The sequence below is a fragment of the Homalodisca vitripennis genome, chromosome 2, assembly GCF_021130785.1.
Source record: "Homalodisca vitripennis isolate AUS2020 chromosome 2, UT_GWSS_2.1, whole genome shotgun sequence".
NCBI classification, from domain to species: Eukaryota; Metazoa; Arthropoda; class Insecta; order Hemiptera; family Cicadellidae; genus Homalodisca; species Homalodisca vitripennis.
In genome coordinates, this window is record NC_060208.1 from 139,548,944 (window position 1) to 139,664,298 (window position 115,355).

General features: G+C 34.8%; 1 protein-coding gene across 2 annotated transcripts; it reads left to right on the forward strand.

Annotated features, from left to right (window-relative positions):
• Window positions 1–2,436: 2,436 nt before the first annotated feature.
• Window positions 2,437–101,036, forward strand: LOC124354821 (structural maintenance of chromosomes protein 5). 2 transcript variants are annotated; one of them, XM_046805562.1, is made up of 20 exons: window positions 2,437–2,645; window positions 10,969–11,110; window positions 18,030–18,179; window positions 34,497–34,626; window positions 35,158–35,281; window positions 46,410–46,527; window positions 49,152–49,280; window positions 54,940–55,132; window positions 68,503–68,634; window positions 70,139–70,293; window positions 75,591–75,808; window positions 79,118–79,281; window positions 79,924–80,053; window positions 81,408–81,657; window positions 83,055–83,231; window positions 87,775–88,002; window positions 93,630–93,857; window positions 96,352–96,531; window positions 98,203–98,298; window positions 100,472–101,036. In XM_046805562.1, exons 1-20 carry the CDS (start codon window positions 2,593–2,595, stop codon window positions 100,652–100,654), a joined length of 3,180 nt encoding a protein of 1,059 aa, XP_046661518.1. In that variant the 5' UTR covers window positions 2,437–2,592; the 3' UTR covers window positions 100,655–101,036. The 2 variants fall into 2 exon arrangements, with proteins under 2 accessions (XP_046661518.1, XP_046661520.1); XM_046805564.1 differs by lacking the exon at window positions 2,437–2,645 and adding an exon at window positions 10,360–10,467.
• Window positions 101,037–115,355: the final 14,319 nt, after the last annotated feature.

Sequence of the window (115,355 nt, forward strand, 5' to 3'; positions counted from 1 at the left end):
TATATATATATATATATATATATATATCCTATATATATATATATATATCCTATATATATATATATATATATAACTTGAAATACGATGAGCATGTAACACCGTACTATAAACAAATGAAATGGCTAAACGTACAGGAAAGAAGGGAACTTAGTGTACTAAATTTAGCTTTTAAGATTTTAAAATATAAAAAACCAGAATATTTATTTGAATGTTATAATGTAATGCACAATGTCCATTTAAGAGCAACCAGATTTGGCGATGAGATGTTTCAGTTTCCAATTCACAGGACTGTCACGTACACAAAATCGTTTTTAGTGACATCAATAAGATCGTTGAATAGCCTGGATAGTAGTATAAAGAGAATTGAAAAATAACACATATTTGCTGTTAAAGTAAAAGATTTATTGTTACTAAGATATGAGAACTAACAAAAAGAAAAATAATTTAAAAAAATGTAATTCCTGAGTTATATAAGATATGTATGTTTAGAAATAGTGATCGATTGTTATCAGTGATATAACTGTCAGCTCAATGTAATTGCAGCAACATAATAACTTTTGTAAAATAATATTGATATAGTGAATAGATAATCGTGTAATAGTTAACGCCAAATAATTTGTCCTCTATGATGTGTCTGTGTTGTAAGTGTATAATTAGTGATAAAATAAGGACAATTGTATTGATTTTAGGATTTTCAGAGTTGTACAAAAAAGCGATCTAACTTGTAATATGAAATGTATTTAGGGTGTAGTAATATGTGCTATATAATATATTTGTATTTAGCAATAGTAAGACAAAACCCGCAACTGTAATGTTTTGTAATATTCTGTATATTTTTCTGCCTGTTCTGGTGTAAGAGTGGACCGTTGGTCTAAACCAGGGCAGGTTAAATAAATCATTTCTCTCTCTCTCTCTCTCTCTCTCTCTCTCTCTCTCTCTCTCTCTCTCTCTCTCTCTCTCTCTCTCTCTCTCTCTCTCTCTCTCCCTCTCTCTCTCTCTCTCTCTCCCCCCTCCCCCCTCTCTCTCCCCCCTCCCCTCCCCCCCCCACCCCTCCCCCTCTCTCCCCACCCTCACTCTCTCTCTCTCTCTCTCTCTCTCTCTCTCTCTCTCTCTCTCTCTGTGTGTGTGTGTGTGTGTGTGTGTGTGTGTTAGATAGAAAGATTAATTTATGTAGTCAACATGCTACAATTCGAGTGAAAGTACAGCCCAACTAGAGCGGAGCTACAATGCATCTAATCCAAGTAGAATCTACTATCTAACTGAATAATTTAAATGTTTTATATTTAGCTTTACAGGTGTATGTTACATCGAGACTACATTTAAGCTAAAACCATTGACATTTGAAGTCATCATTCGTCAATTACAACCCATTTTCAGCACTGGTATTTAGTCTTCTCTTTGGGTGGCTACTCCATCGAGTGCCAGAAACTCGTCAACACCATAAAAAACGTTGCGCGCCAAGAAGCGTTTGAGGCTTTTTCACCTTAGGCATTAAGGCACTTTTACACAATGTGTTGTACGTTATACAAATTATCCTGTACGCAATCACACGCATCAGTAAAAATTATGTATATTTTAAATGAAGTAAAACAGTTAATTGCCTGTCTCCCTGTTTGAGAAGGTGTTGAATAAAAAACTATTCAAAATTTTTACTACTAGGGAAATACTATCTATCTAATTAAAAGGAAGCACATTTAATATTTTATGCATAGTATTGGTGATTGCCCCACACAAAAAGGACGTATGGTTTATTTCCTTGTTTATCTTGTTACCACAGTGAAATGTCAGTGCTAAAGTGCATATTAATAATGATTTCTAGATTAATGATAAACAAGAAATCTCCTTTAATGCGTTATTAAAAAAATCATGTTGTCAACAATTTATTATTTTATTTTTACAATCTATAAGCATTTCTGGTTCGAGTGAATTATATTTCCGACGCTAATGTTGAGTTTGACTTTTAGAATCCAATGAGCGTTAAATACTGCTATTACATTATGCAGTAAGTTAACCAATTTTACGTTGGATTTATAAATAAATACATAAAAACTACGAAATTTGTAGTTATATATTTATTCAAACCAATCCATAGCCCACCAAAAGAAGTAGTCACTTCAATAGTTTTGTTCTTGTATATAAATATTTAGTAACTATGGTATCATACATAATTGTCTGATATTTAAATTTACCTATAGTCTTACTTTATTGATGTAGGTTTTTTTAAAGTAATAGAGATTTTTTGAGTTTTAAAATGGGCTAATCAGTAGAACACTTTATTGAACAATAGATCATATAGATCATATAATGTCAAGCGCGAACACGCAATCTAATCTGCAGTCGATGTAAATACTAATGTACTAGTAACTTACCATCCGGCACCATTGTATGGCACCATTCATCGACCATCGTTGGTCTTTGTGAGCATCGCATCTAGACAGCACGCCCAATCTGTGACAGGAGAAAAACACTGCTCAGTGTTCACAGCTCTGATTTGTTGTGTTGTAGTGTTTGGCGGCAAAAGGGCAAACTACTACATGAGTGTTTTCTAAGAATAATAGTGCTTAATATTGTGCTTGGAATAGAAGTACGAAGATGGAGGACTTCAAGGAAGGAATGATCGTTCGCATTTTTTGTGAAGATTTCCTGTAAGTATGGTTTTCCTATTTGTTGCAAATGTCAATTAAACCGTAGCAGTTCTAAGATAGGGTTCCTTCTTTAGAATGTTAGGGAATTTCCTTATTTATCTTGTTACCACAGCGAAATGTCAGTGTTAAAGTGCATATTAATAATGATTTCTACATTAATTATAAACAAGAAATCTCACTTAAAAATATAATCTAGCCTATACTAAAAAAAAAAAAGAAAGCTAATGGATAGGTTGGTATTATCCAGAGGCCTCTGTTTTTGTAAGTTTTTCTTATCAGTGACCTAAAATCCTGCATTATTAGAAAGAACAGATTTTATTTGACTTACTGTGAAAATTCAATGTTATGAAGATCGGTTCTTGTTTTCTGCTTCCCAAAGGAAGCAATATTAGTGAGGAGGCCACTCTGTCCATAGCCTATCTACTACTGGTAATTGTGAAAGTAACGACTGGAGCAGCAAAATACGAGTTTCGCATTATTAACTTATTGGAATCGTCCTACTGAACATAACAATATAAGGTTTGACGGGGTGGAAATAAGAAATAACAAAGTTGCAGAACATACAAAAATGGAACAAATTTTCACGCGCAGAGCAATATTTCCACGTTGTACATTCGCGTCGGACGTCATATGACCTTTTATTACCGTAATTCAACCTCGTGATGACGTCATTGGATCTGGCGCCATGTTTGGAAACGTAAATGAAAAATAATACTAAAATGAGCAGAATCTTTACCCAAATGAACAATGTTTTTCGTAATTTCGAGCTACAAATTAATTAGATGTTATTGAGTTGAGACGAGTGCCTCCGATAACAAAGAAAAAATATGTTGATAGATAAACATCCCTTGAGATAGTTCCTATCAGTAAAATATCCAATTCTAGAGGGCCTGATCAGAAATATAAATTGAAATTTAATGCAAAGAAATTTATGTAAAGCGTATTAAACGTAATAAATCATGAAAAACCCTAATATTAATATATAAATGGACTTTAATAGAAAACTTTTACCGGTACTTTGGGATTATACCGACCACACCCAGACATGAATCGTTATTTCACATTTCGTTTCTACTGATTACTAGATTAGCGTAGAACAATATTTCGTCAATATAAAACAGGAATTGTCTTATCGCAAACACCTCCCCATCCTCAGACAGAGGTCAAAGTCGAGCGTCTAGTAGATAACGTGATTGCAGAGTCTCGCCGCCCGTTCAGCTGGTGCATCGCTTTGTTGTACTTCCGTGTTTTACCTCTACATTTCTCCAAACACAAAAATTCAACAAAAACAAACATTTACCAAACTAAACTTTTTATTAAAAAAAACACTCAAAACTTGTTTTTATTCTTGATCACATTCCGCCACCCAAAATGCGAGTGCCTCCGGCCATCAGCGCGGGCTTCGACAGCACCTTCGGTGCTGCCCCGCGCTGATGTCGACGAAAGAAAAACATCCCTCGAGATAGTACCTATCAGTAAAATATCAAATTCTAGAGGGGCTAATCAGAAATATAAATTGAATTGTAATGGAAAGGCAATGATGTACCGTGCAAATCACGTGATGCCGCGCGGCCTGCCGTAATCAGGATTCTCGAGAAAGATAAGATAACAGCGACAACAATACCGATCACAATACCTGGAAATGCTTGTAATTTTGTAATTGAAGAGTTGTTTTTTCGTTCTATCATGTTTGTTTCTATAAATTTCTATTTTTGTGTTCTTCATACTGGTGTGGTCGGTATAATCCCAAAGTACCCTTTTACCATTAGTGTGCTGACGGATAAAGCTAAGCAGCAGCAAACAAAAGTGGTGGAGCCTGGTATGTGGGTGGGGGTATTGGCTTTGAAAAGGAATTCTGCCAGGTACTCGACAAAATGGTCATCCCGGACACCATAACGAGAGATGTTCACCCTGACTTCGCCAGTGTTTTTCAATGGTGTTTGTATGTGCACCGGTATCAGGGTCAACAAAATTAATAGAATGATTGACGGAGAAATGCCTGAATCCCTCGTCACCGAAACAGTTGTACGCCTTCCAACAGTCGCTAACAATTGTTGTACCTCGCAGAACCCATTCTTTAATTACATCAAGCAGCGTGTCCCTGTCAAGTTGTTCAATAGGAATAAGGAAGGAATCTCTGCTCTGCCTTTCGATTCCCCCAAAAACCCACTGTCCCTGGATTCTTCTGCCGCGATTGTATTTTCTCCTTCCAAATTTGGCCTCATCAATTTCACCGACTGTCAGAGGACCAATTTTCTTCGACGTTGTTGAAATGTGATGGAAATAAACTTTGCGGCAGAAAGAATACCAGTCCAGTACAGAATTTGCAGAAACACCGAACTCCAACGAAATATAGCGTTGCCTTGGTGGTTTCAATGCAAAAAAGTGGTCACTAAACCAAAATATGTTTCTATGTCTAATCGTGTTCTTTCAAAATAGGAACCTGCTCAGGCCTTTTTTAAATTACAACATTTAAACTTTTTTTAAATACGAATTTTTCTGTTGCAACGAAACATCAAAGTCTTCCGAAACATCAAACAATATGTGACCGCACAATGAACAAATACACTGATAAAAAATTCCATTAAAAAGGAAATACAGTAGAGCGTCGATTATCCGAAAGTCGTTCATCTGAAACGTTGGTTAACCAAAAGCCAAATCCCGCTTAAATTTTACAGTAGGTTATTCCTATCCGACTTGGGTTGTATATTATGATTGTGAAGGCTCTTACTGTCGCCTAGATGGCGCTGTGTGCCTTTGTGCATGCCTACCACTTGTAACTCCTTCATGTACGATGTGTAACTCCTTCGCATCATTGGCATCGGTTGTATTGTTGAAAATCAAAGAATAGTTCATACAGTAAAGGAACCAGGCGGCAGGAGCGCATGCAGCATAACGCTGTGCGCGATCAACACAATCCACTATTCCACTGTTACGTACATTACTGTTCCACGTCCACCTAACCTCACTTTGTGCCACTGAAATCAGCGTTGTTTTAACCTGTGTGCTGTTATATCACATATATCTAATTTTGGGCTGATTTTGTACTGTTCCTATTTTATCTTATTTTAAGTACATTTTTGGTACTTTGGGATTATACCGACCACACTAGTATGAAGAACACAAAAATAGAAATTTATAGAAACAAACATGATAGAACGAAAAAAACAACTCTTCAATTACAAAATTACAAACTTACAAGCATTTCCAGGTATTGTGATCGGTATTGTTGTCGCTGTTATCTTATCTTTCTCGAGAATCCTGATTACGGCAGGCCGCGCGGCATCACGTGATTTGCACGGTACATAATTGCCTTTCCATTACAATTCAATTTATATTTCTGATTAGCCCCTCTAGAATTTGATATTTTACTGATAGGTACTATCTCGAGGGATGTTTTTCTTTCATCGACATCAGCGCGGGGGCAGCACCGAAGGTGCTGCCAAGGCCCGCGCTGATGGCCGGAGGCACTCGCATTTTGGGTGGCGGAATGTGATCAAGAATAAAAACAAGTTTTTAGTGTTTTTTTAATAAAGAGTTTAGTTTGGTAAATGATTGTTTTTGTTGAATTTTTGTGTTTGGAGAAATGTAGAGGTAAAACACGGAAGTACAACAAAGCGATGCACCAGCTGAACGGGCGGCGAGACTGCAATCACGTTATCTACTAGACGCTCGACTTTGACCTCTGTCTGAGGATGGGGAGGGGTTTGCGATAAGACAATTCCTGTTTTATATTGACGAAATATTGTTCTACGCTAATCTAGTAATCAGTAGAAACGAAATGTGAAATAACGATTCATGTCTGGGTGTGGTCGGTATAATCCCAAAGTACCACATTTTTTACTGTTTCTACGATATCTAAAGTCACTGAGTCAAAGTATTTACAGTATATTGCTGTTGTGTATTCTAGTTAAAAAAATGTGTTTCTTTTTTCTGTCCCACCTATTTCCCGGTACTTTGGGATTATACCGACCACACCAGTATGAAGAACACAAAAATATAAATTTGTAGAAACAAACATGATAGAACGAAAAAAAAACAACTCTTTAATTACAAACTTACAAGCATTTCCAGGTATTGTGATTGGTATTGTTGTCGCTGTTATCTTATCTTTCTCGAGTATCCCGAGTACGGCAGGATGCGCGGCATCACATGATTATTTAAGTTTTTTGCACGGTACATAATTGCCTTTCCATTACAATTCAATTTATATTTCTGATCAGCCCCTCTAGAATTTGATATTTTAGTGATAAGTACCAAAGGTGCTGCTGAAGCCCACGCTGATGGCCGGAGGCACTCGCATTTTGGGTGGCGGAGTGTGATCAAGAATAAAAACAAGTTTTGAATATTTTTTTCAATAAAGATTTTAGTTTTTGTTTGGTTATGTTTGGTTTTGTTGAATTTTTGTGTTTGGAGAAATGTAGGGGTAAAACACGGAAGTACAACAAAGCGATGCCCCAGCTGAACGGGTGGCGAGACTCTGCAATCACGTTATCTACTAGACCGCTCGACTTTGACCTCTGTCTGAGGATGGGGAAGGGTTTGCGATAAGACAATTCCAGTTTTATATTGACGAAATATTGTTCTACGCTAATCTAGTAATCAGTAGAAGCAAAATGTCAAATAACGATTCATGTCTGGGTGTGGTCGGTATAATCCCAAAGTACCTATTTCCCTACTAGGTAAATAAAGAAAAACTAGAGGTTTTTACGGTGATGTTCGATTATCCGAAAAATCTATCATCTGAAATCCCCCTTGCAACAATTGTTTTGGATAATCAACGCTCTACTGTAATCTCGTTTCGGTCTAAACGTTAACTCCTAAAATGCTCAACAAAACACTCTGACACACACAATTCACTACGATTCGTTGAACCAGTGGATGGTTGATCCATGATTCACACGCACTTACTGAATATGAACTAAAGTACACTTGTGAAGCATTGACTACAGCCATGGAGCGCTCAGATAAGTGATACTCTATCAGTCCCGGCCACAGATAATATTGAAGTAAACAGATATCCAGATACAGCTCACAAACAGAACATTAAAGTATTAAAAACTTAACTATTTATACCCCTTAAAACCCTGTTATTTGTCATGTGCACTCCCAAAAACCATATATATTTTAGGACGACGAGGACGATCATGATCTGAGGTTGGGAAAGTACTGATTTAAAATCCCACTGGCCATCAATATGGGCTCCACCACCTTGCATTTTTGGTGAAAAAAGACCCTCATGAAAGTACCCAAATTTAAGCTCACATGAGCGCTCCTAAATGTCAACTTTAACTTTTTTAATATGCATGTATGTATTTATCTACTTTATACCCTAACAACAAATAGAAGATAGGGGTAGAATGGCCTCCTTCTCAATGTCAATGCTTCCTCTTGGTAGCTAGAAAACGAAAACCAACCTTCTTATGTAATTATCTCAGTGAGTCAAATAAAGTCTTCTTTCAGTATTTTGGTATTATCTGGGAACAAATTATTTGTAACAGATTTTTTTACCGTAATAAAACTACATTTTTAGAAAGAAAAGTCTTTAATTGACTTTTTACTTTAAATGGTTGTTAAGGCATGTAGTCTAATGTCGGGAAATGTTCAATCGGAAATGGCCATGGCCATCACTGTGGGCTTCGGTGGTGCCTTCAGCGCTCCCCCGCATTTCACGAGAAAGAAGAAAATCATCCTTCAAGATACCTAAATTCAAGCTAAGATTATGTGAGTGCTCGTAAAAGTCGAGTTTAACTTTTTATACTTATAATACATTATATATATAGCCTAATAACAAATAGTAGATAGGGACAGAGTGGCCTCTTTGCCGACATCGCTTCCTTTTGGGTGGAAGAAAATAAGAACCGATTGTTATAATGAAATTTAATTTTCATAGTTAATCAAATAAAGTCTGTACTTTCTTATAATGTAGTTTTTTTAGGTCAGTAAGATAAAGTCTTCCAAAAATAGTACCCTCTGGATAACACCAAAATACTGGCAAATCTGTAATTGAAATTTGTGCAAGCATTCATCTTTGTATATTGGGTATTGGGTTTCACTGATAACAATCTAAAATCATGTACAATATTTATGATGTTGGTTTTGTTCAACACAATAAAGTTTGTTAATCCTATGGGCATTGTGGGCTAAGCGATCAGTATTGTTGTCTGAATTTAGAATTGTTTGTAAAGAGTGAGGCATTTATGGCATAGTATGGTTGGTTTTTATCTGCATTCAAGGCCACCCATTAAGCCTAATAATTTGATATTTTTAAGCTTTCACCAGCTATGTAGTGTTGGAATTGAGTTGTTGGAGTTTTTTTAATAATGTAATCATACAGCTGAATATTTATAAATAAGAAGTCTGTTTTTAAAGTAAGGGTCATTTCATATTAAATCAACATAAGGTATAAACATGACAACCTCAGAATTTTGTGAAATTTGGTATGAAGGTAGTTTTCATATAGATTAGAACATTTCTAATTTCCTCCTAATATTTCATATGGTTTCAAACTTATGGCTATGTAAAGTTTCTCAAAAGCCACATTCACAGCAACTAACATATTTTGAAATCATCATAGCTTTTCTTTTAATTGAGGTAGAGAGATGAGAGTAGTGTCATTTTACTCAATTTTGAATGCTCTTTATTTTCATGTACAACACAATATACTATGTTATAAAAAGATTTTTGAAAAATCAAATTAAAAATTTTGATTTTATCAAAAAGTGTATTTTTGAAAATAAAAAAAAATTTCGAAATAGTTCATATTATTGTTATATTATTATTATAGTGATTCCGATATAAATATAGCAGAAAGAGTTTTCCTGAAATTCAATTTAATTTATCCTAAATTTTATTTAAAAACTTTCACTTTGTAATATTTTTCAATTAAAAAAATCAAGTTGACATATCACGTGTTACAAATAGTATATAGGTGCATACATAATTAGCTTAATTTTGGTTTATTATTTCGTCTTTCTGACACCTGCTTTCATCTCAAATGTAGGCTAATTTAAATATTCACTTTGTAATATTTTTCACTTTTAAAGAAATTATTGATACAGTAATTGTGGAGATTTCCTGTTGTTAAATCAGGTAGCAAACTTCTATGACAGGACCAGTATTTTTAATTCACCATTCAAGACTAAGGACGGGCATGGTCTGTTTATAGGTTGCATCGCTCATTCTAAAAACATGACCACCACATAGTTGAAATCTTTTTATAGATAGCAGGTGCGAGTGATTTATTGAATCTTTGAAAAAGATTCAGATTTGAGAATCAATTGATGACATTTGACAACTAAATTTGTATAATGTGCTGAGATCTGTCATTTGTTTTTGGACCAAATTAATGTTCCTGTTCCATCACTTCCAGTTTAGCAACAACAACAGATGAAATCGTCCTTGTGTAGTAAATAGTGAATCATTTTTACGAGGAAATTGTCTTGCACATTGTGTCATCTGTCTGTCGTGATTTGTTGATTGATTCTGGTAAACAGTCATAAACAGAAACTGAAATGGCCTTGTTGAAGCCAGTTCTATTAATTATATGAGTGTTATTGTTATGTGGCTAGTAGGGAATTTACACAATATGTATATTTCTTCTTCAGAAATTTCTTTCTCAATTAGAACTTTTATTTCTTATTCTCAAGCTGAATGATTTTCTTTGTGAAAATTGCCTGTTTCTGTAATGGAAATGAACAAATTCCTTTCCATTGGTTGAGTGACGACGTTGAATCTCAGTTCTCAGCAGGTCTTATAAACAATACTCATTTCTTACATGTGAACAAAGGGAGTTCCTGTAATTAATTTTTGTTTCTAACTGGTGAGTTTCACCTTTTTTTGATTCAGCAGATTTTCGGTGTTTTCATGTTTCTGATTTTATTTTAGTCATAAGTTGATCTTTGTCAATCCCTGTACTGTTTCTGAGGATAAGGTTTATTATGATCATCTAAAGAACCTTGTCTTTGTTTCTTGTGGTAATCATAATATACATGTTAAATTATTATTCATGAATGTCGAATATGAGTATAAAGCCATCTATTACTAGTGGAGTAAGTGTAATTAAAATATATTGTCCATATGTTTTTACCCTTACTGTAATATTGGTGGCAAAATCTGTGTGTAAAAGTCATATTCCCTTCCCTTTCATATATCCTTTATAGCCCAAGATAAATTTTAAATAAAGAAATAAAAATGTAGTAAAACTCAAGCGATTACATTGTCTGTAGGCTATTCCTCTTGTTTATATTTTTATGTAGGCTACGTTTTTAAATTTTATCTTAAATTTATAATATTAAACATATAAAATAACTATTTTTTACAGAACTTACAAGAGCATAGAATGTCATCCTTGTGCCAAATTGAACATGATTGTTGGTCCAAATGGTACAGGAAAGTCGTCACTGGTCAATGCCATCGTTTTGGGACTTGGAGGGAAAATAAATGTCATTGGTCGAGCAAAACAGGTAGGTTCAATAGTCGAATCAAATTCTATATTGCTTTAAAACACTGCTCATAAAATACATAACTATGCAAAATTCTTGTTCTGTTTTAGTTTATGGCAAGCTTGTATGGGAACTTACCTATCTGCAAATTGTGTGCTCAGAATACAAAAACATTGAAATTGTCATTCTTCGGCTATGGTGAAATAAATCAAGGCAGTCTTGTTAATGCTAATCATTAAATTATTTTTGTGATTTATGTGGTTATACAAAATTGTTGATTTCCATTACATCATGAAGGTCAAGAATATTTTATTGTCATCCCACTTAGAAATGTATTGACAAAGTCATAATTTAATAGAATGTACCTAAAAGCATACATTAGAATATAAATACAAATATAAACACATAAATTTAAACAATGGCCTACAAGAATACAGCGTACAAAATTATTTAGCACATAAGAAGCAACAGGGCACAGATTTACGTGAAAATACAATCACTTACAATACAGGAATATATTTCTTCTATAGAGTAAAAAGCTTTTTGTTTTTACCATTTAGACACAGTTGTTTTAACAGTTTCACAAGAAATGTCTCTTACTACTGATGGTAACTTACTAAAGAGTTTGATGCTGAAATGCAGGTATGTATTATGTTTTTTTTACAGCCTAGCAAACGTCTGATTTATCAAGTCTTGGTTTGTGATATAATGATTGTGGATTGAGCTTACCAAATTAAATAATTATAGATTTTTTGTATATACATAAAAATTAGTACAAAAATAGAGGGAAGCATAAGTATATCATGTTCTAAGTAATGTTGTTTACAAGTATCACTGTAACTAAGATTAAAAATTCTCTTTAGCCCCATTAGATGCATCCCAGAGAAGGGTACCATACATAAGGTTAGAGTGGAAAAGAGGAAAATAGGCCTTTAAAACTAAATTGGGACTGGTACAGTTTAATTTTTTAAATTAAAAAGATAACTCTTAGATAAGCGAGGACATAAGACATGATGGGTTCTCCAGGTGAGCTTAGAGTCACGATGGAGACCTAGTAACTTGATAGACTTATTCACAGAATTTGTACCTAGGCTACAAATGATATCTTCTGGCTTATCCTCATTAACTCTTAGGTTATTCGTATTTTACAATATTAATGACATTCCAGGCTGCTGTAGAAGGGTTTTGTGATTACATTACGTGGACTATTTATCATTAGCATTCATTTTTGCTAGTTATAAACATGTTCTTTATAAAACTTCTCAACTCTTAGGATTTTATAATAGTCTAGGATCATTTTTAATTTGAAATGAAATCAAAATGTTTATTCTCTCTTCACAATCAATTAATTGTAACAAAACAACAATAATATTATATTTCTATACCTAGTTTTTGATCAAATAAAATGTTAATTTATTAGGATGTATTTTTCTATTCTTGAAAACAAATGTTATAATAGGTATTACTAAACGAAACAGAAATATAAGCTGTTGCAGAACTGCTGAGAGAATAAATACACATGCAAGAGAAGATAAATTATTCTGTTTTTGCGTGAGAGTCACCAGTATTTTATATTTTCAATTTGGAATTTTACTGTTGTCACCTGTTAAGCTAGACAAACATGCACACACACATCCGCACATCCAATATGAAAACATATGCTATCACATGTAATATCATTGCCGTATCTATTCCATCGTGTCTCTCTTGAGGCAACTACTTTTGAGGCAAAAATAATTTATGTAAAAGTAAATTTGTTTATAACTTTTATTTTTTTGAATAGATTTTTTAGTTATTCTTTAGAGGAACATATTATGTTACTTGTTTGGTTATTATTATTATTGTTTAATAAAAATGTAGTTAGTAACTAGTTTAATACAGCAAACAATTGTTCAAATTGATTAGTATCATGATTTAACAGCCAATCCTTGACATGGATTTTTAAGGTTTTCATTGTGGGTGAATTTTTAATGTAAACAGGTAAACTATTGTAAAACTTGGGTCCGAGGTATATAAAAGACTTGTGCAGCAAAGAGCTATTCACTCTCAGTGACCTGATCATGCCGATCTGCCTGGTAATATATCCTCCATGTGTTGTTTGCAGATCAACATTGACTCCTGGATTACCACTAATTTGGAAAAATAACCATAGCACTTTAAAAACATATAGATGCCGCAGTGGAGGTATTTTTATCTTAAAAAACAATGGAAAAGCATGTTCACGTCAATTTTTCTGAAAAATAATTCTGATAAAATATTTTTGAATACTTGTAATTTTCTTTTTAAGTGTGATGGAAATGTACTGCCCCAGCATGACAGACCATAGTTTAATTTAGAATGAACAAATGCATAATACATTTTTATTAATACATCGTCATGACAAAGTTGTCTAATAAAATAAAATTTTCTAAGGAATACAAGTAAATATGTTCTAATTGTTTTTACATGTACTTTCCAAAGAAGGTTTTCATCAATGTGGAGTTCCATGTATTTCACAGTGTTGCCCTGAGTAAGGGTGACACAATCACATTGATTCTGTTGACAACTCAAATTATGGTACTTCAAAGGTTCATCATAATTGAAAGTTTGAGTTAATGAAAAATTTATATATAATGATTTCTGAGCATTTAATGCAAGTCCATTGTTACTAAACCATAATCGAAGATAGTATAGATCTTGTTGTATATAATTCCACATAAGTCGTTTAGTTGGAGCACTATAAGATAAAGCTGTATCATCAGCGAATCCAGTTAGTTTTCCATAAAAGGGGCTTCTATAAAGATCATTAATAAAAATTTAAAATAATATGGGACCCAAAACAGATCCTTGCGGCACACCACACATTGTGCTAGTCGAGCTTTCATAGCTACCAATACAAACAAATTGTTTTCGCTCACGGAGGTATGATCTGAACCACTCATGAGCTAACCACACACTCCCGCCCTAGCCAGCTTTTTTAGTAACAGCTCATGGCTGACCGTGTCTAAGGCCTTGCTGATATTCAGAAACAAACCTGATGCTTTGGAACTTTTTGGATTATTCAAATTTAATTGAATTTGTGATATAACATTTTGTAGAGCCATTTCTGTGTTCATTCCCTCTCTAAAACCAAATTGTGTTGAAGCTATAAAATTATAATGGTCTAAAATTGGCAAAAGTCTTGATTTAAAATTTTTTCTAATAATTTTAAGAAAACTGAAAGTTGATATTGGCCTATAGTTTTCGACAGACATACTTTGTCCTTAAACACAGGCACAATTTTGGCAATTTTTAGTTTTTCAAGAAACACCCTCTCACTCAAACTCTTATTAAAAATATGAGTTACAACTGGAACTATGTGTGGAGATATATTATTTACTATGAAACTAGAGATAGAATCAGCACCAGGTGCCTTATTTCCAAATATCGAGTTTATCAATTTTACTAATTCATTTTCTGCTACAGGAAGCCAAAAAAATGGAATGAGGAGGCAAGTAAGTCCTGAACAACCCCTCATGATAAAGTCTTTGGTCCTCATTTGGTTGCTCAAGTGAGGCAGCTAGATCAGTAGCTCCACTAATAAAAAATCTGTTAAATTCATCCACAATTAGTTGCTGATTACTTGTCAATTCACTGCCTATCTCTTGTGTTAATGTTTTGTCAACAGATTTCATCGCTGGGACTAGCCCACTCAATTTGTTAATTATATTCCACTGCTGATGTGGGTTATTTGAACATTTATCAAACAACCCCTTGTAATAACGCTTTTTAGAGTCTTTAGTCCACTTTTCAATTTTCCGTATAAAAATGTCAAATTTAACTTTTAATCGCTTATTGGTAGGCTCGCGTCTTAATAATTTAAGCAGTCTATCTCGATTAGCCATAGTTTTAAGAAGACCATTTGTCATCCATGGTTTCAATTTTTTAGATTTATTTACGTTGAATTTACTTTTTATTTCAATTTTGGAGAGGGCGATCACCTTGTTTATAATATCAATAAACTTATTAAACAAGCTGTAAACATCACTGCTCATAAATAAACTATCCTAAGATTCAAGCTCTAACAGATTGTTTAACATTTTTAAGTCAGTGGAATATCTACGCTTACTAAGCAAATTATTTTTTTCAGTCTTGTCTACACATACAGACAGGCAGATAGTGCAATAATCCATAAATTAACGAGTCTATGACAGCTGGAATAGGCATGGTAGGCTGCTGAGTTCTAAACAGGACGTGATCTATACAGCTAGTGGTAGTGTCAGTAACCCTAGTATCAACGTCAATTAACTGCTCAAACCCGAAACTACTCGTAATCTCTATATAGTTATCAATATGATTGTTATCAAGCTTAGTATCAATGTTCATATCTCCCAGACAAAAAACAGTACTTCCGCCTATTGCATCCAAACATATCTTAAAATGTTCTAAAAAATAAGATATTGACATTTCATGCCACCTATAGATTGCTAAGATAAAAAATGTATAATTATTACTGAGGGTATAACTCGCCAACAACGAATCAGCTCCTCAAAAACTGACTTCTTGTCGCTGACATCTTATGTTAGATTTATAATAAACTATTATTCTGCCACATCTTTTTGTACTGCCAACAGCTATCATATTATATCCGTCAAGTGAAAACACTGAGCCGTTATTCTCAGTGGATAGCCATGCTTCAGTCAATGTAATGATATCAGGCTGGACAGTAAACCCATTGGCGACCGCCATAAACAAATCAAAGTTCTTTCTTACACTTCTGATGTTCTGATGAAACATGAATAAATATTTTGGTTGATTAAAGTCAGCATTAAATGATTCAACACTAGAGTAAACGTTTTTTGAGACATGGCATTAAGGTAAGAGTCAACGTTATTCTTATTTAAAAGGTTAATTACTTGTCAGTGACAATACACTATCCCCTATCAACAGTCAATTAATCACCTGCTAGTTAATAAGTTTTCTCATCTCATGTTTGCTTATAAATTTAGAACTTAGGTAGGGCCTAATTATTAAGATAACACAAAAATCGTGACAAACAATAAATAAACATGGCCAATAAGAGATAATCGAGAAAAATAACTAATGTTAATAAAATTAAACTGAAACATTTGCACAGAGCACCTAGACAATCAGATACAAATCATACCAGCAAAAACAAGAATTCATGTACACGAGACAACCAAGATGGCCATATATAATTGATAATTAGTTTGTTTTTATATCCGATATGTTTACCTTCTTTCAACAATGTAAAAATTAAATCTAAACATTGCAGCTAATTTATATGTATTCATATTAAAGAAGTTGTATTTTAATATCTGCCAACTCACATAATTTAGTCGTTATAGAGATTTTATATTTCTCAGCATTTCTCTTACAAAAATGAACAGATCCAGCAATGTAACAAAACATGTATATTACAACAATCTAAATATATTGACGTACTTCAGTGGGTGATATAAAACTAACAAATAACAATTATGAATATAGATTTCAAAACATTACTGATGAAAACTAACATTTACTACTGCTAGGATACTAAAAAATGGAGTAACTGATCCTTCACACTGTCAAAATAATAATAACAAAATTATATATATATATATGTTTTTTTTAAATTTTCATCCATTTATCAATATATATATATATATATATATATATATATATATATATATATATAAAATGGCTATACATTTATTAAACACATACAAACAGACGCATATCTACATTAACTATTTGATATTAACTATTTTAATGTTTTGATAGCTTGTAGTAGGCTTTAACAAATAGCTTTGTTAGATATACATATTTAAATACTTTTTTAACAACTTGTATGAAATAAAGGATTGATCATTGGATTATATTCAAATTAACCCACCTCTAATATTTTACTCTTTTAATAATACCAAAAATATGTTAGGCTATTACGATATCCAAAAGTAATAAACAGTTCGACTGGCATTTAACTTTTGCCTGAGTATAAAATAAAACATACATTCTTCAAAAATGTTGATACAGACAAGGAAAATAAAATTTATAAAATAAACACCAAATTATTCCACCAAGAGTATTATAACTAATTAATTTATCATAACATACCCACGGATGTTTTATTCTTTTATGGTTCCCATTATTAAATAAACTCTCTCACTGATACTTTACGTTTAACTGATTATAAAAATAAATATTAATTTCTTTAAGCATAACTTACAGTTAGCGTCATACAAAGTTCCTCAAATCAGAAAAAAAAATTGCTTCAGTTCTCATTTTATGACTGCTGAAGTACATTTTGGGTCTGCTGCTGCTCCTCTTCCTTCGACAGCTGGCTGGGTGGAGACGGTGATCTATGTCCTCCTGATGTGTTACTGCCAAGTCTATGAAGGTCCTCTTACGTTTCAATGTTGTGTACCTGGGCTTTTTCATGCTTCCTGATGAAAATGCGTCTATTTCTTACCCATACAAACTGATATTGTGTTTCTCTTGCAAAACGTTTTGTCTCCCACAAAAGTCCCTTGAAGAAAGGTGAGAGATTTTCAGAGATAAAAATTTTTTATGCCATGTCACCTTAGAAGAAGGCGAAATTAGCTCTATTGCAGCCTCACCAATCAAAATGGGCAGTGGACAGCACTCTCTCATGTCCAGGCTAGCAACAGCCTTTATCATAAAGTAGTAATCCTTTAAGAGTTCATAATCTTTTTTAGAAAATGTCATACTTAATTTGTCAATGCTACTTAGGAGATTTATTATATATATTAATTTTGAATGCCAATATCAACTCAAAACTGCTCCTTGACCTTTTATTGAAAACAACAATTGAATGGAAATAAAAGATAACAATTAAGTTCTTCAACCTTACTATTTTTGTGCAACTGTGCATGTCTAGATTAATATTAGTAATTGTTATTTTGTACTGCCATAGTTTTGAGTTTTATTGGCAAGATTGTCATCAATATTTTTTCAGCTCTCTGCATATGTAAGAAGAGGATGTCAAACAGCAAAAATTCAAGTTGAACTCTATAGTGAGCCACGTAACTACATTATTTGCCGCATATTTACTGTAGATAACAGAAACAATTGGTGGATAAATGGAGAACATGTTTCGCTAAAGCAGGTAGGCTAAAATATTTTTCTGTAATTTATAATTTTCAAATATGGTAGTTTAGTGTTTTAAACAAAATCTTTAGTGCATTAAACTTATTAGTTCTCAAACACTCTAAAGCTTCTGACTTCATTGAGCTACCAACCTCTGTGAGCTCTCAGTTTTTTGGAACTTCCAGACTTCAAAAGCTCTGTCTCTAGGAGTTTCTGACTACCTGAAGCTACCATTCCCAGCCTCTGAGAGCTCTCAGACTTTACGATCCCTTAAGCTTCGGGAGATCTTGGCCTCTGAGAGCTTCCGGTTCTCTACCAAATCCTTGTCTTTGGGTGCCCCAAACTCAAGAACTCAGCCACTAGACGCTACTGACCTCTGGTAGAAGCCAACCTCTGTTACCATTCAAACTAATTAGAGCTCCCGGTCTGCTGTAGCTCCCAGTCTCTCAGTGTTCTCTGTCCCAAAGAGCTCCCAGTTTCTTTTAACATGTGACATTAGGAAGTTTTCAATTTCTAGGAGTTCCTTGCATCTGATAGCTCCAGACTCCGATACTTTCCAGTCCCAGGAAGCTCTCAACCATTCATGTCTCCTGGCTTCAGACAGCTCTCAATATCTGGCAGGCCTTATTCTTATGATGCTCCCGACATTTGGTAATTGCCAGATAATAACAACCTGAGATTCTAGCAGCTTTCGACCTCTAGGACCCTCCCGGGTATTCCCACTTCCTAGCCTTGTTGAGCTGGTGGCCTCGAACTGGTTCTAGGTTTCCTCCTTGCTTCTAGCAGCTCCTGGTCTCTTGACAGATTTGAACCTTTTTCTGATACCTCTCAGTCTCGGTGAGGGCTAAGCTTCTGTAACCTTCCAGCCTCTGGAAAGTCCCAGCTTTTGGCAGTCCCAAGCTTCTAACAGTTACTGGTCTCAGGCAGGTTGGAGCCTCTGGTACCGGCTTTTGACAACTCCTAGCCTCTGGGATCTTTTGGCCTTCAAGATCTCCCAGCTAATTCTCCCAAGTAATTCATGGTCTTTAGGAGCTCTTGGCCTCTGGCACCCCCCTTGGCCACAGGCAGCTCCTGGCTTCTGGGAGGTTCAAGCCTCTGCTCTGGTACCGGCTTCTGATAGCTTTTGACCATGGGAGCTAAGACCCCTCAGCGTCTGGCAAGTCCAGTCTTATTGAGCACCGACCTTTGTCAATTCCTAGTCTTTGGGACCACTTGTTCTCTTTTAATTGTAAATAGTTAGTTTATAATTTTGTAGAAAAATACATAAGGGGTGAGGGAGGAGGACTATCACATTGTACCAGTTTTGAGAAAATGAAAAATCTGAGCTATGTATTAGCTTGCAAAAGTTAGTAGTTGCAAATATAAATGTGACAAATTTCAAAAATGGAATTTTAGTTTGTTTTAGATAATTTTCATATTTACTTTATAACTAAAATGTCAGTAAAAAGATCATTCCTTCTACTAGTTATTTTGTGCTATTTCCAAAAACCAGATGGTAAAATCAGTGGATTATTAAATTTTTGTTAAATAAATGATCTTCTAAAACTAGTTAAAAAGACTATGATTGAAATATAATTAAGTATTGTAATAATTTTAAGAACTCCCTAAATACAAGCTATCAGTACGCCAAACCACTTATTGCGTATCAGGCTTCGCTGAGCCTTGCATGCAAATTTCAAGTCTATAGCTCATTTTATTCTCAAGGTGACCTGTGGATAGGTAGACATCATACAGAAAAGACATTTTAACATCCCTTGGCATACAAAAGAGAAATTGTGTCAGCCTACTGAGTGAGGCTTCAAAGGTGCCTAAAAATTCCATGGTTGGACATGTACCATCATAAAAATCATTCTTATCTATGTAGAAATAAAGTTTCATTCAAAATTTAAATACTACAAATGATTTTTCTCAAGTTATCGTGACATTTGATACATTCATAGTTTTGTTCATTGAGTTAAATTATGTTTCATAGCAGTGTTCAACTAATAAAAGTTTGGTGAAATGGGGAAGGTACTACAACGCAAGAGTGCGCTGAAATCAAATCTCGTCACTTAGTTTTGTCATTGACTTTCCACTACATTATTTTTTATTTTCACTGTATGAATATTGAATAAGTTACAAGTGTTAATATGTCACATGTTAAAATTTCATATAATTGTACTCAGCTTCTTTACACATTTATTTATTCTTCTATTTTCTCATTGCCATCATGGTTACTCATATGACCAGTGTAAAACTATTTGCCAACGCTCAGCCAAATTCCATGGAGTGACATGTACCATCATTGCACTCAGTGTCGCTTATTTTGAAATGAACCTTCATGCAAAATTTCGAGTCTAGTGGTCTGTTAGTTTTAGAGATATTGTGCGGACAGACAAGTTTTGTATCATATGATGAAATATTAAGCTAACTGCGTTAGTGGTGTGCTGAATTAGCTCCTGAGTGTTGTAGGCCAGGCAAACTTTTTGTTTTAATTAACCCTATAAAAAGGTTTAATTCGGGTGATCTATGTGGTCACTCTATTGCTCTCCAACATCCTTTCAATTAGTTTTGAAATGTTTTGTTCATTAGTATTTGTAGCCTATATCATAATGAGGCTGTGCTCCATCTTATTGAAATCAAACTGTGCTATAATTTCAGCCTAACAGAGTACGTAAAGCTGGTACATTAGTATTTCTCAACATTAATTCACAAGAATTTCTCTTTAAATTTCAAAAAATTCCATTGGTTACAAAATGTTCAATAATGTGTTTGCCAACTATCCTAGTCCACACATAGACTTTTGGGCATTCTTGAGTATGGCTCTCTCTTATCTAACAAGTATTTTCTTCACTAAAAGAAAAACTTAAGATGTCTCTCAAAATGACAAAATTAGTTGGCTAATTATTTGACTTAATGCCATATCATTGAGAGTCACTCACAACTTTTTTTTAGTGAAGAAAATATTCATTTGATAAGAGACCAAACATTAGGCATGATCAAAGTACAGTAATTCCCTCCAGCGTCAATGGACTTTTGAAGTAGAGTTTTCCATTCGTCAAAACCACTTAGCCCGTCAACTTTTGGAATGGAGTCAAAATATTTATAAATTTCATCATCAATTTTGGCTCCCGAAGAAAATTGATGACCACACAAATGTTTTTCAAATTGAATAGTAACCAAAAGTCACACATTAGCAAGGTTGGGTGAATAAGGGAGGTGCTTCATTGTTTTAATTCATTTTAAGCCAAGACATCCATAGTTTGCAGCAGCAGTGTGAAAAGATACATTGTTGTGGTGCAAAATTAAACCTTAACGTTCAACTGCGAAAGTGGAATGCAGCCTTCCTGAACATTCGTCTATAGATGAATTACAACTCTTCTAAATTTAGAATACCACCTAAAACTAGTAGCACTCAATGGTGTTTCATAATTAAAACAAATTTTGTTGAGACGTGTAACATACTCCTCTTGAAAAAAACCAACTTTAAAATCTTAGCCGGAAAATGCTCTTTTGATAACTATTAGGACATCATGAAATTGGTCCTTCTGTACAGATGACATAAGTACACTGATGAATCCAAGTTACTGTCAGGTACTGATCTCCACTTGAATAATCAGATGAAAATGATTATTGCTGTATCTGCTGATATCTCAAAACTTTCATAGTGACCTTTGTTACATACATGGTAAACATAGTCATAGAATAAAAGAAAGGAGAGGAGCAATATAGTAGTATATTTATTATTTATTTATTTCATCTTATTAATTGTGTCTTTTTGCTTTATTTATTTACTAACCCATTCTTTGCCCTTGCTTCACTAGCTATTGATATAAATAAATAAGCGTTTGATTTACAATTATTTTTGAGTTTATTTGTCACATGTATGATACAGGGTTTCGTGAATTATACTTCTGCCATGGGCACATAAAAAAAATTATATCCAACATAGAAAAGGCTGTGGTGCATGTTAGATTTGAATTTATACAAAATAGGTTCGAATTTTTGTAAGATTTGGAATCATAAATTGGGTAGATCTTACTTGAGTTTAAATCCAGTTTTACTGTGTGTGTTCCATTGACACTTATTCATCTTCCAATCATCCTTGTCAGTTTAGTGTGGATTTAATACTGGTAGTAGTAATCCTTGAAGATCTGAGAGTTCTGGTTACCATCCACTATTCAAGTGTTCATCATCTAGTATATGTCTATTCTGTTCTTTTACAAAAATCGAGATTCACCAATTAAACACAAAATGTATTACTGTATTTAATAACTCAAATGTTGATTAACTTTGATGAAAAAAAGGTTCTTCACAGTCTCATATTAAGCCATCATTCAAATGAATAAAATTCCATTATTGTAAAGTCACCAGCTGATCTAAATTCACTTTATAACTCCAGGTGTAGTAAACTTACTTTGCATAACAATCTCCTTGATATTAAGATTTAATATATTCTGTGGTATTTGGTCTAAAGAAATTACTTTATTTTATCTGATGATTCAATTTTACAATAGTTTATGTATTTCTATCTTATATGTATGATAATTTGTTTTATGTTATTTTTAACTCTAAAATAGGTTGCTAGTTTATCTTAATTTTAAAATCTATTGATTTATATATGTTTATTGTAAGTTATCAAAATTGTATGGGTGTATGTTCTTCTTCTTGTATGGATTCCTGTGCGTGTGTACATATGTGTTATAAACTCCTTTAGTTATTTATTAATCTTTTATAAACAAACATAAAATAATATGAACTATTAACTTTTCAAAACAAAACTGTAATAATCTGTTAATCTAAATTTTGAAATTTTATTAAGTATAAAGGGTAATTTTGTATTAACCTCAAGGACCAGCTTGCACACCATGAAAAGCGTAACATAATTTCTTGTACTGTATAACTTACAATTTATGCCAAGATAATGGAGCAGCTGCTCACCTTGTATTGCCTTTGTTTACTTTTCCCTAATCATGAGTTTATCCTTGTTTCTAAGTTTACAAACATTGCTATTCTTGTAGTGACAAAACAAAACATCCTTTATTATTTTACAAAATGTGACAGAAAACATTGCAAAAGTTGGTTATGAAATCTAGAAAGAAACCCTTTCTATTAGCTGGAAGGATATTATAAATGTATTAGTTTTGAAATGATTATGTATAGATACAATTTTACTATTTGGAAATATTTATGTACCTTTCTGAATAGTATGTAGTACTGTAGGAATGACAGTTGTATGTAAATAATAAATGCTAATGAATAACATGACAAGACCTATTGCAATTTATGTAACATACTGAAGGATTAATAATCTGTTTTATTTATTCTAGAATAGTACACACTTCATAATAACATTGAATTGTAATGTTGTTCTATATAATTAATTTGTTCAATTCAGATTTGGTCACTTTATTGTAGGAATTTAAATAAAGAAACTGAACTTGCCATTAGAAAAATATCGCCCATATCACAAAAAATTAACTGATCATGATGAAATTTTGTGAAAAGATTAACAACACAGCAGATTGTTTAAAATGACTTCCAGAGAAAGAACATATATAAGTCTGTATGCCCCTTTTCTGACAATGCTCTCAACTACAGTTGATATTCATCCAGCAATTAACAACAGACAAGAAACAAAACTTTGACATTATCTGAGTTCTCAAAAGCCTCTGATTATGTGCATTACGTTCTTCTGAAACTCAAAACAGTGGCCGTCCTGGGTATGACGTTAAACTGCCTCTTCCCACCTAACCATTCCCTAATTCCTACCAAATCCCCCTCCAGGGTCTTATAAGTACCCGTCCTCTGACCGTTCCAGTGCATGGCTCGCTGGGAGTGCTTAAGCCGGCACTAGATGTCCTATCTGGTGTCGGTGAGAGCTGATGTGAGCTTGTCTCTGCCGAGGCGTAAGTCATGTGCTGGTTCAGAAGCCAGCCACTTCGGTCCTTGGTCAGGAAGTGTTCAGGGGTGTCTTTGTAGGCAGGGGTGTCGGAGCCCCTGTTGCCACGTGCGAGTCCAAGTTGTGCGCGTATTCCCGACTTGGTAATCGATGGAAACCGGTAGGGTTGTCCCCCAAGCTACGGTTTGTGGGACACCCGAGGGCATGCCCGCTCCCGGTGAATCGCACTACTAAACACGATGCGCTGGTGACCTTATCTATGGATATTCAAACCACCCCACCCTTAGGGCAAGAATTCGGAGGAAGAGACAACGATCCAGAGAAAAAGCGACAGTTGTCAGATTCTGAAAATGAATCATATATAAAACAAAGGAAAGTGGAAGAAAAAGTAAGAGCTGAAAATATGAGCATTCCAACTCATACCTAATCGTGAGTCATAAGGATGAGGGCAAAACTCTAACGAAGGTTAGTCGTTTCCTTATTAACAAGGCTTTTGTTTCCTCTGGTCAGCCTAAATCTGTAAGCAAATTAAGGAATGGAACTGAGAATGAGAATGAGAATGAGAATATCTTTATTTACAATCTTTGAGATTTATAAACAGTGTCATTAAATACATTAACATCAGGAAAAGGTTTTTTGAAGATACTCTTCCAGCGTGTAGAATGGCCGGTCTAGAAGCCCATTGATGTAGTGCTATCTTGAGTTCCTTTCCTCTTTTGGACAGCAGGTGAGGGTGGTAGGAGATTGTGGAGCTTCATTCCCATATATGATGGTTTTCGCTCATAAAGCCTCAGACGATGTACAGGAAGGCTGTAAAGGTGTACATTTCTGGTGTTGTAGTGGTGTACATCATTGGTCCTTGGAAGATTCTCCCATCAGCGTACATTATTACTTCTTGAATGTAAAGCGAAATAACAGTGAGAATCCTCAGAGACTTGAATGCCTCTCTAGCTCTCCAGAGGTTGTAGTCCCGCCAGTGTTTCTAATACATTTCTTTTGTATGATAAGTATCCGTTGGAGATTTGAAGCAGTAGTTCCACCCCAGGCAGCAAGACCATAGCGCAAGTGAGACTCAAAAAGGGAAAAGTAAGTTATTTTTGCTGTTTCAAGGCTACTGAGAGAAAGAATTTGCTTGATGACAAAGTGACCAGTGTTGAGTTTTTTAACTAAGATTGTCGACGTGATTAATCCAATTTAGTTCGGTATCCACTGTTACTCCAAGGAATTTTAAATGATCTTCAATACTGACATCTGGAATGGTTGGGACTTCTGATGCTCTCCTTCCAAAAGCGATCTGGTTAGTCTTTGATGGATTTACTACAAGGTCATTTCCATAGCAATATTGGATGGCCATGTTGAGAGCTGTATAAGATGAGACCGCAAGGCCATCTGCTGAACGTTGGGTCAGAAATAAGGTAGTGTCGTCCGCATACATTAGAGGTGTGCAGTAGTTTCCTAGGTGTTGGGGTAGATCATTGGTAAAGAGAATGAAAAATCACTGGTCCTAATACGGAACCTTGTGGCACACCTCTCAGCACTGGAAGGACTTTTGATCTGACTGCCTTTGTGATACCATTTGATGAGTGGTAGAGCTCTACTAGTTGGGTACGACCCGTTTAAGTAGCTCTCAAACCAATTATTTGCTGTCCCTTTGATTCCAAGCAATTCCAATTTCTTCAGAATGATGTTGTGGCTGAGGCAATCAAAACGCCTTACTTAAATCAAGAAACAAAGCTGTGGTCAATTTTCCCTCTTCAATGCTGTCTGTCACTGATTCAATTAGTTTGATCAATGCCGTTGTAGTTGACTTCCCTTTTGTAAATCCATGTTGGTTTTCATTTAAGAGATTGTGCTGAGCGCAATGGTCCAGGAGTCTTTGAAGAACAATTCTTTCACATAATTTTGAAAATGTTGTGAAATCAGTGAAATTGGTCTGTAGTTGTTTGCATCATGTTTGCACCCACTTTTAAATTTAGGGAATACTTTCGAAATTTTTAATTTTGAGGGGAATTGACCCTCTTTAAAAGATTTGTTGAATATGGCAACCAATGGGGGGGCTAGTTCGTCAGCACAAAATTTTAATACTTTGGGAAGAAATTTCATCAATACGGCTGAATTTTTGAATTTGAGGTTTTTAATTGTATCTTTAACCTCTTCGATGCTCGTTTTGGTCATTGTTTCCATTAATGCTGTTTCATGTGGTTCCACAGATTCCAATTCCTTCTTATCATCCGCTGGGATTTTTTGTAGTGTTGTTTCTGCCATATTAACAAAAAATAAATTCAGATGATTGGCGACTTCTTGAGGGTTATGTGAAATGTTGTCCATTTATTTTCAGTTTTATGTCATCTGTAGAGCTCCTGTTTTGGTTACGGGCATTATTAACTATTTTCCACATGGCTTTGGGCTTGTCGTCAGCTCTTTCTATGAAGTTGGCAGAGGCTCTTTGTCTCAGTTGTTTTATAGCGTTGGTCATAGGATTTCTTTGCATTTGCTGCGTCTTGTTTGATGTCGAGTTCCCCTGTTGTTTCAAACTGATGTTGTAGTCTTAGAAAGTTTTCTTTAAGCCTGCTGGCTTCTTCATCTGCAAAGAATTTAGGGTTTTAATTTTCTTTCTAGGTTTCTTTAATTTTCTGGGGCAGGCAGCATCCAGGGCCATTGTCACTGTCCTTATGAAGCTGTTGTAGGCTTCTTCAACGGTGTCAAATTGTTCAATGTCATGCCAGTTTTCATGTTGAAGTAGACATTTTAGTTCAAGGAGGTTTTCTGTCTTGAAGGTTCGATATCTACTACTGAAATTCTCAATTACGTACTCTGTTTTAATAGTACAGACGTGAGCAGTGTGGTCTGATAGACCAGAATCGTACACGGTTGCAGTTAGTTCTTCACTTCTTAAGTTAGTACATATCCAGTCAATTGATGAAATGGTGTTGGAGGTTACTCTGGTAGGTGGTAGCTCCAGCCTCTGAATGCTGTGAGAAGCCAACATCTCCTGTAAATTTACCTGATCTTCTGTCAGGTTTTTTAAAATGTCTACATTTATATCTCCATGATTAGAAGGTTTTGAAACTTTCCAGTTTACTGATTTCAATAGTTTTTGAAAGAATATTAAGTGATTCGTCTAAGTTGGATGATGGTGATCTGTAGGTACCCATTATGTATAAGCAGGTGGTATTGAGCATAACCTTTACCAAAGCCATTTCACATACAAGTTCTTCACAGTACTGACTGATTGGTACATTAAAGGTACTCCTTTCTAAGGTATCTTCTACATATATTGCAAACCCCACCCATTATATGCTTTTCCCTACAGAAATGTGCTCTGGAGGATATATCCAGGTATTGGAGCAACATTTTCAATTTCCTGAGATTTGAGACTGTGTTCACTTAGTATTATTATATTAGGTGTTGGTTTCTGGTTTTCTATAAAGTTGTATCAGTCTATTTGATCTGTTAGATAAGTCCTGTATATTCTGATGGAGAACTGTTAAGTTAAATATTTTGTTTCTTGAAGATTTGTTTTGCTCTAAGGGGAGATGCATTACTTTTTATATTGGAGGTCTGACGTTCCCAAGAAATTTTTCCTCTTCTTCGGCCATTTCTTCAATCTTTGCCTCATTACTGGCTAATTTACATTGTAACATGATAACTTGTTTTCTACAATAGTCAGTTGTTCTTTTTAAAAACTTGTTTTCCTCCAGCAGTGCCGATCCTATTGTAGCAGCCATAGCAAGCTTATCATCTTCATTTTCTAAAAATACTGCTCTCTAGAGTTTTTATGGAGTTGTTTTAGAATGTCTTTTTGGTTATGAGTATTTGATGTTAAGTCAAAGGAGGAAGGGTTGTCTATGGTATTTATAACTAGATCTTTGTCATAATCTGAGCCTCCTGCCTTACATGTGTGAAAACATGTCCATGTTTTTATATCTTGAGAACTTAGTTTTTTTCAAAGTTTTTTCTTTTACATTTTTGGCAGCCTGCATGATACCACATGTTGCAAGGACCAGTGCACTTTAGACTGAGTATTTCACTCCTATTTCACATGAGCCACAGGGATACTTAGTTAGGCATTTTTTTACCTTAGTTGGTTTGTAATATATATACTTTAGAGTAACAATAGTTGTCAATATAAAAAAGTGTGATGCAGTTTTTGAGTTAAAGTTTGGAAATGTAGGCTTTGGCTGGTTGCTCTGTTAAAAATGGCAAAAAGTAAACAGTTTTTTAGGAGAGCTTTGGCTGGTTTGCTCCTGTTAAAAAATGGTAAAAATAACAGTTTTTTTTAGGTGAGCTTTGGCTGATTGCTCCTGTTAAATATGGTAAAAAAAATAAAGCAGTTTTTTAGGTGAGCTTTGGCTGATTGCTCCTGTTAAATATGGTAAAAAAATTAAACAGTTTTTTAGGTAAGCTTTGGCTGATTGCTCCTGTTATAGTTTCTTAAGTTCTAGAGGTCAAGTTTAATAGTCAACCAATGTTGAAATAAATGTGCTTGGTTAAATGGTAGCCAAGTGCCGTGTCAACTGAGATATGCAGTACAGCAGCAGCTGTATTGCTGTAGGTCAGCGCTGACAGTGCTGACTAGGTGTCCGGGGTCAGTGCTCCAGTATCAGGTGGCCAAGTGCCGTGTGCCAGCACTGAGTGATGTGGAGGTTGAATGTCTGTTTGAAACAGGTGACGTGTATTAAGCCAGTTGTGTTGGCAGTTCTTGTGACGTCACAGTAAAGTATTTTATTTTTCTTGAAAGAGAGTTAAGCTTGAATGAGTCTAACTTAAGTTATTAGTTTCATGCAAACGAATTTTCTTCTTAATGAGATTTTTCTTAAAGCTCGTAGTTAATTATTGTCTTTTAAAAAGTCTTGATGTTAAAATAGAGCTTGCTTAGTCATTTTCAGTTTTTGTCGAATAATTAAAAAAATGGTTTGATTAGATATTGTATTTTGTAAGTAAATGGACTTACTGTTAATCCAGGAAGGTTTGTACACAAGTATAGTAAAATTTGTTGGTTATTTACCACCTTTAATGCACTTTTTCCTGGAGCCACTTTACTATAGAACTATAGGCAGTCGGCCATGTTTGTGTTTTGTCCAACTATCTTGGTGGAGGCTGCGAACTACATCCAAGCCAAGAAATTCCTTTAGATGACGAGTTTTTTTTGATCAGGTGGAAGTCGTTGTTCAACCGCACTCCTCACTGAACACCTCCAAGGGGATCGTCTTCTGCCGTGACCTGATGGAGTGTAGTGAGGAGGAAATCAAGGACGAGCTGCAGTGTGAAATGGTGACCGATGTGGTCAGGATAATTCGGACAGAGAATGGGAGAAAGGTTCCTACTCCTGGTCTAATTTTGACCTTTGGATTTCCCCAACCCCCAAAAACTATTAAGGCTGGGTACTTATCCCTGACTGTACGGCCATACTTCAAAAATCCGCAGCGGTGTTTCCGTTGTCAGAGATTCGGGCACTCTACTAAGACGTGCTCGGGCCCTGAGACTTGTTCCCGTTGCAAGAGGAAGGTTGCAAGAACGACGTCAGATGCGTGAACTGTAAGGGCAAACACGCGGCCACCCCGAAGGAGTGTAGAGTTTACTTAGAGGAAAAGGAAGTATTGAAGATTGTCACTCTTAGCAAACTCTCCTTTAATGAAGCCCGCAAAGAGTACAGGAGAAGAATCGCTCCAACCCCTAAAAAGGGAGTCTCGTACTCCGAAGCTGCTTCAGCCCCAGTCCAATCCGCACAGTGCCCGTCATGTATCGCCTTGGATGGTATGGTACTCAATTTAACAGAGCAGGTTGCCACTTTGGTTAAGCTGCTTGCAGCCGGTACCGGACAACATCCGTTGGCATCCACCAGTAATCCTTCCCAAGCAGTCCACACGCCCCATACTAAGTGCAACACACAGATTCAAGCTCGCCCAACAGTTACTCCTACTTTCAGAGATAAGGTGCAACAAAATACGAAACCCGCCTTATCTTTGGAAGAGAGGAAAAAACTCGCCGACAAACTAAAAAAGAACATACAAGCAAAATCAGAAAATAGATCCAAATTCCTAGTGAAAAAGACTAATCCATCCTCGTCCAGATCCTCCCAATTATCACTTGATGATGATATGGTTGAGGACCCTTTGGAGATGCAGACAGAGTTCTAACCTGTTCATGGTAACTTCCGTCCTGTATCTAAAAAAAAAAAAAAAAATTACGATGAACTAGCACAAAATAATATATATAATATAATATAAAATGCTGTTACAATGGAATATTAATGGTTTGAGAAGCCACTTTGAAGACTCAAAATTACTTTGTGTGTAAAAGACTACTATGTTTTCTACATACAACGTCCCTGATTAATAAAATATAGTATTGTGTTAAGTTTACTTATTCCAGTTATCGATTGTTGTTAATATTTATTAATTTAATTATTTAATTTTTATTTATCATCATGACAGCTGCCAAATTAGCTCCATATATATTCCACCTTCCCCTTTTGATTTATCTCTTGATGATCTACGTGATCTCTACAGCCAACTCCCGTCTCCTTTCCTGATGGTTGGTGTGATTTCAATGCACACCATTGCTCTTGGGGTTCCAGCCATTCTGATCGGAGGGGTAACATGGTTGCGGGATTGTAGGATGAAGTGGTAGCGGTCGTTCTCAATGACGAGTTGGCCACTTACATGTGCCCTAGGACTGGCATATGGTCGGCAATTGACCTGTCAATTTGCAGTCCGGTCGTGGCAACTCGAGTGCATTGGTCCGTACTTCCTGACCTGTCAGGGAGTGACCATGCGCCCATTGGCGTGGCTTCAATCCTTTCCATCTTCGACAGGCAGGTGTCCCAGGTGGAAAATTAAGAGGGCTGACTGGAACGAGTACAAAAAGAACATAATTTCTCAAACTATTAATATCCAATCAAACAACATAAATACAGCCACTATATTATTTACATCCAATATTATAACATCCGCAGAGCGGAGCATTCCAAAATCCTCGGGTTCACCAAACAAACGCCAGGTTTCTTGGTAGTCTGAAGAATGTTCGGCGGCTCTAAATGAACGTCGAAAATGTTTTAGACAGTTCAACAGATCACCGACTGAAGAAAATTTAAGTAGGTACAGAAGAGCACGGGCAAAAGCAAGACAGGTATTTAGACAGAGACGGCGGCAGTCCTGGCAGCTGGACTACACAGATTGAATAAAACGAACTACTCCTGCATCTGATGTTTGGAGGAAGCTTCGATCTGTTTGCTGTAAGACCTCCCCACCTTCTCTTATTGCTCTGAAAAATGGTACCGATGTGGTAACTGATCCCTTGACAGTTTCCAATTTACTCGGCTCACATTTCACGGAAATTTCAAAAACGTCATCTTACAATAGGGAGTTTCAAAATTTCAAAACAAATACAGAAAGACATCCTCTAAATTTAAATATTAATAACAACTCTCCTTTAAACCTTCCATTTACCATTGATGAACTTGATTCATCACTAAAGGTGACATCAAATTCTGCTTCAGGTCCCGATAGCATACATTATGCCATGTTGCGGAACCTGACGGAGGATGGAAAACAAGATCTTCTAAAATTATATAATAGAATCTATTTAAAAAAACACATTTCCTAATTTTTGGCGTCATTCACACATTATCGCTCTCCAAAAAAACTGGGCCAAGATAGAACTTCTCCAGGAAGCTATAGACTAATTTCGCTTACTAGCAGTCTCTGCAAAGTACTCGAAAGGATGGTCAACAGACGTCTTGTTTGGTTTCTGGAGAAAAATAACCTTCTTTCACCTTCCCAGTGCGGATTCCGACAAGGCCAGTCTACAAGTGACCATCTACTTGCCTTGGAATCGGCAATCCTGAATTCCTTTATGAAAGAAAACAGTTGATTGTTGTATTCTTCGACATTTCTAAGGCTTATTACAAGGCTTGGAGAAGGGGGATATTAAATGCTTTAATATCTTGGGGTGTAGGGGGCCACATGGTTTCTTTCATACAGGGCTTCCTGTCGGAAAGAACCATACAGGTCAAAGTTGGGACAACCATTTCCGATTCATTCACGCTGGAAAATGGTATTCCAAAAGGTAGCGTACTAAGCTGCACTCTGTTTGCCATTGCAATCAATAACATATCATCTTGCGTTACCCCTCCTGTGCGCTGTTCTTTGTTTGTAGATGATTTCTCTATTTACATCTCTACAAAGAAGTTAGCGGTGGGGGAGAGAGCTTTACAGCTTACCATCAACAGGCTTGAGCAGTGGTGCGGAGTTACGGGTTTTTCATTTTCGCCACCTAAAACAAAAGGCATCGTTTTCTCCAGAATGCGTACTGTTGAGCAGCCAACGCTCTCTTTACTGGGTCAGAGAATCTCTGCTTGTGACAATATCAGATTCCTGGGTCTCACATTTGATACCCGGCTAACTTGGGTGCCTCACCTGAGAGACCTAAAATATCGATGCTTGAAGCGCTTGAACATACTGAGAGCTTTAAGCGGAACAAAATGGGGGGCTTACATGACATGCATGCTCAGATTCTACAAAGCCACCATCTGTTCCTGTCTAGATTATGGATGTTAAGTATATGGGTCCGCAAGACCCAGTGCTCTCAAAATGCTTGACCCAGTCCATAATTCTGCTTTAAGACTGGTCACTGGAGCTTTTCGATCTTCTCCTATTAACAGTCTTCTCACAGAAACGGGAGAACCCCCTCTTTTGCATAGACGGCAACAACTGTCCCTAAACTATGTTCACGCTCTTTCAGGGAAGCCAGAAAACCCTGCGTTTGAACCGGTCCTGCAAAATCCACTCTATAATTCTTTCCTAGCGAGATCAAATCATCCTTCACCCATAGGCGTTAGGGCCAAATCCTACGATTATGAAATAGGCCTAAACGATTACGAGTTTAAAGTCATTCATCAATGTGATATCCCACCCTGGAGCATCTCAATGCCAAAAATTATTTTAAATCTCTCTAAATTTAAAAAAGTCTCCACTCCAGAAACAGTCTACCAACAAGAATTCCGTCAAATACTAGGCAGCCTCGCACCTTGCGATGTTGTCTATACAGACGGGTCAAAGGAACGTTGTAGAACTGGATGTGCTTTCGTCACTGGGGTTAGACGATACGGATTTCGTCTCCCCAACGACTCTTCCATTGTCACGGCCGAATTAACTGCCATCAAAAGGGCCCTAAATATAACGTTTCCTATGACAAAAAAATTGGTTATCTGCAGCGACTCCCTTAGTGGTATACAAGCCATCAGCGACATGTTTTCAAAACACATTATCATCCACGAAATATGGCACTCTTTGTCTTCCCTTCAGTCCGATGGTGTTGCTGTCTTTCTTGTCTGGGTACCTGGACACATTGGAGTATCCGGAAACGAGCTGGCAGATAGAGGATTTAAAGAAGCATTAGAACTCCAGTCTTACACCGCATGGATGATTTCTTCCGACATTATCCCGGTAGTGAAGGGCAAACTGACAGCCAAATGGAATAGCGATTGGCGGGCAGTCGTCAACAACAAGTTACGGCTTATTAAAGACTGCGTTGGACTCTGGGAAACAGTGACCCGAGTCGTCGTGAGGAGGTTGTGTTGTGTTGTATGTGTCGCCTGCGGCTAGGCCACATGCTTCTCACACATGGCTTCCTCATGAGTAGAGATGATCCTCTGGTCTGCGACACATGTGACACTGTTATTACTGTCAAACATGTGCTTGTTGACTGCCCTCGTTACTCGGTACATAGGCACAACTCGAATCTGACGGCTTCGTTGAACGACATTCAATGTTATGACGAGACGGCAACTCAAAGACTACTATGTTTTCTAAATACAACGTCGCTGATTAATAAAATATAGTATTGTGTTAAGTTTACTTATTCCGATTATCGATTGTTGTTAATATTTATTTAATTATTTAATTTTTATTCATCATCATGACAGCTGCCAAATTAGCCCCTTTACAGCTACCTTGGTGGCAAGTTTTTACAGTTTATTTAATTAATGTTATGTACCTTTTCCTTATTTATGTTCTATTTATCTTTTTAGCCTTTGTATGGGTTATGACCTCCCTACAGTCTTTCCCTTGTTACATTTATTGTTATCTAGTTTTAAGTATAAATTATTTACTCACCTACTTGTGATTCCTATTTCTTTTGTTATATACAATGTAATCTTTATTTACCTAATTGACACCACCAAATACGAGCAGGTGTCAATTCTTTCTTGAGGGCGATGATAACCGCAGTGTTTTTTGCCCCTTATAAACAAAAAAAAAAAAAAAGAATCAAAACAGTGGTCATCCTTATTGTGTGAGGTCAAACCTTGTAATTCTTTCTTGTCATTAATGTTGTGTGAGAAATATGAAGAAGAACATGCCTGTTAGAAATATAATAACAGATTTTGCATCCAACATTACTAATAGTGTTTATTTTAGTACTCAGTGATTAATGATTTTTTTTATTTAACAGGTAGAAACACTCATTAAAAAATTAAACATTCAAGTTGATAACCTCTGTCAGTTCCTGCCTCAAGATAGGGTTCAGGACTTTGCCAAAATGGATTCTAAACAGCTGTTGGAAAACACGCTCAAAACTGTTGGTAAGAAAATAGATAATAAATATTCTCTGTGTTAATAGAGCATATTGAAAGGACAAAAGAATGGCGGACATTTGTAAAATTTAAAACATAATGATGGAAAATGTTCAAAATTCTATTATCCTTTCAAACCTTCCATTTACCCTTTAAACCTTTAGATTGCGTATTCTGATAAAAAATTGGGTAAAAAGTTTACAAATCCAACATTTTTAAAGTGTGAAATATTATAACAAAATCTATTGTTATTGAGGAAAAGATAGTTTACTCTCACAAATGCACAGTAAAGATATAAAAATTATCAAACGGAATATTATCAGTATATGTTATCACGAAAGCAATTACTATATTTAGCATTTTCCACTCATAGTTTGTTTTTTTTAAATGATTCTATAGAAATTGTTAATTGTATGTATATATATATATATATATATATACATACAACTTTATATATATATAAAGTTTATTGTAATATAACAAAACAAATTAATATCTCTTGTTTGTTTTTATATAAGACGAATAAAATTCTTATTCTAGGTAGTACAGAAGTTGTGGAGTTGCACACAGATCTGAAAGAATTACGTGAGGAGGAATTAAAATTGGGTGTAAAAACAAATGAAAAGAGGAAACAACTAGAATCAGAGAAAAAGAAGATTGCAAGGTAAATTTGAAAGTTTTTTATTAGGTTAAAAAAAGTAAAGAGAATTAGAAATCCATTTATTTTCTTTTATCTTGATAGGATAAATTAAATTGTACTTAAGAATTAAAATATGTGCCATATTGCATGATACTGAATGAAAATGTCTCCTTATTCAAGTTAGATGGAACCAAGGTGTAGTGCAAATAATACTATCACACACACACACACACACACAATTTGACAGCTTCATGAATCAAGAACTGATTAATCTCGATACATCGTAACTTACGCGATGTGGTTCTTGAAATTGTGATTGAAAATCGACATATGTTCGCGAGCTCCATCTGACGCCATTTGATCTAAGGTTACCTCCACAAAGTCTAGTGGACTTTATTTGGTTAGTTCTACTCCTGTGCTGTGGCAAGTCTCTCCCCCCCCCCCCCCCCCCAAGAAAAATAGAAATTAGAAATATATAGTAACAAAATAATGTGATTTATAAATAGTATTTAAATTGACGATCATATTTCTATGTCTGTATTTATTGTTTATGCCATCGTGTCTGCTGGTTCTATGTACGGACATTAGCTATTAAGCGGAAAATGAGTGATTGCTAATTTTGGTTTTATCTATACATCATACTTTGTGTTGTACATAAATAGATTCTCTATAAATATAAATACATCAATACATTTTTATGTAAATGTAATATATTCTGGAAGCTCATTCTATAACCTACTATTTCTATTACTTAAGGAGAAAGTAGAGGTTATGAAACAACTTGCATTTACAATTGTTTACTTTTCATTTTAAATATGATTTTACATACGGTAGCACTATGTTGGTATTTATTTGTTATCTTTGTATTTCCGTATTGGATACAAAGACCGTATTGTGTATTTTCAAAACATCACAGAAAGGAAAGTTATTAGGTACATACGATGTTATGTCGACACATCGAAAGACACATAGATAAAAACTAAGGAGGTATAAGTAGGTGATATGGATAAATCGTCAACGAATTTCTCGCATGTCGTTAGCGACGAAATGCTAGAGCACTGCAGCTTTGTGGCATTTCTTGCAAATAATACTAATGACAATAAACCATTTAGCATAAGGGTTAAATATAGTATTATAGTTGTCTATTTGGTTTGAAAATAGACTAAAGAATCGGAAATTTTTGACCAGGAAAAAACCGGGAATTTGAAAAGAGGTTTTGAGTGGCCACCCTGAAGAATCAACAAACATTAACAACCATGTTAAACATAGCATTTATTAGGTTTTGTTTTGTCTGACGAAAACCCATTAGGAAGTTCTGAGAATACCAATAGCGGTTTTGCTATATTGTCATCTCTTATTGTTTACTAGTTAGTATGTGAGACAAATTCAGACCACTTTGACATAGTAACTGGACTTCCTAATTCAAAAGGATTTTTAAATTCTTAAAATAACTAGTGAGGGAATGTTTAATCTGCCTTACAATAACTTTAAATGTAACTTTAACTGTGGGGGTAAAAAAAAAAATTGAACTTGGCCACCAAATTTGATAGTGTAACATTAGAAGCCTCTACTTCTTATTCTTTTTATAATACCTTTAAAGTTAGGTCACTTGCTAGGGGTTCCTATTTTAAAATTTTGAATTACCCCAAAATACTCCATTTAAGGGGGAGGGGTGAGTCAAAAATTTGTATGAGTCAAAAAACTCTTCAGTTGGTCATACAAACATCCCCCACTGTAAATCACTCCATCTCTATTGACAAGAAAGTAAATAGGGTGGATATGGCTTAAGACTCCCAGTATATATTAATCAGTATAAACCTAACCCTTATAACGTCACAGACGCCGTATGGCGCATAGACAAACTATCTCCAAACGGCAAAGACGCGGTACGGCGCATCGACACAAAACTGCGTCTATAGCAAATTTAAGTTCCTTTTAAATGCGATCAATGTCACTAACGGTATGCGTCAACCATGTGTGTGGGTTATTGACCTATGTCAAGCGTCAAAATATAGCTGTCGCGTTACATTGTTTGAAACAATAGATGCGGTGTCTAGACACTCTCCCCGCCACACGGCACAGACGCCGTACAGCGCGGGCGCTTTTGTTTGCAGTCTGGCTTCAGGTAGTGCGTGTCTAACCATCGCTGAGTCGGTTTCCTTCGTCGTGTTTTCTGTTTATATGGTTTTTATTTATTTGTTAAAAGTATTGATATCTTAGTTTTAGTATTCATTTAGTGTTTTTAGTGTCATTTTAGTATTCATTTAGTGTTTTTAGTGTCATTTTAGTGTTTAGTGTCACCTATTTAGTGTTCATTATTAGTGATAAATAACATGTCTCGTAACATTGACGATCCTGAGTACAGTGACTTTGTTAGTCATCTTATGAACGCAACCTTATCTAGTACTTATGGAGACATTGTTTCAAGTGATGAAGACAACATTGAAGATAAAACAAACAAAACCACAATAACTACTACGCCTTCCTTCCCAATTGGAACATTATAGACAATAGACAATAGACAATTTATTGGCCATTAATAATTTTCAATAAAATTACAATAGGCTTCGTCAAATATTAAGGCTTAAATTACTAGCCTAATCTAAAGTTAAAAATCCTTATGAACGATCTCACAGCTAAAATATTCATTAATATTATAGAAAGGTCTATTTTTTAGCCAAGAATACAATTTATTATTAAAAACTTGACATGGTAAAGTTTGAACAGCATAAGGTAACAAAATTGAACATTTTAATGCCTAAGGTTGTATGGTAATTCATGGTTTTACCTAATCTAGCTCTATCTACATTTAACTTATCTTTATTTCTTGTATTATAGTGATGAACATCATTTCTTTTCAAAACCATGTGTGACTTTTTTCTTACATCTACTAATACCTCATAAATATACAGATTTATAACAGTTTAAAACACCAATATTTACAAACAAAGGTTTACAATGATCTAACACAGGTGCATCCGCTAAAATTCTCACACAGCCTTCCTTTTGGATTACTAGCACCTGATCAATGGCCTGTACCATTACCCCAAATTATTAAACCATATCTAATAATACTTTCAAAAAATGCAAAGTAGGCCATTTTTATATACCTTTGTGATACTATTTTTTTTAAATTACACAATAAGTAAATAACCCTAGACAATCTCTTGCATATATAATCAATGTGTTGTTTCCAAGATAGCCTGTTGTCCACTATTATCCCCCAATAACTTAACAAAAACTTCAGATTCAAATATAGGCCTATTAATATTCTTAAGAGTTATTAACATTTGTTTTGTTTTTTTCTGCGTTTAAATAGAGACCATTTACATTAAACCAGTTAACAGTTTTCATTCATTGTAGTCTCTACCAAGTTGTTTAAGTAAAGCAAATTTGTGTGACTATTTAACAAAGTGGTATATCATCAGCATATATAATAGTAAAACTAGAGACATTAAAACTTAAATCATTAATAAATATAATAAACAAAACAGGACCCAACACAGATCCCTGTGGCACACCTATATTTATATCAGCCACTTGGGAATAAGCTCCATTAACCATAACAACCTTTTGCGATTTGCAAGATAGGACCTTAACATGTTCAAATTCTTTGCACGAAACCCATAGAATTCCAAATTTGTTCACCAATATATCAGGTCTAACACAATCAAAATGCTTTGCTCAGATCACAAAGTGTGATCTGAGCCCAACAATTATTTTCCAAAGCTAAGAGAACATTATTTACAAGAGTATTTACAGCTTTAAAAACCGTTGAACAATCAGTGCGGTAACCAAATTGACTAGAACTAAATAATTTGAGATTTTCAAAATGAATACATATTTGATGTTTAAGTAATTTCTCAATTACCTTAGACAAGATTGGTACACATGAGATAGGCCTATAATTATTCGGACAATCAAGTGAGCCATTTTTTATACACAGGTACAACTTTTGAAAATTTTAAACATGTTTGGAAAAATCCCTTCCAATACACAACAATTAATAGAATATGTCAAAGGCTCAATTATATAATCAATAACAGCCTTAATTAAAATACTACTCAATCCATACACATCTTTTAGAATGGGAATTTTTTAGAGATAAAACAATTTTACGAACATCATCTACAGTGACAGGACAAAAAAAACACACTCCTCAAATGGAGGCAATAACTTATTAAGACATTGATTTGGCACTAATTCACAGAACTTTTCACTTTGGCACTGATCTCTTCAATAGCTGTCACACAGTGTGGAGTTGAATTCATCAGGCAGAATATTACTGGACCGACTGCGTAGGGTTTCCTTCCCCGATGCTTTGTTAATGATTGGTCCATGCTGCTCTACATTTATTGACTGAATTTTCTATGTAATCTTCATTACTCTGTCTCTTTGCTTCTTTAATAGCCAGTCTATAGCGCCTTCTAAGAGTTCTCAGCAAGTTGAGTAAATTATCATTATTCGTTCTATTATAAATGTCATGACAACACAAAATTTGCTTTTTCATGTTCTCTTAGCTCTGGGGTATAACCAATTTAAATTTTGCTTTTTAGTTCTATTATTAGGTTTATTAATCTTTATCTCTTGCATTGGATGGCATTGATTAAAAATTTCTAAAAATGTATTATAAAACAAATCAAAAGTTTCTTCTGCTGGTTAAGTTACAATTCTGAGGAGCAATAAAATTCCAGTCTACCTTACTTAAACAGTATTTAAACCCCTCCAGGTTCACAGTTGTATACCTTCTTGCAAATTGAATCGAAGGCCTACTTGAATTTATTTTACCGGGGCCATCAGTCTTCTTATTGATAGGCCTATTCTATTCTCCGCCAACCAAACCATAACTTGAATAGCCTTATGATCTGACAACAAAGGTTCAAAAATATGCAGCTCGTAATTTTTAGGGCAGAGGTCAGTAATAACATTGTCCAAACAGGCTTCTCCACGAGTAGGCAAATTATTTACACAAAACAAATTATATTGCCGGAGACAGTTCAAAAAGTCATTTACACTAGGTTTTGAGGTGTTTCGGATATCAAAGTCAGCATTAATATCTCCACAAATTATTACTTTACATTTAGGCCTAAGTCTGATTAAAAAATCTCAGAAGTTGATCTAACTTGTCCAGAAAGACATTTACTTTACCTTCAGGGGAACGGTACAGAGAAATAATAATGACATTTAATTCAATCAGCCTGATAGCACACACCTCAAAATGTAATTCTTCACAAAATGTATTTACGTTCAATTTCTCAGTGACAAATTTTATTAGATAAAAGTATACTTACTCCTCCTCTTATATGTGTCACACGGCAGTATGCACTACCAACCAAAATAGTCATCGGGTACATTATAAGCCACTTCATTATCCCGTAACCAATGTTCACTGAGGCACACAATATTAAAAAATTATCAGATTTTAAAATCTCTTCAGCTGTTCAACTTTTTTATGCAAACCTTGAATATTAATATAAAACATTTTTAAGTTAGGCAAGTTCAAACATTCCAAATCAGTCATGTTGACCATGTCCGGGCTTAGGCCTATGTCCTTTCTAATGGTATCATTAGCTGCTCGTTTTAAAGATTCAGCCTGTGTCCGCCTCTTGGTTAGAAACTTAGTAACATACATATTTTTAGGCCAAAAACTTGAATGATAGATTTCATTATAGAGGCTACTTGGTACTCCAACTTTTAAATGAACTAATATTCTTGAGGAAACTTTGAAGTTAATTTTTCCACAATATAGTCAGCTTCCTTCTTATCTTTAATATATTTCTCTAAGTCTTTAGATTCAATATGTGGACGTAGCCTAGATAACAAATAGAAAAAGTTTCTTCTCTGCTACGGATAAATTATCATCGGCCGCTGTGCCAGTGATAAATTTTTTTTACCATTAGACCCATTTCTAGTTTTTATCTGATATAGTTTTGGCCTCTGCTGCCTGAATTAGGTTTAACCTGAAATAGATCCAGTAACATTTGTACTAGGCCTAGACCTCCTATTTGACCTACTGTTAACTTCTAGCCACTCACCATCTTCCTCCTTATAAGCTAACGCAGAGCTTAACTTAGGTGTACTAGTTAAATCAACTAGCCCATCAGTAAATTGTATTCTTTTATTATAATTACAATTCAAACTATGCCCTACATCTCCAACTGCATCAGTCCTAGGTTTAGTTATGGATACCAGGCTGACTATGTTTTCCAGAACTAGGCATAGTTCAGATAAGTCTTTACTTACCAAATTGCCACTAGTTAAATTATTCTTTAATTTATTTGCATAAGAGTCCTTATTGTCCAAATTTAATACAATATCCGTGATGGCTTCCGATTGGTTTTTAATAGCTGCTTTAAGCATCTCATTTTCATTAGTCAATCTACCAAGCTCAGAAGTTATAGCCTTCTGATTGTTTGTAATACTTAAAATTTCATCGGTTTTAATATTCGAATTTGACTTGAACAAGTCAAACTTTCGTCATTAGTACTATGGTGATTACCTTCTACTTCAACCGCTAATGTGCGTATTTGTACTGTAATCTCGAAAAAAAGAAAACGTAAACAAACTGTGTCAAACAAAAGACCAACAAAGACCGCACGAACTGTTCCCACCCCCAGCAAATGGAGAAATGTGACTGCCAGCGACCCCGGGCCAAGTAAGACGATTCCTATCTATAATATCAATCAAGGTACAAATTTACCATCATATTTTGACAAAACTACTCAGCCTATTGAATATTTTTTTCTCTTTTTCAATAACGAAATAAGAGATTACATTTGTAATGAAACAAACTTGAATGCTAACGAAAATAAAAATAAAAACCAATTTCCTAAATCACGGAGTAGACAATGGAAAGACATTAATGACACTGATCTCAAAGCCTTTTTAGGGACTGTAATCAATATGGGCTTGATAACAATGCCTACCGTTGAATCTTATTTCAGCACAAAATGGGAAACAAGTATACCTTTTTTTCACAAATATTTTCCCAAAGAGATTTCCTAAATATTTTTTGGAATCTACACTTTAACCATGACGAAACACCCCGTAGAATTTCTGAGAGACCAAAAGGGTTCCTTATAAGTCCCCTAATAGACCATATAAAAAAAATGTGCAAACTTTTGTACACCCCTGGTAGCAATTTGTCAATTGATGAAAGTACAGTGGCCTATAAGGGAAAGGTTGGATTCAAGGTATATAATCCCCTAAAGCCTAATAAGTTTGGCATGAAAGTTTTTGTTGCATCAGATTCGGAAAATGGATATATATGTGATTTCATTCCTTACTTTGGAAAAAAGGAGCTTATTCCAAATTCTCCGCTCTTGAAGACGACACAGGTCGTAAAAAAACTCACCGAGTCAGTTTTATTGAAAGATTTGTCAAATCCAACAACTGGAACACATATTTATACGGATCGTTACTATACCAGCCCTGAACTTGCCGTAGAACTTTTGAAGCTGAATTGCCATCTGACCGGAACAGTAATGACAAATCGTATCGACATGCCACCAAACTTGAAGACCAGGACTAAACAGCTGGAAAAAGGAGATATTTTGTCAGAGAGAGACAATAATATTCTTGTCCTTTCCTGGTGAGATAAGAGAGTGGTTACAATGCTATCAACTAAATGGAAAGGGGATATACAACACATGACTGATGTCCCAAGTAAATGGCCTCATCTTGCACCTACACCTCAAACGTTATATTGGATTACATCAAACGTATGGGTGGCGTCGATAGAAGTGATCATTTTATTTCTACATATCAGTTTTTAAGGAGAACAAAAAAATGGTACAGAAAGTTCTTTTTTTGGCTTTTAGAAGTAGCGATGATAAATTCTTATCTTCTTTATAAAATGATGCAGATAAAGTTTATGACAAAACCACTCACGCACCTACAGTTCCGGAGAAGTCTAGTTCGAGATCTTGTTGAGGACCGAGTTAGAAATACACCATCAAGAAAGAGGAAAGGTAGACCATCAGAAGGACCTCTCCTTGAAAGACTCAATGGAAAACATTTCCTAAAGAAGAGGGATAAAAAGAAATCACGCTGCGTTGTGTGCTCAAAGAGAGGCCTACGGCGCGAGACCTGCTACTCCTGCAAGACATGCACAGGAGAACCAGCCCTACATCCAGAGGATTGTTTCGAGGACTACCATTCAAAAGAACACTATTAGGTTAATTGTATATTTACAATCATGCATTTCTTTTTTATATTTATCACAAGTGTAATTTATATAATTGTCTGGTAATGTTTATAGTTTAGCTAATAAAATTTTGTGTGCCTTTTATTTTGACTTTATTTATATCTACAATTTAATGTCCCATAAATATATGTACGTACAAGATAATTTAAAGTTTTTACTTTTTTATACTTACCATAATTATAGAAAGTAAAAATAAAAATGAACGTTACACATTTAAAATTTTTTTTTTAATATTGTGCCGTTTGCTGGAAGTCGTGAAAAGATATACTGACGTTATAAGGGCTAAAAATATTTTTGTGTGGTGAAAACATTATGCTTTTTACCCACAAAGTGCATCTCTTTGAATGGAGTATTTTTAGGCAGTGAAGATGCCAATAATGTAATCAAATCAGTGCAATGCCATGCATCAAGTAATGCCTTAAAAATAATTTTAAGCATTGCTATTAAATCAAATTTGAGAAAAAACTATACATTTGTGCATATTAGGCACTTTAAATTGTCTTATATGATATTGGGGCATGGTAAAGAAGTGAGTGAAGGAGAGGAGTTGGAGTTGTCACACAAAAGGTGCTAATGGTATTATAGCAAGCATAGTAAATCTGTGTTCATTGCAAAAGTTATACAAAATACAGTACAATAAAGTATACCAGGTGATTTATAGTTAAATAGATAAGTTAAATAATGATTTATATATAATTACTTATTGTCACCTTCAATATACGCTCCTTCTCTATCCCTACAATGCTCCATGCGAATTTTCCATTATTGGGAACAGTGCTGGAAGTTATCTTCTGTCAGCTCCTTAAGGATACATGCCACTTTCACTCTTACAGCTTCTACAGATCAAATCTTGCCCGTTTTAATGCAGATTTCATCTTAGGGAACAAGTAGAAATCACATGGTGCAAGATCGGGTGAAAAGGTGAATAAGGTGAATCTTCTAACACCTGGATGCTGTATTGGCTAGGAACCTCATGACAGATAATGCGGAATGACCTGGTGCATTGGGGTGTTTTATGCTTACTCTTTGACATAGTTTAGAAAGTATGTCAAGGTAGTAATATTGATTAATTGTTTGACCTTCAGGATCCTAGTGCAGGTACACAATCCCATGTATATAAAAAAAAACTATCGCCATTGCTTTAAATTTTGACGTGCTCATTCGAGCTTTTTTGGTTCTCTGTGAAGTTTGGCTCTTCCTGTGCATGAATTGGTGCTTTGTTTCCAGATCATAAGTAAAAAATTATGTTTCATCACATGTTATTATCGTTGCCAAAAATTTGGATAATTTCCAATCATGAACAAAGTGTCAGTACACACATTTTTGTTCAAACATCAGAAGAAGTTTTGGCACCATTTTAGCACACAATTTTTGCATGTTAAAATTATCATGTAAAATTTCTCGTTCACATTCTTTATCAATACTATAGTTTCACCAATTGAGTGAATACTTAATAAATTATCTGAATCAAATTACTAACTTTTTTTTTACCTTTTTTATCGGTTTTTGATGCTGAAGGGTGGCCTGGCTGCGAATCATCTTCACTGCTATTTTTTAAACATTTAAAGCAGTCAAAATATATGCGTACGATAAATATTCACTACATACACTTCTTTCAGTAAATTATAAGTTTCATTAGCAGTTTATCCAAGTTTAAAGTGAAATTTCACCATAATTCATTGTTCTGCTATTACGCTAACCATTTTATCAAAACTAAAAAAACATCAATAACTCGCATGTAGTGTTGTTAATAACTAAACAGTGTTGTTTACAGAAGCGAAACTAGCTGCATACTAAAGGAAAAGGTTCACACTAAACAGCTGTTGATTAATAGTGTTGACACACGCCTCCTTGATCTGCAGCAGCGTCAGTCTCATTATTTAATAGCCACACCTTGTACAGTGTTTGATCAGTTATGAAAATAGTAATGACAAAATTATTATGTTACTTTTACTACAGATCACATCAATTACAAAGTCATTTAATACGTTAAGAATACTATTTAAACATTACCATTAAATTAGACTTGACTAAAAACTGTGCATGTTACATAATAAAATACTCAAAATAGACTTCCCTAAGGTTTAATAAAAAGTGTTACTAATTTTACCTATAGTTTTATTTTACTTACTGATTACTACAGTATGTGTTTGTATGTATTATTGTAGTCCATACTTTTAAGTTCTTCAGTATACTGTGTGTGTATGTAGGAAAAATTGAGATTGGGGGAAAACTATTTTTGACTCATTAGGAATATTTTAGCTCAGTAGATAAATACCATTAAAAATTGCTTGATTTCAAGCAACAGGTACACTAGTTTGAATAAAGTCACCACCATACCAATTTTTACTAATGTTAAACCTTTGAAGACCCGATAACACAAAGTAATCCAAGAATATCACTCTCTTTTAAAGATGATTTGCAGATGTTCAGTGAAATGGCTATATTTTAAGAACTCATATATCTTTTACTTTCATTTGATATATTATAAAACTGGCTTCCGAATATATGCCTTTCATTGGCAACAGTATAGGCATAAATTATGGTACTGATAAAACATATATTTTTAACTTTAAATTGCTACCAGTTTGTATTTTCTATGTTTATATGTTCATACATTACCAAATCGTGAATACATAATGTTGGCTTTTGTCTATTCATACATATTAAAATAAAAACAATCCATGTAAAATAAGTTATTAACATTTTCACTCTAATGTCTACAATTGGAGACCTTCGGCCATTGTTTTTTATACACTATATTTTTTTTAGCATTCAGTTTCAATGTATTTGTTAGAAGTGAATGTGATGAAGAAATTCTTACTTGGAAATAGGAAACAGAAATTTGGTTGTTTTGACTACGATAAAAGACATAGTGTTGACGTTTAAAATTACATTAAAACCATGAAAGCTATCAAATTGTAAGTTTTTGTTTATTTTTTGTAGATTGGAGACTGAAGTCCAGGCAATTAAAGAACGAGAGGAGACCTTAAAGGCAGTAAAAATGGTTGAAAAGAAGAAGGCTTGGGTGGAATTCAATGACATAGAAAAACGCAAAAAAGAGGTTATTTCTTTCATTGATGTTTGTGTCTGAAACTAGATTTAGCCAGTGTTTATATATCATAGTTAAAAAAGTACTATTATGCCTAGCTCTATAATGCTTAAATAGAGGTACAATCCTTTACGTTTTAAACCAAATATCTTTCTTTAAATTTTTTTTATATTGCATAATCAAAGTGCTGTATTTTAGTTACTTTTAGATTGATGATCGAACATGGCATATCCAGAAATTAAGTGTACTAAGGCTCTTACGGCCAGAAGGACTTTTTTTACATGTTGTTACACTTTGGTGTAGCCTGATTCCTCCTCTCTGCAACGAGACCGTTCAAGGTCAGTACATTGAGAAATTTTGATGTGATAGTATGTTTTATGAAAAAGTCAATCCAATCTCCCGCCAAGTGCGAAATATGCGGCGTCATCCATTATCTTGTTTAAAGGAAAAACGTACGGTTGAGGTTTTATGACCACAATTTTCAATTTATTTACATTTATAGTTTTGAAAGCATAAAGTAAGCTTAATAGTAACATCATTTCTTATATAAATCTTTTCTGCAACCGCTGTTTAGCATAGACTAAGAAAGTATCCCAATAAGTAACCATTTTAAGATTTGAAGGAGAAATTGTCCTATTGCCACATATCCCAATGATACTGTCAGATACCACAATATCATTCTAAAGGTATCAATTCCCTCTTCGATTCGTTATGACCATTATCAAATCTCAAGGTCAGACAATGTCTGTTGTAACTTAGATTTAGAAAATCCATGTTCCTCTCATGGACACATACGTGGTTATACAGAGTGGCGCATATGTCAGTTTCCCCATAATTTGGGATATTTTGTTTCGATAGGTTGGTAACAATGTTAATTTGGCAGCAACATGGAGTAAGTTCATTGTTGTCTGCTCCAGTGGCTAGTGTAAAGTGACGCTTTTTGCATCTGTTAGTTGTTTGTGTGTTTTCTTTTAAGTTTACAACCAAACAACGAGTTTACATCCTTCAGTACTGGTTGAAGCATATTAAAAATACTGCTATAATAACTGAAGTAACTGAAGAATTTAGTGTTAAATATCCAGGTGTCATGATACCCACTACTCAATAGTATATGTGGAAGTTAAATAAGAAATTTGAAAATAGGAAGTGTTTTAAATGCCCGATGTGTGGTCGTTCACGATCAATTTGCAACAACGAAAACCTGCAGACGCTCAAGCTTTTGTAGCTAATCCCGGTTAATTGACTCTTAAGGCATCTGCTGATCTAGAAATATCAAGAAGAAACGTGCAAAGAATGTTAAAGCAATTAAAACTTAAGCCATACCGTCCATCTTTACTCCAAGCGCTTCACGAGGATGATTCCGATAGGCGATTGGAAGTCTGTCAGACAATAATTATCTGCTGAGATGCTGATCCAAATTTCTTACAATCAGCTTTGTGGTGTGATGAGACATGTTTCAAACTAAATGGACTCATTAATCAGCATTACTGCGTGTACTGGTCGGATGTAAATCCTCATAACATAATCCAAGCAGAACTTAATGTGTCTGGTGTTGTGGTATGGGGAGGAATTTCGAGTACTGCACTGATTGGTCCTTATTTTCTTCAAGGAAATGTTAACTCAGAAAGTTACTTACAGTTGCTGCAAGAAATAGTAGTTCTCGAGCTCAGAAACAATCCTGTTTTAAATATTCATTCGCTCATCTGGCAACAAGATGGTTCCCCAGCACATTTCAGTATCCAAGTTCGAGATTTTCTTAAATAACACATTTAATGAATGGATTGGTCGCCATGATACAATTGATTGGCCTGCGCGCTCGCCAGATCTGACCCCATGTGATTTTTCATTGTGAGGTATTATAAAGGAGATTAAGTATTCTTAAAAACCGCAAAATCTTGAACTCAGAAACCTAATTTTATTAGAAATGGATTTGAACCTTTTAATAAAAATTAACCTTTATTGCTAAAAATTTGTGATTCTGTTCTCAGTCGTATGAAGTGAATACAAAATCAAGGTGGACATTTTTAACAACTGCTATAACATTGTATGGTAATATGTAAGTAATTTCATATAATGAATTTGTTTTCTTGCCTAAAAGTGTTTTATTCAATTAACCTATAATGCCTTTAAATTTCTCTTCTGTGGAAACTGACATATGCCCAGTTGCATGTTGCATGCTCATGTGTTAGTAAACCATGTAATTTATTTATGTTAGCAAAAGACAGATAAACTAAAAATATTGTGTACCCAATAGCGCATAATTGAATTTTAATTAATAGTTATAATTTTGAAAAACATAATTTTTTGGAGGAAGAATCAACCTTTTCATACCTGATTGATAAAATTTAATTCATATAATTATGTGTAAGCAATACAGAATTTTGATATTACTTACTTATTGTACTTGAATTTATACAATTCATAATTTTTACATAATATTAAAAAATATAAATGTGGCGAAGTGTGGCCAGGTCAGGTAATATATATATATATATATATATATATATATATATATATATATATACATATATATATATATATATATATTTACACTTTTAAGGTAAAAAAATGTATCTAATAAAATAAATACATGTATGTTGAAATTTGTATTATATTATTTTAAATTTCACTTCTAGGTTCTTCTAGACAGAAATAAGATACTGGAGTTGAAGAAAACAGCAGAAAAAGATCTGCTTCCTTATGAGAAAGAAATACAAGAGACCAAAGAAACAATGAAACTGGTTGAAAAATCTATTAACAAAGAGGTAAGGTCTATTCGTTGTTATTTAATTTAAAGTGTGAATAAAAGCAGTTCAGTAATGTATCGGAAGAAGGTTTGCATGATAAGAGAAAAATTACTAGAATAATAAATGTAACAAACTTTGTCAGTTTCTACATTAATCTATAATAGGATTATATGATGTTAAGGTTGCGGGTTTGCTAAAATGAAACACTCAAATATTAAATCCACTAAATATTTACTAATCTTACAAATAATACAGTATCTACTTAATGCTAGGCTGGCTTTAAATGAACTACTTGTGTACAAAACTAACTGTCACTAATTTATTCTGTCACAATCTCCTATTAACTAAATTATTCTATCTAGTTACACATGAGCCTATTTAACACTGACACAGTCAATAGTTATTAACAAAAATCCATCTGTCACGATCACGGGTATTATCACTAATTCTATCACTTAAAAGATTTTGTTGTATAATTCGATCTAGCTCTTCTCCAACAACAGGTGTCAATGATATTAAGGATATCAAATCAAATCATTTATTGTCAAGATGTAATGTACATACATATAACAACGTCATGTAACTAGTTGACTGAAATAGCCTATTCCACATTGTCTCTTAGTACAGAGAGGAAACAGAATTAACCTGTGAAACTGCTCTCTTTGAACTGAAGCTGAGCAGGCAAACACTTCAAGTGCTGGGAGTCTACAGGCCACCAAGCGGAAACCTAGAACAAGCTATAGACATCCTCTCAGATCAACTTGACAGAGCACTTGGTGCTGGTAAACAAATAGTAATAATGGGTGACATCAATGTGGACAATTTAGTTGACAGCACTGAGAAAACAAAAATAGAGGAATTCCTAATACCTTTCAACATCACAAGACTGAACCTGCCGCCCACACGAGTTACCAGAGACACAGCAAAATCAATAGACTGGATATGTACAAACAATGACCCTCAACAAATACAGACATCAGTTATAGTATCAGGGCTATCAGACCACACAGCACAACTAGCCACAGTAATCACCAAAAAACCTGCCAGAAGCAACATTAAAGAAAAAAAATGAATTTTCAACAAAAAAGCAATAGACCTACTCAAAATACAACTACAGGTACAAAGCTGGGAAAGTGTGATTCTAACTCATGATGCAGATGAAGCCTACAACAAATTCCATAACACAATTCAGTCCATACTAAACTATGCATGCCCACTGAAAACATCAAGAGCCAGACAACCAAAGAAAACTCAGTGCTGGGATCAAGAATGTACTAAACTTAAGAATGAGTACATAAAAGCCCTGGAAATGGAGCAGACTACAGGACTAGCAGAAGACAAAGTTAGAACAGCTGCAAAGAAAAAGGAATATGACCAACATCTAAAAATGCTAAGAAAGAAAATGCTTAAGCTGAAACGTGATGATTCGGCCAGAGAACATTTAAAAAAATTAAAAATTTTTACAGTTTTTGGTCAATATATATTTGAAACAATTCTTATTGCCAAAAAACAAGAACTAGAGGCAAAATCAATACCATTATCCCACTCTTATAATTTTAGGAGGAGAAATGAGATAGTTCAGCCTCACAGGTTAAAATTTTTCGAGAAAAAGCCCTCATATGCAGGAAACACATTTTAAAAATATGTTCCTGAAAATATTAAAAAAGAGAATGATCGGTCAAAATTTATGAAAATGCTCAAAGAATATATAATAAATTTAGCAGTTTATTCATTAGATGAGTTTTCCACCTCCCATAGTTAGCTGTAGTTACACAACATTTCTGTATGTAGTAGGTATTATTTCTTGTTTTAGGTTTATATTTTATTTTGACACTATTCACTGTACCACCAATGTACATGATTCATGAATAAAGACTATTGACTATTGACTACTGACCACATCAACAGAGCAGAAAATAAATCAAAAGCACTGTGGCGTACAATACACTGTGAAAGAAAAGTTAAATGCAGTCCAGACAAACCGCTTCAGAACAAATTAACAATAAAATAGTAGACGACCCAATAGAAGTTTTAAACTATCTGAATGACTTTTTCTCAACAATAGCTGAAAGGACAATTCAAAATAGTAATAACACAAGAATTAATATGTTACCAGACTCATCAACAACAAATCATATCTTCCAGTTCAGACCAGCCACCCAAGACGAAGTCCAAACAGCCATTGACTCCCTAAAACTGAAAAAACTCAGCCGGAATTGATGAAATATCAGCCAAAGTGATAAAAACTTGTAAATATGAAATGTTATTACCCTTGACAGACTTAATAAACAAGTCATTCACACAAGGAGTTTTCCCAGACAAACTGAAAATTGCAAAAGTTTACCCAAAATACAAAACTGGACCAACCATTTAAAGAAATAGCTACAAACCAATCTCCCTGATCTCAACATTCTCGAAAATCATTGAAAAGGTAGTACTTGACAAACTCCTACTCTACCTTGAACAACACAACCTCCTCAATAAACAGCATCATGGATTCCTGAAAGGCAGATCTACCACCACAGCCATAATTCAGTTAACAGAACATATTTTAGATCAACTAGAAGAAGGTTGCACTGCTACTAGCCTGTTTCTCGACTTTAGTAAGGCTTTCGACTGCCTGAACCATGATCTCCTAATCTTCAAGCTAAGGAACCTGGGTGTGAGAGGGAGAGCAGAACAATGGTTTGCCAGTTACCTTAGTAAAAGAAAACAATTTGTGAAAATAAATTACATAAAAAAACAACACAATATTTTGCGTTGTTTTTTATGTAATACAACCATCAAGACCCATTCCAGAACTGCTGATATACTCCATTTCCTTGATGATCTTCCTTGCCTCCTCCTGTTTAGCTAACGGTAACCCCTGGGGATTCTGGCAGATGGACTTGGTGTCTCCAGTGTCTATTACGTGGTGGATGATGTTGGTTCTCCCTTTACGACCTTCTCTTATCTCGAAGACATCCTGATATTTGGTTATTAGGTCTCACTTCGCCTCCTTGCTCCCTTGTAAGTTCTCTGCAGGATTCTGAAACTAAATTGTCCAGCTTCCCTGAAAGGCTGAAGGTGTTTCAGACTGAGTTGACTGAACCTGGCACCATCGATGATACCACTGAGCAGCATCCCAATGCACTTCCTTTCTTCAATGTGACGCCTTAGTTGTTCACGTTCATTCAGAGTACAGAGAACTCTTTACCTGTTAGGAGTAACATTCTAGCCACCAGGACCCCATGACCAGTTTTTCATCATCACTCTTCAGCTCTAATATTGTACTCACCCTTTGTCAATTGCCTCCTCTGCTTCAGCCTTTACAGCCTCCTGCGATGAGAAAGGTAGCAGTCTCTCCGTAGACCTGCGCAGACTCCCCTGTTATAGTCCTTAACGTCCATGTTGTTGGATCTATATTCTCCTTATCACTTACAATGCTAGGGTTAAGGATAGTCATGGTGGCTTTGGTATCTATTAGGGGTCTTCTCTGCTTTTCCTTCCAGTTTACTAAGGTTGTTTTCTAGTTTTGTAAATCCATCTTTTAATTTGTTAACCTTAGTATCTAAATTAATAACTAGACCATCTTCTAAAATTTTCTTATTTCCTTCTAATTTAGCCTCTAAAATGTTTTTGTTCTCTTCTAATTTACTAATAAGCTTACCAACATTGGAAGACTCAAATAGGAATTCATCTGGATCGGAAATTATCTGTAACCATCACCTGCCATAACTGGTTCTGTAGCATAGACTTCGTTTGTGCTGTTTCAAGATCTCATTCCTTCAGTTCATGTTTCAACTCTGTTACTTTTAGGTCCAAAAGTCTTATGACTGTGTTAGCCATTCTTAGTACATGAAAATAATTAAATTTAATAGAGAGTCACTTATTTTCAATTAGGTTCTCTAATCAGATAAACAAAAGTTGACTACAATTTTAAACTAAAACAATATTTACCGTAAGCAATAATGATTCCACTTCTGACACCAATTGTTAAGGGTTTGCTTGAATATTGGCAAATATTGAATCCACTTAATATTTGTTAATATTACAAACAAATCTAAATACAATATCTACTTAAAACTAGGCTGGCTTAAAATAAACTACTTGTGTACAAAACTCACTGACAGTCACTCATTTATTCTGTCACAATCTCCTATTAACTAAATTAGTCTATCTAGTTACACATGAGTCTATTTAACACTGACAAAGTCAATAATTATTAACACATCTCCATCTGTCAAGATCATGGGTATTACCACGAGTTCTGTCACTTTACATGTTCATTCCTGAAACTCCACTGGCTCGCTGCGTTGCTACAGTTCCTTATGAAGTTATTGGCGCTTCCAGAATATTCAAATTCCAGAACCTACTAGACAAGTGGAGAAAGGTCACACACCACTCACGTATGGAAGGGCAGGGACAGTCAGATCAAAGAAACTGACCCAACCCACTGAGCGCTCTCTTTCCAGTGGCGCTATTCACCCATTATCCCTATTGTTATTGTGAGTTGTCTCGGAAACTGACCCAACCCACTGAGCCCTCTCTTTGCAATGGCACTATTCACCCATTATCCCTTTTGTTATTGTGAGGTGTCTCGGAAACTGACCCAACCTACTGAGCACTCTCTTTCCAATTCCACCTATTATCCCTTTTGTTATTGTGAGGTGTCTCGATGGTTTGGTCACATTTTCCTGTACCGCAGTTAATCTGGAACATTCTTCCACATTCTTGTAACAATAATTTAAACTTAATAATATCTAATATTGTATTATTTTATTCTGGTTGTCTTAACTGTATTACCATATTCAATGTAGGTTAAAAACCAAAAAAGGATAATATGGGAAGTTTTGTGTTTTTTCCCTGTGATTTGTGAAATGCTGAATAATCATGACAGTGATACAGCTTTTTTCTGATAGCTGACATGGTGTGAAAATAACGTGGTTTATACTGGTTTAAACCACCTTAGGGTGTGCTGACTATTAAGAGTAGTCAAGACCACTCAGTATGGAGGACCAAAAAAGCTGTTAATCATTAATTATGTTTGTAAATTGTTTCAGTTATTACTCTATGTTGTGAAGATGGTATAAGAAATTAGGCTTATATGGGTGGTATACACTAAAAATTATCAGTATATCTCATTTGTGTCCACTGTATACTTTTGGGGACAGTCAACTCGTCTAGCTATTACTCTGTTTAGTCAAGATGTAGTAAGAAATTGGGCTTATTTGGAACACACTACTAAGTTATCAGTACAAATACAGTAAAAATGTTACATCTGTCTGTTGTACACACGAGATCTCGAAAAGGAACTGACCTATAGACTCGAAATTTTGCATGAAGCTTTATTTGTATATTAGCAATATTGAGTTTGATTAAGGTACATGTCACTCCATTGGATTTGGCTGAATGTTAGCAAAAATTCTTACGTCTTATGGGTAATCGTAATCATAATGAGAAAATCACAATAAATTTGTAATCAAATTGAGTACAATCACATATAGTTTCATTAAATGAGCAATAAACTTGAAATTTTGCTATGAACCTCAGCGAGCCTATCACGTGACACAAAGTGTGACATAGTGCTACCTTGTATTAATTTAAATTTAAAAGATGAGTTATATACTATAATAAGTAGTAGAATAAGTTGAATAGAATAAGTTGATATTTCTTGAAATATAGTATACCTTTGTAGATCAAAATTGGCGGAGAAAACTCATCAGCTATGAGAAGGAAGTTTGATGGTGTGTCAAACACTGATGACCAGATTCATAGCGTTAGAAATGAACTTCAGAGAAAGCTGGACACAGAGATGAAGAGGACCCAGAGGATAAGTTCTTTGGAGGAAGAAATTCACAGGCTGGAGTCTGTTATAGATCTCAGAAAAGGTCAGTGTGAACTTTGGATGAGCTGGCTTCATATATTGTTTACTTGAATGGTTGTTTCATTAAATAATTATACCAAGGTCCAAGTACTATTTGCCACTTTTGTTGTCATGACTGAATCCCTCTTACCTTACCCAATGGGTAATTCCTGTTTTAGGTAGATTTCATAGAAATCTGCCTATTAAAAACCCTCATTTTGGGATTTCGAGGAGATTTTTTCTCCGATCATAACTGCCAGAACTCAAATTCACCATAATCAAAAATATATAATATATATATATATATATATATATATATATAATACGGGCTTATGGAATATAATGCGATATTGTGAACACTATAACTGCCACAGTTTTTAATATATCCAAAATAAAGTTGGCACTGAGGCAGTATGTGTACATAGCTTGGATGAGTTTCTTAGGCAGCCTTAATTAATAAACATTTCAAGATGGTAGTCATTCACAATTGGACTAATTTTAAAATGTCTTAGTTGGGACCTTCCTTAGTTTTTTTAGTTTTAGTTTTCCTTATGTTGTGAACGTTTGAATGTATTAATTGTTTAACACGTTCAATCCCTCTGATGCAATGGTGGTGTCATGTACTATAGGAGTACTCTTATGTTACTGAATTTTTTACTATTTAATAATTAAGAAATCATAATTATCGCTATATTAAATATTTATTTAGATGTCTAAGAACACTAAATCAATGAACACAAAATTTCAGAAAAACAGTCTTCAAAGTATTGATTATTTTTTAATGTTTACAACTTGAGTTTCATCTGATTCCTGTCAGTCCCTCGCATGTTTCTATTACTATTATCTGAATCTGATTTCCTCTACTTTTTTACATGTTTCATATGGGCTTGGACGTGTTAAGATTTGCATCATAACATTTTTATTTCCCCTTTTTTAGTTGAGCTGGCATTCTCATCTCGTACAAGTCCTTTGTCCTTCCTCATTGTCCAACTCTGATTCAAAATCAAGGACATCATTCAGGTGTTTTCTCATGTTATGTAGGATTGCACAACTTATTACTAATTTCGATAGATTTCTCATAAAATCCTTAGATGATCTTTCCTTCGATCCACAACAAAATGGCGGACACCCATCATCTGGTGTGAAAGTGCTCCATATTATAGTGAAGTTTAAGTGGTAAACTCAACAAAATACTTACTTAACTTTACAAGAACTACAACATATCAACTGTAAGTCTATTATAATCATACATAATAACTTCTTACATACCTGGAAGACAAGAAAAGAAATCCAAGAATCGTGACAAAGAATTGCACATTAGAACTGATATAAATTTTTAAGATAATCATGCTAACTTTTGAGGAATAAATTCCTTAATAATAATCTTTTGAAACACGTCCAAGCAAAATTAACACTCAATGAGTTAAATTACATTAAAAACATAAAACCAATATTTAATACATCAATATAAGCTCCATCTACAGCACTCAATGAGTTATTTATTACTTCTAAATTGGACAGAACTCAATTATCAAGTGACGTCACTCATATCGCCAACACACAAGAAAGATAGATTTCACGTCACTACACCGGCCGCCAACTCATATCCATCCCGCAGCTGTGAAGCAGACCTGGCATGTGTCTCATATGAGGATTGATGACCTCAAACCTGCAGACTGTGCACCTCATCACAGACCTAGTCAAGTGCTGATCAGTCACTACACCATCTAGCACAGCACAGCTGGCTATACTGTACACTCAGTTGATAATCAACTGAATACTTTTATACATCTTTATAATTTGACAACCGTATCTAGCCTACCAGTATTTTAATAAAACTGCTTATTGTGTAAAAAAAAATGTCTAAAAACAAACACCTGTCCAAAAACCCCTGTGGAGTATCCAGCATTGGAGTCAAATATTCTGCCATATGCTGCACAGGACCTTGTAGAATGTGGCATCATGCTGCATGTGCCAATATCTCTGATAAAACCCTAAAAATATTGACTAAAGCAGAAGTTGACAACTGGTCCTGCAGTAACTGTATTAATACATTTAAAAGCCCCAATAAAACAGCCTGACTAATCAGTATGCTCTGAAAATTGACAGCCCATCTCAATTACAATCTCAACTTAATTCACCACTAAACAATAACAAGGACACAATTGAGGACAAAATTCAGAACATTGAGAACATTGACGATATGAACCTAGAAACATCCTTAAACCTTGCAGCTGAAGCTGGTAATGTATTGGTACAGGAAAATGCCAAACTAAAAGAAGAACTCAGTTTTTTACAAGAAAAGGTCCTAAGAATTGAAGGGTTGTTATCAAGTGGAGAGGAGGTTATAGAAGAACTGGAGGCAAAGGCAGAGAGGTTTAGGAACAGAATGGAAGAACTCCAACAACAAGTAGAAGACCTGCAAGCTCAACTGAACAGAGAAAAAATATGACATTAGAGTTCAAAAAACTGTATGAAGATAGTGACAGTGAACAAACTCACCTAATTAATGATCAACATGAAAAATTTGCTAAATTGGAAAATTTTATTTTAGTACTTGAATCTACATTAGAAACACAAAAGGAGTCAGTCTGTAAAGTTTCTACTTGTGATGCAATTACTCAGACTAAACAGCTTGCTGAAAAAACTAGTGCCAGTGAAACAGTACTTACCCCCCACACATGAGCTTATCGAGTTAAAAATGAGACAAGATCACATGGAATCCGAACTTGACATTTTGAAAAAAAAGCTAGAACAATGCTCAAAGGACTTCCAAGGAAGCTCTACAATATGTGCTAATAATCAAAGTCCCCAATCAAAGTCAACACAATTATTAAAGTCCCCTACTCAATCGAATGTTTTCAACCTGGACAGAAGCAAGATAAGAAGACAACACAAGGGAAAAAATCATTTCAGCGTGTCCTTACAAGTTGTAAAAAGCAAGCGAACTGTGCCACCCCATACTGGAAAACAGCAGTCACTCATCCAACCTTCTAAACAGAATAGCCACCTCCCAGAACCATCCCCAACTCCTGTGAACGACAATCTCACTCACTCACTTGTAATGAAAACTCAGGGCATGGGAAAAATGTCTCCTCCATGTACTGCACTTAGTGAGGGGGAAACATACGAGGAGTTCCTCACCAAACATCTTGACAAGTATAGTAAAAAGGGTAATATTTTAACCACTGGACATAGCTTGAGCATGACTAACTTTAACTGTACTGAGGGAGCCAGCCAAACCCTGTCTAAAAAACTGAACCAAAACACTACTGAGGGAGCCAGCCAAACCCTGTCTAAAAAACTGGACCAAAACACTACTGAGGGAGCCAGCCAAACCCTGCCTAAAAAACTGAACCAAAACACTGCTGGGGAAGTCCCCCCAACCTTGACTGGACAACTCAATGACAATCTGGAACTGGTCTCACAATCTGACCAACCCATGAAATCACCACTCCCTAGACAAATTTCTCCAGAAACTCAACATTTTTTAGAGATGACTCAGCGGAAGAGGAAAAGGTTCAGAATTTTTCTGAACTCAAACCTAATAAAAAAAGCAAGCCATCTCAGCAAAATATAATAAAAATTGCCCACCAAAACATAAATTGGCTCGCTGGTAAAACAAACAGACTCACATTTCCGCGCCAATCACAGACCTGACCTTTTAATACTAACAGAACACGGGCTCACACAAGACAACTTAGAAAATACACGGATTGATGGCTATACTCTGATAGGAGGCTTCTGCAGGAAGTTACATAAGAAAGGAGGGGTCGCAGGATATGTAAAGAACGAATTAGAAAAGACCATCAAACTAATAAGAACTAATAATGAAGAGTCAGAGCTAGTGTGTGAAACAGCTTTGTTCAAGATAAAAATCAACAAAGAAGTAATCCAAGTACTTGGCACTTATAGGCCCCCGACATCAAACATTGAGCAATCAATTGACATTCTAACGGACCAGCTGGAAAGCGCCATGCAAACAACCAAACCAATGGCCATTGTCGGGGATATAAATGTTGACAATCTGGGGAACCGAGCAAACGACAGTAACAACATGAAGCTTAACGAATTTTTAACATCATTTGACCTCAAAAGACTTAGCCTGCCCCCCACCAGGCTCACTAAAGACACAGAGACCTCTATTGACTGGATATGCACGAATATCGACCCCCAAGCCATTCAAGCTTCAGTCGTTCTCTCTGGCCTTTCGGACCATTCATCCCAACTGGCCACACTACATCTGAGAGCAGGAAAATATAGCAGAACTGTAACTGAGAGAAAACGCATTTTTAACAAGAAAACCATGACTCTCATAAAAGATACGCCCAAAACACACGAGTGGAATAGCATATACAATACGGAAGATGCAAATCAAGCATATACAAATTTTCACCTCATCATACAAACCGTCCTAAACAGCAGCTGCCCAGTCAAAAGTGTAGCAATCACTCGCCGAAAGAAAACAACTTGCTGGGACAATGAATGCACCACCTTAAAAAATTCATATATAGAAGCCTTAAACAAGGAACTTTGTACTGGAAAACCTGAAGACAAAGCTGAATCAGCACGGAGAAAAAAGGAATATGACATGAAGCTCAAGACGCTAAAAAAACAACAAACATCAGACCACATCTCTCAGGCCGACAATAAATCAAAAGCACTGTGGCAAATAATAAACAACGAAAGAAAAAACAACAGGCCAAATCTCAGTAAATGGCAAATTATCACGGACGGGGAAGTACTGCAAGATCCCAAAAAAGTAGCAAACACCTTCAACTCCTTCTTTGCCACAGTCGCAGAAAGGACGCTAAAACCAGACAACCTAAACGATGGGCTACTTAATATCTACAATCCACCCAACATGACAAATAGCAAGCTATATCTACGACCAGCAACAGAGACTGACGTTATAAAAGCCATAAACTCCCTAAAACCCAAAACATTCTCGGGTATAGACAAGATCTCGGCTAAACTCACCAAAACATGCAAACATGAACTCACTAAACCCTTGACTGCTCTAATAAATAAATCGCTTCAACAAGGAATATTCCCCACTATGCTAAAAATAGCCAAGGTCTACCCGAAACATAAAAGTGGATCAACGAATGACTTAATGAACTACAGACTGATCTCCCTGATATCAACCTTTTCAAAAATCTACGAGAAAATTGTCTTAGATAGACTATTATCCTACCTAGAACAAAACAATCTAATGACCAACCAGCAACATGGATTCCTAAAGGGACAACTACTGCTCTAATACAGTTAACGGAGTACATCATTGACCAACTCGACAACGGACATGCAGTCACTAGCCTGTTTCTTGACTTCAGTAAGGCATTCGACTGCCTTAACCATGACTAACTCCTTAACAAAATGAAGTCCCTAGGGATAAATGGGAAGACGGGAGAATGATTCCATAGTTACCTAAGTGACAGAAAGCAAATAGTTGAAATTGAGCATAAAGAACAAAACAAGCGAAAAAAATTCTATTCGGACATGACAAGCATTGCTAGAGGAGTACCACAAGGGTCAGTACTAGGGCCAGTACCGTTTCTCCTCCTAACAAACGATCTTCCAGACTACCTAAAGGAATACTGTGAATCAACAATGTATGCAGATGACACAGTCCTCACCATAGCAAATAAATCCATTCAAACCGTGAAAAGAAATACTGACACTGCGTTTAGTTACACAAAACAATATTGCCTAAGAAATGACCTTGCCCTTAATGAGAAAAAAACAATACAGCTAATTTTCACCACAAAAAATAAAGAATTACCTCTACCAATCCCTGGAACTGCAGCTCAGGATACAGTCAAATACCTGGGTATTACAATGGATTCAAAGCTCACATGGAAAGCACACATAGAATTACTTTGTAAAAAACTCTCTTCAAGCACTTATGTAATAAGAAGGGTAAAACACACAAGCAATCTGGAAACTGCAAAGATAGCCTATTACGCACTATTTGAATCTCATCTCAGGTACGGAATTGTGACCTGGGGCGGAACATCTGCTACCAACCTGCAAAGAATCCTAAAACTTCAAAAGAGGGCAATAAGATGTCTAGCAGGCCTAAACTACCTCGAAAGCTGTCGTGATGCCTTCGAGGAACTCAAGATCCTGACGGTCCCAGCACTCTACATGCAAGAGGCAATCATGCATGCTGTTCTCACCAATCAAACCCGACAAAGAGACATACACAACCAAAATACACGCCATGCTTCAGATTTTGCTCTGCCGCCTCACCATCAAACAAGCAACAAATACTGTAACAATACCAAAGATATAGATACACAAACTGACTCTGCACAATTTATATTACATAATCCAGGGACCTCAATAATAACAGAACTTGAACAAGTAAAAATTAGGCTGAATAATGTAGAAAATATTACTGGAAAACTGGCTGAATATACAAATCAATGTTTACAATGTTCCACAAAATATAAACTCAGAACAACTGAGTAAACCTAACAACCCACAATCGCAACAGAAAAAACCTAAGATATCTAATAAAAAACCACAGCAAACTGAGAAGAGAAATAAAAATAAAAATGCTAAAATTTACAGCGCCTCACTGCTAAATGTTAAATACAACGCTCTCTGTGAATCCAACTCTACTGCTAAACACAAGAATGAGACTCGGCAAATACGTGCTGCTGCGTGCCTGGACTCAGATGGGCTAAAACCGTAGCAGTCGCAGAACTGCACAACATCAACACTTTGGACCTCCTATGATGGCAAGAATAAGACTACCAGACGAAACAATAGAAAACTTCTACACAAAATACATTGACTACTATAAACCATTTTTTGTTAGGATTTAACAATGAGCTACAACTACCTGACAGACAATCGCACAATGAACCAATACCTGAAAATGACTCAGTTATTAAGGATATCACAGGGGAAATATCAGCCAGAAGTTCTTTTTTAGAATTGAGACAGAGGAAGGAAGGAAAAATGAAGTAAAACAAGAGAGTCGTAATAAAATCTAAATTGCAAAAAAACATGGCAAAATAAAAATAGCACATCAAAAATATAGACGGACTCAAAAATAAGATTGAAAGACTATCACATTTTCTTTTACAATACGAACCCGGATATCCTAATCTTAACAGAACATGGACTAAACAGTGAGAAATTGAACAAACACAAGAATACCAGAATATAAACTTATTGGGGGATTTACAAGATCCCAGCATAGAAAAGGTGGGGTTGCTATCTTTTCTAGCTACAGACTTAGCAGCCATGTTAGTGTTTACATCCATCTCGGGACCCTAGCTCTGAGCTGCTGTGTGAGTCTGTATTAATTAAAATTAATCTTAAAGAATGCAACCTACACATTATGGGTATTTACAGACCTCCAAACAGCACACTGGAAAATTCAGCTGAGATTATGATAGAAGAATTAAATAAAATTCACAATCCAAGTAACCCAATTGTAATTATGGGAGATGTAAATGTAGACAATTTGACAAACAGTAGTGACAGTATCTATTTAAAAAGAGGCTTTGGAGGGGTTACAATTTAAAAAGATTAAAACTACCCCCTACCACGGACTACATACCACAGTCAGACATCTATAGACTTTATTTGTACTAATCTATGTGAGGATGAAATATCACATAGAGTTATTAAAACAGGGCTATCAGACCATACAGCACAGGTGAGTATTGTCCAGATGGAAACACAGAATGATCAATCACAGAGTACAAGGAGGGTTTTCAGTCAGAGTACAATGAACAAAACTAAGAAATATACTTGCTGCTCAAGATTGGGTACAAGTTATGGGGACAGCAGACACAGAATCAGCTTTTAATGCATTCAGTGCTGTGATGAAATTTGCCATTGACACAGCATGCCCATTGAAAACAATAAAGAAACGAAGAAACACCATAAACGCATATGGAACTCTGACTGTGATACACTTAAAAGAATATACCTTGAAGCACTTAATAAAGAAATAATTACAGGCAATCCTGAAGACAAAAGAGAAACTGCGATCAGAAAAAGGGCATATGAACCTAAAGCTAAAGGAGCTAAGAAAGGAAAACAATTCGGAACTTGTAAATAAAGCTGACAATAAGCCTAAAGCTCTATGGAAAGTAATTAACTCTGAGAGAAAAGACAAAGTGACCACCTCCCTCCCAGATAGCATAAGTGTAGGAGAGATATACAGTACACCTGACAGTATTGCCAACTCTCTAAATAAGTTTTTTTCCACAATAGCAGAGAAAACACTTTATCATAATAAGAACCAACATGGAAACACTGTGGAATCTGACACGCAGCACCCATTTGACAAAAAAACTGCAGTTCTCTAACGCCACTGAAGAAGAAGTAAGAAACATTATTAATACAATGAAACCAAAAACTTCAGCTGGAGAAGATGAAGTAACTTCTATAGTCATTAAATTCTGTAAAAACCAAATTATAGCACCCCTCACAACACTAATCAACAAATCCCTAAATGAAGGCATCTTCCCAAGCTGTCTAAAAGTGGCCAAGGTCTACCCTAAGCATAAAAGCGGCAAAAACTACTGAAGCAGTCAACTACCGGCCCATATCACTGACATCAAATTTCTCAAAAATCTTAGAACGAGTGGTACTTGGCAGGACTTAAACAGCATCTCCAACAGCATGACCTTCTGACTACTAGACAACATGGATTCATAAAGAACAGGTCAACAACAACAGCGGTAGCACAACTTGTTGAAAGCATTATTAATAAACTGGAACATGGCCAAATAGCAACCAGCATACTGCTTGATTTCAGTAAAGCATTCGACTGCATTGATCATAAACTTATTTTAGAAAAACTTAATATCCTTGGTATAACAGGAAAAGAAGCAAAATGGTTTAAAAGCTACCTGAGTGACAGGAAACAACTAGTAGAGCTCACCTGTAAGGTAAACAACAAAATACAGAGAGTAAAATCTGAAGCTTTATCAATGTGCAGAGGTGTTCCTCAGGGATCTGTACTTGGACCAGTGCTTTACATACTTCTAACTAATGACTTCCCAAAATACCTAGAGGAATATTGTGAAGCAGTGATGTTTGCTGATGACACTGCCCTAATTATCGCCAACAAAAAAATGGAAGACCTTGAAGTAAGCAGTTATATTGCTTTCAATATGGCAAAACAGTACTGCTACAAAAATGACCTAGTGCTTAATGAGACAAAAAACTAATCAACTCAGATTCACAACAGTTTCAAATAATTATTGTGGACTACCAGAAACTAGAAAACTGTGTCATCAAATAAGTACTTAGGCATCATATTGGATAACACCCTTTCCTGGACCTTACATGTGGACCATCTATGTCAAAAACTAAACTGCGGGCTATATGCTATGTGCGAAAGACTAGTGCAGATTAAGTGACAAAAGAAACAGCGCTGACTGCCTATTACTCGTTGTTTGAAGCACCACCTAAGATATGGGCTCGTAGTATGGGGAGGCACAAGCGCAACAAATCTGCAAAGGGTGTTAGTAATACAAAAAAGAGCAATACGAACATTAAAAAGGACTAAAACCACAAGACTCCTGCAGGGAAGCTTTTTAAAGATTTTCAAGATTTTGACAATAACCTCACTATACATACGTGAAGTTATAATATATGCGTTAAGATCAGACCAAGCCAGATTGGTGGATCAACATAACTACAACACCCGAAACAGACACAACTTTCAACTACAGGCACATCGACTCAGCTTGTATGAAAAGAAGCCTTCTTATCGAGGTGCTGCCTTCTTTAACCGGCTACCAAAAGACCTACAGAAACTACAGGATGAACAGTTCAAGAAAGCACTCTCAGACTGGCTCTTAGAGCCGATCGATCGATATACACCATACAGGAGTTTCAGGACTGGAGGAGTCTATAGAACTGAAACTACTCTCATTATTATTGTTATGACGCAACACTGTACTCAATGTATATGTGAATAAAGATGGATTTGATTTGATTTGAAACACTCTTTACAAGCAAGCCTTCCTATAAGGGAGCCTTGCTCTACAATCAACTACCAGTCCACCTCAGAGAAAAAACAGCGCCACCACAAGAAACATCTCACAGTCTGGCTCCAGGAGCGACCTTTCTACTCTATTCAAGAATTTTTAAATCCTGTATCTCTCAACATTCTTTAACTATCTCATGTATTGACACATTGTACTGTTCTCTATGAATATGTGAAATAAAGAAAATTGTCTATTGTCTATTGTTGATTGTTTGAAATTATCTTTCTATTAAACCTATCTACTGTGAAGCATATTGAACCGTCTTTTTCTTGGGTCCTGGGAGCCTTGAAAGGTATAATTAACCAAAGTGATATCGTGTAGTCTGAATCCCCTTTTAAGCATGCTGTAATATAACTTCTCTCACATGATTTCTTCACATCATGGACATTCCCAGACCTCTCTGCACTAATACTTGTGAATTTTCAGAAGCATCACATGTGGCTTTCACATTGATACTGGCATAATTTTTTCTGCAGATGTCACTGTGCAATTCTGGCTTTAGCATTTTGATATTAGTTCAATCGAGAACACCGATTACTATTGGAAAACGAAAATTCCTTTGGTGTGAAATCTTATTCATTTATACAACCGTTGTTGGAAACTTAATCTAATTATGTGATTGGTCAACAATTCTATCCATAACATAGCTGTTGAATTTAGATTAATGTATACAGGCCACCTACAAACAATAGGAAGGCCTTGCTCACGGACAGGGTTGTTGTTTCAACCCTCATGGGAGCAAGTGTTAGTGCGAAGGCTACGAGGAGCTGTCCGCAGGGCGGCGTCCTCTCTCCTCTTCTGTGGAACCTGGTTGTGGACGACCTGCTGAATTTCTTTGAATAGCAGCGGTGTCTTTGCACAAGGGTACGCAGATGATATTGTGATTCTTGTGAGTGGCAAGTTCAACACAACAATCACGGAACTGACCAATGCTGCTCTGAACATGGTGGGAAACTGGTGTGATAAGGTTGGCCTCACCGTCAACCCCACCAAGGCTGCCGTGGTTGCCTTTACCAGGAGGCGACAGATGGAGGGCATTGGTCCCTTTCTATTTAAAGGCTTACCCGTTGAGCTGAAGCCTGAGGTCAAGTACCTGGGCGTGATCCTTAGATAGGGTTCTAAACTGGGGACCTCATCTAGAAAAGGGTCATTGCCAGGGGGTATAGTGGTCTCTAATGCAATGCAGACGTGTGATAGGTGGGCCCTGGGGACTGAAGCCGAGGCTCTTGTACTGGCTTTTATGTTTCCGTTGTCAGACCTGCACTAATGTACGGAGCTGTCGTATGGTGGCCAAAAAACGGAGACCAAGACTGTGGTAGCACGTCTGGCAGGTATCCAAAGGATGGCCAGCCTTGCTATCACGGGGGCCTTTCCTAGTGCGCCAGGCGCGGCTCTGGACTGTTGTCTTAATCTCGCCCCCCTGGACATTGTCATTCGAGCTATGGCCAGGAAGAGTGCCTACTGTCTTCAGCAGACGGGATTCTGGTCGGGCTGCAGAGGTGGGCACTGCAGAATTGGCACTCTGATACAGGAGGATGTTTTGCACATGATCTCTGATCAGATGCCACAAAAGTTTTCCTTTGACAAACCCTTTAGGATAATTTTGCCCTCAAGGGATGATTGGTCAGAGGAGAAGCAACCTCTTCCACCAGCGGAGCTCGAATGGTACACAGACGGTTCTAAAACAAAAAGCGGCACGGGCGCTGGAATTCTGGGAGTGAGTGAGACCATGTAGGGAGCTGGTGGTTCCTATGGGTCCGTATCCGACAGTCTTTCAAGCGGAGGTCGCAGCCATTATGGAATGTGCTCGTGAGGAATCTTCGTCTGCGATATAGGGGCAAGACGATTAACATTTTCACAGGACAGTCAGGCAGCAACTGAAGGCGCTGGATTCCTGTGCAATCAAATCCAAACTGGTTTGGGATTGCTATCAGGGGACCGTTTCCTCCCTTGCCAGAATCAACAATGTAACCGTCTGTTGGGTTCATGGTCATGAGGGGATTCTTGGGAACGAAAGAGCTGATGCCTGGCCAAACCAGGGCTCAGCAACAAATTATGACGGGCCCTCAACCATTCTGCGGTGTTCCAAGGTGTGAATCCTCTAGGGTTGTCTCGAAATGGATTCGCGCGGAGCATGGTAGAAGGTGGAGGTTGCATCCGGGTTTGAGAGTGAGTAGAATGGTATTACAGGTCACCTTCCTCCAAGGTGGCCTCAGACCTTCTCTCATTAAACAGATCAATGTCTTCTAAGGTCATTGGTCTCATTACGGGGCTTGGTCACCTGAAAGAAGCATCTACACAGAGTTGGCATCCTTCAGGAGGATCCGCTTGTGGAAGGTGTAATGAGCAGGAGGAGACTGCTGAGCACCTGCTCTTTGATTGCCAGCAATTAGCAAGAGAGCGGTATGCCATCTTTGGTAGCTTGAACAGGGGTGGCGAGTTTTCCCAGGAGGACTTGATAGGTTGTTTTCGGCGGTTTGTTGAACTGCTGAGGTTGTAGACTGGAAGTCCTCATGGTGTTTCCGGGGTGCGCAAAAAGGCCCTTGAGGCTTAAGTGCATGGCAGTAGGCCGCCCCAGAGGAAAAAAAAAACAAAAAAAAAAAAAGAAAAAAAAAAAAAAAAAAAAAAAACAATAGGGATATTTCCATTTGCTTTCTTCTTAATATTTAACCACCACAGAACCTCATTAAAAAAATCTGCACTGTTTCAGAAATTCTGTTGCAAAATTCTTTTCAGTCATTTATCATTTAGCCTCATTGAACATTTCAATCTTTCTCTGATGAATTGATATAAACTCTGTCATGGTCGCTATATGACTGGTGGGCATACGAAATACTAAAATTTTGTGTTAGACCAGATCAAGTATGTTCCTTACTAGACTTGAAATTGAAAAGTTCCTAACACGTGCTTGAGAAAAATCTAGTTTTTATTTACTTCGGTTTTCAAGCACTTGCTTGCTGTCTGGGTATTTTTTAAATAATTGTTACCTCTAGTAATGTGCTTAGTTCTCTTATTCAATTGAAACAAAGCACTTGCTCAAAAGAAAAAGTTTTTAGCAAATGATTATTTTTTTCACACTACCCATAAGGTTAGTAGAAACACAAACAAAATTAATAAACAAATATACATGTGACAATGAATTAGCCTAAGTCAAATTTGACAACATAACGAGGTATAAAAAAATATTTTTATAAAGTTGAACTTATTCCACACTTAATATCAATTAAAAACAGAGTTTTATCAATAAAAAAGTATTAACCTTTTCTTTTGTAATGTTATTGGTTGAATTTAAAGTTATATTTTACTGAATTATTTCATAATTATAACTAATTTTTCTTGATTTTAAAATTTGTCCATTTTTTTACAGAAGCAACCCTGGAAAAGCAAGTGAGCCAGCTGTACCCACAGATGTCGAATAAAAACAACAAAATTTCCAGGCTACAGAATATGTTACAAGAGTTGGAAGAAAACTTATCTGAAATGAATCGGAGCAAATTAAGTAAGAATGAATATTTTATAATCAAAACTTGCTCTTTGAGAATGTTTCAATTTATATTTCTTTTTTAAATAGTGTCTTAAATTAAATAAATTAATGGGTTTGAGTTTTATTGAAAAATTGAAGTGAGAATTGAGATTGTTATTAGTAAACATAATCTAAAATTGTATCAATGGAAGACTCAAGTGGACTGCTGTATTATATACAAATATCAATAGACAAGTATATGTAAAACACAAAACTACAGGATGATTAGTATAATTCTAACTACACTTCAAAACAACAGACTTAAATTTTCAACAAATTGATATAAACATTATAGGCATCTAGCTAACAATTGGCATAACCAACACAGGTCTTCTACATTAAGATCTAAACTGACCTACTGCTATACTCTACATCTACTTCTATTTCTAAACACAGAACTACGTTAGGAGGTAGTTATATGGATTTAATGATCTATATATATAAATGCGAATGTTTGTTTGTATGTTCCGTTATAACTCTGGAACCAATGCACAAAACATCGTGAAATTTTGTACAGTGATTCTACACGTTCCTGGAAGTAACATAGGCATACTTTTAGAGATTTTAATAGTTTATTTCATTAATTTTTTAATTATAAATTGTTGTTGATGTTGGTGTGTTTTATATTGGATCCGACAGACTGCGCTACGACACGTAATACAAAGCGAACTGATACTTAACAGCTGATAATACTTTCAGCTGAAGTTCATCAAAGAGGCAGAAACATTTGTTTACATTTAAAATTTAAAACATTTTTATTGTAAAGTGCTTGATCAGTAGTGTTTTTAAATTCAGATTGCATCAATGATCAATAAACTATTGGCATAGTGTATCTCTGCAACTAGCAGCTGTTGTTAGCTGCCTGCTGGCATAGTGTATCTCTGCAACTAGCAGTTGCTGTTAGCTGCCTGCTGGCATAGTGTGTCTCTGCAACTAGCAGCTGCTGTTAGCGGCCTGCTGGCATAGTGTATCTCTGCAACTAGCAGCTGCTGTTAGCTGCCTGCTGGCATAGTGTGTCTCTGCAACTAGCAGCTGCTGTTAGCTGCCTGCTGGCATAGTGTATCTCTGCAACTAGCAGCTGCTGTTAGCTGCCTGCTGGCATAGTGTGTCTCTGCAACTAGCATCTGTTAGCTGCCTGCTGGCATAGTGTATCTCTGCAACTAGCAGCTGCTGTTAGCTGCCTGCTGGAAGAGTATTTTCATTATAAATGCCTAAAAAACAAAATTAAATGAAACTAGTATTAATAAGTAGGTAGATTATCATTTAGGAGTCAAAGCTTTTTTAAAGGAGCCTTAGAATATTTACTCGTTTTACAAGTTTTATTGTGTAAGTGAATGAATGTAAATTGGACTGTATTTCCATCACTGTCACTTTTGAGGCAGTCTAATTCACCAAGAATCTGGTTATTTACATCTCCAGAATAAAGAATTATAAAATGATTAATTTTTAAATGTAATGATTAGTTTATTTTAACTTGCAGGGATGGAGGGCATGCTTCAAAAGGAATTGAATGCATCGAATAAGAAATTGCAGATACTATCTCAGCGATTTCATGATACTTACTCAGCTTACGAGTGGCTACAGAAAAACAGAGACCAGTTTCGGTGCAACATTTACAGTCCTATCTTGTTAGAGGTTAGTGTAGACTCTATAGCCACGTTTAAATAACGGTAGAGAAGAATCAGGATTAGTTCTGTCATATTATCTATCATGTTTGAGGTTAGTGGTATATTATATTGTAGTAGTATTCTTAGATTTGCTCTTAAAAATAAATGAAAATGAAAATTACAAAATGAGAACATAACACAGATTTAGTTGTATAATAAATTTAAAATGGTCAATCATTAACCCTCTGGAAGTTGGTAATATAGTATCAAATCAAATCAAAGCATTTATTGTCAGGATACAAAGAATGTATATAACAACGTCAATAATGATACATTAAACTAGCTTGTAAGATTTTGCACTACAAGAAAAAACTCATCGACACTGTAAATAGCAGATTTTAACAACCAATATTTTATGGTATTTTTGAAATTAGTCCTGCTCATGATCTTTACTTGCATGGGTAGAGCATTGAAAAGCTTGATACCCTGGTATTGAAAGCTGCATTGAGTACTAGTAAAGTTACATCTAGGAGTTATTAAGTTATCTCTATTGCGTGTAAAATGATTATGTACATCTCTTTGGTTGCTAAGTCTAAATAAATTATCTTTAACATACAACAATACATTTAAAAAAATATAGATGGACGGCAGGGTCAAAATATTAAAATTTACAAAAAGAGGTTTACAATGTTCTCTACTATGTACATTGCCAATTATCCTAATTGCCTTCTTCTGAAGTACAAACAGCTTATTTGCCAAATGAGAATGGCCCCACAAAGCAACTCCATAGGTCAATAAACTATTTATATATGCATAATATACACACAGCATGTGATCAATAGAAATTACTCCATTTAGAGCCCTAATCAAAAAGATGCCCCTTGCAGTCTGAGCAGCCACATAATCAATGTGAGTTGGCCACTTTAGGTTTGACTGCAAATAGACACCTAAAAACTTAAGACTCAAGTCATCATTGTCACTTGACCTACAAGACAAGGTGAATTGTAAATCCTGGATTCTATTTTCATTTAGACATAATTTGTTGGCTGCACACCAGTCGTTTACAATTGAAGTTTTAATAGTAAGCATCTCCCTACAATCATCAACTGATTCTGTACAGACTTTGAGGCCCAGGTCATCAGCAAACATGTAGGTGCTTACACTGTTGTCATTAAGATTAGAGGGCAGGTCATTTACATAAATAATAAATAAAGTAGGCCCCAAAATTGAACCTTGGGGAACATCTAACTGAACAAGACGTGTATCAGACAAAGAGCCATTGAAATAAACATATTGGAATCTATTTGTAAGGTAAGAAGCAAAGAAATTTACAACAGTATTACTAAAACCATCAAACTTAAGCTTATTTACTAAAATGGCATGATTTACTGTGTCAAAGGCCTTGGAAAGGTCATAAGACCTAAAATTAACTAAATTTTTTGATTCCAGGTCCTCATAACAATCATTAATAAGAGATTGGACTGCACCAACAGTGTTGCGCTTGGCCCGAAAACCAAACTGACAGCTGCTAAGCAAATTATAGGTTTCAAGATAATGAACTAACTGCCCATGAACTAGCTGTTCCAAGACCTTTGACACAATTGAAACAATCGATATAGGCCTATAATTACATACTTGATCCTTGGGACCCTTCTTATGCACAGGAATTACTTTGTTGGTCTTTAAAACATCAGGGAAAATACCTAACATAATACATTCATTAAACAAAAAGGTTAAAACCTCACAAACAAAACTAGCAGCTAATTTTAAAATACGGGCATTAACACCAAAACAGTCAAGACAAGGACTATTACTTAAACTAATGATAGCAGCATAGACTTCTTCCACTTTAAAAACTTTAAAACTAAGATTGTCAGCTGGGAGCCATGAAACAGAGTAGTTATTTAAATAGAAGGAGTAGTCATTATTGCTTGGTGGTATACTGTCACAAGTCTCAGAAACTGAGTTTACAAAATATTCATTAAAACTATTTGGATTTATTTTGATTGATGAACCTATAGGCCTAGACTGGCTATTTAACCTAGCTGATTGGTTTATTATCTTCCAAGCAGCCTTGCTTTTATTTTTTGCTTTGTCAATTAGGCCATTATTAAAATTAAGTTTAGCCTTCTTTATCTCATTCCTATAGACTATTTTTAGTTTTTTGTAATTACTTCTTATTTCTAAGTTTAGCTCAGATCTTGTGTTCTTTATTATGAAATACAGTCTGTCTAACTGTAACTTGATTTGAGTTAGGCCATCATGGTACCAGGAAACATCTTTACGCCTAGTTTTAATTGGTTTTCTTTTAAGAGGCATAGAACTATTTAGAGCTCGCAGAAAATTATCTAAAAATTACTTAAACTTTCAATTAACATCTGAATCCATACTGTAAATTTCATTCCAATTAACCAGAGCAAGATAAGATAGAAACTGTGATGTACCACGATCAGACAGATATAGGCCTAGAGATGGATATCTTAGTGACAGCTTCTGATGTTTCATGTTCCAATTTAGCCTCAAAAAAGAGAGCACAATGATCTGAGACAGCAGTATAAATAACAGAGGATTGTCCCCTATCTTGATGCACAGTCGTAAGCAGATTGTCGATGCAGCTACACGTGTTATCATTTATGCCAGGTCTTGTTACCTCATAAACAGTAGTGTTAAGTCCAAAACTATCAAACGAGTTTAGCAGCTCTTTGGTATCACCACTTTGCTTGAGAAAGTGCACATTGAAGTCACCAACAATAATTAGGTTAAATTTATTGCCACACAAGATAGAAAACATTTCACTCAATTTCTCATGGAATAGATTTAAATTTCCGGCTGGAGACCTGTAAAAAGCTACCACTATAGTCTTCCAGGCAGGTAGCAAAATTGCCGCTAACTCAAAAGTAATCTCTTCTGAGAGTCAAGCAATTTTATCTAGAAGAACAAATTCAGATCCCTCCTTGACGCAAATTAGTACACCCCCATGGGAATGTTTTTCTTTGGCAAAACAATCTGCCATAACATATCCTGGCACTCCTAAGTTCTTAATATCGGATTTGGACAACCAATGTTCAGCAATACACAATACATCACAATTGTATTGGCAATTTAGTAATTCAATATTTAAAAGTTTATTAGTTATGCTTTGCACGTTCCAAAACAGCTACTAAGATCAGACGACCCAGATTTATCAGAATGCCACTTGATGGGATTGGGCGAACTAGACCCAGCCCCACTACACTGAGACACATTTGTATTAAGACCTAAGTTTAGCTCCTTGGATCCGTTTGATCGCCTTGTTCCAAAAAAGAATGCGAGAGGTCACTTCCAGAAGAAAAGTTTTTACGGTTGTATTGAAATCGATTCACAAAGGCTCCCGAAGGCCAGAAGTCAGGAGAGTAGATCTTCTCCCACAGAGATATAGGCACACCTACCTTATAAGAGCTGCAGCCAGGCCGCTTACTTCTTAACTTTGTTATTTCGAAATTACCCTCCACTTGCTTGTTAATATATTGTTTCAATGAGTCACTGTCCACTTGTTCTGCTATTCTTGAAACAAACAGATATCTAAGCTTATCAACTACCTTCAGTTTATCGTCACTGTTTGCTCTCCCAATGATGAAACCAGATTGTCTAGATTGTTTTCTCTTTTTGTACCTAACCTTAACAAATCCAGCACTGTCCATTTCATTTTGCCGTGGTTTGCCATTAACATCAGTCGAACCAGTCTCTGAGCTGAACCGAGATTTTTTCCTTCCAAAACCAGCGCGGAGGAGGCAGGTTTCTGCTGAGGGATTGATTTCTTTTTTGTGGTAGATTTTTTGTTCACCGATCTCTTGGTAAATTCACTATCTGACATCAAATGTACTGTAGTTGTCTTGGGAATTTGACAGTCACCTTCACTTCCATTGTTACCATCAGAAGGAAGATTGGAAACTGCAGAAGTCAAAACTAGGCTGTTGTCAGGCCTAAGTCTACCGTTTGATAGGTTAGACCCAATTGAGTCATTAAGACTCATAGACTGGGAATGTATATTTTGTCTTACAGCGTTTTGTTTTCATTTGTCAGAGCATGAGATCATAACTAAGTTTATAATATTAGTAAATGACAATATAATATCCATCTACACTGTTAATTACAAGAGGTTTTGAATGTAGATAATTAATGTGAAATCAAGCAACAAAGAAAGACATAATCATGATGGTTACTAAAGCTTTCAGAGATAAAATGTAGGGGAAAATGTAATTTTTGCTTGTAGTAACTAAAGTTACAATCAATCAACTTATATGATTAAATAGAAGATGTGATGTTAAACAATATACCAATACAATGTAAAATCTCTAAGATTAACCCTCTCCCGCGTGAACGGACCGAATTGGACAGTAATGCGTAGTTGGTTTTGTTACTAGTGCCCTGCATTGTGCTGGTATCTAGCGGATTCTACTGGAACTATTTGAACTCTCCGTTACATGCACCCTATGTTGTATTATTTGCAGGTCACTATTAATGTTTTGATACGAATTTTATAGCTTGTATTTGAACAGTTGCATGAGAATGGCGAGTTCTAGTCACTGTGAGAGTAAAATTGATCATGGATTACCTATTGATGTAGATGATCTCAGTTCCAGTGACAATGATAGATAGAGGAGAGTGCTCTATCAGAGTTTCTCTGTGTGATTGAAAATAAGTCATTACCAGAAGACAGTGTCAGCGAAGATGACCTTGACCGACTTATGCCACCTTTCGTGCCTTTCGAGGAATTTAAGGTTGAATTATTACCTTATCCACCGTACTAATAAAATTTGGCTCCATATGACTTTTTTAATTTTCAGACGAATAAATGGCTCGGTTGACAACTATTCATGTTAAATGAGGTTGAGGTGTTCATCTTCCAAACATACCCCTGTTCTGAGAACATTTTAAAATAGACTTTTATTGCTTAAAAAGATTGTAGAAACATTTAAAAAAGTGAAACAAACGATTTTATTGAAAAATTACCTAAAATAATTAGTTTTTATACCTTCTCTTAAGAATTTATTGAATGATCCTCATAACTAAGTTATAATTAATTCTTTTTTAGAAAGTTCTTTAAAACATGGAAAGCGACTAGTTTTGTATAAGTACTAGTAACTTTACTCTTATTTTCTCATAAAATTTCCAAAATAGTATTATTCCAAAGTATTTTTTTTAATACCACATAAAAACATAGTGAGCAAAATAACTTGTATAAAAATCTGTGTAAAGAAATCAATCAATGCTAGTTAACCTTTATAGAAATCCTAAGCTTTTTTAAAAATGTACCAGTTGGAAAAACAATTGTAATTCTTTCAGATCAGCTGCAGAGAAGATGTGGCTAAGTATGTGGAGTTTATCATACCACATAGGGATTTGACAGCATTTGTCTGTGAGGATAAAGACGATATGAACAAATTCATGAGAATGGTCAGAGATGAAATGGGTTTACGAATTAACGTCGTTCAGGCGACACAAAATTTCAGCAGGCCTGTTCGAGAGAACTTTCAGCCTCGCCAAACAATCGAAAGCCTCGGGTAAGTAACTAAAGCCAGAAATATTATAAAACTCTGATATTCTTTTATAAACACCCTGCATTTCTTGGATCCCTATAATGTACTTTTTCAAGTTTGAGGTCTGATTTTAAAGCAAATGTAAGAATGATTACAGAGGGATGGCTCATAGGACACATGCCATTTTTGTATCCGATTAACCATAACCTCTCTCATCATGGTTACATCTACCACATCCCTTCACGTCCGCATCCTAAACATATGAGCATTACCCATGTTTGCAATCACTAAACTATTGGACATTGTATACTCCAGAAGCAACTTACCTCTGCTGTTTGTGTTGGTGCTACTCCACGCCTCACTATGCGAGTTAGCATCTCAGCCAATCACCAATTCTACACCGATCCTCCCAGAATGATCCACCAGAGCAGCCATCTCTAGGATCATTACCCATGTTTGCCATCATTTAACTGTGTCACATTATATACTCCAGAAGTAACTTACCTCTGCTGTTTGTGTTGGTGCTACTCCACGCCTCACTATGCGAGTTAGCATCTCAGCCAATCACCAATTCTACACCGATCCTCCCAGAATGATCCACCAGAGCAGCCATCTCTAGAATCATTACCCATGTTTGCAATCATTTAACTGTGTGACATTATATACTCCAGAAGTAACTTACCTCTGCTGTTTGTAGCGCTCATTGACATGAGTGCTAACAAGTTTAATCCCTGTCATGCAAAGCCGTATACCCTACCCTTAAAAATCCAGGGTTCCTGTATCAGGGCTATGTGAAATTCTTCTGCCAAATAGCGTCTTCAGAACATAGCTGAAGCCAGCTGCTTTACTGTGCTGCAGATTGACATGAAGGACCTTGATCAGCCACCACATCTTGCGTCCACAGCTGGACCTACTCTACACCAATGAACACTCTCCAGCTCCCCATATTAAGAGTCGCTGCAGACTGCCCAACTACTAACATTACCATTGTCCTGGAACTTCCTGTGTAGACATCTCCAACAAACATCCAGTCCGCCACGGAAATTCCAGAATTCTGATTAGCAATGGTCTTAAGGATGATCGCAGAGTCCTTCCCAGCCACAGGACTGTCAACACTGAGGAAGACCTTGATAGATCTTATGAGGCCTTTTTAGTCACCTATACTTCAGTGCCCCCGACCCTCAGCACCGGAGCCAACCCCGAAGCCAGTTCGTAGTCTCATCATTGCCACACAACATGGCAAGAACTCCTCTTTCCAGAAAGTACCTCTTGAACTGCAGACACACACTTTCTGTTGAGAAAACCTTGTCAAGCATGCGCCCCTGCTGCTCTGAGGCTTCTTCATCCAAGAAGCGCCTTTCAGGAATGTTCTCAGAAACCAAAGAAACTTGTTTCCCTTTGAAACTTCCCTAATGGTGTCCCCCACTCCCTCCTCTATTGAAGGAGCAGTTTAACAATCTGCCTGCTGTTGAGGTGTAGCCACGCATCTCTTTGGCAGAGGCTTTTCTGCCAAAGAGCTTTCCGAGTGTCCTCTCTTCCTACTTAGAGTAGAGTGAGCTCCTGAAATTTCACCCGTTGCTGACTCTCCACTTCGTTGGTTTTTTTCTTTTTGTTGGCTGGTGTCTTGCCCCTCTACCTTCTTCATTCATTATCCGGAAGTCAGGTGCCATCAGCCATCTTTTCTTTTTTCACCACTGCTCGTGTAATTTGAAATGGAGGTTGTAGTCTTAGTTCACACACCTCAGATTCTGTGTCTATGAATTCAACCTCTACATCAACACCACCAACTCCCATGTGTACCAAGGAAATAACTGATCTGCCTGGTCATAGGCCTGCATAACCTGGTAAGGCTATTTACGCTTGGTAAGGGCTCCATTCTTGGTGCACGACCTCTCCGCCATGCATCCCTTATGCTTTAGGCACTGGAATGTAATCCAATATCCAAGATTTTTATTATAAACGTAACAAGGCTATCTGTGACCATACACATTTCAAGAATTAACGTCATAAGTTTTCTAATCCTTTTACCACCAGACCGCAATCCACATGTAAGTGTGTGAACCGACTGAGTTTTTGGCGTGTGTGAATGCATAGGCCACCTGGCATTAGGCCGGCAATTTCCTGTAGTCGTACACATATTACTTTCACTCTACTAATTTTAAATAAAGAACAATGGTTTTAGTATCATTTTCTTAACTATTAAATTGGCTAAAAGTTCTCATTTATGTTTTAACATATTAAAACAATTTTATATTGAAAAAATGTTTGCTAAAATCTTTATCTATACGTACTATTCCACATATAATAAATACTGAAATTAGCAAGTTTGAAAAAATAATACCATTGTTCAACAGATTTATTAATTTATTTAGTTGAGTACTTACACACATTTTCATAGAACCAATACAGTCTGTATTTTATTTGTTTGAAATTATATGAAATTAAACATAGATGATAATTTAAATATCTTTATGTAATAATAAAACTATATTTTTATACTTAAAAGGTATATAGCGCTTAAAATAAAAATTGAGTATATTAAGTGTATATAAACTCTGACAAATCTGAATTTGATATACAACTAGAACATACAAATTAGCATGATTACTTGAATACTACAATATTAATTTGTATTGTGTATTGAAGTATGTGCACCACAAAAGAATAACAATCATGTGCACTGTGCATTAACAAAACTAAACATGATTCGGTGTGTCATCTGTAGTAATTCCACAGTAAGCCCTTATAAATGTATACATTATAAAACTTTATATGTATACATAACAAATCAATCGTTTTTTAAGGGGCCTCTTGTTTAGAATGTACTGTTGTTAATTAAATAAAAATCTGAAAAAATTAACTTTCTTTAAAAAAGGGTTTAGTGGTCTACCCTATCTCATGACCACTCTTCGCATGATGAGTGTTAGGATTTGTTTTTATTAAGTGCATGTTTTATAGTAGGTGAAGCTGATACACAATATAGTGGACATGATTGCTGATTTATGCCTGTCACAATGCTCTGGTATGTTTAGTTTATTTTAACCTTGTTTGTAGTTATGTGTTAGGATAGTTATTTACTTGAAGAAGACATCAGATTGCAGATCTCAAAACATAGTTTTACTGGTTTTTTTTTTTTGTTTCACTGAACAATGGAAAATTTTCAGAAAAATCCTGTTTCGTTCACAATCCTTCCATCGTCAAAAACAAACTTCAAACAAAGAAAGCTCTTGGTAGTTTGTCACCACCTATGACCGGGCCTAATATATTTTGCTTACTTTTTCAGTTCTGATTGCATTAGTATTAGTGTATTAAAATGTTGCTCTAATTTTTTAGGCAGTTTGGGTTTTGGAGCTTTATTATTGATCAGATAAAGGGCCCAGATCCTGTGCTAAATTACCTTTGCCAAACTTATGGCCTACATCAGATCCCAATCGGAGATAAGAAGACAAACACCTTGCAGGATCAGATTCCTGATAATATCAGGAGTTACTTTTCAGGTCAGTAGACTACAAGTTTAGAACATACATATTCTAATTCAAAAAAGAAATGCAATGCCAATAATATAAATAGAAAATGTATTAATGTTATCACAAGCCAAGTCATCCACAACACTTGTTGAATGTTCCTGTGTGTTAAAGAGTAAAAATGAGAATTTGTTATTAAAACTAAACTACAGAATACAGTTTACAATAGGTCTGCACTCACTGACTAACCAAATAGAACTGAAAATAGAATCTGTTCTATTTGGTTGGATGGTGAGTATAGACTTATTGTGACCAGTATTCTGTAGTTCAGTTTTAATAATAAGTGTTTAGTATTTATTAAGTGCATGTTTTAGAGTTAGTATGCATGGAATAGATACACAGTATGGCTATTGTAGTTCTTATACGTGTCACAACACACTGATATGTTTTGTTTTATTTAACCTAGATTGTAGTTATGTATTAGGTTAGTCATTCACCGGAGGAAGAGATCAATTTATAGTGTCACTATTTGTATTATAATTGGGTTCATTGTTAAAAGCAAAAACGTTAATGTTTAACTATAAATGAATATTAAAATGTGTCTGCATGCCTGAGTTAATTTCTATTTAAACTATAGTATAAAGCATTTGTTATATGTTGTCCGATATTACACAGATTCACACCACTACAGTGTGAGGATATCAAAATATTCTGGGGAAAAATCATCACGTATAGTCATTGTGAAACCAAGTGTCCTTCTGGCCGGTTCTACCAACCAAACTCTTATCTCTGAATACACGAAAAGGTGAGAAAATACATTGGTTTTCAAGATAATAGCAATATTATGTTCGAATTAGATTGTGACTTACCACAAATACAATATTAAATATCACTGAAAATTCTAATTGTCATGTTGTGTAATCATGACTAACTTTTTATTCAATCTTGTCTTGAGGTATTTTTAATTCAATCCATTTATAGCTGAGGTCCAAACATATTGATGCTCAGATTTCTGTAATTTATTTCCTTTGTATTTTAACAAAAGCTGCACAACCATATTTTGGTAATATGGAGACCTAAAATGACTACCCCTAATTGGTTTTGATTTTATATCCAAGCAACTAAATTCGATAATTGACGGATGTTGGTAATTTTGTTAAATCACTGATGTCAGTTTAGTTGTAGACTTTCGCATTCCTGTAACCCTTGCAATGTTTAATGTTCGGTTTCCCTGAATAAGGAACACACTAGGCCTTAAAACAATAAATTAAGAGGTAGATGGATTTTTTGTGAAGGCAAGGTTCAATATCATACACACCACTAAACCATGCTGGAAGCCCGGAGCAAAGAGAGGGAGTTGATCTCATCCTGAATAATCTAGAAATACGGAGCAAGTAATAACAGGTAGAATCTAAAGACGCATCCAGAAACGAGGTTAGATACCTGGCAGATATGACCAGCTGTAGCTAAAGTTAGGAAGAAGGCTGATTACAGCTACAGGTCTGATCACTATATATATAAATACATGTATGTATACATCTCTCTCCATTGCCCATATATTACAATATTTGTTGGTATTTGTGTACTTTTTTACTGTTGAGTTATACAATTTCTTTGGATTTTCTTTTGGAAACATATATTATAATACACAAATGCATACAGTCTGTAAGAACTTGTTATGAAACGTACCATCAAAACTGCAGTAGAGTTGTATACAGTCTTAGAAATATATGTGTTGTACATACGAGTATTTAGATAATATTGATTGTTCTACAAAAACTAACAGTGATATAAATTGGATAGGGTAAGAAGAGCATGGTATACCAATACGAATTGAATAGTAACCAAATGACATCATTGGATGGTCTTATTCTTGACACCGAAACAGTAAAGTGGAGCATAGATAGAATTTGTTGTTCACTGAGAAATTGTTCAACTGTGGAAACAAATTTTTGTTGTGTTAATGATAAAATGTCCATTGAGCACAAAATATGTAATTAAATTGTAGTTTTGTTTTTCTCTCAGGGGGACAAACCTTTAAATTTGGAAATGGATAAACCTAAACTTTCCATTCTATCTAATCTTTCTAGTTGAAATATGACTTTTACTTAGTTTACCCAGTAAACCAATTAATTAGGAAATTAAATTTTGCTTTTCAGTATTATGAAAGAGGCAGATAAAATAAACAAAACAAAACATGATATATTGGAACAAAAAGCTGCCATGGAAGTTGCGGAACGTGAAATTAATGAATTGAGAAGTCAGAAAAGGAATATGGACCAGGAGTTGCAAAGTTTACGCACAGGAAGAACAAAGCTGAAAATGAGGAAAGAAGAGTTGGATGCCTACATCAGAGAAGGTGCTATTGATCCAGAATTAGAAAAAGTAAAAGCACAGAAGAAAATAGCAGTAAGTACTTGAACTTTTTTTGAGTAGTTTTTGAACTTTCTCATCATGTATTCTTATAATCTTGTGAGAATAAGCCTTTGTTACATAAGGCGCACGTTTCAATAACTACATTTCATATAGTCTGCAGATCATTCGTTACACGTTTAATGAGGTTAATATTGTCACGCATACACGCACACACATCCGTTTGAAGAGGTCCAGCAAGACCGAAACAGTAGAGTACTACTTAGAACTTCCCATAATTTCAGTATCCTAGAATGCACTATCAGCACCAGGGTACTGAGATAGGGAGCCAACCAATGTCAAAAACATTCTAAATGTACTCTTGGTAACACACTAGGTTCTTAGTTTTTTTCGTGTTGCATCATTCTGACATCAGATTTACTTAGGCTACAAAAGAAGTATCTGTCAGACGCTTAGCAGCTGTCCAGTGTAATCGAGATGAAGAGCAAATATATATACCTTTATGTAAAGCTTAGTGTAGGCTGAATTGAATAAAGATTTTGAGCCCGAATCTGTACTAAAAAGTATAAAAACCTCGAGTTTTTAACTACTTTTCCATTACTTACAAACGCTGATATATAACACACAGCTAGTGTATCACAGTGTGATTTATTGCTTTACATTGTAAACACTTATGATAATTCCCTTAAAACGGATGAAATATCTTATGCTATCTAAAAATCAATAGATGTTTTGCTCTGGATAATGCAGTTTTTATTATACATGGTTTTGCAGACGCAAGTGAATTCGGTTTGTGTCGGTTTCTATAGTAAAAGATGTACAAGGAAATGTTACAATAAATTTATTAAATATAAAAATCTATGGTTGTTGCCTTAAAATGTATTCATAATATATTAAAAATTAACAATCGATAGATTAATTGGCTGAGCATATTTAACACAGTTTCTCTCACCAGTCGATGATGAAATTAGATTTATGTTATGTGTTTATATATATATATATATATAGACAAACACACAATATTTAATTATATATATATATATATATATATATATATATAATATATATATATATATTATTTATATATATATATATATATAATATATATATATATATATATATATAATACATTTTGAATGTGTAATAATTAATGTATAATTATGTATGTGTGTTTAATTTTGAATGTGTTATTTGGGAGAGCTGAAAATTTGTATGAAATTCTACCTCTATATCAAAATCTGGTGTGCGTTTAATCTTGTTTATAAAGTTGAGATTAGAGTAACTAATATTATATAGCCTCTCAAAACATAAAATTTCCCATATTTTTCTTTATTTTATTATTAATATCAAGGATGTTTTGGTAAAGATGATTACTAAATGTTGCTGTACAGCAATCTTTAACATATATAGTAATACATTGATGTTTATTTCAGGAACTAGTGGTTAATGTATGTAAGGACCAGTCAAATGTGAACAGTTATTTGAAAAACTACCAGGATAGCCTTGTGAGGAATAGTTTGTTTAAGCTGAAACTTTCCATGGTCCAGGCTGTGCTGGTAAAGAAACAGCAAGAAAGTGCAGCGGCTTCAAAAAAGGTTGAAGATTTTAAGGTATATGCTACATTTCTGTAATTTTTCACTAGTCGCTAGTATTTTGTTGTTTCTCGTAATATTATTAGAGTTGTGTTAGTATCAAACGACATAAAACTTTTCCTTGTGAAATTTGCCATTAAGTGGTTTAGATATCTTCAAGGAATAAGTAAATTTTAAGTGTTTATTTTATGATCAAACTGTATAATTTTGAGAGGACTATAGCCACCATATTGATTTATGCACTGTCATTACTCAATGTGTATTCTAAACTTTTATTTGTGAACTCTAAGCTTGTACCTATAAACTATACAGTGATCAATGGTTTATTTGTGATTCATTTGTTGTATAATAATTTATTTACATTGACAGGTTTGTAGGCTAAATTGTGATATAAAAATAATTATATTTAGGCCTACACCTAGATTACAATTAATGTTTATTTCATTATTTTTTATTTATTGAACATTATGAGTGACCTAATAAATAAGTCAAGGTGAACTTAGACAATTATGATTACACAATGAGTTTTATTATAATACATTTACCTTCAATTTAAGCATTTTCTGACAGTATATTATGTGATTTTATAATTTTTATAAATTTCTTGAAAAACACTTCTCAAGATTTGTAACAAACATTTTTAGATATAAAAGTATAACAAAACAAAAAATATTTTTTCCTTTTCAGAATTTTTATGCTCTACAACATAGAAAAGGTCTCAGAATATAATAAGCATACAGAAAATGTCTTAAAATGTTAGAATGTAAAGATGTCATTTTTTGTAAAACCACAAAATTTTACTATTTTCCAAAAACAATTTTGGGAAAAGTGGAACTATTTGTTTTGCATAAAAAACCTTTCTTAACACGTTAGCTGCCAACCCCGAAAAATATGATTTAACGCTAAAGCGCCAAATTTTTAAAAGATAAATTGTTGTAACCTTTTGTTATTTTTCTCTTCTTTGGTTACTAATAAACATGATTTTATGATTTATGTATATTTATTACGTTTATAAAGCGTCGTGCACATTGGCCCGACAGAGCTTTTTACAAGGCGATATATTACATAAATCATTTGCTGTCGGGCCTATACGCCCGACGCCTGATTCAGGGATATTCCGTTTTGTTGATGTGCAGCCTGAATAATTTCCGCGCTTTAGTTCTCTGTCTGCAATTGCATCAGCTTACTTCTAACCCGGCTTTTCCACATAGGTGAGTGCCAATTGACGCGTTTTGTTACTGGAATCCTACACTGTGTTTTTTTATAAGTAATGTTTCGATAGTTGTGTGCGTGTATACTATTGATCGGTAAAAATGAGTGGCGATAATCTTCTTACGGATGAAATCGAACGTATGATTGAGAATCCGTCTTCCCCGGGTGATTTGTTTGCCGAAATAAGTGATGATGACAGTGTGGAGTCAATGGTGGTTAGTGATATACCGGATGACACTGATAGCGACCTAGACTTTATTCCTGGTACTGATTCAGAATATTACTCTGATGACAATCAAGAATCAAACGTGGAACTTAATTCTACTGATGCTAATGGAACAGTTACAGATATCACAGGTACTTCTTTGATTTCTACAAACGCCAAGGACAATGATTTGGGCTGGGAAATATTTGAGGGTAAGCAGAAAACGTTTCAGTTCACTCAGACAACAAAATTTAATTTTTGTTTACCAAACAACAGAAAACCAATAGATTTTTTTCGTCATTACTTGACAGATGAAGTAGTTGAACTTATGGTTGTAGAAACTAATCATAATGCAAATGAAGTAATTTCAAAGCTTTGACTAAGTCGTAAGAGTAGGCTAAAAGACTGGAAAAATACCAATCATGGAGAAATGAAACAATTTATTGGCCTTCTTTTATATATGGGTTTAGTAGGACTTCCAAGAATCAGTGATTATTGGTCAAAAAACCCTTTGTATAAATTCTCAGTTGCCCGAAACATAATGAGTAGAAACAGGTTTCAGTTACTCTTACGTTTCTGGCATTTTAACGGTAATGAAAACCTCAAAAGAGATGGGCGAATTGGTAAAATAAAACCTCTGCTTCTAGCACTAAACAATTTATTCTTCACTTTGAAAGTAGCAGAGCAAGATTTAGTTATTGATGAAACTATGGTACCGTTTCGTGGTAGACTAGGTTTTCGGCAGTATATTCCCGGAAAGGCCCACAAGTATGGGATAAAAATATTCAAGCTGTGTAATAAAACGGGTTATACTTATGCAGTAAAAGTATACATGGGGAAAGGTACTGTAGAAGTGACAAAAGACAGATCTGTTGCGACTAAAGTGGTACTGGAACTCATGACAAACTTTTTAAATAAAGGCCACAATTTATAAACGGACAACTTCTATACATCAGTAGAATTGGCTAATGCTTTGTTGTCAAATGAAACACATCTTGCTGGTACCGTGAGAAAAAGTCGTAAAGGCCTACCAAAAAACCTTTTAAAACAAAAACTTAGTAAAGGTGAAATGGTTTGCTCCGAAAATGAAGATGGTGTAGTTGTTATCAAGTGGAAAGACAAAAGGGAGGTACACATGCTTTCCACATTCCATAGGCCGGAGTACGTCGTCCTTGACCAAAAAAAAGTTGGAGGGCCAAATGTAATGAAGCCATTAGTCATCGTTGACTACAATAAGGCGAAGGTTGGGATAGACGTATCCGATCAAATGTCATCATATAACACTGCAGTACGGAAGACAATGCGTTGGTTCCACAAACTAGCTGAAGAACTTCTTCTTGGAACTGCAGTGGTAAATAGTTGGTTGGCCTACAATAATTTTCTTAATCACCACATTACATCTCACAATAAAAAAAAAACAAAACTTAGTCTCTATCACTAAGTTTAGAGAGGAATTGGCCTGTTCCTTGATGAACGTGCAGGAAGAGCCACGCATTCCAAATGTGACCACTACAGGGCACCACTACCTGACGTCGTCTGCTTTTGTTGGTGGAGGAGTACATAAACGCTGACAAAGAATGGTGTGCAAGTTATGCTACAAAAATGTATCAGAGGAAAAAGGACGTAAGGTAGCAAGAAATTTGACACAAGTAACTACGTTTTGCAGTGAATGTCCAGAAAAACCATTTTTGTGTGAAACATGCTTCAAAATTATACACAAATAGTATATCTTCATTCATCTTTTGTATAGGGTAATTTTGTATTTACTTATTTTTCTTTACTTATAAAATTGAATTATTTGAATAGTAAGGAAAGCAAAAAATATGAAAATAAATAAGATACAACTTTTTATTTACTACATTTACTTTTTGTGAAACTTATGAAATAAATCTCTTTTTACTGTAAAATAACAAATCATATAATTTATTCTTCCTGGTAGCAATAATAAGGCTAAAACCTTATTATTTTATATTCTAACACCAATAAAAATACCCGTCGGGCAATGTGGCCCGACAAAAATGTCCAATGTAGCAATCTCATTCATATCACTAATAACAAAAATAAACACAACAAACAACGTTCTGTTAGTAGCAGAACTCTTCATAGTTCAATCAGTTTCAGTTTGAGTCGTCAGGGTGCAGCACAGGCACGAAGGTAATCAAAATGGCGGGTACCGTCATTGTTATGCTGTCGGGCCACTTTACCCGACGTGCAATCTCTTAAAGATGTAGAGCGTCGGTCCATTTGGCCCGACGTGGCAGCTAACGTGTTAAGACATTTTGTATATTTTGAAAAATAGTAAAAAATTATTTCTTTTGGATATATTTGTTTTACTTTTAGTATTTTCACTTATAATGAAAAAAACCTAACTTTAATTTTTAAAAATTAATCCAACTGCATTTAAATGTTCCTTGTTTCGTACTGAAAAATACAATATATAATAATGAGTACTTTCCTTCAATAATAAATATTCTATATAGGTTTGAATGAAGGTGTGTACAACTAGCAAAATAGTGCCTGTCATTATAGGAATTTCAACTGCCAAATGTAGGGTTGATAAAGTACATTTTCATGTACAGCCAGTTCCAAAACATTAGTAGTAAATCAACCATGTTATTAATTTTCACACAAAATATTGAAAGTGTTAGCAAATTTCATATTGATGTGTGGGATAGTAGAATATTTTTTAAATAGTATATGATTTCACTGTAACTTGATTTCAAACTCTGTATTAGCATTTGTTATTTGTAGATTTGGAATCTTTAGAGTTATAAAGAATATTGGATGGTCCTGTCATCTAGCTTTACAAGATGGAGTATATTGGAATATTGGAGTATATGGAATACCTGCTTGCTAGTGTACCTAGTTAAATTTTCAGTCTGTGACATTTTGAAGAGTGCCTGAAAATGGGATAGTAGGCTCTATTGTGATATGAATCTTGGACACGTGTCGTGAGCAGTACAGTAAACTGGCATTGTTATTTGGATAATATTGGTGATAACTTTGTAGTTGAGATGATTTATGTAGTTATCCACAAATAATCAGTTTAAAACCTACATTTAATAAAAATAAGTGTTTTTGGTTTAATGTGAAACTAGTTGGTTCATTCTTAAAGATTCTCAGACAAAGTGTCTTATCTTACAGAGGATGTTGCTGAATTCTGAAGAAAAAGTACAGAGAGCACAGATAGAGTATAAGAGAGCCCACGAGAATGCCCTAAAATTGACAGATGGTCTTAGTCCAAAAGATGCAGCTTTCAAGAGGAAATATGAACAACATTTTGCCTCTCTGCCAGACAGCATAGATATGTTGGATACAGAGATCTCTAACTTGACTGCTAGAGCCGACTGTCTGGCTGGTGGTAGAATATCTGTAAGTTTTGTTATGGCCAGACTTGTTTACTTTTGATTGAACATTTGCTGGATTAGACAAATTAAAATAGTGTCTAATTCCAAGGATTTTAAATTTTTTATGCTATGGTAACTTTATTTTGTTGCCTTTCTCAATGACTTTCAGCTATTCTAAATTTATGTTATTGCTAAAGTTCTTTCATATAATTAAAATGTCATAGGTGTCAATTTTTAACATACTGCATATTTTGGTAGTATTCAAGTTCTAAATTTTATAAGAGATGTACTAATTCTCAGCAATTCAATTCAACATCTGATACCATAGTAAAGGTTTAAGAGGACATGGACGACCCTATCTTCTCCATGATAAATTGGAAGAATTTATGTTCACTTTAGAATCAAACTATAAATGCCATTGGCTTGAAAGTGTCTGTGTTCTTTATATTCACTGTTGTAAATACAGTGATGAACTGGAATTGAAATATTGTGATTATTTTTGAACTTGTCCCAGTAGGAAATATCCTGTTCATCATTTTACTAAAGATAGTGGCCTGAATGACCTGTGGAAATTTCAGTAGAATTGATAAATATTTGCCAGAGTAAAATGTACCTAAATTCTAAAAACTACTATTTTTCAGAAACAAAGAAAGTTTAACTAATTGGAGTTTATGAGATTTATAATAACAGAATAGTCTTAGATACATCTAGAAAGCCCCAGTAGCATATTAAGGGTAATTTTCTTCCTCTTCATTTCCAGTTTTCTTTTTGTGTTTCTTCTCCTCTGTTTTGCTTTATCTCAATCTCTTTCATTACATGGCCAGCATCAAGTAATCATCCCAAATTTGGATTTTTCAGGTCCATTACTGCATTTGACTAGGCCTTCCCACAGGATTTTTCCAAAACTTGTACTTCATAGGTTCCCTTTGTTGAAACATATAAGAGCATCTACACCCCTAATTTTAGTGTATCACTTCAAACAAACATTAGTCACTTCATACATATTCACATATCAACACAAATAATAATAACAAACAACCAAACATAAACAAATAATTAAGAACAGCTGATGTTATGAGTAATATTAAACACATTCACTGCGGGTGACGAGCATGCTCGTCATGTGAAAATGGCACGCCGGACGGTGAACGAGTGAGCTCGGCATACGGCAGCTGCTTTCATATTGCCTCAGTGTGAGCTGAGCAGTTGCCCGGGAAGGCTGTAACACTCATTGCGAAGTGTGTCTGTTTCGATGAGTCAGTTGTTGCGATTCGTTGCCAGTTCGCCATTCTCGTTTGTTGTATATGCTTTGCGATATTGTGTGAGTGGATTACAGTGCCTGTTGACTGTGTAAATGTATGTACTCATAATGGAGGAAGACGATAATGTTATTGATGATAATTTTTCATCGAATGAAGACAATGAGTCGAGTTCAAACAGTTCTAGGGACGGTGAAGGCGGCATCCTCCACCCCCAGTGGGCCACCCCACCCCAGTACATGTAATTGATGTACTATCTACGTGTCATTCATGTACTATATACGTGTAATTCGCAAGTGTTTGTGCTGAAACGTAGTGCGCTGCGAGCACATACAACACTGGGACCGGCACCCGGTGTGGATGACAAGCAGACTCGGCACGGACATGACGTCACCCATTCCGGCCAATGAAGCTTCCGTGACCTTCATTGGTCCATTCAAGGGAGTGCAAGCTTTTTAAAAAAAAATTTTAAACAATATTCCTTGTGTTTAAATATATTTGTTTGGTATTATAATGTTATACTAATAGGTTTCAAATAATACACCATTTAAAAATGTTTATTCATCTTTGATAACAATAGAACAATAAAAAACACACCATTCTAATTGGAATAACAATATAGGGTAGTTTATTAATGCTGATTTAGTTGTTTTATTAGCTATAAAGCCAAATTGTGTGGGATTTAATTTGATGTTAGTTTCTAAAAAGCCTAATGTTTGGTTGCATACTACTCTTTTTATAATTTTCTAAAAAGAAGGAAAAATAAATATTGGGCAATATTTGTCCATAAGTGTAATCTGATCTTTCTTATCTCTGCCATGACTTTAGACATTTTTAGCTTTGATGGCATTACTGCCTCCTGAAGGAAGCAGTTGACAGGCTTTACAATTTCATCTGCACACTCCTTAATCACTTACAGGATTTTGTCATTACCAGCAGATTTCTTAAGTTAAAAATGTCTAATTATACTAAATACCTCCTTAGTTCTAACAAAATTAAAATCTGCCATGACAACTTCCCCACTATAATTTGGTATGAAGTTCTCAGATCCATTTGAGCAAGAGGTAGTGTTATTACTACTAATACTGTTTACAATATTAATACATAATTTTCTTTGCATGTGTCAGCAACTGTTTTTGGGTTACTAATTACTTGACGATTTTAATTTGATATTTTTATATTCTTTGGTAATTTTGTTGGTTTTATAGTACTCTTTATTGTATCCCAAATAACTTTTGAGTTATTATACCAGATGACAGAATTATGTTACTATGATATTTATTTATTTTATTTTAGTTCTAAAACCTTTTCCTTCATACTCTTTCTTTTTCTGTTTGTAATTATTCCATGCTTTTTCAGTTAACCCATTGGCTTATATGTATTTTACACTCAGCGTGCCTGGAGATATTCTATTAAAAATCCGTATAACGTAAGGGGTTTGTTATATGTTTATAAAATATCTATTTTTCAAGTTATCCAGTTACTTTTTAGATTGCTATAAATAATGGTCTTTAATAATAAATATATAGTAATATTGTGTAATAATTTTAAAAAATCTGCATCAACAACAAAAAAAGATTTTCGAATTTTTTTGAAATTTTCAAAATAAAATGTTTGTTTTGTACACATAATAATATAAACGAACATATTTTTTCTTCTATTTTATTAAAAATTCATATCTCTTCATAAAAATACCATAATATTATGTGTATGCATAATTTATTAGAATAATTGTTTTTCCAAAACACTTAAAATCTAAAGTTTTTTCTCTTATTAGTACATTATAATTTTTATAGTAATTTATTTTTTTGATTATTTAAAAAGTTTATCGATTTGAAGGCCCAGCCATGTCCATAACCAAGATAAACAACTCCCATATAAATATTGAATGTTTATTTGTATGTTTACAACACAAAGCAGAAGACTGTGCAAACAATGGTGTCAAGTGTTATATGTTATCTAGTTGGCTAGACATTGCAATATAAAGCAAGGTTGTATAAAGCAATAATATTATGCATCACAAGTTATAAAATTTCAATCTAAGAACAATAGAAAGTATTAGGACATAAAAAGCTTGACCAAGATTGACGTAATATATCGGTATAATATGTTTACTTTAACAGCTTAAAATATTTTTCCACATATATTTAAACATTTTCTCATTGATTTGATCAACATATTAAAACATTTTGATGAAAAATGAGTTATAAAAAGAACATTTATATGGCACTGTACTCGTTATGGAACGATTCCGTAATAAAACTTTTGAGCTTAGACTAGCTGTCACGGCACCATTCCGTGATAAAAGGCCAATGGGTTAAAGTGGTTTGAAAAAGTTGATATAACTGATGCAACTAATTTTTTGTACATTGTAGGTGTACCACATATTGTGTTCAATGTGTTTATTTTTCATAGTTTTAATTTCAATTTCAAATATTTGTTTTAAGTGTTAAAAAACTTGAAATTTGTTTTCAACCCCTTTAATTTTGTTAACATATTCCCACTGATTTTGATTGTCTAAGACTGTAATAATTTTTTGTTGATGATATGTTTGGAAATCTTATTACTTATGTCATCAGAATATGCAGTCATTTTCAATTGTAAGTGAATACCATCATAGTCAGACAAATGAGTAACATCAACTGCTGCTGGCTCTGGAATGTTAGTTAATACATTTTCAATACAGCTTTCACGTTTATCTATAACTCTTGTCTGCACTTCAATTTTTATCTGTAAATCAAAGCTATTGACGATAATATTGTAGGTTTGGGTGCCATTAACTTTGTTTAAAATTTCAAAAAAATTGGAAAAAATTGATTAACATCATGTTAGGTGGGTGGTAGACCATTATTAAAATAGTTGGCCTGTTATTTAGCTTAAACCTAATGCTTGCAAATTCACATATTCCTTCAATGCAGGAATTAGAGATCTAGCTCAACCTATTCATATAATTCTTGAATATAACTTTACTAACAAAAAGAGCAACTCCACTCTTCTCTTTTTTTAAGTCTACAATAACTAGATATTAATACATCATCATTGATAGAAACTGTTCGTACATAATCTGAAACTAAATGATGTTCAACAAAGCATAGTATATAAGAGTTGAAATTTATCAATTAAAATTTGTGTTTTATCAGTTTTTATTGATAAACCTTACCTAGGAAATTCTTAAATTATTATGTACATGTTTGATAGTTATATCATTCTTATCTATATTACTAATAAAACAATTACTTTTATTACTATGAGTATTGTGCACAGTGCGTTTTAGAAACCATTCTAATCTATTTAGACCTAAACTTGAAATCTACCCTTCATGTGCTAAAAATGGATATCAACATCCGATTGCACGCCAACTACAATAACTCTCATACCATCATTCTCAGCCATATTCGTCTCTGCATTCTGAAGATCTGGGCTGGAAAGTGGAGATGACAACAGGGACAGAAACCCAACCTCGGATGATAAGTTTACAGTTTGGTTGCCAGTTGCTGACTCATTCTGACAGTTATGTACAAGGAATGTTGTAGATCTGTTGTGAATTCCGAATATGATGGACAGTCCATTTCTGAGTTCTCTGGCAGAGTGTTCATCATTAAACTACAATGGTAACTGAAGCTCTAGTTGGAAACATAATACTATTTGCAACAAATTCCTGAGGTGGTATTTTTGGCTTTAGTACAACCCATAGGTGAAGAAACCAATTGGTTCAGACCTATTCTTTTGAAGCCATCTGCTAGATGCTGAAAAGCTAAATTATAGCGATGATTGCTAGGTTTGAAGAAAAATGTAGACTTTGTTATAAGCTCATAAACTGTTTCACCATTGAATAAACTATTATAAATTCATTTATAGTACCGTTATTGCAGGTTTTCCAAACTGTTCTTTAAATATTGCAGCAACTCCCACTCCAATATGTAATTCTGCTGTGATAAAATACAGTGGGCAGAAGCTGTGTGTCCATTGTATACAAAGTGCTGGATAACATCCTTAAAGTTGTCCTGTATAAGTTGAATTTCTTTATAGTCTTATTCCTTAGATTTGTAATTTTCATTCTCTTTGGGCTGAGAGGACAAAATGTCTGTTGCATTATTGAATAGACAAGTGTGATTACCTTGTTACTATGATGAGATTAGACAGAGTTATCTTCAAATATTTGAATACTTAACTCTTTTAATTGGCATATATTTGATACTACGTATTATTTCTCCCAAGCAATTTTTGATAAATTTAAGGATACATTTTAAATGTTTAATGTCTATCTATATAGGTTTATTTTTTATTTACATTCTATTAGTAAATAGTCAACTATTTTGTAATATATAATATGTATTCTCTTCCTTTTTTCTGCTTGGCATTCTGTATTATTTATTGAAAATCTGTGTTAAAGGTTCTTGAGGAATACGAGAAGACCAAGAAACTAATAGAAAATTTGGAAAAAGATGTTGCGAATCCAGAAAAGAAATTGAAAGAGTTAAAAGATAACATGCAGCGGAAGAGAGATATATGGATTCCTAAAGTGCTGGGACTCATAGAAAGAATAAACAACAACTTCACAACGTTTTTCAGTCTGATGAAATGTGTAGGTGAAGTATCCTTGGAGGTTCCTGAGGAAAAAGTAAGAATATTTTAATTTATCTAAGATCTGTATACATACTGAGATCTTTGCCAGTAATTTTTGTAAAACTGCTATAGCATATAATTTAATACTTTAGTCTAAAGGATAATTATTAATATATGTACGAGGCACAGCTCTTTGAAATCGAGACTGTTATAAGTGAAATTTATAAAGTTTTACATTGCCTTCTATTTCTTCATTTCAATGTTATCTCCTCTCCTCACAATACACCGCTGCATTCATATTTTTGTTCACTTGTTTGAAGCAGTGCTGAAAGTTATCTTTTGAGAGCGCCTTCAAAACTTGTGCCGCATCCTGTTTCCACCTCCTCAATGGATTAAAAATGAATTTCCATCAGTCGACTTTTGATCTTGAGGAAGAGCCAAAAGTCACATGGTCCGAAATCAGGAGAATAGGCTGGTCGTTGCAACACTTAAAATCTTGTAAACGGATAAGGCACTGCGGGCTGGTGCATTGTCTTGGTGTAGAATCCACAAGTTGATTTTCCACAGTTCAATTTTTATTTGATCAGCTATAACTCGGATGGGTAAACAACGATCTTTATTGACGGTTTGGTTAATTTTTTGAATGTTTTTGCTGGTAGTTGAAGCGCAACCAGAGTGCTCATCATCTTCCACCTCTTCTCGGCCCTCATAAAACTATTTCTGCCATTTAAAAACTTGCACCCGCAGCATAGTGGACTCACTGAAACTTCATTCAACATATTCAAACACTCGGTAGCTAAGTTTTGAAGTTTAACCATTAACTTAACCACAACACGCTGCTCATTCTTTGCATTGATAATTTTCCCAGCAAACGATTTTCACTTGATGCACTTTAAATGACAGTTGTGACCAGATTACTGGACTGTTAAATGTTATTTTGATATCCATGGACTGTATGAGAATCTAAGCGTGACCTGTTTATCCGCTTATCAGATCGCCGGTTGGCAGGCTGACGATTGTCTTATTTTCAAATAGCCACGACTCGTATTAAAAGATTGGACAATATGAATGAATAACAGAAAATTTCCACACACATACACAGAAAAGAACCTACCAAAACTAAGTTATTCCTGTCAAGTTATTTTTTAATTTTTGCCAGACTGATGCAAAAGATTGGCATACTGTAGTTGTATTATCAAAGTTATGTATTTTTTTTAAGGTTACATAAAAGAGTTCTAATTATGGTGCAGGAGGCTATTATCACTCATGTGCAGTCATTATTAGGTAACAAGTTAATTCACATTTAAAAACCTTCTTGTTACATTTAAATAATGTATCTGTAAAATGACAAATTTTAAATCACTATAAATGCTACTTACCTCATATACAAAATAATGTATACAAATAGAAGGTTTGTAACATATTGTTTTGATATTTGTTCAGCACTGATTATTTTTATGTATTTGTTGAGAATACCTTTTGTTTTTTGGAAGTGGTAATTTTATTCTGGTAAGAAAGAACATTGGTAATCAGGTGGCTTTAGATCGAGGGTTAATTGGTCAGTTTCCATATCTTTCTCAAGTATGATAACAGAGCTGATGAATCCAATGAGACTTACACCATTGTGTAGGTTTTAGACATAAATAAAATGCTGCAAGTGGGTTTTGAGCTGTTTTCCCTCAAAAACATTTAGTGCAACTAATTAACTTTTAATGTAGAAAGAAACTCTTAAAAAAGTTTTGTTATTTTACTTAGTATATTATCTTTTTTTTATAAGTAACTTTTGGTTATAAATTGTCACAATTTAACTGTGTGTATTTTTAATTAATGATAGCTTAGTTTTCAATATTTTTTTTATTTCAGTGGAGAAAAACAAATTTGGTAATATTACCTTATATACATTATCCTGAACTGAATGTTATTATTATGGTCCAGCATGTTCTAATCTAGCTGTTGTATACAATGATAACTCTAAAATTATTTTCATGTATGCAATAAAATGATGGAGATCAACTGATATAGAGCTGTATCTGAGTTACTAATATTTTTATTTCAGTGACAATTTTGTTAATAATACTTTAGTTTTTTAACATATGTCTGAAATATTCATCTAAATTAGCCGTTTTTATAGGCTTACCTAAAATATTAAAACATTTTTCTTTACATAAAAACATTAAAAAGAGTACACAGAACAAAAAATTAATCAAATGAAAAACCAAATTTTATTAAATACTTTTGAAAGATACATTCTTAACCTTTTTCTACATAATTGAGATCGTTCGAATTATGGTTCTTGTAGTCAGTGGCACAAGTTTTTCAATACCTCTGTAGAAATTGATGCCTATGATTTCAACATATGGTGTACACTGCCATGAAGTCAGACATCAGAGTTTATGCAAAACTCCAAACTAAAAATTTTCTTTGGAACCAACTCTTCTTACAGAACCAATTAGTATTTTATTTAATTTTTGTGTGGTAAAATTTAATAAGTATTTATTGTGTTTAAAATTATACTGTTGATATTAAACCAATATGTGGTGATATTGCAGTCAGAGTACAGCAAATATGGGATCTGCATAAAGGTGCAGTTCCGTGAGAGCAGCAGACTGCAACAGCTTGGCCCCCATACGCAGAGTGGGGGAGAGCGAGCAGTGGCCACTGCCATCTACATGTTGTCTCTGCAGGAGCTCACCACTGTGCCTTTCCGCTGTGTGGATGAAATCAACCAGGTATACATGTTCTGAGATGATAAATAACCTGATAGTTGGCTGATGCGAAGTGGTGTAGCATTTTAGCCAACTGTAAGTAATGCTCGCCAGCCAGTCCACCTCCAGACTGTAATGCATTTTCTGCTAGCGTTATTATTTAAATCATTTTCTTGTACAGCAGTCATAATTAATTACTGCATATAAATCTTGTGGTGTGTTACATAAACATGCAAAGACTATAGTAAACATTATTTTAACAGATTTGCTACCAGAGTTTATGCATATTACATGACAGACAAGAGACTTTTTATTTTCTTCGACAACATACAAACATTGCAATAGACATGATCCAAAATAATTGTTATGAATGCATTAGTATTGCAATAAACTAAAAATAGAAATAAATTTAAAATTATGCCCAGTCATGCCAAACATTTTAAAGTTTTTTTCAGCCAAGTCTTGCCATAGTTATATTAGTAATTTATTCCATAACTTAATACCAATATTATGCATAACTATATATTATGTATAAATAGTTATTAAAATAACTTATTATGCATAGTTTATTATGCATACATTTATGGTGCCTCATTTGGTAAGTCTGCATTTTGATAACTCAAGTCATCTCTATGGTAGTTCAGTACAAACATTACAAATATTTACCTTCAGGATAGATAGTGGAAAATCTAATAAGGTTAAAACTAAGGTCATTAATTAAAATCAAAAATAAAATTCACCCTAACACAGATCCTTGGGGTACACTTACCATCTAAAATCTGAGAAAATTCATGCCCAAATTGCTGACATCTTCAAATTGCATTTAACAGAGATTCAAAAACATGTAATTCTTTTCAGTAAAACCGTGACAGATCAATTTTGACAATAAAATATCGTGGCACCCTATTGAACGCTTTACTAAGGTCTCATAGTGTTAATTTGTGCAAATTGCTTTTTTCTGAAGCTACGACTAATTATTGTCATAACAAAGTATTTATTGCTTGTGTAGTGGACTTACCAGAGTGGTAGTCATACTTAAAGTCTCTAAATAGATCAAGAGATTGACAATGATTATACACCTGAATATTAAGAATCTTTTAAAGTATTTGCAACAACTGGTACTCAAGAGATCGGTCAATAACTACTAGGTTTCTCTGGGTTTCCTTCAATAAATATGGGTACTGCTTAAAATGCACTTATTTAAGCAGTAAGTGAGAGGCTTTACAATCTCAATTCTTATATTTTTTAAAACATTACTTATGATCCCATAAACATCTTTAGTAGATGTGGTTGGGACATAATCTTCAAAACCTCATAGGATGAGACTGTGGACAGCTTTTAACTTTCTCACATATTTCTTCCATAGAAGAGATGAAAAATTCAAGGTGTATGCTAAGTTGAGCACTAGCTAAAAAAAGTCTGTCCTGCGGCTTTATTAATTATAGACATGCTGCTTTGCACCTATTAGGGTACTTTTCAATAATTTCAACATTTTTGTTTGCTAGCTTCTATTAATGCTAATGTATGATTAAATCTTTGTTATTAATGGGTTAAGGAGCAGGAAATAAACCATTGTAGATATAATTTGGTATGCTCTTTATATTCTTAGTTCACAGTATTGAAATATAGTACATAAAATAAACATGATTTCTTCTGGTTAGAAGAATTGTATCAAATTTTTGGCTGATGTTGCAGGGAATGGACGAGTACAATGAGAGGGTTGTATTCAAGCTTATGGTCAGTACAGTTGAGAAAGCAAACTCGGCTCAGTGCTTCCTCCTAACTCCTAAGGTATGGAGGAATATAAAAAATATTCTTTAGTTGAATTGGCTATAGATATTCAAGCATTTTCCTTAGTTTTTCAAAATACATGCTGAGTTGCTATAGTTTATTATGCATAAACATTGCACAAACTGTCTTTCTTTGTATGTGTATTTTATCATATTCATGGTGTTAAGAGATTTCTGAAAAATCTATGGGAGCAAGAGTGGGTCCTCATGGTTTTAATTGTATTTTAAACTAGCAGATACCTGTGAATTTGTTCAAAATCAGAGTCCAAATGTTTCCTAATAAAAACAATTATGATACAATATGATGCTGTATGCTATTTTTCAAACAGAAGTAGATGTATACCAGGTACATATTACTACAGAGTTTATGGTGAAGAAGTTCGGAGAGGTTAAGTGAAATTGCGATGGGTTCTTAAATCAGGTTTGGTGTGTACACGAGCATTTCTGGTTCTAATAAATAACTTTTCCAACATCATAGTTTTTGTAATTTATAATTCCAAAATATATTTATAATACTAAATATTTTAGGTTCACTCTAATGAGTGGTATCAAGTCAAAGTTTCACAGCTGTTTGAAATGGATTAAATCGTGTTTTAACCCTGATGACTAGTGACTAAAAAATGTTTCTCCAATGTTGAACGACTAGTCACTAGTCGATTTTGCAGTCATCTATTTAATCAATTTTTGCTATCGAAAATAAAACTTAAATAGGACAAATATTATACCAAATTAATTGTGATGTCTTACTGATTAATTTAATAGTTTATTGAATAATAATGTGTAATAAAAATGCACCAAAATTATAAAGTTGCAATACAATGTTGGTTTGCTGTATCTGGTCACGCACTTTGAGAGAGCAAGAAAAAATGGGACTTTTTGTCTATCCTTTTACCATGGGAAACTTCGTTTAGGAATGAGTTTGGCTACATCACTGCATTCAAAATTTATTTCTCAACAAGATTATCTGCTTCAAACATCTGTTCGTTGATATATGGTGCAAAAAAAGATATAATATTATTAGAGTTGTGTTAGTATTAAACGGACATCAAACTTTTCTTTGTGAAATTTTCCATTATGTGGTATAGATATCTTCAAGGAATAAGTAAATTATAAGTGTTTATTTTATGATCAAACTTTATAATTGCGAGAGGACTATAGCCGCCATGTTGATGCTCCGGCATTACTCGTTGTGTATTCTAAGCTTTTATTTGTGAATTCTTAGCTTGTACCTGTAACCAATGGTACCTTGATCAATGGTTTATTTGTGATACTTTTATTGTACAATATTCTAACTTGTGACATTCACAGGTTTGTAGGCTAATTGTGATATAAAAACCATTATACCTAGACCCACGCCTAGATTAAAAATCATGATTATTTCAATATTTCTTATTGAACACTATGAGGGACCTAGTAAATAAGTCAGGGAAACTTAGACAATGAGTTTTATTATATTAAATTTACTTAATTTTAGGCATTTTCTGACAGTATATTATGTCATTTTATTTCTTGAAAAACTCTTCTTAGGATTTGCAACAAACATTTTTAGATATAAAAGTAAAAAAAAAAAAATTATTTTCAGAACTTTTATGCTCTACAGTCTACAACATAGAAAAGGTCTCAAAATATAAAAAGCATACTGAAAATATTTTAAAATGTTGGAATGTGAATATGTAATTTTTTTAAGAAAACACATTTTACTATTTACAGAAAACAATTTACAAATTTAGGAGAAAGTGTAAGTTTTTTATGTTTTGCATAAAAAACCTTTTTTATATTTTTAAAAACAAATTTAAAAAATTATTTTTATAAGGCTTTACTTTTTGGATATTTTTGTTTTAATTTTTTTCACTTATAATGAAAAACAAAAACATAAATTAATCCAACTACATATAAATGTTCCTTGTTTCATACTGAAAAATAAAATGTATAATAGTGTGTATTTTACTGCAATAATACATATTTTACATAGGTTTGAATGAAGGTGTGCACAATTTGCAAAATAGTGTCTGCCATTATAGCAATTTCAACTGCCAGATGCAGGGTTAACAATTTGACTTGAGTTTCCAGATTTTTAATCTTTATCTGGAAACTGTGTCTTATTTTAATGAATAATATTGTACCCAATAGTGTACCCACTTTTAATATAAAACATGGTTTTTATTGTTTTATAGATTTTACCTTCCCTTGATTACTCGGAGAACGTGCATGTTCTCTGTATCTACTCTGGACTCTTGAGTTTGAGCCATACTGAACTGAATATTACCAAGACCATGAAGAATGCCAGGAGACTCAGTGACAGAATGAGGAGGGAATCATTAAAACGCAAACACAGTGACTCCGACAATTCAGACTGATGGGTGTCTATTGTGTAAAACACAAGTATTCCGTATTTTGTTATTTTAAGGATTATTACAGCCAAAGAACTGATTAAGTGCAAAATTTCTAGAAACAACAATTTTGTTGTACTTTTTATCACCTATACCAAAAATGTGCCTTGATACCTCATGATAATATGCGCTCAACTATGCATTATAAATAATCCGCAAATCATTTCCATACTCAAAATGTTGTGCCTATTGGACAAATTCTGTAATGAATAACCACTTACTAAACTGTGGATGTCTTATTTGCTTGGTATCAAATGTTTCAGTTAGCAATAGTTATGTGTGGTACATTACACGCTGTCAATGTTCTAATAAAATTGACCTCATTTGGATTTTTGTGAATGAAAAATAATACGAATAGTTTTCATGTTAAAATGTTTTTATATAATATATAAGTTTTTAAACTACTTATTTAATTTTGGTGAAAATTATAGCTGTAACTGCATTATTGCTGAAAATGTTAGCTATAACTGCATTATTATTTTAAATTTCACTTGGAACGTATAATTAAATGGTATTGTTCCACAAATCGTTTCCATACTCAAAATGTTGTGCCTATTGGACAAATTCTGTAATGAATAACCACTTTCTAAACTGAGGATGTCTTATTTGCTTGGTATGAAATGTTTCAGTTAGCAATAGTTATGTGTGGTACATTACACACTGTTAATGTTCTAATAAAATTGATCTCATTTGGATTTTTGTGAATGAAAAATAATACAAATAGTTTTCATGTTAAAATGTTTTTATATAATATATACATTTTTAAACTATATAATTTTGGTGAAAATTATAGCTGTAATTGCATTATTATTTTAAATTACTTGGAACGTATAATTAAGATGGTATTGTTACTTGGAATATATAAGTATATGAACTAGGGTTTTAGTATGTGTAATTATAAGTATCCTACGTAATCATTTAATAATTTGTCTTAAATCAAGTTACCTCCACAAACTCAAACAAAACTCATTACAAACTATTCAAATTTTATTCAAAGCTATTAATATTAATTATTTCTATCTTTTACATTTTGTTATTTTAATGCTACAATACTGTCCATTCCCATATTCCTTTCCATTAACCAGTCGTTGGTAAAGGTGAATCAGGTCGTAGCTCAGCCTCAACTCCTACAACACGTACGACACTGACGTCTGCATCAATGTCAATTACTATGCTGATTGTTTCTTTATTTATAAGAGCTGCCTCCAAATTTTTATCAAGCAATCATTTTATGAGGTTGTTATTTGCCTATCCTTATTCTTTTGTTTTATATCCTGGTAATGCTAAGAATAATTCTAAGAACTATCTTCAGTTCCTTTAGTTGTGTTTTCTTGTGTGTCAAGCTGGGCATTCTTTTTTCATTTTGCACTATTTCCTCACATGTAACAACCAAGTTGGTTAGCAACTGTCTTCAATTCAAGGTTGTCTTTTATGTAATATAATATTTGATCTGAAGGAAATACCTGTCTCATCAATTTTTTTATTGTTTAGTGAATTTTGTGATCTTTGACTCATCTGCTAACAGTTGTTTTGCCAGATATTTTAAGAAAACTAATACAAAACCTTTTTTAATTTATGAAACCACCTATCATTAGCTCAGCAATTTTGTTTTTTCTTAGTGTACTTATAGAAAAGTTTACCCTTTTCCTTAAAAATATCACTAGATATAGATGCAAGACATTACATTTGTTGGTGAAACCTTGGATAAAGGACATCTAGTAATTTTAGATTTTTGTTTTACAGTTCCTGGGTTCGCATATCATGTAATGGAAGAGGTATTCATAAATTTTTCAATCTTATCTTTAGTTTCCAAAATACAAATAGTCAGTCGAGCAATCTTGCAAATGCTAATTAAAATTGCTAGTGATTCTCCCTGTGAATTTCTTTGAATAATTGCAGAATTTTCAGCTACATGTAAATTACATGGTTAGTTGACTATTAAAACACCATTATGAACATAGGAGACAGGTTACACAATCAATACACTATATGTAATTGAAATAAAAACTAAACACACACACCAACAGCAGAAAGAAAAAAAAAGAAAGAAAGAACCAACAGGTTTTAGTTTAAGTTTCGACAGGAAAGATCATTTTTGTTACACCCACTCTTGTGATACTAAAATAAACATACACAACAGTGTGATGTGTCTGACAAAGATAGCCTTGCTATCAAAAGGCCTCACAAAAATCTGTTTTAAGTATTAGTTCGTGTGTTCTTAGTGATTAAGTTAAAACACACAATGGGTTTGGGTGTAAATTTTGACAGGAAAGATCATCCTTGTCATACCCACTCTTGTGATTGATCTCTTGTAATAATGTATTGAACAGAAGCACAATTTTCAATAGTAGAAAAAAATAAAAATCATATATCTTTCTATATATATTCCAAATATCAAAATCACTAGATGTTTGTAAAGACATTCCATTAAAGGTTACCTTTATACTGTAAGAAGTGCCTATACTGTGGGTTCAATTACTACTTAAAGTAGATATTTTAAGCTCTATTTATTGCAATAGTAAAAAATGTATATTGAACATGTGTAAAATTGTATATTAATGTTTACTTGATTATTCATTGCTGAAGAAAGAGAGTCCACAAGTTATTAAAAGCAGCACAATCATTATTCGTACATTTAATGTATAAATGTATTTATTAGTATTAATTTTCTAATAAGATTGTTAAATATATTTGTATTATTTTTGTAAAACGTTTATGTACAAATAATTTTTGTAATACGTTGTGTATACTGTTTAATGAAAATGTTAAAAACACTTGTTTGTAGTTTTATTTACATGGTAGTTTCTTGTAATTTCTATTTACTGGGTGAGCAAAGACTGCCATTTTCATTTTTGAACAAAGAAAGGTGCTTTTTATTGATTTCTAAAACATACAATTTAGTTAAATTTACTCCTTTGCAAGCCACTATTCAGGCTAATATTTAAGTTATGTTTATCCAAATTCGGAAGTAAATTAAATCGGACTACAAATTTGTTATTCTCAAATTTCCAATAGTTGAGGCAATTATTAAATTTAAAAAAATTATGGTTGCCTGTAAAGTCGGTTTTACGGGCGAAGATTTTACGTGACAACGTCTTTTTCTCGGTAGAATATTTATTGATATGAATATTATTAAATTGCACAATAGGAACAAGGAATTGAATGAAAATAAAAATTGCACAAATTTTAACTATAGAAATATATTTTGTTTACTAAAACATTGTACATAATTTGAAATTAATTACAATTTTTTATTGTAAATGGTAAAGTTGAATAAAACATTTACTAAAATTGGAATTTGAAATTCTTGCTAAACACAGTTAAATTCTAACTCCGCGCGTGGTGATTGGTCGGTTTAGTTCGTTTGTTTGGTCGCACTGTTATGACAGGTTAGAGGTTATAATTTGTTATTTTAAATGTTTGACTAGCAATACGCGCTGTTTCTTCTCAATCGACTGAATTACGATTGATTGCAGAGTGATTTAAACTAATAATTTACTTAACACTATCAACATTTGTCAATAGTATGACATAACCTATAAACTCAGTTTCTCAACTTTTGTGTCAATCTAACAATTAATCAATCAATCATAGTTTACGATAATGAAATATCAGTGTACAATTATTTACCTTTATTGTTGTAGTTGTTGTAAATGACGAATCTAAGCACTCCACATTTTCACGAATAAACATAGTTATCTGCTTTATCCCGTGCGGCGGACCCACTGGACGGGCATCGTAACGTTACCGGGCGTTACACTTTTTCATGAGTGACTCCGAGCCGCAACCTAATTTAAGACTTTGTCACGTCAAAACAAAACCAACAATACAGAAAACTGGAGTTATTTTTTATCTTTCTAATAGGTGCTTTTGATGTTCCCAAGAAATCAAAAATGGGAAACAATACTTTTTAAAATGGATTAATCTTTTGTAACACGTTAAATAAAAGGATTATTAGTTCAAAATTAATTATATTAAATTTTGAATATTATTTTGAATAATATTTTGAATTATATTATTTTTTATAACTATAGCAGGAGTTTTAGCATGAAATTGTTTATATAATAATTTGGTTTATAAAAAGTAAATTAATTTCATTTAGGCATACTATTATAATTTTTTAAATTAGCATCTAATTCTTAAACTCAGAAATTTAAATCCTGATCATTTATAAATGGAACAACAATTTTAGACTTTTTATCTGTGTTGCCATCGAAGTCAAATCATCTTTATTTACATGACTTTTAGTTTAGTAATGACATGGTCTTCTATTCATAACTTCTTTCAGTGAGTAGAATAGTTGATTCTGTAGCCAGTACTTTAGACTGTGTCAAAAGTGTTTCTATTTCAACTCCTCTGGCATTGCATTCCAAACCTAAAGGCGGTGTAGCTTGGACACCCACATCTGTTGCATCAGTGCATCCCAATTGCTTAAGTACTGGTAGGCAGAACTTGCTTGAATTATAGTGGTGCATCCTTGCATAATATCAAATGTACATACAATTGTAAAATACTGATGGAATAAATAAATTATTGTTATTATAATTACTTGCCATTTACAGTGCTTTGATGTTAACAAGCATCACTCTCTAGGATATATAGGTTTACCACCATTAGTATTTTTAGTTGCTTGTAGAATTCCTATACGACTCCCTAAATTTATGATTACTCAAAATTCTAATGGCCTTTTTCTGTAGTAGGGGAAGGTGCTATTTTTTTTATAAGAGGTAAATTTTAGTGTTAAAGTGGCAACACTGGCTTTTGAGTTGGACTCTTTTAACTGTCCATTTCAGGTTGGCCTAATACACTGTCAGAGTGGCCACCCAACCGGGAATAAGCCAGGAATTTTCCTAAGAACCAGAAAAATTTCAAAAACAATTTTTCCGTCTCCAATAACTTAAAAAGTCAAGACATAATTTGACAGCTTCTTGAATCAAGAACTGATAAATCTCGAAACCGTATTTTACGCGCATTCATGAAATTGTGAATGAAGATCAACATATGTTTGTGAGTTCCATCTGACGCCAGTTGATCTAAGGTTACCTCCACTAGTGTGGTGAGTTTATCTTGGTTAATTCTACTCCTGTGCCGTAGCAAGCCTCCTCCCCCCTTCAAATACGTAATGCATTGGACAATTAAAATCGCCCGACCGATCGTTTCGAACTTCGGTACTAAACGAGTGGCACGCTTTAAGCGGCAGAGCGGTAGTAACCACAATACAAAGGGGGTTTTTTGTACTTAAGTATTATTCAGTCGTCTCTGGACAAAGTTGTCCAACTCTTGAGTGAAAATAGTGTTTTGGAAAGACATGTGTTAGATAGATTAGCACAGGCCTAAAATGCACAGTGTTATAAATAGGCTTAAAAGTTCGGTTCGTTGAATAATATAATGTTTGACGGTTTGATAAGAGGTGCAGACCGGTTTTTTGAGTACACCAGAATGTCAGTTGGATTTTTACAAAGCTTAATAAGATACCTTTTGGAGAAGAAAGTAGCGAATTAGTTACAACAAGTAACGTCGAGAAGGGGGCGTTTGCGTCCTCTGTTGCACAGCAATAAGAATGAGCTAAGGGGTGAGTGGCAGGAGAAACATTTAATGTCTAGAATTAGTGGCAGATAATCGCCAACTTGTGGTACTGCCCTACCGCTCACGTCTGCCAAGGCCAGTGTCGAGTGTTCCCTATATGTACAACACAAATATTCTACTGCTCGTATCGAGGCTGAGGTCTCTGTTGGTCTATGTACGATTGCTCCTCACACATGTTCCGATTGTCATCAAATTACATAGGTTAATACAAAGAAAGTGATGTTATGTTTTGATAGCATGGTCACGTCCAAATCTCGACTCAACTGTGAATACACTGGTAAAAAATGACGCAAGTTTTGTGCCCGACTGTAAAAATCGCTAGTCTAAACGGAAGCAAGAGCTCCCGTGACCGTTGCCACACCAGTGTCGGACAGTTGGTTACAAGTACTTGAGAAGTATGTCAGCTATTGAAATTTCGATTATAAACAATGCCGAGACATCACTGCCACAGACTTCGTATTGATTCCTGGAACAACCAGCGATGCAACTGTAGCAAGTACTTTTTTCCTTCTGAGGGAAGAGGACACTTTGTCCCCGCACCTAGTCCTAAAAGGACCTTTGCGCCTCCCTTACTTTAATTTGTGCCCTCAAAAACCGAGGCTTTTGCAAAAACCAATCAGATTTAAGGGCTCCTGTTCTCTAATGTCCTTGGGGCTGAGGAGATATGCTCCCAAGTATCTTTTCCTAGTCTCTACGATGGCAGGACAATCCAACCAAATGTGCTCTGCTGACTCCTCCTCTTCTCCACAGAGTCTACATTCGCTGCTCCGACTAAGGCCCACCTTCAAAAGGTGCTTCCTCAGAGGGCCATGTCCTGTCAACATTCCTAATATCAGTCTTATATCCTCCTTATTCTGGTCTAGGAGAGCTATCCACCCTTTTGCATAAGGAGAGATAAACATTTTGGATATTCTTAAACCCGAGGCTCTACTCCAATTCTTGTATCTTGTCCTCTTTTCCCAATCTTTGACCAGAGCTTTAATGTTGGAGAAGGCTATCCCACAACCTGGCTCAGGCCCCACCAATGTGGATTCTGCTCCCTTTTTGGCGAGGATGTCCGCTTTTTCATTCCCATGAATTCCTTCATGACCCGGCACCCAACCGAGTGTTACTCTGTTATTTGTTGCTAGCTCTGCTAGAGCATTCCTGCATTCCCAGACCGCTTTCGAATCAATCGAACAGGTATCCAGTGCCTTCAGTGCAGCCTGACTATCAGAGTATATCAGAGTATTAGGTATGATAATCAAATCCTTTTGTCCTCAACTGTGTGAGTCTTCTGGAACATGAATCTATTGCCATGACCTCCGCCTGAAAAACTGAGGCATGACTTCCTAGGGGCACAGCCATGTCGACTCCAGGTCCATGTATTCCATATCCTGCCCTAGAGTCTAGGAGTGAACCATCGGTGAAAAACTTCAGGACTCCTTTTTTAGGGTAGGCCTCCCTTTTAATCCATTCCTCCCTACTTCCGATGGAGACCGTATATGGTTTTTCAAAGGAGTATTTCTTAACCATAGTATCAGATATCCATAGTATCTTAACCATAGTATCACGGGTGTACGACGACCCGTGATAACGGAAACGTCAGATGATGATGATGACGATGATGAGTATCAGATACTTTGGTTAGCATTTCAGCCTCAGGAAAATTTTCCAATATCTTCATGTGGCCTTCTAGGGAGGTAGCATTTATTACCTTTGTTCCTAGAAGCTTCATTGCGCTCATCGCAGCTGTTCTCATCACCTCCTGGCCAAGAGGAGTGTAACCCAGGACCGCTTCCATTGCAAGTGTTGGGCAGGAGCTCATTGCTCCCGTGATGCTTAAGCAAGCTAACCTTTGAAGACTCTGTAGCCTTTTTGCAGCTGTTGTTTGTTCGACCTTCGGCCACCACACTAAAGCAGCATATGTGACCATTGGCTTTACTATGGTTTCGTAAATCCAATATATCATTTTGGGTTTAAGTCCCCATTTAAATCCAAAGAGTCTCTTACAGGCCCCAAAGGCCATTATTGCTTTGGATGTCCTGTTTCTAATATGGGAGTTCCAAGTGAGCTTCTCATCCAGGATTAAACCCAGATACTTCACTTCCTTTGTTTGGTTAATGCTGATTCCCTCCAGGACCGGTTTTGCTAGCTGGAATTTCCTTTTCCTGGTAAAGGTAATCATATTAGTTTTTGATGGGTTGATCCGCAGACCTTCCCCATGACACCAGTTGCTTATGAAGTTCAGTTCTGTTTGTATTAGGCGTTCCAGCCTGCCTATGTTTTTCCCTTTAATCATAAGCACTAGGTCATCCGCATAACATAGTAGCCTTATTCCCCTCTTCTCTGCTTTTCTTAGGAGATCATCCACTACCATCGCCCACAGGAGAGGAGACAAGACTCCCCCCTGGGGGCAGCCTCTTTGGGCCGTGATCGCAGCCGATTCGTCCCCGTACTTGGCTTTCACCTGTCTGCTTTTTAGGAGGGCTACTATCCATTTGACTACGTCTGGGAAAACTCCAAAACGTTCCATCGCAGTCTCCATGGATTGATATGCTACTCGGTCGAAAGCTCCTTCAATGTCCATAAAGACGCTGACTAGGGCTTCCTTTTTTTCGAAGGTATTCTCCACCTCTCTCACTAAACTGTGGAGAGCAGTGGTGGTTGATTTTCCTTCTATGTAGGCGTGTTGTGTGGGACTAAGCGGGTGTTCCAGTAATATTACGTCCCTTATGTGTCTATTTATTATTTTTTCCATAGTTTTCACCATGAAGGAGGTTAGGCTTATGGGTCTGTACGAACTGGGTTTTGTTGGATCCCTGTCATTTTTTCGCAAGAACACCACTAGTGCTATCCTCCAGTTCTTTGATATATATCGTAAGGCGAAACTGCTTCTAAATAGAATGCTAAGGGTATTTAATAAAATATCCAGCCCCTCTTGAAGAAGGGCTGGAAAAACTCCATCCGCCCCAGGAGATTTAAATGGCTTGAACGATCTTATCACCCATTTAATTCTTTCGTGTGTGAATAGTCTGTTAGACAACTGTCTGGCTTTTGCCACCTCCCGACTGGATCCCCCCCCCATATAGAGAATAAGTATCCTCATTACGAGTTAGCTGACCCCCCGGGAAGTGTGTCTCCAGAAGTAGTTCTAAGGTCTCCTTCCTGTTCATTGTTAGGTCTCCATTGTCCTTTACTAGGGTCCCCATAGGATTAGTATGCTCCGTTTGGAGAGTTTTTTGAAGCCTGGATGCCTCGGGAAGACTGTTAATATTTTTACAAAAATTCCTCCAGGTTCTTCTTTTATTCGTTCTAAGTTCTTTTTTATAATCATTTTGGGCTTGTAGATAAGGGAGCTAATCGTCTGTCCTTTTTGCCCATTTTAATAATTTCCTCGTTTTGTTTCTTAGTGTTTCCAACCTCCCAGTCCACCACGGAACATCCCTCTTCAACCGGTTTTGCCTGGGAGGACAGTTTTTCTCGTAGGCCTTTATTATAGCTTGCTCTACTATTTGTGCAGACCTTTCTAATTCAAATTCATTTTTCTGAAAGGGTCCTATTTCTTCCAACTCTTCTGCTAGGGACTCTCTGTAACCTCTCCAGTTGGTAGATTTAGGAACCCTGTGGGTCACGTATCTTTCCCCTATCTCCTCTATGTCGAACCTAATTGGACAGTGGTCCGATAGTGAGGCCTCCTTGGAGACGTACCACCTTTCAATATTTATGTTTTTGAGTCCTGTAGATAGGGTTATGTCTAGGACTTCTTTCCTATTTCTAGTTATAAAGGTTGGGCTTGACCCTCTATTCTCTAACACTAGGTCATTGCTGAACATAAACTGTAGAAGTTCCTCATCTCTCTTGTTTATGTTTGTGCTTCCCCAATACGTATGGTGAGCATTGCAGTCGCAGCTGAGAATGAGGGCCGAACCTCTGTCTCTGCAGCTCTGCAATAGTCTTTCTATTTCTTTCGGTGGGCAGCTTGTTGACGGGTTGGGGAAGTAGGCTGAGGCTATAGTAACCTCTCTGTCCCCTTGCAGTGAAGCCACCTTCACTGTAGCCGCCACCAGATCTCTTGTTATTAGATCTGTAATCGGAAAGGCTGTTATTAGTTTTGAAGTTAGAATACAAGTTCTTGGGTTGTCAATTGTTCGATCATAAATGAGATTACCTACCTGAGTCGTCAGTCCTCTGATGCAACCTCTATTGATCCAAGGCTCCTGGATTAGGGCGATATCCAGGCCTGTTGAGATAAACCTTCTTCCCAAGATGTCAGTTGCGCCCTTTGCATGGTGTAGGTTTATCTGTATTAGGCGCATACTTACGCCTTTATCCCACCTCCCCCAGGTGGTCCATCGCCGTCTCTTCTTTTGGATTGGTAACCCAAATACTTTTCTTGACTCTTTTGACAAATTGCTGCGGTTTTTGACAAAATGGTCAAATTATACATCTGTGATTGGAGGGGACTTTAATTATAACTTTGATGTAACTAAAGGTAGTAGATTCTCAAACCAATTCCTTAATCTCTTGCGACAGTATAACTTTTATCATTTGAATACTAAACCTACTCGGTACGGGCCGACCAACGGTTAGTAAAGAAAATGTTGAGTGAGTGAGAGAGACTTCTCACGTAGCCCACAGAAGTCAGTTTGGAAGGCTAGTTGTGAATTAGCAATTCCAGTGACAACTGTTTAATAGGATTTTACAGAAAGCTTTTCCATATCAGTTATGTTGTGAAATTGTAATCTTTCAAGCATAGTTATGCACTTCTGTTGGTATCGGAATCGAGGGAATAAAGCCACAGTGTCGCATTTCGGAAACGATCCATCCCTAGTAAAATTTTCATGGACATTATAAAAATTCACGCATGTTTCCCGGAGTCCGAAATTCATGCATAATGCACGCTTTTTTCCAGATTCTCATCGTTGGTGGTAGCTCTGGTTCGAGTCCCGCGAAAGTATCGTGCGGCCAATATATGAAGGCATCAGTATCGTTAGATTATAGTCAAGGACTACGAAACAACATGACATAAAGGTCCTCATGCACGTTGGACTATTTGGTTTGAACAGTTCAAATCGCCCTAATGATCGTCACATGTGCGCAGAAGTTGTTCCAGTAAATAGACGGGATTTCCAGCTGTCATCAAAACAATGCCCCTCTGACGACGAAAACTGATGAGCGTGGTTGATTAAATCGGCTGGCCATCTGTAGACTGACAACTTTAAGTTGCGTTTATACTGGCAAGTAAAGTTACGAGAGAATTTGCACAACTACAGATCGGTCAAATAGTTTCTGAGTCTATCAAACGTATATGTGTGTATATATATATATAAATATAAATATATACATATACATTCGTAGGTTCAACTTTATAATTTTCTTTATTAATAAGAAAGAGTATGAAGTGAATAGTCTTGCTTTCTTCTCTATGCAAATCACTTTTGAATGATAACCAATTATGCATTTGTTTTAATGTGAGTATTGCACTGTGTTTGACTTTCTTATTTACAGTTGTTTGTTATTTTTCCCATTGTTTTCTAAGTGTTTATATTTCTTTCACATCAGTGTTTTTTTTTCTTTCATGTTAGATCTATTCAGTTTGAAGTTTTCTAGTAACCCTCAGTAAATATGAAATTTAAAAAATGTATAAATTTGTTTGAAAAAATCTTAATGGTTAAATTTTTGATTGTGGTAAATTGACAATTTTACGTTGTTCGTTTTAAACCTAACCTTTGAATAAAGTTATCTGATAAGTAATTTTTTTATTTATTTCTCACGAAAACATTTAAAAAAATTGGCTATCTAAAGTTATCTTTTGTATAATTTATTATAACTTTAAGGATTGAAATATTGCACACAATTACAGATGTATGGATTCCTATGTGTTATCAAAGTGACACGTGACTTATCAAAGATATGTTGTACTCTGCAAATGAACCACCTATGAATACATCTGCAAGTTAAGAGCCAGCTGTAGTAAGGGGCCATGATGAGGTTTACTTAAAATGATGAGATTTACTCCATAAGAACAATGTTAAACACTGTGTATCCTTAATTTTAATCATAGAATTATGGGAGATGTCTCATTTTAAAGTTATAGTTAATATACAATCTCCCATTCAAAAAAGACAAAAAATAAGGCTGTAAACTGCATGAAGAAAACATTGTTTTTATCAGGAAAAAGTCAAGGTTATTTTACTACAGCTTTTTGTTAGTCAGAGGCATTTAGATTTTGTAAGAACAAAAACTCTGCCATATAGATTCAACAAAGTAAATCAATAATAAGGGCAAAAATACCAACACAAAATATTTACAAAAATAGGACTTTAATAACAAATTATAAAATCTGATTATAAACTCTGTAATAAAACTAAGCAACAAAGTACTAATTTCTGAAATATAACAATGGAAAACCCTGTACACAACAACCATGACCTTAATAAAGCACTGCATTTTGTACAAATATGTTAGCTTGAAATGTTTACAACTTTGTCATCCTTGACTAAGCAGACAAAATTTGCACATGCAAATGAAAATATACATCGTAATCAGCACAATACAGATTTATATTTACACATCAGATAGTAAAAAAATGTAAGTAGAACTCTTTTAGAAATTTTAGATCACAAATTTTTATCATTGAAAACACTTAATATTTGTACATAATAATTAACATAAAATATATATTATTTTTTAATTAACACGTGTATACGGGTCACAATTTCAAATTGACAGAAAATATAAAGCATTAAAAAAAATTAAAAGTAGTATTGCACTTATATTAAATTAAGAGCTTTAGTACATTAAAAAAATAAAACCCATTAAATATTTTTCTGCTCTAATACTAATTTTTTCTACTGACTAATGAATTTATAAATACATAGTGAAATACAAATGTTTGTACTTGCAACAACCTTCATGAAAACACTATCTATGATTTTAATCTTACAACCTCACTTTCTTCATAGCTTAAGATAATTTTATTTTTATTTGTAATTTCAAAAGTAATCATTTGTTTACCTTACAAAGTTTAAGTGGCACATCATGTGATTATTTATTATGATAAGTGGCCCAAAAGAGTAGGAACATTATATGTTTTTATTTAATTGTATCAGTATTGCCTTAAATAATTCTTCAATAATTCATATCAATTAATAAGTAGGAGAGTTATTAAGAAAGTAAATTCTGAATTTCAGATTACTAAATACATTGCGAACATTATTAAACCATGCAAGTGAACGACTCTCAACAAATGGAGTACATCAAACAACACTATTTGCATGAGTATTGTTGCAATGTCCTGTTTATTGTACAAAACATTTGATAAGCCCACTGACCATAATATATATATATATATATATATATATATATATATATATATATAGTGATTTGGTATTTGACAGGAAGAAACATATGAGTGACAGCAAAGTGTGTTAATGAGTGAGAGCTTTTATGCCCAGATAGGAAAGTGCCAAGACAAAGAGCATACAATTTGAACACACAATTTTATGGCAAGCGTGTTTTGGGTAGACGTGGGATCTTATTATTCAAGTCTATTCATCAAGAGACAACAATAAATGCTAGTGTGATACACAATTCAACGTACAATAGACTCTGACAAGACCTTCTGACAATATGAAGTTCTGTTGTTGCATGATAATGCCTGACACCACTTTGCAATTAAAACCCAACAATTAATATGATTAGATCTTTGGATAGGAACAGATTGACTATTTATAGTAGTCATGGCAATGAGGGACTTTCACTTATTCTGTAACCTAAAGGAATTCCTAGGTGGCTGCACTTTGCAGCGCATGACAAAATAAAAAGGCAGTTAACCTTATAGATTGCAGACTTATGATTTTCAGCATAGATAAGCTTATAGAATACTATGAAAAACTTAACACAAATGGAAATTATGTATATAAATAGAGGAGATGTAAGAAATTAAATATAACTATTTTGAAAAGTCTAAGACGGTTTTTTATAAGAAATTAGACCTTACTTTCTGAATAACCCTCAATTTAAGAGGAGACTGGTTCTCTGCTAAATTGTCAATGTCAACTAATTACTTTCTGTGAAAATTTAGTAACTAAATCATATGAATTGAGCCGTAGTTGTAATGTTAGCACTTACGTTTGTTGTTGTACACAAATCCATAAATGTGAACCAAGAGGAAGAGTAGGAGTGACAGTGGCTAATGCATTAATCATCCCAAGAAACGTTTGTGGTAGGATTATAACCAAATAAGGTGAAGATGCTTCCTTTATATAAAGTAGTTAGGATGACATATATTAGGCACTGTCAACTCCAATACTTCTTGAATTCATCACTGACGGTTACTTTGTACTCTCTTCTAAGTTGCTACACATTAAAACTACTGTATTTACATTATGAAAGAACTGGAAAATATTCATTAGTGCCCAACAAGTTGTGTTGTGTCACATTGAAAATATATCCTAGTGCTGATAATTTTAAGATCATTGTTCTTATTTTACATATTTAACACATTTATCTCCATTACTCACATTTATCAACACCAATAAAAAAATAGTCTTCAGTGATCATTTTTTTACCCTTAAGAAGTTATTAAGGATTGGATACATCTTTACATATAAACAAAAGAGAACATCTGTGATGAACATACTCTTGTTAAGAGTTAATACTTAATTTCCTAAAACATATTTTTATAAAGTAAAAATGACTAGCAATATAATGATATAACACGTTTACTAGTAAAGCTCTTCTGACCACACAACCTAGAGTAAGAAAAAAAATGTATTAATAATAAGTTAACATCAAATATTTACTTGGCCTTAAGGTGGTACATGAAGTGTGGAACAACCTGTTGCTGTAATGCCTGTATAAGCCAATGATCCTTTCAAGCTCACTCAGCATATCCTATGAATATCAATGATACCTTGTAATGAAAGTTAGATGGGGGACTTTTGAATCAAGGAAAAATCCTCTCTTCTTTAATTGTCACTGCCAATGGCATTTTAATCGAGGATACATTAAGGAAAAATTGTCATACCCATTTGCAAATTTTTGTTATTGACCTCTCTGGGAATCGAACCTGTGACCACTTAGTTAAAGAACAACA

What these genes read in the sequence shown, in the direction of transcription:
- LOC124354821 (XM_046805562.1), top strand. Translation starts at nt 2,593, where the DNA reads ATGGAGGACTTCAAGGAAGGAATGATCGTTCGCATTTTTTGTGAAGAT. An exon ending in TCATTGGTCGAGCAAAACAG is followed by an intron (nt 11,111 to 18,029) that starts GTAGGTTCAATA and finishes ATATTTTTTCAG; the next exon opens with CTCTCTGCATATGTAAGAAG. An exon ending in TGGAGGTTCCTGAGGAAAAA is followed by an intron (nt 93,858 to 96,351) that starts GTAAGAATATTT and finishes GTGATATTGCAG; the next exon opens with TCAGAGTACAGCAAATATGG.